General features: G+C 40.2%; 3 protein-coding genes across 6 annotated transcripts; all 3 read right to left on the reverse strand.

Annotated features, from left to right (window-relative positions):
• Window positions 1-8367: 8367 nt before the first annotated feature.
• nrn1la (neuritin 1-like a) lies at window positions 8368-80472 on the reverse strand. The gene is made up of 3 exons (XM_051383344.1): window positions 80222-80472; window positions 30820-30964; window positions 8368-16122 (listed from the first exon to the last, which is right to left on the reverse strand). The coding sequence occupies exons 1-3, from the start codon at window positions 80451-80453 to the stop codon at window positions 15825-15827; spliced, it is 675 nt and encodes a 224-aa protein (XP_051239304.1). The 5' UTR covers window positions 80454-80472; the 3' UTR covers window positions 8368-15824.
• Window positions 80473-83082: 2610 nt separating this feature from the next.
• On the reverse strand, window positions 83083-107880 carry edc4 (enhancer of mRNA decapping 4). 2 transcript variants are annotated; one of them, XM_051383135.1, is made up of 30 exons: window positions 107675-107880; window positions 106032-106194; window positions 105712-105823; window positions 105262-105361; window positions 104856-105042; window positions 104469-104616; window positions 104097-104198; window positions 103399-103511; window positions 103115-103198; window positions 102867-102962; window positions 102647-102746; window positions 102098-102278; window positions 101774-101840; window positions 100661-100752; window positions 100357-100538; window positions 99643-99722; window positions 99082-99217; window positions 98692-98987; window positions 98208-98438; window positions 97727-97822; window positions 97353-97493; window positions 96421-96457; window positions 95977-96124; window positions 95481-95636; window positions 94235-94350; window positions 93972-94137; window positions 92222-92408; window positions 91232-91451; window positions 90249-90412; window positions 83083-85610 (listed from the first exon to the last, which is right to left on the reverse strand). In XM_051383135.1, exons 1-30 carry the CDS (start codon window positions 107760-107762, stop codon window positions 85427-85429), a joined length of 4173 nt encoding a protein of 1390 aa, XP_051239095.1. In that variant the 5' UTR covers window positions 107763-107880; the 3' UTR covers window positions 83083-85426. The 2 variants fall into 2 exon arrangements, with proteins under 2 accessions (XP_051239095.1, XP_051239094.1); XM_051383134.1 differs by having other exon boundaries at window positions 100357-100541.
• A 2443-nt stretch (window positions 107881-110323) lies between these two features.
• Window positions 110324-116683, reverse strand: nutf2 (nuclear transport factor 2). Of its 3 annotated transcripts, none has more exons than XM_051383366.1 (5): window positions 116581-116683; window positions 115237-115358; window positions 113210-113281; window positions 112476-112574; window positions 110324-111288 (listed from the first exon to the last, which is right to left on the reverse strand). In XM_051383366.1, exons 2-5 carry the CDS (start codon window positions 115333-115335, stop codon window positions 111175-111177), a joined length of 384 nt encoding a protein of 127 aa, XP_051239326.1. In that variant the 5' UTR covers window positions 115336-115358; window positions 116581-116683; the 3' UTR covers window positions 110324-111174. The 3 variants fall into 3 exon arrangements, with proteins under 3 accessions (XP_051239326.1, XP_051239329.1, XP_051239328.1); XM_051383369.1 differs by lacking the exon at window positions 116581-116683 and adding an exon at window positions 116242-116373; XM_051383368.1 differs by lacking the exon at window positions 116581-116683 and adding an exon at window positions 115881-116163.
• Between the last annotated feature and the right edge of the window lie 2125 nt (window positions 116684-118808).

Genomic DNA, 118808 nt, shown 5'->3' on the forward strand with positions numbered 1-118808 from the left:
CAGCTCTTAGCATAGGTATAATCATGCACTTCACAGCTGTTTCGTATATGAGCTGCCGCTGTGTTGGAAACATTTGCACCTCAAGGTCAAAATGAATAAATAACGAACTTTGACACAGATTTCTACCCACACTTTTCTGAGCACAAACATGAGAAGAAGCTGTCTGTATAATTGAGGCCACTGGAGCTGGAGGTTTCTTGCTCACTGCCTGCTCGAAACAGAGAGGAAACTGTAGGAAAGAAAATTACCTTTGAAGCAGTGTGCCGATTTAAAATCAATATCATAACACCTTCACACTGTCTATAAGTGCCGATATAGTTTTTGAGTCTGCAAGTATTTGTGTGTCAGTGTCCTGGACCAATGGAGTGTGTGTTTACACGTGCTGATGCACTTAGTGTGTAAACCCAAAGGGGTCTGGGACTTCATTTTCACTCTATAAACTGCTGCTGCTGCTTCTCTGTTTACTGAGGCATCCGGCAGTAATAAAATATTCATCTGCAAAAACCATCCAAATAACTGGGAGCAACTCCTGCATAACATACATGGTTTTCACCTGAGACTCTCACTGACACTCTCTCACACCATACTGTGTTGAAGCACAGGGCATGGATGAACGAGGGGCGCACACACACATGCACACACACACGCACACACACACACACACACACACACACTTACACTCTCACCCGCATTCTGTCTCTCTCGTTCTTTATGGTTTGCATTTCCAGCTTGAGGGACCCACTCTATCTCCCACTCTGATCAGAAAAAATCCATCTATAAGACTCAAACATCACTTGTAAATATTTAAAAGATACTGCTTCTTAAAGTTTTTACCTAAGTTTTTTAACCAAAACTATGATGGTGAAAACTGTAAGCAGTATACCTGCTTAACAGCAACGTTGTCATTGCGAGCATGTTGCCATTCTGGTTTTGCTCGTTTCAGCATTTAACTCAAAGCCCGCTGTGCAGTACAGCCTTACAGAGCTGTACGGAGTCCCAATGTGGACTTAAAGAAAAAATATATATACATACAGTATATATATATCCTAAGGCCACATTATACTATGTTGAGCACTTGAAATGTTTTTTTTTTTTGGGGGGGGGGGCTTTTATTGCCTTTTTATTGACAGTGACAGCTGGAGATAGACAGGAAAGGGGGGAAGAGAGAGGGGATGGCATGCAGCTAAGGGCTGCTGGTCAGATTCAAACCCTGGGCCGCTACAGCAAGGACTCAGTCTCAGTACATGGGACACCAGCTCTACCCACTGAGCTAATCGGGCACCCCGGTGTCACATTTTTGGTTAATTTGTGGGTGCAGCTTAACTTATATTGTACTGTATTTTTCATGCTGGCAGCAGGAGCTCTGCAGCGGAAATGCTCTCTGTGTGCTCACTTAAGGTTCAGCAGTTCAGCAAGGCCGGCATTACGCACTGTTCATGCATCCTCTGCAGACATGGCAAAGGCAAAATGACTGTATGTTTGATAATATGGAGTATACGTCATAGATTTGTACAATTGCTCAGGTGCTTACTTCGCCTGTTGTTTCTGGATGTTCTGAAGCTCTTGTCCCCAGCATGCTCCGTTCACCATTACTTTATGGAGACTAATGAAGTCTGTCTGCTTACTGTCATTATTCGCTTAAGGAAAGAGCACCAAAAGAGACTCCTTATGTATGACAATGCACCATACAACCTAATGTCAATCAGAGCAGCTGACTCACTCCTGTCACTCCTCACTCCCTCCACTGGTACCAGATGACGTAGTGGACATCACAGCTTGTGGAGGAGGACCTGTTAAATAAAATATTACATTATTTTTCTAAAGCAGATGTGAACAAAAATATGGAACAGCATACCCAGCACTATCCTTCCACATCACATGCACCACATCAGACTGCACATTTGCTGGAACAATCTTGCTGTTTTTTATGTATGTGTGGGTTAAGGGTGTTGTCATGTACAAATAGTCATTATTTTTCCTCATCCCTGAAAATAGCTGCTCCACACCAGCTTTTTATGAGACCACCAAGCTCTGAGAACGTCCCTCTCATCTTGCTGTTGCCCTGGTGGAACTCACTCGCTTGAGGTTGTCTAGTGTAGGATCCAAAGACTTTGCTTGAGAAGAATCGAAAGTCTCTGGCTGTCTGCAGTTGGTATGCAATGCCTGTCTCCTTGCATAATCAGTGACTGTTGCATCGGTAAAGAGTTTCTATGAGAGCATGTTAAGTGCTCTCCTTTCTACTTGCTTTGGTGCTCCTCATTAGGTATGACTGGTTGGTGGCCGTGACCCCATATTTAAGTGAGGCTGGAGACGCAGGGGCTCTCTCTCCCAGACAAAGCTACCTGCTGATCCCATCAGTCAGCCCCTAGTCCCGTTTATGGTTCTGTTTCGTAGCTTAGTTACAATTTTGATTGTTTAGGTGGGGAATCTCTGGGTCCTTCAACTTCCTCTGCCCTTTTGTTCTTTTTGGCCAGACCTCCTGACTCTTATAATTTCTGGCTTTGCTTAAATTTTTACTTAAAAACTAATTATTGGGTTACTGTGTTGTCTTTACCTTGATGGTCCCAACTGTTTGAAATGTTTTTTTTTTGTGGCTGTAACAGAGCACAAGATCCACATAATCACGTGGACTCTCTACTTTGATGTAAAATTTCACAGAATACCCAACCTCACAGGACAAGTGATTACAGCAGCCACTTAGAAGACAACAGAAATATGTATTAGTAATATTACAATGTATATTTCTGATGAAGCTGTAAACCATTTATACACAACAAAAGAATAGAAAGAGTCATCCCAGACCTTCTCAAACACTTTGTTGTAGATAAGTCTAATTGACATCTTGAAGTTTTGTCCAAGCCACACTGTTGCACACAGTGCTCTTACTCCCTCTGCTTTGTGTAAATGCATTTGTAAGCCAATGTTGCAGATGCAGAGGTGTATTGTGCAATGTAATTTCACTATTACAGTCAAGTTTCGAGGCTCATCACCCGGCCACTTTATAGTCACCTGCTGGTCATCACTGTCATCATTAGACACCAGTGGTGGTAACTCGGGAACACAACAAAAGTGTTCTTTCACACCACTTTTGGAAACAACTGTGATAAGTAGTTTTTAAGAGACCATATTCACTTAATTTTACACGTTAATTTACTTATTAATTATAAGACTGTTCTCTAAAGCTGGTCTGTCTTTTGGCATGACTTGCATGGAATGAAACCAGGACTGATAATTTCTGTGCCAACAGCATCACAGAAGTTATTTATGTCCACATGACCATCATAATCTTTGGGTGGACTCTTGATTTCAGTGTTAAAACAATAGTTTGTGGTTAAATATCTACTTTATTAAAAAACATAAAAAGCTATAACTATAAAAAGCTCCACTGTGTATAATATAAGTAGAGACAGAATGTGCCCACTGTGTTATTCAAGGACATGGTTAGCACGTTCAGCTCACTGTAATTCAGAGAGAGGAGCTACTATGCAAGCACTGAGTCTATAAATTATGTGAAATAAGGGGCAACCCGCTCAACTCCCATTAAGACTATAAAGACTGGGTGCTGGATCCTAAATGTGTTAAATCATAAAACAAAGGACTAGGACAGCCATTAAACTTTTATCATTGCCATTTCGGGCAAGACGCCCTTCTTCAGCGTGTATACAGTCGGGATGAGTGAGCACACCATTCTCTGTTCAACCAACAAAATGATCTGTATTTGCATCCGTACTCGGGTTAGGTTGCCTTGCTCAAGGGCACCTTGGCAATGGGCACAAGGGCACAGGAGGTGGAATTGGCACCTCTCCAGCTACCAGTCCACACTTCATATTTTGTGGTCTGTGGGACTTGAACTGGCAACACTCTGGTTCCCAAGCCAAGTCCCTACACACTGAGCTACTGCTGCCCCAGAGAAATGGAGATAAGCCTGAAGAATCCTCTCCTTGTTTGGGAAGGACACCCTCTTTGTTGCCTCAATAGTCTCTATCACTCTGCTGACAGCCGTGTCTGGAAAAAGGTTGAGGTTCTTAATGAGCTGAGCTGATGCTAGAAGGTGACGTCAAAATAATGTTGACCAATGATTGACAAGGGACATCCTGCACAAACCCCACATTTGTAAATAGCCAACCTACCATCAATAGTGACCACACTTTTTTTATCCCCTCAAAGATGGCAAAAAAAATGCAAACATTTCAAGAACATATTTCCTTTCATATCTTTTGCAAATTCACACCTGTGGCCCTTTGCTGCATGTCGTCCCCTCTTACTCCCTCTCTCCTTTCCTGTCCATCTCTCAAGCTGTCCCGGTCATAAATAAAGGCATAAAAAGCCAAATAAAATAACTTAAAACAATAAAAAATATGGGAATAAACTGTATCTACAGGCAAGCGCATTCCGTGCCCTCGATGTAGTAAAACGTGGCCTCAGTATTACAGTTGAGTTAAGTATCTGTTAAGAATAATGTACTTCCCAATCCAAAAAAAGCTAAATCCTGGAGGGGCTGATTTAGAGACCCCCCAAAATTTCACAAATCTTGTTTTCTGGGGAACTCATATCTTATTAAGAGGAGCCGAGCACCCTCCTGGTTCCCCTGTAGTAGCATCCTGTTCTTTAGCCCACAAATGTAATAATCCAGTACTCTAACATACAATCTTATCTGATTATATGATATTCATGCCTTTAAAATGTTTCCTTGAGCTGGACAAACAATTTGTGGACTGAAAGATTTTTTCTCATCTTGGTAAGTGAGCTCTCGACTTGTTAGCACATAACTTGGTAGCACATAAAACTGGCACGATACAAACAAAATTAGATTGATTGTTGTCTAATATATACAACACACAAATTCATGAAGCCTTCCTCATTTTTGAGGGCTTCCGTATATGGGCAGAGAGGGGACTGAGGAAAATTAGTGACTTATACAAAGAGCTCATGTCAACATTCCAAGAAAACAGTTCAATGTACCTGCAATTACACAGCTTTATTTACGCAAGTCAGAATTGAAACTATGACACTCAGTCCTCTCCTCGCTGGAGGAACAGGTCCCAAAGGACTGTCATAGTAAAGGCTTCATTTCTTCTTTCTATGATTTCTTAATTTCTGCTTCCCAAGTTAGAAGGATGGAGGATAGATCTGAATGAGGAAATAATGCTGGAGGATTGGAATATGGTTTGAGAAGATGTACAGAAACTGTAAATACCCGTCTGATACTATTGCAATATATTTGGTTCATGTGTATATATGTAACAGCAGTAACATTACAGTACTTTGACAACAATATACCAGACACGTACTAAGTGTGAGGAAAATAAAAGAACCCTGTATAATTGTATTTGGGAATGTCATAAAATAATGTTTTTTTGGAAAGAAGTAAAACATGTAATGGACAGGATCACTTCTGTAGAGGTCCCTCTTGATCCTAAGATTTACATTTTGAATTTGTACCTCTCAAACCTCAAACTAAGAAAGAAGGAATATATATTTACAGATATGTGTATCCCGCAAGCCAAACGGCTTATTGGTCTACTGGAAGAAAGCAAATAGGGCAAGTATCAAAGAATGGGTTAATAAAATGACATCATGTATGGTATTAGAGAAGATAACTTACATATTGAGAAATAGACAAAATGTGTTTGAGGAAACTGGAAACCTTTTGTTTCATTCCTCAGAGCAAGCATTAGAGCTACCCTACAAAAGAAACCCTATACTTAAAAGTGATACATATAAGCACCACCTCTGAGACAAGAATGGCAATGAGAGTACTAGAATGTACACTTTTAAAAATATATATATTTTTAACATATGTTTTCTTTATCTATTTTATCTTCTGTATGTCCATATATCAGATTTATGTATGGGTTACATTACAATCCACGTCTTTGGCTCATTGTATGCAAACAGGAGCACAGGCAGTGTTCCCAGTGTAGGACAACATCTCTTACCACATTCACACAGAAGATATTTTAGGAGGCCCTGAGGGTAAAGTTATCCCTGTGGTGGTTTTGCATGAACATGAGGAGTTGAGGCAGTGTGTAAGTATCCTGAATCATATTTCACATAATGGCCATAATGTCCATAAATAGTTTTCCTGGAATCCACCCTGAAGCACTAACCCAAGGGGAAAACATTGAACCTAGAAGTTATTTCGAAGAAGAAGGCCCATTATGATGTGTGCGACAGTTTTAGGAGAAAAAGCTCAAGCAAGAAGCCTGAGAGAAGATTTAATCAAACTAAGGCCATGTGTTCAACTTTTGTATTCAAATTTAGCTGTTGTTATAGAAAGCAGCAGAACATTTTCCTTTTCAGCCGGTGACACTCATCAGGCACATGCTGTAAGTTCACTTCATTTGCTTCATTCCAGACACGTTCAGCCAGAACTCCTTGATGGTGTTTGGTGCAGTAAGACCTCAGAATTGAACTACAAATGATTTGCAAAACCTATCCATCTGTTATCTGCAATAGACACAATTCTAAGTGACAACTTTATTTATGATAATAAATCATGAAGTGTGGCCGCACAAAGAAGAGTGTCCAATCTCTATAAATTGTAGCTCCCCCTGTCTGACCAAATACAATTCTACCATTGAATGTGTTGACTTCTGGCCACAGGAAATGAAGAATCAAAATATAAGAGTGAAATGCAATCTGACTCCCACACCCCACAGAGAGCAGCACTCTGTCCAGAAAAAGCTGCACTCAGCAATGTAAGACCTTTTCCACCTTCATTACTTTGCTCTCCTTTGGTATAAAGCATCTCAGACGAGAATGTTGTTCTGCTTACTGATATCACCTTAAAGAATTTCTGGGTATTGAAGTTCAAAAATTTTACACTTATCTCTTGCAGCCATTTGGACCTGCAAACAAACATGCTGAGTTGACCTGTGGTGCTTTAATCTAGAGTCATGAAATGTCACAGAAAAAAAAATCGAACAGCTTTTTAGAGACATCCAAGTCTAAAATCTGTTTCAACACGACACAAAAATGAAAGGTGAGGGAGGTGAGGATGTACAGTGTGCATTAGAGCAATACTACTCAAAGTTCTGAGAAATACACTTACTTGCCTTCTTGCTGAGAGTCAGTCTCATATCTGTAAAACTAAATTACAACCAGCAGTTTGATAGCTTAGCTTAGCATAAAGACAGGCAACAGGGAAACAACTTGCTTGTCTTTGTCCAACTGTAACAAAATCAACAGAAAAGGAGTAAAAATGACTGATTGGAGGTGAAACTGAAAGTGAGTGCACATGAGATGCCAGTTTTAGTCCCTCATTTCAAGGATTAACTGGATGTTTAAAACTCACTGTTTGGGTAATAGTTTTACTGTTTTAACCTTTCTTTTCTTCTACAAATAAGCTAGTCTAAAAGTCTGACCTTCTGTGTTTCTTGGTTGGCTCATTTCTTTTTAGCTATAGCACCACCAATAAACGGTGAGTTTGAGGTTATTACCAAAATGATACTCAAGACTATAAATAAAACCAGAGTTGTATTAAACCAGAATAATCCTTTGACTAGATGGGTGCTTTAGGTCAAATCCAAATAATTTTACTTTTCTCACATTTGTCCAAGTTTAAAACTTGTTTTTAAGTTTGAATTCTGGCCTTGCTCTCTTTCACAACTTGTCCTTGCTCTCTAATGTTGACTTACAGATGATTTCAGTTTAGGTTTGTCTTGTGCTTTTTCAATAGTTTGGCTGTCAATGAACTGTAATAGCCTTGGCCTTGTTTGTCATACTCAGGAGCTTTAGATGGCGAGGAACACTCATTCAAGTAATGTCTGTAGAAAGGTCTACACACTTAATACAGCTCCAAAAACCTAAAAGTAACTAAACACACAAAACACTTTTTCAGATGAAAACTTATCTATCTAACAATCTACACCTATAACAATAAAACTACTAATTGCATACAAGCAATACTGTATGTTTATGTTGACCTAATGATAGATGTTTTTTCCTTATTGGAAATGCAATCTTGACGAGTTTTTGTATGTGGATTTTGGCAGGCAGTGTTTGTCTCCTATTCCTGGTACTGTGTAATGGGAATAGTGGGTGGCGACCAACCAAAGGTGGGGAGTGGGCCACCTGCTCCTATAAAACCTCTCCATACTGTTCAGACTGTGGCCTGCTATGTAGCCGTAGCCTGACACTCCCCCACAGACCCTTTTACAAATGGCCATGAATGTGCTTCTAATGACTGTCAGTCGAGCTGACAGACACACAGTGTGACTGCAACTGCTAATGGTTGGTTAGATTGGTGTTACCTCCCTTTTTTTTAGTATAACCTTGTTTTCACTCCAAGCTACTTAATCCTCTGCCCAGAAACACTGATTTAAATATTAGAGAGCAATATGAACACACTCAATTAGTCAGGCAGTCATTCAGCACCAGTTTAATGATTTTCTATAAAGGTAGCAAAACCTACTACATATGGATGGATAGAAGGATGGAGGGACAGAGAAAATACCTGTAAGAGGAGCAGAGAGATTGATGGACACGAAGGGCAAAGAAACAAAGGAAGCAAAGAGAAAAGGTTGGAGAAAAGCAGACATAACGGAAAAACAGCCAAGGACAAATACAGAAATTCTTCAAAAGTTCTTTTGGAGAGCAGAAAATGCTGAGTCTGCACCATTTGAAAAGATTCTTCACTGAATGTATTGATATACAATGCAGAGCTTTTGTTTATGTCCACAGAAAAGTACAGCTATGTTATCTATATGTGCACAGAGCTTCAGTTCTGTAGCTTCATGCTTTCATCCCTGGAAATGTCCATCCTTCATCCATGATCCCAGATGTTTGGATCTCCATTCTGTTTGATGAGAAGCCAGAAGCAGCAACAGCAACGCCACTTTAAAGCCAGACCGGATTTTTTCATCTCTCAGCTTCACATATTGTAGGTGTGTGATGTATGTATGGAGTTTACCATATGTGTCACAGGGTCGTACATGTACACAATGGCTTTAGTCCTGCTACTCTGTTTCTCACACATAAAGCAAAGAACGTTCAGTACTGCATGCTACTTCTGCAAACAAACACATTTAGGGAGCGACATTTGGGTCGGAAAGCGGCAGAGAAGAGGGGTTTAATCAGTAACAATGAAATGTACAGCATGTTGTGTGGATGAATGATTAATTCAACAAGCTAATTTACACCACAGTGAGATATTTGATCTCTCTCTCTCTCACGCACACACACTTGCACACAACCTTGAACAAAGACAAACAATCACCATCTGCGATACATAGTGAGAAAGGGACAAACAATCCAGTTATATATTTCTCTATAGAGTTTATGTTGAGTTGTTTTTTGGGGTTTTTTTTCAGTTTACTGTGCATTTGACTTAAGGTGGAAATCCAGTATGTGACAGGATTTAGATTGCTGTTAGACTAGTCATTTTAAACAACACAGTATGTTTATTCTACTCAACCAATACACCTTATTCCTAGCCCCATGATACCATGTGTGGATTAGAACCAAAGTGTCACTTCACATCTGGTGAATATTCATGTCACTGTAACTTGGTTTTATTCATAGCCATAAAATTCTTCAAAGCTCTCTTCTCAACTGAGGACTTTCGTCTTTTGTTGAGCCGTGATTTTTAGTTCGTAACATTCTGCGGATTGTGGGTAATGGTGTTTGTTTAATGCTGCTAAAAAACAGAAATGACAACATGACTGTTGAGAAAGGCTGTGTTCCAGGGCTGGATCTGTAGTTGCGAGCGTAGTTAAAAATGTTGATGGGATTTTGAATGATGTGTTGTGACTTCTGTTTCAAAAAGTTTCACTTTAGTTCTCTATAAGGGGCTTCGTTCACTGAACTTTTTCCTTTTTTTCACATCTTTAGCATTTTGCTAATCCTCGCAGCTTACAGTTCAGTGAAAGGAGTTTGAGCCCATACTTCATGCAGGGCATCATGGGGCTATGAATAATGAGGATAAGGTGTAAAGCACAACTAATAGAAAATGTTAAAGCTTTAAAAGTAGCACTTGCAGGGCATATAGGACATTATCTATACACATATGAAATATATTACTGCTATATACAGTACATTGATATTCATAGAGCTGCAATTATTCACACTATACACAGTGATGTGACCCAACTCATTGTCAGTCTTTTTGTTTCTTGTAACAAAACAATGATTTGACTTCCCACATTTAAAAATAGCTGTTTCAATCCATCTGAGTGAGTGTGTGTGTGTGTGTGTGTGTGTGTGTGTGTGTGTGTGTGTGTGTGTGTGTGTGTGTGTGTGTGTGTGTGACAGAGTGAGGAGGCATTTAGATGTATTTAACTACTTTTTAGAATTATTTACTATCATCACCCTCTTCAGTCTTCACAAAATGCATCTTCAATGAAGTACACAGGTCAGGGCCATACTTATCTTGTACTTTCCCAAGTTTTTTTAGCCTCTAGTCATTTCTCTTTTGTCTTATCAGTTATTAAAACTGGGAGGTCGCAAGTTTGAGGTTTTAGTCTGAAAACACTGTCCTTTGCAGCCACTTGCTGTGGGCGAGTATATGAATCTGGTTCCCAGGTGAGAGTGTGTCTGTCTGTTGTGTCTCTAGTCTAATCCTTGCTGTTCAACTCAGACCCTCTGGTCAAAATGTCATGCATTTTTCACTATTGCCATCTGCCACGGCTCTCTCCCAGCCTAACTTGTGTTTGTTCACACTCGAAGTTGCTGGCGAGAGTGCTGTTAGTCGGCAAATGGACAGAATATTTGATGTCCTCTTAGTGACTCCTCTTCTCTCTGTTGGTTTGACCACTGCAATAAGGTATTATGTGCTTTAAAGTAAGTGTCCAACATTTGGGGAAATATTAGACTTATGCAGTGTCTGAAATGGACCAGTACTCACTGGTACTAAGTACCGCCACTACTGTTATTTGTCCACATGAGTACTCTTACTGGTGAGCATCGCTGTACCCACCACTGAGGTCACTGGACCTCCATTTTTTTGAGTGGTATACAATAAAAGTTGGGAAATAATTGCCTAAAAAGAATTACTTTGATGCCCCCAAACCCCCCCAGCAAGTACAGTTTTTGGACCTCATTATTTCTAAAACCCTGCATACAGCAATGCTGGTGAGGTACTCCCAAAGGCCTGTGTAACTGTGTCTCCATGTAAACACGTAGCTGGCTTGACACTAAGCACTGAAAATGTCCTTAAAATAAATTTGCTGCTGCTGAAGAATTAGGGTTATGTTGTGTTTAGGGTTAGGGTTGTGCTGAATGAAGGTACTGGCACCTCTTTGATTTTTATTCTTTACGTATCTCCAAAAGAAACACCACTCTGTAAGACCATGACTGCCAGTGGACTGTGTTTTTGCAGCTTAGCGTGACCAAAACTTTGTCACAGACACTGTCACTTTGAATTTCAGGAATCGGCATCTTTGATAAGGGATTTGAAAGGTCTTGAATTCAATAAAATGCTATCAAACCCCAGCCGTAAACATATTTATCCTATCCCGTAGAGAAAGAGCAAACTAAGAGTCTTGCGGAGGAGGGAGAAACTGCAAGTCGCAACATCTTTGTTGTGACATGAAGCAGAGGGTTTATGTAAAATGTCTTCATGTGAAGGAGCATTAGGGCTAACAACTGCATGATACAGAGGCTACCAATCGTCTCTGGCATTTGTTTGCAGTCATAACACCAAATATACTGGACCATTAATGTGACAATGATGTATTGGTGTTTAAGAATGTTTCCCTTTCTCCTGTAGTCGTTTCTGTCCAATTTAACCTATTTGTCTGAGCACCAAGCTTTTGCTGGAGGCGAAGAGATGTACAGTCCCAAACGCAGTGCTGGAAAATAATTCCCTGCTCTGCTCTGGTCAATAACGTTGCATTACCCCACAGCGTTATTGAAAACCACCACCAAATTGCATTTGTCCACCTGCCTTACATGAAACATATCTTCTCATAAAAGAGATTTTGTGAGGTTTTTTTTCGTGTTTTAGAGTACCTCTGCGCAAAGCAGACATTAAAATCTAATCTGAAGCAGTTATTTTCCCATAAAAACAAAGCTATCGGTGAGGTTATGATGACTGAACCCGCTATAGGCCTGTATTTATACAAGCACATCCAATCTGATTTTCCTATGTAGCCTCAAGTTTATGGTTTTCTCAGATTTAGCCTCAAGTGACAGCATCTTATCTGAGCTCTGCGGAGATTGCTTTCAAATTGCTGCACCTTGGTGAATCAGCCACTGAGGCCTCTAATTGCTAATTCTGTCAGTTTAATTAAAGTTCAAAACTACAGCAGCTTCTTTAAACCATCCAAGCATATCTCTGGGCTAAGTCCCTTATGTAAAGAAATAGCTGTGGGCTGATTGGAGGTTTTTATTTTTTCATTTTGTAAGAGTCCTCTCTTTATTTCTGCTCAGTTCCTTTAGCCTCTGCCAATCAGCTCCAGGGTTTATTCTCGACATCCCAGTCATTTAAATCCGGGGTCAAGATGTAAAATTGGTCAAAGCTTTATTTCTCTCAGAGCTTCTGTGTGACAAAAATAACGACATATTTAAATAAATGGAATATAATAAATGAATTCCACTTTTGACATTGAGGTCACAAACCAAATCAGATACGTCTCCAGATCCACTTGCCATACCTCTGTTTAACACAGCTCTGTAGGTGTGTCTAACGAACTTGCCACTGGCAAGGTAGACAGGCTCAATCAGTTGTGGTGAAACACTTTGGATCTCTTTGTCAAATACATTTTTATTTATTTCCACTTCTCATAAAGGGTGCGTATTGTTGCAGCCTTTAAGCATTTTGTTTTGTGCTTTTTCACATTCTAGCACAACTCTTTAAAGTCGGCCCAGCTTTGATTCATTTTATATGAAGAAAAAAAAGTAAAACTACAATCTAAAGCCCCCTGTGTAAAACACTCGCTGCTAGACAGGTGGATTCAATCTTCAACTAGGCAGAATGGTGTTTGTTTTCCAGGTGTACTCATCTCTCTCTCTCAGTCTGTCTCTAATCTGATAGTATTTCTGATCCTGGGCCAGACAGAAACAACTGTTACCCACAGCCACTTAGAATAACAAGCAGCTTCAGCGGGCCTGCAGGGCCAAACTACGACTCCTGGAGCATGAAATACACTTGGCATGCAAGAGGATCTTGATTCTGACTGGAGAACATATTGGTCCCATACTGTAAGGGTACAGTGCAGGATGCCAAGGAGGGGCCCCAGAGGATTTCATTCCTGGTAAAGCACCAAATAAAAACAACTCAAGTGCACTTCACTTTAACTAGCTCACAACTCATGTTGCTGCAGCAGCTTCAGAGGAAGCTGTTATGCTTTTTCGGGAAATAAGAAACATTTTTGCGCAATGTAATTTTCAGAATAAAAGAATAAAAATTGTATGTTCTATGTTTTCTCTATCTATATTTTTGTCTCTCAGTAAATATATTTCTTCAAAAAAGATATACTTTTCTTAAAGGTCCAGTATGAAACATTTAGGAGGATCTATTGGCAGAACTGGAAAATAATATTTATAGGTATGCTTTCATAAGTGTATAATTACCTTTTATCTACCGACCACCATGTTTCCACAGTAGCTCAGTGTGGACAAACTGACTGTAGACAGGAGCGTTGACGTTTTTCACATGTTTTTGGGCCCCCGTAGTTTCTCCTTCGTGCTTGGGTTGGGGGGTAAAGCAAGGGGGGTTTCATTCTGAGACTACACTGCTAGATGCCACTGAAGCCCACACACTGGACCTTTACATCTAATTTACTTATATATGGTCTAGTTTTCTAGAGAGTCTAATTTTAGAGTTCAAAGGACTTCAGAGAATTTTCCAGTACTGCAGTTGAGACTGAATGCAAATGTGCCTTCATCGCCTTTAATTTATTCAGTTTTTGTGGCCTTATTTGATCCTATGGGGCGACAGTACATATTCAGTATGAAGACAAATTGCAAGAGCCCTTATTCCCAGCTTGATGACATTGATATTTTAGATTCCCTTAGATGATGTTGTTTCTCAAACACAGCTAAAAAAACTAATTTTCATACCATCCAAAACAATGTTACTGCATCCCAAAGCAGTTACAGACATATCTGTACCCCCGTAGCCAATTTACAGTTCTGTACATGCCATAGCTAAGAACTTGTACTCAGGGAGACAATGTACGTCTTTTTGAGCACCCAATAGTTTTTTTATTTGGAGGAGAGTTGTCAGCAGTTGGCGGAAGTCCTAATCCATTTTTTGTTCTAGGGCCTTGAGCTTTTTCTAGTGATACCCCAAATTACGTTAGTATTTGTACATTATACTGAGCCAGGATTCTTGGGAGAAACTAAATTTAGTTAATATTAATCCTTGAAGGGAGAATTTAAAAAACCCTCTAGTCTCAAAAAACAGACTGAACTCCAAACTGCATTTGTACTTTGATTTGTGAGATTTAAACAACCAATAATGGCTCTTCAAGACCTTTTTTGTTTGATAGCAATCAAAATCATTAAGGACCCAGTGAAATGTCACTTAAGCTTCTGTAATGTGATGTACTTCTCACTCAGAAAAATGCAGGTAGGGATTTGCTCTAATTTGGGGAGTGATTGAAAAAGTGAGTGTGGCTTAGCAAGCATGGAGTGTCTGGAGAAGCATGGTGATTTGGAGCTGCACCCACAATGTGTTAATCCATGTTGTTAGATCAGGAAGTGACAAAGGAAAAATGACTAAATTACACTGTAACCACGCACTTTTGGAAATAAAAATGTAAACGTTTTTGCCAACTGATATCCAATCGCTCACCCCTCTCAGCTACTAGGCTTCAACTCATGAGCTAATACAAAGTGCAGTTAAAGGTCCAGTGTGTAGCATTTAGGTGGATCTACTGGAAGAAATTGAATATAATATTGATAGGTATCTGTTCATTAGTGTATAATCACCTGAAAATAAGAATTGTTATGTTTTTGTTACCTTAGAATGAGCCATATTTATCTACAGAAAGAGCGGGTCCTCTTTACGGAGGCTGCCATGTTGAATCGCTATGTTTCTATTGTAGGCCAGAACAGACAAACCAAACACTGGCTCTAGATGGGGACTTGAATTTTCACATTTTGCCGGCCCCCTAGTTTCTGCTACACACTTCACAGCCTGTTCTCTTTCCTAGATCAACAAATACAGTTGCTATCACCATTAGATACCACTAAACATCCTACACACTGGTCCTTTAAGTGTAGATGGTAGGGATTAGCTAGGCACTCAAATACTTGAAAATGCTGTTTTATGTATATTTGACAGACAGCAAGAGGTAACCGAACAATTAACGCAGAACGGATAAGCTTTGAAAATGTATGTTTATTTCACTGTGTCTTTAACTGTGCGTTGGGCACAGGTGTTTTTGAGGAAAATCTTGCTTTTGGTGGCATCTGGCCTCTTCATCACTTCATATTTATCAAGTAGGATATTATTGTTTCTCTCTTATTACAGTCAGTTAGACAGACTCCCCCTGGAACCGTCATATACAAGCACATACTAACTAAATGTAGGGAGTTGGGGGATAAAGACAGATGACACAAGGCTGCTGTATGCATCTGTTTAACTATGTATGTGTTTGCAGGCCTGTATGCACCGTGGTTGTGTATCTCTGTATGAATTGTGTGTGTGAGTCCAACAGAGAGACTAATTAAGAGGCAGAGAATATGCATGAAACGGCACAGGCAGTTTAAAGATACATTATCAAAAAGACTGCCGGGCCTCTGAACATGCAGTTAGAAATATTCAACCCCTGGCAGAGCAGAGGAAAGAAACAGTGGAAAGTCTATGGACTTGTGGGAGAAAAAATACACAAAGTTTATATCTATTCACACTAGTCCCATTTTTTTTAGGGTAGTTATATCCAAAGCAACAGCAGCAGCAGAGGAGACAGTAGGGCGAGAAGGTGGAAGCAGCCTGCCGGATGATCTGCGCGCCCTCTTAGAGACTCCTGGTTGATCTCTTCCTGATTGGGTGAGCCGTGCGGGGAGACTGAAGCCACCGGGTGGTTGTTGCGGTTGGAGCACATGTCATACAAGTTTCCGGAGAACTGCATCTTCTTGGATTCCTGGCGGAGAGATTCCCAGACAGCCGCCGCTTCTTCTGGACAGCCGGCCATTGCTACGTTGGCGCAGTCATGGAACTCATCCCATGACCTATGGAAAAAAGGAGGAGGAGACAGATGAAGAGACATGAGGGCACCTTCAGATCTGACTTGGAACACACAACGTGAAAAGCCAGAACTTGTAAAAAGCAAAAAAACAAATGAGTAAAAAGCTTATAGTAAGTCATAACAACAGTTTACATTGGAAAATAGTAAAATCCTTCCCATAATCTGGTAAAAAAAAAAATATTGGACAGCTTGAATTAAAATCACAACAGTGATTAAACAAACAGCTCTGAAAATAACTGATAAAGATGTAGTGACAGTGAAGCATTAGTCCTTTCACTGAGAAAATCAAATTCAATCTGTTTGTTTGGCCCCTTGACTTCTTTTTGCAGTTGCCAAGAGACCATCTGCTGATCTTCACTGCTCCGAGAGCAAAGGTCGCCCTGTGGGTTAGACTGAAACGTGGAAAAACCTTCATTAGTTCAGGGAATGGAAAGGCTGTCATGAACTGGGTGTTGAATCACTGCTGTGTTATATCCATCAGAAGCAAAACACTTTCTTAGTCCTGAGAAGAGTAACAATAAGGGGAAAAAAACAGAAAAACAGAGTAAAGAAGGAAGTAATCTTACAGAGAGCTCTCTTGGATATAAACATATTCTTTTAGTGAAACACAGCTTTAAACTTTATTCTAATAACCTTCAAGCTCCACATCCAAAGCTGAGTCTGTCTTGACTGTAATTGGCTGCTAATTCTTTCTCTCATCGTGAATGTGCTGGCTAAGTTGTCTCTGAGGAAATACTGGCTGAGTATTAACTAGAAGAAGAAAGAGGGAGGGCTGGTGGAGTAAGCAGATGGCTCTGTTCAACATTTGCCTGACACGGAACACTTACAGGACTTTAACACAAACAAAATGTTGCATATGATCAATACCATGAGGACCAGCACTTTCAGAACAGAGGAGCTTGCATTTATGTCATGCTAATGCACAATACATGTATTTTTGTCCTATATTGTCCAGTGTGTAACATATAGGAGCTATTGTCAAAAATGGCATATAAAATTCATAGTAGTGCTGTCAAACGATTAAAATATTTAATCGTGATTAATCGCATTAATGTCATAGTTAACTCACAATTAATTGCACATTTTTATCTATTCTAAATGTCCCTTGATTTCTTTTTGTCCCATTATTTTTTCTCATTGTAATACTCTTATCAACATGGAAAAGTGGATCAGCTTGCTTTGTGCAAATGTTGTTTTTATTGAATAATCATCCATTGTCGCCTGGCTTTGACGAGGGGGCGGAGAATTGGCATCAGCTGTGTGCTTGGCCATCAAGTGGTATTTCAGACTGGACGTGCTGCGATGATAGCTCAGTTCACAACGACAAAGCACACAGATCACTTTGGTCTTGTCAATGGAACCATTTGGCAACTTTTTAAAAGTAAACTTTCCATTCAGAATATTACTGGCATCCATTTCGGCGTCTCGCGCTCGCCATCCACTCAAAACGTAACATCTACTACTCTTAAACAAGTGTGTGCGGTGTGCCTGTTGTTTTGTTTCCGGTCTAGCTAGATCTGTGTGGTGTTGTAGTTTTTCTAACGTTACTAGTTGTTGCAACAGCATGTGAAAAAAACTACAAAGTGTGCTAGGCCAAAAAGAACGTTAATCTCACGATAAAAAAATTGCGATTTGGATACGTTAGAATGAGGTTTTTATCTACAGAGAGAGTGGGTGGCCTTCCGTGGTAGCCAAAAGCCCAAAACCAAAAGCTTAACAGTAAGTAAGGGGTTGTGACTCAGCGATGGTCAACTAGCGCAAACACTGGAAGCAGAAAAAAATACAGCTTCCGCCATTATTTTTTAAATATTAAATCAGTCTGAAAATTCTGTTATTCTTTGAGTTTTCATAAAAAAAAGATGTAAATGTGTACATTTCAGTATGGAATTATTTCTAAAGTGATGACTGTTGTCTAACAGCAGTTAGTCTGAGCTGTGCTATGGAGCATGTAAAAAGTAACTTATGAAAGGGGCACATCCCTCTGATGAGTTACTTTGTTTAAGTGTTACAGTAAGATTGTTAATTGCATGAATTTTCATAAAGCATGTAATGAAACATATTGATATATATATTGTTTTTCTGATAATAGCTCAGATAGATAAAACAAACACTGGCTGAAGATAGGGCTGCTCGCATTTTTCGTGCGTTTCGCAGCCACCGTAGTTTCCCCTTTGTGCTTGGAAAGGGAGGGTAAAGCGAGGAGGTTGCAACTACACCACAAGATGCCACTAAATCCAACACACTGGTCCTTTAACATAATCCCTGTACTTCTTTTTCCAATGCTGAGGAGTATATTTCTGTCACAGGTAAAACGTGCCTCTGCAATAGTGGTGAAAAATATAACAAGTTAAAGCAAAAATGTAGCAAAGTGTGAAGGCTGCATCTGAACGTGTTGCCATGACCATAATGGTTACAGCAGTTATCGGTTATATAGCCATATCCATAACCCTTGGCAAGGGAGGGTGAAGTGAGTGAATTGCAATCTGCAACTACATCGCTAGATGCCACTAAACACACTGTTTTTTAATACAGGAAATCTTGAACTATTTTTGTTGAGTTAGGTATTTGCAGATGAAGTGTTTAGCTAGCTGAATATATATATTGAATCAATTGCATTTGTATAAATATTGAATTTTACTAAATGTAACTGCATTAATAGCTTTGCAGCCATATATACGCTGGCTTTGAGAAATTCAATATATAATATATATAATATCTCAAATTTACAGCTGGAGGGCTGATGGGAATTCTTTTTCGATCGGCTGCTTATACTTAAACTGAAACTAATATCAAACTTCTGATCAGAGTTCTTTTTCGTCAAACACCAGGACTGTTACTTTACCCATATCAACATCTTTCAGTAACACAAAAGGCAGCTTTGCACAGTTTGGTCGTGTTCATTTGAACAGCAAAATCAATCTTCTTCAATTCAACGTGGGATACCAAAGGAAAGGTACACAAGAGAGACAAAGATTGAATGTATTGTTGGTGAGTCCAGCTGCCTCTGAATGGAGCAGTTTAGCAGTTTAGTTCACTGTAGTTAGAGAGGGATTGATCACCAGAATCTAATTCAGACAAATAAGATAAATCCTGATGGGATGCGACGCTCTCCTTTGCTGCAGTCCTACTCTGCGATGCCCCGAAGGTTTGTATCATTACTAATCTTGTAAAGTGTAGCTGTAATTCTCACCTAAATTGAACCCCTGAATCATATCGCTTACAAAATCCCTTAAAAAAGTAAGAAGTGAGAACATTTGCTCAGTTTGGAGGATATATCTTATCTGTGCTGTGTGTCATTTTGAGGACATTTGCTTCTGATCATAAGTACAGAAACGCAAGCACACAGACATACATATTTTCTATTTCCATCTGACAGATTCCAGTCATCTTCCCTCTTTGCTGTCACATACTGTACACATATATCAGTTCTTTAAACCCATCTTTAGCCACTTATGCAATCAATTTTGTGACTGTGTCGACACAGTGAGGAAGACACGCTCATGAACACACCCACATGCAGCTTTATAAAATGAACAGCAACCATCACCGCTGCAGGCCTGGCCTCCCTTGATGACTCTGCATGTGTGTCTGTGTGTGTGTGTTTGGCCTGTGCCCAGGTCTTAAACACTCCAGTGGTCCACCTCTGACAGAACGCTGCTGGAGGAGGACGTCTGCTTACCTGCTGCTGTGGGAGGAGCAGCTGATGATGGGGTGGGGGCTGTGGGGTGCCAGCATCTGGCTATCATCTGTGTACCTGAGTGTGTGCGTGTGTGTACGTGTAAGAGTGTGTCTAAGAGACAGCTAGAGGATGACAAAGTCAGAAAGAGAGAGAAATGCTGTCATGTGCAGTGGTGCAGTGTTTGTGTGGGTCTTCCTGCAGTGTGTGTGTGTGTGTGTGTGTGTGTGTGTGTGTGTGTGTGTGTTTGGGCGTAGGTGTGTGGGTCTTTGCTCAAGTCACAGGTGGTGCAGAGACAGCAAAAACACACTGAGGACACTGACAGACAACCAGCTGCTTTCACAATAATAAAACCTCCGGAGAGTATGTCTGTTCTGCAGCTAACATGCTGCTGCTGACATCCAAAAACCTCCAAACCCCAGTTCTGGGCTTATTTTTCGTTGTTTTTTTTTTTTACTTGAAATTACTGTACACAGCAATATGGTCATCTGGGTGCTCATGGCTCTATGTCACAAGATACATTTGCTGACATATGGGGCAATATTTAAAACACTTAGCTAAACAAAGTTGTTTCAGGAAATTGGAGAAGGCACTGGAGTGCAAGTGAGGAGAAGAGTGAAACACAGCAGAGTAGCACGAGAGATAATAGGGAACACGAGGAACAGAAAGGTGCAGTATGTTCAACTCCAGTGACACTGCACCTCGCACATCTGAGAAGAATGACTTAGGGTTTTTAACTATGGGGTCAAGACTTCACAAGGAGTTAGTTGATGTGTAAATGCAGAAGATCAGACAGTTTCAAGATACATTTGACCTCTGACCTCAATATATCTGAATGACAATGGGTTCTATCGGTCTTTTGGGCATGTGCTATAAATGTGTTATTTTCACCTAGTGTACGTGAATGTAGGGTCCATTAACAGTATTTGAATTACATAAATTGCGAATGATCTGAGACACATACTTGATGTCAACCCAGTCAAAAAAAGTCTGGAAACACCCCCGCATATATGTGGCCTTAAAACAGTAAATATTTGACACCTATCTAGCTCTGGACTCCCTGATTTATTTAGAATCACTGTCAGGTAGTGGTTGACCAATATAGGTTTTCACATTTAGAGAGCTGTCGTTGGCTGATATATAATGCTGATATCAAAAAAAGAAGGGTCATGCATAATTCTATTCTATAGGAAATTCAGGCAAATGTTTACAGCAGGATGCATGAGAGTTAAAGTACAGGACTCGAAACCAACTTTTCACCACCTCCCAAAACTGACAAGAGGGAGCACTGACATTGTTGCACAGCAGCCACAGTGACGAGGCTGCCTGCAGATGTGTCTGAAAACATTTTTTTTGTTTATCTGCCTCGTTATTTTGCCTCAGCTGATGCTGATTATCTCAAAATGCCAGATGATTAATCAGCCATCCGATTAATCAGGGGTCTCTGGAAATTTGGGCCCTAAAAATGGGGCCAGGAAAGGTAGGAAGATACTCAATTAAAGTATGACAGGATACAGAGCAGAAAAATACAGTGGAGTAGAAAACATTGGGCAAATCATAGTGAGTATATTCATCAAATTAGATTATTAAATTACAGTACATTAAAAGTGAATATTCAAATAGAACAGAGGACAATAAATTGGCAGTAGATCAAGATAATGAGCTGCAGAGTGCACCAAAGTCAAAGTAGAGAGCAGAGTAGGCTGCTTCTTCATTCAACAGAAAGCGGGTGGCATTTTTCCATTAGACACTGAAACTCTGTGGCAAACAAAGGTTGATGATACCTACATGTTCTGTTCAGTGAAATAAGCTTCACAGATGACACCACTTTTATGATTTTTGAAGCGTAAATGCAAACGCCAGAAGTCAAAAACTAACGTTAGGGTATAAACGAACTAGACCACACTCGCATGACTTCAGCATCACCACTGCTAAACTTCCAACTTGTTATTAAAGCATGAGTATAAACACAACAAGTCTGTAAATGAGGACTAGATTACTCTAATTCTGATTACTTTATTTGTATTTCCATTTTACCACACCATTACTTATAATACTTTTAGATTCATGAGTCATTATAGTACCAAACTACCTAAGAACATTCCACAAATATAGCTTCACAATCATCTTTTACATCAGAGCTGGAAATAACCACATGGATGTAAAAGCTAAAACATCAATTATGTGGCTCTTTTTTCAGATCCTACAGAAAGCATCGTGACTATTCTGTCCAAGGTTGATGTACTAAAAGGTTAAAAAAAAAAACTGTCGCATGCCTCTAAGCTCCAGCAAGTTGTGAGAAGCATAGAAATGAAAATAATTCAGCTATTCTTGAGCAAGAGTTTGACAAAGCTTTTATATTAAAATCATCACACTTCAGCTGCAGTGGCCTTCATCAGGGTTACCGGGTTGACGTGCTTGAAGAAGGCTTCCTTCACCTTGTTAAAGAGAAAGAAATTGTTCTATTTTGCACTCACACAATACTTGATCTAGCAGCTGCAGTATCTCAGCAGTAAAGGCTTAAACTGAAAATGACTATTTTTATACACGTTAAACAATAGATTTCATGTAGAACCAGAAGCTTTTACAGATCTATAATCCCACTTTCTTGTATGTGACAGCTTTTTTTGGTAAAAATAAAAAAAAAACTACTAAAACTCTTCCTTCTTGCAGCTTTAAATCATTTTCTAAATCTACACGATAACCAGAAAGAGGTGCAGAACTTGGGAATATTTTGGAGTCTTTGTTTGGCAGCCGTGGAAATCCTAACTGCTGCATCCTAAATGAGCTGTATAGCTGAAAGTGACTTCAAACTGAGGCAGGGATAGGAATAGAGACGCTGCAATGAGATGCAATGGAAGCATGAATGGCCTTATCTAAATCTGTAGAGGATATAAATATAAAGGCAAATCAAAAGGCTGCTGTGAAAGAAGATAGGGTGAAGGGGTGTTGGGGGGGTCTACTGAGGGAAGGGGGGTGGAGCTTTGTTTGTGGGCCCTCTTCCCCACTCACTGAGGAAGTATCACTACAGACATTGCCTGCTGGATCATAAAAAACAATGACTAATAATAAGTTATAATAAATACTGCACTACTTAAAATACCACATTCTAGTCTGTGATTTCTAATATCACTTTAAAATATTCTCATAGTAACTTGTGCATTTGCTCTGCTGTATTTATACCTTGTGGTGCACCCTACATCATAAGTATTTTAAGCAGGGTCCCAAATAGACACAATTCTCCTTTACTAGCCTGGTGTGGCTACAGGTCTCCAAAAGAGGCCTCATGATTTTCTATAAATTATCTGGATGTATAAAACCTCTTAAAGCCAGTTGATCGCCTACACAAATATAAATGTTTAAACTTCTGCCAGTATGAACGTGCTGCACATGGTTAGATCAGTTGTTCTTAACAGTTCTATTGTTTGGTTCATTTAATGGCAACTATGAGCTCCGAAGTATAACTCATTGAGATTTACCAGCACTATAAACAAGAAAGACGGAAAAAAGTGTTGACTCTCAACCCCTGAAGTGGTCATAAAGTCCGTACCATACGGTCTGTGTCTATTCCTCCATTATTTATATTCCTTTAGTCCACCTATCAAAAGAATCAAAGGGTTTCATTCAAACTAATCCGAGTTGTGAATATTATCATGTGAAGTCCGTTGCTCACTGTCTGTATGCTAGCTGTTGTAAATCTTCAGCTGCTGTTAAACGACGTTCAGGTTCAAGTGTCATGGCGGCGGCACAGAGAAAAACCCGTCTGTGCTGAGCAAGAGTTTTGTGCTAAAAGAATTAAAGGCCTGTCCCGAATAGACGCCTGTCCCCAACAAAGGCAGGGAGAGTTCAGAGAGAAACCAAGGCTATTATTAGAAGTTTTATGGTAATTATATATTGTATAATAACTCTTGTAGCTACTCAAGAGTGAGTTTATAGTATCTTACTGCTAGTCTACCACAAACACAGTGCCACCAGAATAGAGAGCTGCAGATAAATAGCAGTTGTTATTAAAAAATGTTTTTTAAATATATTACATATGGTAGAACATGTTAAATAAATAAAATAGTAGTCAATCAATTGAGTCCAATCAATCATTCAGTGTAACTTTTATGTGGCCCCCTTAGTGAGTGTGGGCCCTGAGTTGTCCGCTCCCTCATAAATCCCACCACTGTTTGTGAGAGTGAGTTTTCTGACGACACCAGCATTTAGAAGACTCCAGCCTGTTCTGGTGCGACTGTAACCAAGGAAACAAATGTCACATTTTTACCTTGCTCCTCTTTGTACTTTACAAATACTTCAGTTAACTAAGCTTCTGAATGGGAGGTGTGCTCAGTGTTACGCTACTACTACTACATCCTGTCATTTAGGTCAGAACTGTCTTCAGACTTTGTAAGAAGGAACTTTTTTTCAATGATCGCTTCCGTGTCCTTTTCACTAACTTTTTTCAAATGTTTTTTTTTACATTGAATAGTTTGTGTATTGTAATATAATTGATTTTTTCAATGACAAACTTCTTTAAGCCTTCTGTGGTGGTCTTTCTTTGAGCCCATCCTATTGAATATTCACTCTCTCACAGAGTCACTGATTTGTCCACTGCATGTTTAATCAACATTTTTCTATTATAAGTCCACATTCCACTCATTCACACTATTTTTTTTTATATGAGAAGAACTTATGGAGCCTACTTAGCAAGGATGCTGTTACATGCAATACTGACCTTTTCCCTTCTGAGCTCTGCTCTATAGTTTCTTAAAATCTCATGCTGACTTGATAAAAGGTCTACACGCCAGACTTTATAATTACATGAAGCGAGTATAATCAACCAGTGTGTGGCTATTAAAGCTATACCCCGCTGACTGAGACAGAGTTTTAAAGATCCAGCAGTGTGTAACATTTAAGAGGATCTATTGGCAGAAATGGAATATAATATTCATGTTTTCATTAGTGTGTAATCACATGAAAATAGGTGTCGTTAGGTTTTTGTTAGCTTAGAATTATCTCTTTATCCACAGACGCCGTAGCTCGCCTTCTGTACAGGCTGCCATGTTGAACCGACATGTTTCTACAGCAGCCCAGAACGAGGTACTTATCCATAGTCAGTGTATTAGCTGCAGTAGACGGAGGTCAGTGCGTGTTTGGAGAAGCAGACAGGAGTCCCAGAGCAGAGCAATGTACTGCTCAATGCTGCTGGTTTCTGGTCATTTTGAGACTAGGTTTGTAAAGTTTACAGCCTGCTATGCTGTGGCTCGGTGTATGACGCAGCTAAAAGACAGAAGAGCAGAGATTCAACTGAAAAAATACTACTCAGGGTCTTCTCAACTGATGACTTGAATCATGGAGTTTTCGGAGGCATCCCTACATTAAATATCAAATTCTAATTGAATCAGCTTTGACCTGCAGTGTACCATATTGTTACAAATGTATCTGATGTACAACCTGGCAACCCAAGCCTTCTTATTTATATAGGAATAATCGTTATAGCGGCTTATTGCTAATATTCAAAGCTTTAAAAAGTGGTTTGAAGCATTAATTAACGTATAAGTGATAACCCATAAACCCTTTATAACACTGCCTCATTGCAAAGCGGTACCTATTTTTCATCTGAACCTTCCCTCTTCTTTCTAAAGCGGCTGCAAACGGTTACTGTTTAATTCTATTGTGCCTAATTCCTCTATATCTTTAGTCCCAAATATTTCCTTTTCACCTCACCTACTCCAGATCCACTGTGAATGATTGCAACTGCATAATGCCTATTGTGAATATGAGGAATAAAAGCAGAGCTGCACTCCTGGGAGGGCTCTGACAATGGAGCAGCCTTGGCCTAGATGCAAATCATAGCCTCTTATTCAGACTACAGTATAGCATGCGTGTGTGAGTGTGCACATTTGAGTGCGCACGTGCTTGCGGATCTTCAGAGGGGTGCGCTGTGCTACCTCCTCATTAAGCGGCTCTGATAGAAGCGCTAAAATCATGTTCCTGAGTTGAGAGAGGGGGCTGAAAAGGAAAACAGAGTAGAGGGATGGAGGGAGGTGAAAGAAGAGAGGAGGAAGGGAAAGAGAGAGCAAACAAAGAGGGGGGAGAAAGAGAGGGGGAAGCATGGAGGGATGGAGACAGAATGAAAAATAAGAGAAAGAAGAAGTGAGGCGAGGACACAGAGAGTGTAGGTTGGGCAGAAGTGTGTATGTGGACATGTGGATTGTGTGTGTGTGAGAGAGCTCTTATGTCCCTGCATTAGGCAACACTCACACTAAGGTGGCTGGGTAGCAGGATTAGTAGTTTAATTGGTACCTCAAGGAATAGAAGAGACTTAACAACAGTGGAGTGGTACCATGGGTGGGCTGCAGGGCCATGGTGACACACACACACACACACACACACACACACACACACACACACACACACACACACTCACACTTATACAAGTTGTTATTTTACTTGTGAGGAAATTCTCTTGAACTATTCCCATATCCTTATTTTAATCAAAACTCTCCTTCTAAATGTATGAGATTAAGAATGCTTAACATAAATACACATAAATACACCGCAATGCACACACCATTGTCACAGGGATAACATGATGCGGAGAAAAGAGGAACAGTGAATCTAGGTAAATATACTTCATCAGTGGTGCTTGTTGGTTGGTCAGACAGCTCAAACACCCCCTCCTCCCTTCCAACACAGAGGTGAGACAGGAGCCCGTTTGACATTCTCTCTTTAGGACCGCCAAAGCTATTACAATCCATCCTGAGGGTGGACATGAATGTCGATACCACACTTCATGGTATTCCATGAAATTTCACTAAAAGACAAAAATATCTGACGGTGGCGCTAGAGGCAAGGCGTCACTAAAGTCATTCGGCTGCAGCCGTTAGGGCCCATGACCGTCAGAGAATTCATGGAAATCTGCGCTGTAATTTTTGGGATATTTTCAGTCTGAACTAAAGTGGTGGATCCCAAGAGCAGTGCTGCCAGCATGGTTCAGAAAGGAGGGCAGGATCTAAGAAAGGAGAGTTTAACCACAGAGCGCAGTTAAGCTCCAGCCATCAATGAGATGACTAAAGGAGGAATTTTACTCTCCACATTTGAGAGTAGGCGAAGGACCACACAGCACCAATACGCAAACACATGAGGCCCCCCCCCACTGCTAACCCTGTGGGCCCCTTACAGAGCTATCTTTCATAGTGAGGATACTTATTTGTCGGGGGCACACCTGATGTCGAGGCTGCAGGGCGCACTCTGCAGCTGGAGTTTCCCTTACTTGATGCTGAAGCTGCAAGGGCAGCAGTGCACGTATGTATTTGTTTTATTTTTCCACCAGTATTGGTTCTAAAACTACAGATAATATCATGATATGTATCCTATGTAATTGTATTTTTTTATATAATAAAATTTTATTTTTTATTTTTATCATAATAGTTGTTGACAGGCGAGACAGGGGTTCGCCCTGCCTTGTGCCTATACTTTAAGGCACAGGGTCCGCTATAGTGATGTAAATTTTGATGTCATGAGAGCCCTGTCTAGAGCCAGTGTTGGTTTGTCTGTTCTGGGCTACTGTAGAAACATGTAGGTCCAACATGGTAACCTCTGTAAAAGAGGAGCCACTCTTTCTGTAGTTATAAAAGGCTCATCCTAAGGTAATAAAAACATAGCAATTCTTATATTCAGGTGATTATACACTAATGAAAACATTATATTCCATTTCTGCCAATAGATCCTCCTAAATATTACACACTGGACCTTTAAACTATGAGATTGCTGAAATGTAATTTAAAAAAAGTTTTGCATTATTTTGTTTCAGTATCAGTCTGCTAGTGTGGCCCATGAGTACCACTTTTTCATCAAATCAGCCCTGATTCTTTCATCAAAATAATAATCCTTTTATTAGGAATAGACCTGCCTCTTGCGTGAACTGTCTGTAGCTGATTAAGTTTGCCCTATGCTGTAGTTTAATGTCAGTTCTAATGCTTGTATTTGGATTTAGTACTTTCTAAGGTGGTATACGGTGTAAAAAGTTTGAAAAAAACTGGCATGAATAGAACTATTACGCGTCTGTTTGGGAGTGTTTTTGAGGCTCACACATACACACACCCTCACAGGAGGAATGTATTCAAAATAACTCCATTAGGTTTTCCTTAAGGACTATAATGCCATGCTTTGTCTCTCAATGAAAATGTGTTTTGAACAAAAGGAAAATCCTCCTTGGATTCCCTGGAGTCCGTTCCACTGAGTCACGCGCGGTGAGCCGAGCAACAACACTTCCCTGTGAACTAACACAGAGCCATGTATGCTGTCACTGCCTGATCATACTCTTTAGTCTGCAAAAGCCTCATTCATAATGGAGTGAGGGAAGAGTGCTGGTCACACTTCTGTTATGTTGCATGAAATAACTACTTAACCTGTCAGCTCTGCACAACAGCTACTTAATTTGAGTGTAATGTCTACTTTGACCTCTTTGGTTGAACTCTGCTGTTCCCAGTGCCTTCGTACAGTCGGCTGTGATGAGTTCAGTATGATTTTGGCACTGTACAAATTTCACTCGTCAGAAACATTGCTCAGATCAGCGCCACTATTCTAAGACCTTTCACACATTATGGCTCCTTTCCCTGGTCGAGAGGATACGACTTCTGGGGAAGATGGATGACAGAGGTGTGTATAAATAGAGAATGGAGATGATGACGGGGGGGGGGGGTGATGGATAGATACAGGATATAGAGAAATGGAGTGGTGCGACAAAGAAAAGGTGGGGAAAAGAGAGGAAGTGAGAGATGTTCTGCATCTTTAATCATCAGGCCTCCAGCCGAAACGATGAGAGGCTAAAAAGAGAGCTGCAGAGTGAAGATATGTTGGGAGACGAGGCAGCGCTGTTAGGGAGTAAACGTTTAAAGTCAAAATCCGACCGGAATTAAAACTCATTTTTGCAAATGAATCATATCCTTGGTGTTTGTTTAGACTTGTATGCTTATTTGATCAAAATTGTAATTACCAATAAAATGACCAGAAATGTTAATGTTATCCATTTTTCTGCAGTGACTGCGCTCCCTATATTAGTGTTCTCCTCGGGGCATGAATATTTGGTTAACTGGAAATTTGACTGGTACAATATTTGTGAATGGGTACAAAGAATAGCTCATCACTTAAAGGTCCAGTGTGTAAAATTTAGGAGGATCTATTGGCAGAAATTGAATATAATAGTCATAGGTGGTATGTTTTCATTAGTGTATAATCACCTGAATATAGGAATTGTTGTGTCTTTGTTACCTTAGGCTTCTTGAAAAAGGGTGAAAAAGGTCTTGGATCAGTGTTTGTATGCCATGCAGGGTTATGATTCTCAAATGTCACAGCTGTCATAGGAATCACCCACACAGGTCTGCACTCGAGATGCTGTTTCCACAAAAAATGTTCACTTTGGTAAAATGGACAAATATGAACAACGGCCATAGTATCATTACAGTTTATAATTCCTGAAACTAAAAGGTTAGAGGACTTAATGGTGGAGATTAAAATCACTCAGTTTGAAGCTGCTGCATTTAGTCTTTTTCAACATTGTCAAATTAACTGTGATACCTCGGCACAAAAAAAAAAAAATGACACATACTGAGCAAGATAAACATGTTGGAAGTGATTTCTCCTTCAAATCCAACTGACTCCTGGCAGAGTTACGGCAATCTAGCAGTCATGCTGCATAAATCACTGTAATCATTGGTTTTGTGAAAGACTCATTATCCCTCTCACGTAATCCAAGTCAGTAAAATCATTTTTTATTTAATCAGGGACTATATCACAATCCTGTGATGTGTGCTCGTCAAAGACGCATCACAAGGGGAATTCTCAATGGCAAATGAAAGTTTAGTTTGCAACAGTGGAGGGGGAAACATCAACTACCTTGATGTCAGTTTGGTGCACCAGCGTCTTCAATATCTTGCTGTTGATGACACAGAATTGAATCTACTAACTGCAGCTCTCTCTTCAAAGTATTCGGCCCACTGTGCAGGATTCCCTATCCATGTCAAGTGTATTGAACAGGCAGCTCCGTTCTCTTATTTATGTAGGTAATACTACTGGGGAGTCTAATTTAAAGCATGTAGTAAATTACCTTTAAAGCCCCTGTCCATGATTACATATACACTAACACATTTTAAAACCCTGATTCTCCTTCACAACAGCCATGAAACTGTAGTGACATAGTCCAATTTGTATAAGGTACATTTACTAATGTGTCCACACAAGTCCACATGAAATGGTGCTATTTGCCTCTGCATATTTATGTGTTTCCTGTAAAAAACAGGCAGCTAGAGAGGGAGCCAATAGCACTGTCTATCTCCCAGTCCAGCAGCTGTAGCGGACTCTTGACTTGACGGGTGAATGTCATGATATTGGTTGAAATTAGTCAGTTCATGCTTACATAAACACATGTCACTGTTTGTTTTACAGGTAGAAAAAAATATTGTATTTTGATATAAAATACAAATAATTTTTTTTTACTAAATGTTTTGGCCTACATTGTTAAACAAGGGTACAATATAACTGAAGATACAATCTTAAAGGGACAAAATGACGTTCACCTGGACTTTGTTCACACACAGCTATTTTATCAAATATTATTCTTGTAACGTGTGAGCAGGCCAGGAGTTAGTCCAGAGAGGGATTAGAGAGCCAAGACTTTGATCTGTGGAATTAATTGTACAGAAGTAAGGCTTGGACGTGCCATATTGATATCAGATAGCAGAATGATTTTGTGGAATTGTAAAATGCTTGTCTAAACTTTTCTCTCCAAAAGCCTTGCATAGTCAGTTCCAGCTCAGAGAATGCCTGCTGCTTTCCCCAGAGAGCTTCTGTCTTTGTTTTCTAAACCCTCTCTCCTAAAGTAACTGAATACTCACTAATACTGACCCAACTGCCCTGTGGGGTTTAGAAATGCATATTTGAATACTGAAATGCAGCAGACTTCCTATTTAAGCGACTCAGTGCTTTGGTATGTGTGTTTGTGTGTGATTACACACTGACCTGCAGATGGTGTGTATCTCGTGTGTGTCTTCATCCTTGCGGGCACTGTCCGTCAGACTGTCACCCAGAGCCATCAGACACTGAGCGAAACCCTTATAGATGGAGTGACACCTTCTGGCTGCAGCAACAGGGCAGGGGCTCAGCACTGGAAAACACAAGCAACACACATGCACAGACAAGATGAATCAAAAGTTGAACTCGCTCTGTAATGTGAAGTGAAAAATCAATCAAAGCAGAAATATCAATGCAGCATTTGACAATAAATGTATTTCTGTTTCTCTTTGTTAATGGCTGCAGCTGTTGGACCAGAGTGCGACGAGACGAGTGAGCAGACAGAAAGAGCGTCCGTGCAGTTCTTTGTTTCCATGATGGACTGAGAGGTTGAGTGTTATCAATCATACACAGAGCTACAAACAGCTGTGGGTCCATCTGCAATCCCCTCCCCTTCTCACTCATTCAGTGTTTAAATGTCGCTGCTGATCGATTGCTCACATCAGAGATGAAAAGACAAGTCTCTTTGACCAGGAAATGGAAATACAACAGAGGAAAAAAGCCCAGTCCAACAGTCGGCCAATCCGAATTTTGAAGGTGGGATTAAGAAGGTAATCAGTCACTTTTTTGAAAGTGTTTTCCCTTTTTTAAACAGTTTCCAATGATGGCTTCCCAGATGGTTCTGTGTAACAAACCATCTGGCGCAGGCAGGTTAAGAATGGGCATGTCAACACACGGATGGAACACAAATGGAGGGTGTGGCTCTTGTTCTAAGTGTCTTTGATCAGTAAATAAAATGTTATACTAATCAACTCTGCAATAGACCTTTTTCACAGCAGCCATTTTACATGAAATAGTAGGGTAAACACAGGTGTTAACAATTCCGTTCCATTTAGTGTAGCAGAGTCTTTCGACTGAGCCAACATGCATAACAGCAGCACCCTGACTCTGTTTGACCTGAATGGAACAGAACGTTAATTAGTAGCATTGGTATTATGTTTACCCTACTATTTCATGTCAAAATGGCTGTTGTGAAAAGGGGGTATTGTGATGTGTGTCTCCAAACATACACCAGTGGGTCTTTAGGCCACATAAATTGAAAAAGCAGCATGAATTGATTTTTTGGCCACTTAGGGGCAGTGAGATGCAAACAGTTGCCTATTTACACATCCAGCAGGCACAGAGCAACATTAGCATTCTTTTAGAGTCATGTTTCTATCCATACAATGAATGCAAGTCCAATATTCACTCTCCTTTTAGTTTTTGGACTCAACCAAGGTATTCATAGTTAACTAAAACTAAATAAAAAATGAAAACTAGGTGTGAAAGGCACATTTTAGTTTTTTTTTTTTTTTATAATAATAATAATAATAATAATAATAATAATAATAATAATAATAATAATTAGATTTTAGAAGAAAAAAATCGAATTTAATTGATATTGTGTACTTACAAAACTAAACTACAATAAAATATAAAGGAAATGTCTTAGGTTTTAGTCCTATTTGTCAACACAACAAGCATGAGGAGGCATTGGTGCATTTATTTATTGACACTGGGATGACTACGACTCAATGTGTTTGTACAGTAATACCTATTCTGATAATACCCCTCATATTATGATAACAAAACTGAAGCTAATAGTGAAACTCTATTCTATTATAAAAAACTAAACTAAAACTACAGGTTTTAAAAAAACAAAATTAAAAAAATAAAAAAAAAAAAAAGAAAAATAAAAAGCTATAATAGCTCTGGTCTCCACCAATTATCTCTTTCTTTAACTACCAAATGCTTCACCATGATCACCAGCTAGTCATTGAAAATAGCTGCCAGTTGGGGCCAAAAAATGACAAAGATGAGAGCTCTGATTGTGAATTTAAAAAAATCTAAACAATGAGATAAAAAAAAACACTGCATAGAGTCAAGAGGAACTGCAGAGTCACTACCCCTTTCACAGTGATTATTAAGTATTGATTATTGCAGCTTTAACAATAAAATACAAATGCAGCGCCTAAACTCTACATGCTCTTACTACAGAAATAATATTTCAGAAAATGATCCAAACAAGAGCAAAAACAACAAATGTCAGGTGTCAAGCAGCTCAGGCTGTCAGTTGTCAGCATGGATTGTCAGGACACTCGCAGATGGAGAACGAGGTGTTTACTGTCAGTTGTACGTATAAAGATGACATGCATGACAAACCGTGCTTTGGCAGGAGAGAGAGGAATCCAAGTTTAATATTGAAGACTTAATTTTTGTATTTGTTGTACAACTGTCCACAGCATGATAGATCATTTGTAAATAACTCAGCTCAGTCCCACTGTATCCAGTTGTCCTGTTGCAGAGTCATATCAGGTGAAACCAAAAGATGAGTACCCCTTCAGGAAACCGCTTCTTGGTCATGTCTTTATGCAAATGTGGAGAAACCCGAAACCTAAGCGTCTTCCAGGATTTCAAAGTCAGTGCACGCTTCATACATGCACGGACATACACCCACTGAGATCCCAGTCTCACAAGTCATTCACTTTGTACATAGCTATTCACAGCATCTCACTAAAGCTCAAAACTGTTTGTTGAGTCAGACTTGAGAAGGAGAAAATTCTTCCAGAGAGATCTGTATTTGTTTGAATTATTTGGAAATAATTATTAGCAATTATTCAGTCATTATGGTATTGTACCACCATTTACAGAGAACTGAAATGACAGTGAACTAAGCTTTCATGTACACGCTGTAGAGACTGAGCTCTCTTCTGGGATGTGGGCACCACTGTTTGATTAGGCTGATCCTTTCTCATCTTTTAAGCAGCGGCAAATGAATGTGAATCAGAAGCCTGCAAAGACTTCAAGAAGTGGTAAAGCGTCATGAAAACAGAATATGGAATTATTCCATCACAGGCTTTTAAATTTCCATTCTCGCTTCCCTCATTCAACTCAAAGCTCCTTCATCCTTTCTCGACATTTATAGCCCGGTTCCAGACCTTTCAATTACCGCCCACAGATTTCTCAATGGTTTAAATAGGCCTAGTGTTGTGCTTACTGACGTCTGTTTGCCTGTTTGGAAAAACAACCAATCAGAGTTTTGTAGGCAGGATTAAGATTTGGGGTATTATCTTTCTGTGCCAGAAACATAGTGACAGGAAAATGTTGTTTTCTAGAAGTTACATTTTAATAATATAAGTTATTTGTTTTCCTTGTTATGTATGTTGTATTAGTATTAGTGCTTGGAAACTTGATGCTAAACAGTGGGAGTCACATCCTAGTGTGTGTTTAGGTTTGAGCAACAAAAGCCCTTTGGTTAAGGAAATATTATGATTTTGGTCAAATATTACTAAATAAACACATCAATCGATGTCATTCAGATAAGGAATTACCTCTCTATACAGTAGTCCTTACTGGTAGTGGTGGAGTCCGCCATTCTAGTGCTGGGTTCAGATTGCTCATTTAGTCACGAGGGGATTTGCATGAATGTAATTCAGCTTTGATTAATATCAGCCTCAGTGTTTACTGTTCACTCACAGTCGTGTCAGAGCTGTATTGAGGTATTGTCAAAGCAAACGACAGCTTCAGAATCAGAATTAGCTTGATTGTATGTGTACACATACAAGGAATTTGACTTTAGTTTTTCATTGCTCTCAATGTCACATTGAAAGCAGTCACAGCAAACACAATATAAACGTGTCATCAAGACACTCCTGGTCATTTTTGTGTTCCAAAAATCCAAAAATTAAATCTGTGAAGCTGAAGAATGATCTGAATTTTTGCTTAAAAAATTATTAATTATTAACGGATTATATAAACTGTTATCCGGTTTATCTGTCAGACAGCACCTTGAACTAGTCCATGTTAATTCAAATGTTAGCTACCATTCACCATTGCAGTCACGCTAACATTAACCCTCAAATACCTTTTAAAAGCTTACCTGAGAACATTAATGTTTCATGAAGTGTGTGCAAAAGATGTGCTGTTGGAGTTTATGTAACAGTCTTACACCACATCTTTCCCTCCAGAGGGACATGGGTAAGCTTTGCTTCTCCCATGTGACAAGTATTGTGACATGTCACAATCAGTTGTGTGAGGAGTGGTGCTCCAAAAGCTCTGTGGTAGCATCAAAAGCTAAAAAATAATAATTTTGGAAGTAAGGTTGAGTGACAGGCAACATGTCATTTGGATTTAATATGGTATTATTATTCCGCATGTCACTCCAAGCATGTGGAAACATAGTGTGTTTTCACATCAGAGTGAGGTGTGCATGAAAATACAATACTATCTTAAAGAATCAATCATTTACCAAGCTGCGAGAGATATCATAGCAATGAAAAATGTCATAATGTTATATTTTATATATTTACCAAGAGTGGACATTGTATTGTAAAAGTGAATATTGTAGGAAAACAATGAAATACACTGTCAGTGAACATTTTACTGATATGTTCAGTGTCAACATTTTGTAACTTGCCAAATACATTAATTAACAATGTTTCCTCATTATAATGTTAAAAATGTAATCTGGGTAGAATTAAGGGTAGGTAGGTAGGTGCAAATTAACATGATACAGCTGCAATTTCTAGGAGACTGGACTAAACAAGAATATGTCAACAAACATGGATGAAATTGATGCAGCTGTTTTTCTTTAATCCACTTCAAAAATGTTTCAGGTGATTATACACTAATGAAATCATACCTATGAATATTATATTCCATTTCTGCCAATAGATCCTGCTAAATGTTACACACTGGACCTTTAAGTGAGACGATGGTGGAGGAAGAGATAGGTGATCAACAAATGAATCATCCGACTGACGTGTGCCTAGAAAAAACTAAACTGAGACCTTCACTTGACCGGCTCAAAGAAATTTAAATATCCAATAAGTGATTGACACAAACCTTTCTGAAATATATTTGCGGTGAGGATAATACACAGGCATCTTCTTACCTCCTTTGCTCCTCACTTGTGGGACGAGACAAAAGGAGGTGCAGTGAAATGTTTTGGCACTTTCTTTCTATTCGCCATCTGTTGCGTATTCCTGCCTTTCTTCTATCTGAATTAATCTCTTTACTCATTCATCTCAAAGCTTCTGTCTCATAACGGGCAATGCACACCAATGACTACCAGCCTACTGAATTACAGTGTTTGAATAGTTATCACTGCATATATATGAGAGAGGGGTGATACAGAGTGGAACTCTAAATGAAAATAGAATATAGACAAAAACTGTGGTATTACATTACTCATTATTAACACAAACAACCGATTAATTTCATTGATTCTTTAAAGCTTTTACCTTTCCTCACAACTCTGTTCACTTAAAGGTCCAGAGTGTAGGAGGATCTTTTGGCAGAAATAGAATATAATATTCATAGGTATGTTTTCATCAGAGTATAATAATCACAATAATCACCTGAAAATAAGAATTGTTGTGTTTTCATTACCTTAGAATTAGCTGTTTTTATCTACAGAGGGAGCGGGTCCTCTTCTACAGAAGTATTGAACCACCATGTTTTTGAGCTGTCACTGTTCAGAGATCAGTGGGGAAGCTTTACTCTGTCACACGTCACTAAATTTGGTACCGAATGACAAGACATTTTTCCAATACTTGTCTAGTATTGACACAATTCAGTCGATGCCATAGAAGTATCGAAGTTCAGTACTCAGCCCTACAAAATACACCCAATAATAGTGCTGGTTTTTGCCACTGACCACCACAGAGTATTATTATTTTTCTGTTTTATGGACTTTGGATTTTCTGCCTTCTTCATGTCAAATTTGCTTGCTTGTTTGGATTGCCTTACCTGGATCTGACTTGAGCCTGTCTGACTATCTGTAAGCTTTTGTTCATTGACTTCTGTTATCAATTATATCATCTGCACTGCACCAGCTCTGCCTCACTAGTCTGCATTTGAGGTCAATCTCTTATACTCTTTGTTAACCTGTTTGACAAGCGTGACACACGGTCCCATACGGACCTCATGACTGGTTTCACAAAAGGCTGAGACAGTGTTACTAAAGCATCAGCTCACCCCAGAGGAGCCTCATTGGGACTTGTTGACAGCTGGCTCCTGAAGAGTAAGATCATTTTGGAGCTGGTGGTGACCGATATTTCACCGAGCTAAGATGGCCCCCTTCAAGGGTGTGACAGGCACAGATGCATCATGTCGTGATTAGTGTACAAGACGGAGGGGATAACGCTCCTGAAGAGTGTGACTGTCCCAGAAGTGGCTTGTCGTGTTGAGTAAAAGTCAGTGTGGAGCCTCGGCTAGAGCCTGGCAGGTGAACAGGAGATGCTAATTGGGTCAGACACTGCATCACCACAACTCTCCCCCCTTTCCCCAGAGACCTGCTGTTTAATATTTAATAAACCAGACCTTCTCCCACCCTCCCATTCACTCTGCGTTTGTGTTTTTTTCTAGGAAACCTATTGATTTCAGGCAGGGTTGTTCGAGGGGCCTGAAGATTATTGGCTTCACTCATCTCCATCAAGTTTTAATGAAGACCTGAGGAAGAAAAACTGCTGGAGAAGGAGAAAAGGAGACAGGTGTGGGAGTAAAAGAGGTGAAGATGGAGGTGAGGAGAAATTGAGAGTGCAAGACTTACTGACAAATGAAGTAGTCACTATTAATAATTTAGTAGATTAATTAGGCAAGTTATCGTCTGAAAAACAAGCAAACGCTTTTTTATCAAAAGTCTGGGGTCACTGCTTTACTCATTGGTACCCCAATAATCCCTTTTTAACATTCAAAACTCTACCAACACCTCTACAGCTAACAAATCAATATGCTGCTGCTTGTTTTCTTAATCTGGACGCAAACAGAATTGTAAAAATGACAATTAGTGGTTTTCAGGGAAGTGAAGTGAAGCCAATGTGGAAGTGTCTCAAACCTCCATTCAAGGACTAACAAGGGGGGCAGCTCCATTGGCTGAAAAATGAACCTACTTCTCTCTTGATTTATCAGCTCAGTAAACAGTTTCCTAATAAGTTTTTGGTTTCAATCGCTAGTTTCAAGTCTTCCTCCCTACAGCAACATTTAGTAAATTATGGCCCAATTTAGGGTAAAATAGACAATAGAGGCGTGATTGCATGTTATTCTCAATAAGTCTGTCCAACCAATGGGTGATGTCCAAGTTTTTACACCTTGTTGCTACATACAGATAAGCAGAGGTTTTGGTCTTGGTCTCTGTTCCATATCAACCTTAATGTGAGAGAAAGACACTCTTTGCCAAGAAACACAGAACTTCATGAAAAAAACAAATTGTACTTTTTACATTCCTGTTTGTGTATTATTCCCCTGCCTGCAGTGTTATGCTAAGCTAGGCTAACTATGTTCTGACTCCAGTTCCATATTTGAAGATAATGCCGATCTTTTCATCTCACTCAGAAATATTCTGCTGTTTCTAGCTGGGAAATATTGTAGCAATAAGTATACATGAATTATGTCTAATTCATTGATGTTGTATTGATGTAAATGTAATGAATATAAAGAATATAAGGTAGTCCCACAATGCACTCATTTTAATTTATACACTTCGAAAGTGGTCCTCTTCAGAAAGGTGCTGTATGATTATCTCCAGCAGCCACTATTCAAACTGAAATGAGTTCTGCGGGTGCAGTTGGGAAATCAAGGCAGGGACGCACATCTGTTCAACTGGCAGGAATTTGTTGTTTCTGGTTTGGCTTGTAAACTAATTCTCTGTTTTCAAGGCTTGTTTGAACCTTTTCCACCTCACCCTGAGGTCACCAGGGGGTCTGACAAGGTGGCTTACTGGTTTAACTCTAATGGATCAGTGTTTTAACACTGTGCCCTCGCAGCAAGAAGGATCCCAAAGGTCAGTCGAATGGGCATTACTGTGTGGTGTTTGTTTTCCTGGTTTCTCCCACATAGGACCACATGTATGTCAGGAGCCTGTATACTATTCCCAGGATTTAAACTCCAGAAGGCAAGGTTCCTTGAGTTCCTGTTGATTCCAGTTTCCATTGCAACTAAGGAACTTTGGAGTTCTGGCAAATTAGACTGGTAATGGATTAACATTGAGCTAAATGCCAACATGCTCACACTGACAATACTGTCATGCCTCTTTAGTGTTTACAATGTTCACCATCTAACATTTGGTAATTAGCACAAACACAAAGTACAGCTGAGGGATAGGTTTTGCAGGTATTTGGTCATGGGCAAATTAAATCTTTAATCTGATCAGGCTGCTTGACAAAAAGGCTACATTCACAATTCAAGCCATAGCACTCAATGCTGATTTATTGCTCATTGATCTGATTTTGTTTTTGTCTGGGTGTTCACATTATTTGTTAAATGTGGCCCATATCAGATTTCACTGTAATCAGGTCACGGTCACCTGCACGATGAATGTCACACGTGACATAAAAGTCACATGAATTCTGATATGACTGTTCACACTGAGGTCACATTGTAAAGAATCAGTCTTGAGTCTGATTTGGAGCACACATGATAGTGACCAAAATCAGAATTGAAAATTTCAGATTCCATGTGATTTGTGCTGTCCACACTGTCATGAATGTCACATATGAGCACTTGTGCTTTCAGTGTGAACATAAAGTGGATCACCAAAGTTTTTACAATCTTGATCAATAGGCATTGAAACAATTTGATCAAAACCATGGTGGTGCTAGAGGAAAAGTCAGGGTATCAGAGGGTCATTAGGATACATCATCTGGGAACCAATCCATTCCTAATCAATCCAGCAGATATTGAGATTTTCTCCCCGGATAAGTGGATAATTGGTGGCACTAGAGGAGACCTCAAGGGATCAGTAAAGTAGGGCTCATTGCAATCCATCCAATAATTGTGGTGACATTTCAGGAAAAACAAAACATTTCAATATTACGGTGCCGCAAAGGGTAAAGTCATGAGCTCACCAACGTCACTGGGAGTAATTCTCTGGGGCCACGAATGCCTTTATTACATTTCATGGGAGTCTATCCAATAGCTGTCCATATACTTCAATCTGGGCCAAAGCTCCATCGGCCGAGACACTGACATTGCCAACCCTAGAGAGGCTGAAAAGAAACAAGACAGAGATATTCACATTTGCTAGCAGCCTTGAGGCGTGTGTTTAAGCAGTCAGTGCTGTTCAGCCTTGCAAACTCAACCCTGAAGTGCTACCTCCTGAGCAGAAACTTTTTTTGCAGTTAGATCCATGGTGTAGGAATCAAGCCCAGAACTAAATTCATGCAGTGAATGCAGTTAAATCTCCTAAAAAGGTTCTTGGAAAAGCTCTTGAGGTCGGAAAGGGCCAGCAGTCTGTTCCTCCAGTGATGTACATGTCACTGTTCAGGGTCTGACCCCGATTCCTGCTTAGTGAATGCTGGAATGTGTTCCATTCCCCTTAGAGGGGATAAGCAGGTAAAGAAAATAAATCATTGAATGAGTCCAAGACATAGCCAACTCAGAATTTAAATAGTCTGGGTCCACAGAGAATTATTAAAGCTCTTGCAGGACTTTCCCCATTAGTCAGAGGCAAGAATCTGTCAAGGTTAGTGCAGATGTGCACTCACTGGCCTGAATCTGAATGGACTTTTCAACACCAGCAAGGCTGAGCTGCAGATGCTGAAGTTTAAATATCACTGCTTTAAAAATGTTGCTTTATGACAAGAAGACATGGGCTGAGAAAGACATGGGTGTTGAGAAGAAAAGAGGCTGAAACAGGACAGAAATATAAAAAAATCAAATACAAAGAGTAACACACTTTAAACTACTAATGCTTATTAGAAATATAACTCCAGTTGCATGGGACACATCAGTGCTGAGGGGAGCAGGCAGATCAGTGAAGGGACAGCTGATCAACTGCTTCTCAACCTGCCTTGATTAATATTTAATATCTGAACTAAGACTGAGCCCAGGGAGAGAGAGAGAGCAGCGGGAGCAGAGAGGTGGAGTGACTGATTGATATGGACAGCGAGAGAAATCTCCAGGCTTTGCAGGCTCGATTGTGATCGGAGAGAGAGGAAGGGGATAGAAAGAGATGAAGAAATGTAGAAATGCATTTCCCCAAGGGGCTTAATGAATTGCACTGATAAATAATATTTGCTGGCAGAATTGTTGATGTCAGGAAATGCTGCTCTCACTTCACCCAATATAGTGCAATATAAGATCAGTATGATAAATGTTGAAGGATAAGACAAGTGTTATTATCAACAAATCCTATGAAAAGACCAATAGCGTGTTAGTCCGATTCTCAATATTTTATGACTTCCCTACCCTGTCTGCCCTAGCTCATGTATTCCTTCTGAGGATGTGAATCTTTAAAAACAGGTCACAAATATATAGTTTTGTTTGTCAAAAAGGAGAAACTGATGTCCTAAAACTGCTGGGAATGTAGTTTGTGTAACAGCTCGAGTGTAGCCATTGTTGCAGGTTGTGACTCCTCACACTTTGGGGTCAACTTTCTGAAACTAAATTTCGGCACTGCTCAGGAGGTGATACTAAATCCTTTTTCCAGGTACTTTTGGGGGGAAAAATGCAACACTTAATTTGCACCATGGCAACATTTTTACTGCAACATTCCCAGCAGTTAGGTGTTAAGGTTTTTCACTTAGGCTGTGGGGCAAACAATTTTCCTGTCAAAATAAAATGCTGATATTCAATCTCAATCTGATATCCCCCCTTGTTTATTTATCGTCCCGTCTCCACCTTCTGATCCTCAAAAGAATCTGGCAGCCGGCTGGTTTCATCAGGTTTGGTCACAGGGCAATACGGTATCTACAGTATGTCATTTTTGCCACTGGGGGGGTCTCACTGCAAAACAATTGCAAAAGATTAAGTTTGATGACGTGAAGTAGCGTGGGATCATGGGAGTTGTTGTCTTCACCACCATTGCTGTCATTGCAGTCAGCTTCTCCCAGTGAGGATTCCTTCAGTGTTCATCATTCAGGAGGTTTCTACCGGGAGCCAAATTACCCACAGAGGTCTCCTCCTCTCCAGAAAACGAAATTATTTTCAGATTACTATATCTATATCTATATCTATATCTATATATAGATATAGATATATCTATATATATATAAACTTAAAAAAACTCACAGGATAAGGGTATGGTGAAGATCTGTTTAGATCTGCTAAACAGCCTCGTCCTGCATGAGAAATGTATGCAGTTAAAACAACCAAAGAGCTAAGAGAAGAGAATAGGAAGAAAACACAGAATATGTCAAAAAGTAAGTCTATTAAGTATGTATGATTGTTAAAAATAAAAAATACATAAAGCAGACAGAGAATTTTAGAAAATGTACCTAAAAATATCAGGAAAACTCATCTCTGATGCAATATTCACAAGAAATAATCTGCTCAAAGTTCATTCACACCGCTCATTTTACACAAACTTCCTGCAGTTACAGTGTTTACTGTTTGGGTTCATTGTACAGTTTATCAGTTGTTCTCTACTGTTATTGTTATGCATTGAATATATTAAGAAATATCCAAAAAATATGTCACTTGGTCAGGGGTCGTCAGTTTACTCCGTGATGAAACAGGTTGGGCACCATTGCTCTAGCTGATATTGTGTTTACATGTTCAATATTCCTAAACAATTTGCATTTGAAGATGTTATCACACGGCAAAACTGTGGCTGTGTTATACTCCATTATATTAACACAGTACACAATGCACAGAAGGAGGAATTTTGAGCTTAAAGGGGTCCAGCTCATTTTTGCCCAGAGTCCCCATGCATGCAAGTTAATCTATTTTCAGCCACGGATTAATGCACATTTGGTATGCTACAGTCCTGAGTACTTACTGCAGCAGGAGGACATATGTGGACTCAAAGCAAACAGTCAGTGCCCATATCGGTGGTAACTGACATGTTGCTTACATATCACCCAGTAACAGTGTGGCTCACTGATTTGTTGTAATAATGTAAGGGTACAGGGGGAATGAGAAACATCAGGCTTTCCATACACAGATAATACTGGCTAATAGACTCAATATATTGTTGGTTTAATGGCATTTGCTGACAATGCAACACATTTAAACCATCGCCAGGATCACCCATTAAACTTTACACCCAGTGAAACATCCTAAAAAGCAAATGTTAAACATATATATATATAATATGCTTGTGTATTTCCATCAAACACATTTCTCTTTAAGTGTAACAGTGTAGTTTTTGTGTGTTTGTATTTTCAGAAGAAATTACTCAGAGATCAATGTGTCATGTATCTTCTAGAAACAAAACTACATCAATCAAATTTAAGTAAGCAATATGCAGCGACACAGTGCTCTGTGATTTACGCTGTTGTTTTGAAAGATGTGACACATTTGTTGACCTTTGTAAGGTGTTCACATTTATTGGGATTGTTCGGGAAACTCAATGAGACTCTTTCAGTGTCTTTGATTTATTCTCTCAGAGATACCAGACAGCCCACCTTTTCCCCTTACACAGTCAACCAGCCCTTTGAAACTCATCTCTACTTATTAAAAGGAGTTTCTGAGAGTATATATTTATCATGAAAACATGAATCCAGAGAAAGCCATCATATAGTTTTTAAGATTTACTGTAAGTCCTTATTTGCTCTGCTCAAACGTCATCTAAGACCTTAAAAAACAGTGATGTTAAACATATTCAGTTTCACTCTCTGTGGCATGTTGACTCACTGATAATGGCAGCAATGTGATTTTTTTAAAAAGATGCTCTTTTTAAAGTATATGTATTTAATGTTTTAATTACTAAAACATGAGTGAATTACATTATTTGACACAAGCACTGCCAGTCAGGTGCTTGGGTTTTTATAACACAAATAAATTGTTTAAATAAAAACTAAAAGCTTTTCAGCTTTTTTTTCCTGTTTCAAGTTGTGGGCTGAAAAAAATATTCCTAAATAGTTTTTGATGTTTTCTGAAGCCTAGAAGGTACTAGAATAAACCACAAAAGATTCCTGAGCATTTATAGCCCACCTCTGCCACCACAGTCATATAGACTGCAGTTGCCATTATCCGAACACAGAGTGGACTTCAGAGCAGAGCACACAGCGGAGCAAATGAAACAGACAGTAGGATATATTTTACTGCTATAATTGCTATACTAACTGCATTTAAAAGCGGGAGGCTTTTCTTGTTTAGCAGCTGACTGAATGATGACCATATTGGCTACTTAGGTGTGGTCAGGGGTGTGCTTTGTTGCACTTATAACCATGCCTAAAAGTGATGTCATGGTGTACTCATACACCCTGGAGCACACGTCTACATCACTGTAGCAAGTTAAACCACTAGAGGTCAGCAAAAACAAAATGATCAGGGGGTGTTTAGTTGCTTTTAAAAAGGCACCCAGGATGTTAACTTTGGACTGACATCATCCAACTGCATGCAACTTAAACTAGACAGAATTTACATACTGGGTCAAACTAGTGATCTGAACTGCTTATTAAAGTTGGGGTAAGTGATTCTGGAGAAAGCCAATATGACAAATATACAAATATAAATACAAATAGCATACACAGAGCGGAAAGCTGGCAGACTGAGATATTCACTGAATCTGAAACAAAGTGTATTGGATTAGAATCCAATTACCTAAAATCACTAGACAACTGAAGTAAAGTTTTTAAATTATTACCCAACATTCATTGTAAACACTGCTATGTCTTGCTATGAGATTCACCTACTAGAATACTTGTAAGCAGATGCAGTTTTACAATGCATGTCACTACAATCAGTAGTAGTATACACATAATATGTCTACATTTCTTGTGTAAAAGAAGCATTTTGGCTTATGATAGTTCTACATGAAGGCCAGAGGCTCACTAAATGTATGACTATCCTCTGGGACCATGAATATCCACAGAAAAGTTCATGAAAATCTGGCCAGATGATGTTGCCATTAGTTGTCCACATCACCGGCCGTAAGTCCTGCCACTACCAGGGCAAAGACGAGGTCAAGAAATCTGAAGAACCCTAGCTCTGACTATAACTTGTTTCCTGTTGACGTGATGCCTTCAAATGAGCTTGAAGGTCAATGTCGATTTCATTTGCTCATCAATCAAATCAAGCTAGTGATCAAAGTGAAGCTTTATGTCTGAAAAGACTTACTCAGAATTGTACATGTGGTTTCATCAGAAACGAATCAAACGATCAAACGAGCAGCAGCGTGTTGTGTTTCACACCAGACTAAGCAGAACAATCCACCAGTCAACCTGAAAATCAAATGTGTGGTGCTGATAAATGAATTCCACAAAATGATGTCTGTCACATTGAAAAACACGATGAATTTATGCCTCTGCTACTGTGTAAGTTTTGCATCCAGTGCGAATATATATAAGCATAAACATTTAAAATCTTGATTCCTGGCCTATATAGAATACAGAATATGAAATACATTGTATCGTCTACTACTATCGTCTAACTGTAGTTCAGTGTCATCTAGTTTTCTTAAAATGCACAAAGCTGTCCCACAGTCATGTCATCGCCCACTCTGTCAATCTATAAACACAACATACGGCTATGTTTTTGAAAGGCCAAGACTGTACTAAACTACAAGTTGTTTGAAGGTCACATTACCTTCTTATGCAAAATATGTATGCTAGTAAAATAAGACTAGCAAATAATCCAGCAAGCTAATAGAGTTGCTACTTGACAGCCAGAATTTTCCTAAAAGGAGTCCTGTAAACTTAACAATACTAATACAAAACTACAATACTAACAATTTTTTGTATGTTAGTTTGATATGATGGTTCTAAATAATACAATACCCATGAGCCTCAGCTGTCATTGCAGGGAAGAAGAAGACCGCCAAGGGCTCAGTTTAAATTAAGAATGCTTCATTGAAGCAATTTGGGACAAAACAGTTGCCAAATGAATCTATAATTGACCAAGAATCTGAAGTGAAACGTCTATTAAGCATAATCTTGATGTTTTGCTTGTGATATAAAATAAAAACAGAATTTTAATGCTTTGTGGTTTGATGTTTCTTACTAGGGTTGAGCTGAGTATTCCAGTGTAGATAATGTACTTTTTACATCTAAAAAATGTGTCAATATCTGTACTTGTACAAATAGAGTAACTTTTATAAAGAAAACTTCTGTCAATCATTCTCTTCTAAATTCTGTAAATATTTTTCTTAGAAATATAGCAACTTCTGATCAACCCATGTCAATTTCAGGCTTGAATTAACAACTTCAAGTTAACCCCGCCCATTTCAGGTTTAAGCACCACCCACTTTGGATGCTGTGCCGGTACAGATATAAATTTAGTTGGTTCAACAGTCAATTCAATTCAGAAAATGGTGTACTCACTCATCCCTATTTCTTATCAAAATGGTCCTTGTGGTTGTAGGTAACTTCTTTTGCGGTGTCTGTAAAGTGTAGCAAGCTTAGCTATACTAGCTTTGGGATGATAAATGATATTATCGCGTGTCAAGATAAAAAACACTAGTGGGATAATTGAGAATATTCTCACGAGTGACTTGAAAAAGTTGTCTAGCTCGCTAATGGTCTTATATTGATTTCCTTAAACACAAGGAGAAAACATGGGCAATCTGGATGATAATAATAATTACATAAAATAATATACACTAAATAATTGTATTTAATATATTTCATTCCATTTTTTATAGTGCTGTCAGTTAAACGCGCTATTAACGCGTTAACGCAAACCCATTTTAACGGCGTCAATTTTTTTATTGTGAGATTAACGTTCTTTTTGGCCTAGCACACTTTGTCGTTTTTTTCACATGCTGTTGCAACAACTAGTAACTTTAGAAAAACTACAACACCACACCGGATCTAGCTAGACCGGAAACAAAACAACAGGCACGCCGCACACACTTGTTTAAGAGTAGTAGATGTTGCGTTTTGAGTGAATGGCGAGCGCGAGACGCGAAATGGATACCAATAATATTCTGAATTAAAAGTTTACTTTTAAAAAGTTTCCAAATGGTTCCATTGATAAGACCAAAGTGATCTGTGTGTTTTGTCGTTGTGAACTGAGCTATCATCGCAGCACGTCCAGTCTGAAATACCACTTGATGGCCAAGCACACAGCTGATGCCAATTCTCCGCCCCCTCGTCAAAGCCAGGCGACAATGGATGATTATTCAATAAAACAACATTTGCACAAAGCAAGCTGATCCACTTTTCCATGTTGATAAGAGTATTACAATGAGAAAAAATAATGGGACAAAAAGAAATCAAGGGACATTTAGAATAGATAGAAATGTGCGATTAATTGCGAGTTAACTATGACATTAATGCGGTTAATCGTGATAAAATATTTTAATCGTTTGACAGCACTAATTTTTTATAAACCATATGACATCACCATAGCAACATATCATCATGCTCTGTTTGGCTGTCCAGCCATTTTGTTGGACTGTTTGTTTTTTTGTCTGTGAGGAAAGGGCTGTCCATCCAGTCTGCCTGCTTGAATCCATGTGAATACAGCATAATTGTGACATGAAATGTTCATATCGTCCCATGCCTAGGATACAACACAACTTTGTTGACTCACGGTAGGAGGACCGAAAGTAAGCTAGTTGATGTCAAACTGTCTTTGTGAACCTTTGCCGCCATCTCTAGCAGTGTTTGTGCTATAGTTTGTTACAGCTCAGGTGTTGTTTACATTTGTGCTTGGACTGAAAAAATATCAAAGTTCTTCTTTCCCCCTCTACTCCATTTTCAAAGTGGCGTGCTGTGTGGAGCTGCGAGGACACGGTGACGCCCCGCTGACAGAGCAGGCTGAGGGCCACTACCACGTTACACACCGAGGCATCCTCTATAAGAGATGGACTCACAGTCACCATAATGCCTCCCAGCCTTTAGGAAGAAAGAATGCAGATGGCATCTAGGACAGGTCCGTATACACTAACACACACACACACACACACACACACACACACGGTGGTATATACACACACACGTAACATACTGATCTATTCATGAGTCTGGTCGTGCAGAGGCTGGCAAGATCACTGCTGACTAGACTGAAATGCTGCTGATGCCTGCTGCTCACCTCACCTGACAAACACTCACACACACACACACACACACACACACACACACACACACACACACACACACACACACACACACACACACACACACACACACCAAGCAGTATCTCAGGGGAACACATTCAAATTGATTAGACCTGCAGCTATTTTTCTTCAGATGTCAATCCATCCCTGAATGATACACACACACCACCCACCCACCCACACTGTATAGCAGGGAGTGTTTTTATATGATGCTATGGAAACTTTCACTATGGAAACTTTCACTATGGAAACTTTGGCCTCTGACGTGCCTCCTCCTGAAACATATATGTAGAACTAATGATGGTACTCAGGGTTACATGCCTCATCGCGTGAGAAACAACGTCCCATTGAGACCGTGGAGACTGTTTACATCAGAGAGAGAGTGTGTGTGTATGAGTGTGTATGTGTGTGTGTGTTCATGTGTGGGAGTTTTCTCACGTAGTTCATTAAAAAACAAAAAAAGAGGGTAAAGTAGAGTCTGGATTTATTTACACATATATAGCATATTCCTCCATGCATATGAATGTGCTTGTGCGTGTGTGTGTGTGTGTGTGTGTGTGTGTGTGTGTGTGTGTGTGTGTGTGTGTGTGTGTTGCACAGGCTGCCTGTGTGTTCATGGGACCAGAAGTGAACAACAACACCTTATAATTAGACCAGCCCCGGTCAGGTGACTCTTCAGTGTGACTGGGAAACCTGCTCTGGAGTACCTTTCCATTAACACCTCTGTGTGTGTGTGTGTGTGTGTGTGTGTGTGTGTGTGTGTGTGTGTGTGTGTGTGTGTGTGTGTGCTTTCCCAGTGCCTGTTATCTCTGGGGGGGGGTCAGAATGTAGTGGAAATGAAAGCAAAAAAGCAAAAAGATTGAAAGGAAGAAGGAAGGAAAGAAAGGAAGGTGTCCAATCAGCAGGCCCTTCATTAGTGGAAGGCTTTAGGTAAGGGAGTGTATAACCTGTAAAAAGAAAGCCTCTGTGGGCAAATTCAATGCTTGCTAACATGAAAAGATAGAGATGGAGAGGGAGGAATGGATTCTTCATAAACCCAATTTTACGGTCGTTTGAAGCCTGATTCTGAAGTGCTGCAGTTCCTCCCACACAGGACTCCTTTTCCTCCTGACAACCGTTTACATTAAGGCTCATGTTTAATCCACATAGAAATGTTTCACAGAGTTAAAATTAAAGCGTTAGTCATATAAACTCTGCACCAGATGGTTTGTTACACAGAACAGTCTGGGAAGTCCTATTTGGAAACTGTTTGGAAAAGGGGAGACACTTTCAAAATATACTCAGCAGGGGCTTGGATGAACCATCTGTCTGTCACCATCACTGAAGCACAATACCTTAAAAGGGAACTTGGCAACTCTAGCCATTTCTTCGCTGGTTTGCACTTTTGTCGTTGCATGTTTTCTCAACGAGCTCCTCCTACAGCTCTGGAACGTATATTTCACAAAACTGTCGTAAAAAAAGGTACTTGCGGCACCCTCCTCCCCCTTCCTACCGCTGCTGATGTGCATTTGTTGCCGGGCAACTTTTTCATGTGGAGCAATGTCTACCGAGCTGGGTAATACATACACAGTATCATACAACATTGCATTTATGTGGAATTGCCGTAAAGCAGTTTGTGTTTCTCGCTCGTTCTCGCTTCTCACGATACTTCCTATTTCCAACTTAACGGGACGGTAGTCCCAAAGTTGCAAGGTTGGTTTTCCGCCTGGGGACGCTAGGGGGAGCGGGGAAAGTCACCATTAACACTAAATGGGTTTATTAAGTTGAAATAGTTGCCAAATTCCCCTTTAAAGAAAAGTTTATTTCCTGAAAGTTTCACTGTTTTGCATTCTGATTACTGACTTTGTTCTTTTTCAGAAAGGTGGAATACATAATTATACATAATAAAAAGTTATTACGATTCATTCGTTTTAATCATTTATTTCAATTCATAGTGGGTCTGTGTCATGGTTGAGTTTATCCTTTTTCATCTTGGGTTAAGCAGTAATGCTGTCGGGTTGAGATCTGACTGACAACGAACAATGTTCACTAATGTTAGTTATTAGTACTAACTAAGTTCACTTTGTTTTTAGCTCTTTTTTTCTCAGTACTCATAAATTACCAATTACACAGAACCGTCAGCAGCATGTGAACATTCACAAGAGATGGCCAGTAAATAAATACTTTTACAAGTACAGAAGTAACGACAGCAAAACACGTTTGAGCTTGTTTAGTCTCTACATTACCCCCTGTCACTTATAGGACTGATTGAACAATCTTACTCCTGTAAGTGTTCTAGACTGTTCTAGAGTTGTTGTGCACCCCTGACCATTGGTCAGACCCTCCCATCATCAGAACAGGGATAGCCTGGCAGTGGCGTGCACAGACTTTTTGAAGGGCAGGGGCGGCTCCCAAGAGGGCACTTGAGGGCACTTGAGGGCACTTCAGCACGCATTTTGACTCCCAAGAGGGCACTTTAGCATGCGTTTTTCAACAATTGGGCCACGAGGGGGGGCAACTGCCCCCCCGCCCCCCTGTGCACGCCACTGTAGTCTGGTAAACCTGGTGCCCCATGTACCAGTGGCCTAGGGTTCAAATCTGACCTCTGGCCCTTTGCTGTGTGTCACCCTCGCTCTCTCCTCCCCATTCCTGTCACTCTTTAAAGGCAATAAAAAACACCAAATAGAAGAGGGACTTCCTGCTGTTACAAGGCTGAAGCTGAAAACAAAAGGTGATGCTGCTTCTTTGGCTTTCTCTAAATTAAACACCTTTTATCTTTGGGTCCTAGCCTTCATTCTGCTCGTCTTTTTCTCCTTTGTCTCTTTCAACTCCCCTTTCAACTTGCCCTTTTTCTTTGTCACGTAAAGCACTTCTGTTTGCAAAAGTTCTCTATGAACAAAGTTTGCTTGCTTGTTTGCCAAATATAAATTCACAGATACACTTTTACACACATGCAGGCACAAGGTTAAATGGACTTTCAAATGGACATAAATACACACACACACACACATAATCTACTGATCCAAACAGAAGGCAGTAATAGTGGCATATATGTTTCTGTGACAGGTGGTCGATTAAACAATTTGCACTGTGAAAGCAACATGATTCTCATGTCTTCAAAAATCCATTCCTGTGCTGCAGACTACAGGAGACAGATGGCCAGATTTGTAGTTGTTACAATAATAATTAGGAATGTCCTACATTTGTATCATCTTTAAATTATTCCAAGCACATTTAATGCCACTGGGAAAACACTCACACACTGATGAACTAGCTGCTATCAGGCAGCATCACATTTGTGCCTTGTTGACCGATCTACTGACAAAGGTCTGACAGGAAAACACAAATAAGGAAACAAACCAGTACAATCGATACTGATACGTAGATTCCCATGAAATTTTGTTCTGACATTCATGGTTCCCAGATGATGAATCCTTATGGACAAAAGCGGTAGTGTTACAACTTTCTTGTTTCATTGATTTCAAGTTGAATCTGACTGAATCCGACCCGGAGGCAGGGATTGAAATTTTCACTGTGTCCCGACAGAAATATATTAGACCGATAATTTGTGAAAAAATCAGGTTGCTCTGGCTTGGTCAAATGTCCCCATAGGATTTTCAAAAAACCCCCCCCCCCCAAAAAAAAAAAACAAAAAAAAACAAAAAAAAAAAAAAAAAATTTTAGAAAAAAAAAAAATTTTTAAAAAAAAATTATTAAGTAAAAAAAAAAAAACCCCGGGAAAAAAAAAAAAAAAAAATTTTTCCTCCCCAAAAAAAAAAAAAAAAAAAAAAAAAAAAAAAAAAAAATACAAATATTAATATTTTTTTAATTTAAGTTTTTTTGTTTTACTTAAAAAAAAAAAAAGAGGGGGGGGAAAAAAAAAAAAAAAAAAAAAAAAAAAAAAAAATATTATTTTTTTTTTTTTTTTTTTTTTTTTTATTTTTTTTTTTTTAAAAAAAAAAAAAAAAAAAAAAACTGAGTACAGCCTCACAGAGCTGCTAGCATGGCTCACTTAAATAACTGATAGGAAATATCCATGAAATCTTGCCTAAATTTCTAAAATTCTAAAGTGTATAATTTATTGTCATGAAGTACTTTTAGAATAGCTTAAGGGCTACTGGAGTTCCTAATAAATATCAAATCAGCTCTTACATAAAATCCAAGCACATATATAATAATCTGTGGCTGAAAGCTTTATCCTACTTTTCCTCTCTTCACCAAAAATATTATTAGTACTGTAAACAGCAGGAAGAATTACTTTGTCGCAATTGGGCCAATGCTGTATTTATACCAACAAGCAGTCGTGAGCACGACTCTGTAGAAGTTATTGCACTTCAGACTGATCCAGCTCTGATCTTAATACGTTTGGTGCATTAGATAGCTGGCAGGAGTGAGTTGTTTAATACCAACTAGACGAACTAACACAACTTTCTCTCTAAAGCAGAGATGAAATGAAATGAGTCTCAGAGTAAACCCAGTGCTTTTAAGTCTGATAAGGCTTGTGATCAGTGATTAAATTGGCTTAAATAGCGGGGAGGTCTGAGCATGTGTGGGTGCGTGTGTGTTCTCTGGTTTGATATAAATTGGTCAAATTGGCGCTTGTAGTGCTACCCTGCAACTCTCACCCCATCGCTTCGGTGCAGGTGCTCATGAAGGAAAAGTGTTTGAAAGAAAAAACTTGTCTCTTTTCTCTACCTCTGGATGAACTTGAAGCTGCATTAAAGGTAAAGGACGGAAGAAGACAGTACTGGGAACATTTTGGACCCCTGCTGGCTGGTGACTGTAGGTGAATGAATATTCATCGATACACATTTGAGGTCACAGCTGGAGTTAATCCTAGGAGCACAGGCTGCATTCACGCTGCAGTGAAATATGGCTGTTTCTCCTCATTCTCCTCATGGGACAGTTAAATCCTTTACACATGCTAATGAGCCACAGTGACAACCTATTCTACTATCAGGGCAAACATAAAGTGCTGATTCAGTTTATTTCTGCACCAGAGGAGCACCAGCCTAACATATTAATATTATCTCATAATATGACATAGGCATGATGATTTTCCTCTTATATGGAGAGTAAGTCAACAAAAAGAATGTCAGCAAGTAAAGCAAGACATTTTTAATAAGCCATTTACCATATTTGGTCTGTAATAAATGTTGCTATGAGCACAGCATGCTATGGTTACACTCAATATGCTATGTCAGCAGTACATCCGCTTCCACTTTGTATGCGGCTCTAGTTGTTCCTGGACGCTCCACAGCAACATTTCCTCAGAAAATCAATTCAGCCCTACACCAGGTACGCACATCAGCTACAGTGTAACCAGAGGGGACAAAGGGATTACCTGCAGCGCTGCTGCTGGCCATATGGGTGCCCTATGTGTAATTGCTTTGGTGGTTGCAGTGTGGGATGGCGGAGTTTTGAAATTTTAATGTTATTTGACTAGAATCAATGTATTTTCACATAATTTTAGACTATCATTATCACAATACTTATTAAAAAACACACAGGTTGTAATTTTACATTCACACAAACGGAAGGAAAAAAATGAAACAAATATGCTCACTAATGAAATAAGCGATGTCCTAATCGGAATTAGAATTGATTTATATTTTAAAGAAACATTTTGGAGGATCTATTGACAGAAACTGAATATAATGTTCAAAGGTTTTCTTTAGTGTTCAAACACTGGCAGCTGTGGTGCAGAGGCAGAGCGGGTCGTCCCCTAATCAGAAGGTTGTTGGTTCAATCCCTGGCTCCTCCTGAATCCCAAATGCTGTGTATGAATGTGTTAGTTTCTGTTTGATGGGCTTTGCCATCACTGAGTGAATGTGTGTGAAAGGGCAAATGGGGCACGAAGAGTAAAAGCGCTTTGAGTGGTCAGAAGACTAGAAAGGCGCTATACAAGTACAGGTCCATTTACCTGAAAATAAGAATTGTGTTTTTGTTACTTTAGAATGAGCCGTTTTTATCTACAGAGGGAGCGGGGCCTCCATCATTTTGAACCGCCATGTTTCTGCAGTAGCCAAGAACGGACAAACCAAACAATGGCTGTAGATAGGGCCTTTCACGTTTTTAGCGGGTTTTGCGACCACCATAGTTTCTCCTACACACTATACAGCCCGTTCATTCACTCATTCCAAGGTAATCAAATACCGACACGAGTGGTGTTCAGTCAGTTGCAACTTCACTGCTACATGCCACTAAATATTGTTTCTAGAGCAGCAACAGTAAACACTATATACAGTCAATAATATCTAACTGGAAACAAATCTAAAATGTCAGCTTAACTAGCAACAAATAGGTACATTACAATTACTGCAAAAGGATCTATAAGAATCTAAAAACTGGTTCAGGTGTATTTTGCTAGTGCTTACTGCACTCTCATTGGGTTTCGGTAGTATTAGCTATAAGGGTGTAAGAAAATATCATAAAATATCGTATTGTTTTTTTTGCTTCGTGATTTTGTATTGATTCTCAAAGGCATTGTATAATTTTTTGTGTTGAAACCCCCAACAGCTAGATAGCTGTGTTGTAAATCTAAACAAATTCATATTCCATCACGATATATCACCTTGCTTACACTATTGTATATATCACAATTTATTGACTGTATAATATCACCAGATTCTTCCAGTACACAACCCTGCTTTCCTAACAAGTGCTAACCTCCAATTTAACCATCTCTGTATGTTGCATCTCATCCCATATTCAGACACAGTGTGTGGCTCATTGCTTCTCTGAATCTCTGTACCAGAAGTAGTTTCCTTAATTGATCGGTTGCTGATATCCTCATTGCTTTGTCCCCTTCCCTTTCCGGTCCACTCAGCTGTTCTCCACTGGCAATGAACCGACAGTCGGCTTTGCTACTGTTTGCTGCTTGTTGTGTAAAATAGGTGTTATTCACAGCCATCACAGGAGACTGCCAGCCTGCTGAACGAGAGGACTCATCTCACTCCACTCTGCCATAATATGTAAAACACATTTTGTCATTTCCTTTCCATATAGTTGTCAGTCCCAATCAATGAATGCATTTCTTTACTTCAATCAACATTCCAAGTTTGTACCTCGACTGCAGGAGCTTCTGTCTAGCTTATATTGTTGGTTTGGCAGAGCTGTAGGTGGTTTGCAGTTGTGGAGGAAATCAGTCACACTGACAAACTGTAGTTGTAGTGTGGTATATTGTTGTCACTGCACATCTGTCTCCACTATTACAGACAGGAAAACTATGAGGTGAGGTTTGTTAATTGTTCTAATTGTTGCCTTGACTACATCCTGAACTGCCAGAGGCTCTCGCTAAAGACAAGGGCCAAAAACACGTTGGTACATTCAGAAATTGTGTTGTAATTACAAGACTTGTCTGTAACACTATACTTGCACTTCAGTCACGCTTTTATTAGCGCAATGGTACCCAATACAAGAGCCAGGTCTCTCAATAAGGATCGCAATATAAATCTCAGGAAAGCAGTAAAAACACATTTCTCCTACACACAATTATGCAGGCTTACGGTTTGCTTTTTTTCTTTCCTTTTTATTTGAACTGGTCACACCCAGTAGATACTGCAAGTGACGCCATGTTTCTACAGTAGGCCAGAACAGACAAACCAAACTCTGGCTCTAGAAAGGCCCTTTAGTGTTTTTTGCAAGTTTCATGGCCACTGCAGTTTCTTTTCTTTTTCTTGATTGGTTGAATCAAAGGGTTTCAGTTAGATACCACTATATTCTACACTCTGGTCCTTTAAGGGGGGATCTGTTGTGATTCTTTGAGAGCTTCCTCAAAGAGCAAAGCCTTTTCTACCCATTTGCTATCAAAATAAATAAATTCATTGTTTTAAATTTCTCTGAATTTGATCAAATGTACATACAAATGTCCATAATAATAGTCTGTGACCAGCTGAAAATAACCAAAACAACAACAAAAAGACAAAGCCATGCTAACTATCTTTGTGAAATGTGATTCCCTTAATTTGTGCTAACTAAATGCTAAGTGCTATGAAAGTAAGACAACACATGCCTCGATGTGGCTATCTGCAAACCTACCTAGCTGTTTATTCATTCATTATGTTCAAAGAAGTCCTCCATACTAAGTCCACAAAGTCATTATTTTTTAATGGAGCAGCTTCACAAAGTGTCTCTTGATGACATCACAGACAAGGGTTTCTGGTCTCTTTCACACAGAAAAGTTGAAATTGCTGCATTTACGAATGCAGCGCTCCTGGTCTCTGAGCCATTACCACTGCACTGTGCTGCATTAGAACTGCAACATCTTCCAACTCTCTGCTTTTACTTCTCTCACTTCACCAAGCAAATCTGCCGCACCGAGGTCGGGTCCATCCTCTCTGTTCCAGAGAACAAGATGCTGTTAGGATCCCCGTCAAAAGACAGGTGAAATTACTGCAGCGCAGTGCTGTAGTGTTCAGTGACTGCGTGTTGCTGATGGGTATACTGTGTCTCCACCAGGTGATACAGTATATGTCTGTGGCATTCGGATCAATAAGTGAGTGTAAACTGCTGGAGCAAGAGGTTGGAGGAAAAGCCTCTACCACAGCATTGCTCCATGATTCCCTTATCTTTTGTTCATTCAAAAAATGTTAATATGTTGAATTATTTCTTAACTAATACATATTGTTTCATTCCTTCTTTAATTAATGTGCACACTCTTATTTATTCACTCATTCACAACAACATCCTGTACTGTATGTCTGCCTAACTATCACTGTAAATCCCAATTTGGTGTGGGATTTACAGAGTAAAAGCTGCATAATAAGGCTTTGTCCTGGCTTTAAGTTGCTGGTGCATAGCCAATTACACTGACTGACTGCCAAACCTATATTTCCCACTGACAAACAAACATTGAGACTGTGATTAAGGTGGGTTGAAGCCCAGACAGGCCGGCACCGCTGCTAACAAAGTTGGACAGATCAGAGGAAGCCTGAAATGAGCACCAGCCGATAGATACTGGTGGATTTTGGCACGGTGACTGTCTCAGTCAGCTACTCTGGCAGATAACCAACCAATAAGATGACTAGTGGAAAAGATTAATTCTCAAAATGTGTTTAAAGGGTACTCATAAATTTGGCTGGTTAAATATACAGTTCTGGTATAGTTTGTAATCCAACAGAGACTTGTCATTCAACCATTTTCACAACTAACATACACACAGTGCACAGATGTTACTCAATTAACTATGACCTTCAGTTAGTCATTAAGAAGCAAATGATCACCCTGAGAGCAGTGTTACTTTTGGCAGCTCATTTTGATTTTGTTTTACTAGATGAAAATGTACAATATATACATTTGAGTTATTATTATTATTTTTTTTTTTTTTACTATTATTATTATTATTATTATTATTATTATTATTATTATTATTATTATCAGATTATTGTTAGTTTTAGACTTTAAAAATTAAAGACACTGTAGTCTAGTTTCTAGTTTTAATTCCTAGTCTTCTCAGTATTCTGAGGCTACAGCTGCTCATTGTCTGGGTTTCGTTTCAGACCAGCAGCTAAAACATCAGATAAACATTAAAGCAGTGATATTCCTTAAAGTCCCCCTCCACTCACAAATACTTTTCTCCTGTTTCGTACAGTCGAATGTTTTGATCTTCACAGTGCAGAATGCTGTCTGTGCAGACTAGAAGGATGTTTTCACATTCATCTGCTGAAAGTGGAAAGTTTCTCTGTGCTCATTGAACATCTGATTTTAAGGGGCGGGGCCTACCAGCATGATTTGTGCTATCACAAATAGTTAGGAAGTCAGTCCTGGTCCAGTATGCAACTTGTACAGTGTGATGTAGAAACTTGAATCCACCAGTGCACATCCACTGAGAATGGACTTTACAGTGAAGTAGGAGACATCTTGTGTCCAACAGGAAAAGAAATGAACAACATTTGCATGTTCAGAGAGTCTGGAGGTTTTAATGAGGTAGAAGGGGGAGATTACTTTTGAGCTATGATATGTAACATTTCTGCATAAAATGTATATATTATAATGTCTATACACTAGACCTGTGTTATATACTTGTTGAGTTGTGACAATGTTCAAACTCAGAAATCTGTAATTTTACTCAGGTAATGGTGCATTTCATATCCCCTTTGTGCATGTGTCAGCGTCGTTGTCTGCCAGGAGCTGTCAGATATTTGCTTTTTATAGACTTTTAAGCCACATTTTTACTTACAGTTGCTAGATTTAAGGTTGTTTTTATATTTTAACTGAATGAATGCCAACCAGGACTTCCTTCGTGCACCAAACAACGTTCATTTTAATCACAATTTATTTTTCATCAGTTTTGTACTCATTCCTAAGGACAGCCTCATAAACACCAAGCATGGACAACTGAAAGTAACATTACCTTGATAATGTTACCAATGTTGGCTTACCTTTTAACAGGTACTGGTCTCTATGTTTCCGAGGTTTGTCTGAGTTGTTGTATTGTTGCTTATTATTCTCTTTATTTTCAGTGGGATTGTAGAATTTAATCCATAAATCTTTTTTTTTCTTCTTTCTTCTCTGGTTACGGTACCTTACATTACTGGCTGAGGCGGTGTTACTGAAACACGAAATGCAGCTTGTTAACAGGTGGCTACATCAACTTCTAAAAAAGAGATATTTTGGGGTGGTGAGGATACTGTTTAACTAACCAGGAGCTATGATGTGTTATTTTTCAATTATTCATTGTCCAATATTCTTTCTCTTTGTCGCTTAGTTTGTATTTGTTGACAGAAACTGTAATACATTGTTGGCATGTTGTTACTGTTGTTATATTAAACAGTGAGTCACTGTATTATTGAAGATTTAGCTCCACCTGAAATAGCAATAGATTCGTAATAGTGTTCCACAAATCAAACTTTTAGTGGAGATTTATAAAACCCACCTAAACTTAATCTCCAGTGCTGCTCTGCATTATTTCATCACACCGAGTGGCACGTAACAGCCAAATAAAGTTGGACGGGTGCACATCAGACTTTCTGCATTTTTGGAAATATGCCGAGTTACGTTGATGAATATGTATAAGACTCAGTCTGAACAGCCGCAGCACATGTGTAAGTGAATTCCTCCAGAGACCAACTCTGATGGGTACAACCTCACTCTCACACAAGACGATCTAACAGCAGCTATCCTCTGAGTCGGAGCGACTGATGCACTTATCTGAGAAACAGAAAGAGAAAGGGAGGAAGTTGGGAAGAATTTTAAGAGAAAAATGGGAGGAAAGTTAGAGGAGGCTCTGGGGAAAGTTGGGAGTGAGAAAGAGGTTGATGAGGAAAGAGGACGGGGTGGTAGTAGTGGCGGCAACGAAGAAGAAGTGGGGAGGACACCTTGAGAAGGAGAAAGAAGAAGAGAGAGACAGTGGGGAGGAAAAATGCAGTCATTGGACTGTGAGGGGGGAGAAAGGTACAGGAAGACAGAGAGAGAGTAGATAAAGAAATGAAGGAGACAGAGAGAGCAACAAGAGAGATGGAGATGGACGGAAAGATACAGAAAATGAGACAGAGACAAAGTCGTTCTGCTGTGGTAAATATCTGTCAGTCTCTCCTGTAAAACAAAGAAGGCAGCGATGTGTGGCCATGATTGTTCTTGGTGATTTCCCTGCTGGTATGTCTCACACACACACACACACACACACACACACACACACACACACACACACACACACACACACATTGTAAGTGGTTACAACACACACTGTCTTGCCTCACTTTCAGTCTCCTCAGAGCACCGGCGGGGTGATTAAAAAGGCCTTTGAACAAATGACGTTGGATGAGGAATACCTGTTCACCTTTCAAAAAGTGTGTGTATGTGTGCACAAAGTGGTTGGAGGTCCTCCAGGCGTTTAAAAGCTGAATGTGTCCCTTACCATACGCACACACACACACACACACACACACACACACACACACACACACACACACACACACACACACACACACACACACACCTCAGTGACTGTTACACCTCAGGAGGTAGAGGATCTAATCATTTTGGCAGGGAGCTTTTAACATCAGCGCCAGTGTTTTATTCAGCAGACTTGCTCCCACCAGCCCCTCCGCGCATCAGGACAGGGCCTGACAATAAAACAAACGCACCTGGCCGCAGGAGACGAGAGAGGGGAGCCATAAGAAGTTTTCTTCCAAAATCACATAAAAGTGTCAGCTGTTTTTTGGCAAAAGTACATTTCATCATGGAATATAGATGATGTTTGAAGCTTATAAGCAAAAACATTCTGGACTGAATACAATTTCACTGGTGCATTGGCGTCTCCACCTTCACACTTTTCAGACTGTTTGGACTTCACAACCCTCATTTGCATGTCCTCTGTCCTTGGTCAGTTTGGACCCAGCTGCCATGTAATTAAAAATAAATTAGAGTGAACTTTCTCTCCAACTCAATCCAGCTGTTTTCAGTTGTCTTGACTGTCAGCTCCGTGGGTGTTTGACTGCAACCTGCTGAGCAATAAACTTTCTTCCTCATGGTAATGTAGAAAAAGAAAATCAGGAGAAACTTAAATGCTTACAAAAACATTGGTTGAAATTTAAAACTGTTGTACTGGCTGCCCTGCTGTGACTGACTTGACTTCTGGGAAGTTGATTTGGCAAGACACAAACTGCCTGTGAGCAGAATCACTTCAGTTTAGTCGTATTTTTGTATTTATTCCTTCATGCCAAACCAAGATAATTACCTTCTCTCTAATCCGCTGTCTGTGGCCATTTCCGATTCTATCCAAACCTTATGCAAATGTGGCCGTGCTCTACAAATAATTATCACAGTTTGCACATGGAGCATTATGAGGTGTTGTTTGCAAGAATACACAACGTTATCTAACAGCCAATCAGAGAGCACTGAAATGGCACAAATAGCACTCCAGACTACACTAGGGGAGCTTCATCTATCACCACACAGAGCTGATTTAGTTTATGTGACAGCAAGGCAGAGTGGCTTTTCACAATAAAAGAGAGTATGATGATCTTCTGTTGCTGAATAATTTTCAAAAAAAATATTGGAGCATGAATCTGTTTCATAATGTTCAAACAGCAAACATGACAGAGCATCTAGTAGCTGTTTTTTATCTTGATGTGTTTGTTGCTCAGGCAACGTCTGTCCATCCATCCATCCGTCTATCATCACTTCAGCTGGGTTTGTGCTTGACACAAAGGGTTAACAATACTGCTGGATCGTACGTGATTAGGCCATGTCCTGCTTTAATTATATTCCCAACTGTACATGTGATTGCATTCTTTCATTTACTTTGTGATTCAGAGCGACACAGAGCTACAGCTGGAGTTACATCCAGGTAATGTCCATCTCGGTTTGTCTCCACTGAGTAGGAGACTATTCGCCATGTTTAAAGTTCCACTAGAGACAAGTTCTTAAGCATTTCAAAACTCTCCTATGATTCATATCTTATTTAACATGGCTTTCCCACATAAAAAGTTAAAAAACACTCTGAATAAGGGCTGCCTCATTGAGAAATTCTGGATCTATGAATGCCCCGTTTGGGACCAAAATCGGCATCAGAATGTGTAGTTAGCATCTTTTATTTGTTTATGGTGCATGGAAACATGTAATATCTTTTACAATCTGCAACACATTGTCACATTGTTATGATGTGGTAGATAGTGGAAGGAAGCTCCAGGGTCCGGTTTACATCCAGAAACTGTACATGCTATCATGTTTTGCTGTCAAATCGTCCACCATGCTAGTGCTAACTAGCATAAATAAGCTAGCTCTGCGCTCTAGGTTTCAGGTTTCTTTGCCGGTGGCCTTTACTACACAGCGGTTGGTTTTCAAATTGCTTACGTACCAAATCTAGCTTTCCCAGGGTACATTTGAATCTCTGATTTTAGTCGGTTTAGGGAAGTGCACAGACATCTCCTCATTTAGCAGAGGAATGTGAAACAAGATCTCTTGTAACAAAGGTTGCACAGATGCAGGCCAGTAACTTCAATGTCTGACATTTTAGGGGACATATAATAAAAAACACATTTTTGAGTGGAGGGGATCTTTAAGTTTCTTCTATTCACTGTAATAGAGAGCGGGAGAAAGTCTTCTTCAACTGTCTTAATGGTGTCTTCACTACCTACTACAGTGGCCGTGTAGTAGCCATGGTGTAGCTGCAGTGTAACCCCTATCACACAAGTATAAATCCCCCTTTATCCAGTCTGATTAAGGAGGCCCAGGTGTGCCTCTCCCCAGCTCTCTACCACATTCTGGTTCTGTCCCAAGGTTTTCTTCCAGTTGGATACACCTGGAATACCTCCACAAGGATGTGAGCTCCCCTTCAAACGTTTAAGCTCCTGATCCTAACTTGTTTCAGCTGTTTGTATCCACTATGGGTGCTCCGATCAGGATTTATGTATCCAATCACCCATTGCCAGAAGCAGTATCAACCCATACCGATTACAGGGTCTATTTGAAGCCGTCTAATCATCGTGTAGTGCTATTTAATTACTATTCTTAACAACTTGAGTATTAATCGTGGGTGTTAATTGGAGGCTGTATTTGTCACACTGGTGACAAGAATTTTTTTGAAGGATCAATTAGTTAAACATTTACTGACTATATCCAGGCTTGCCTCCCCCTGCTCAGACCTGTGCCCTTACTAATCCTCAGAGTCATTACAGCCAACACACACCCTTTTGACCTTTTCCCATGAGGCACTGCGCATTGACTTTCAATAGGTTAACATGTTTGCGGAAACAGATGCTGGTTCCTAATTTCACAGAATATAGATCACAACGCTAGGTTTTTGGTCCACTGATGAGGAGCCACATTAACCCTCAGCCTTTCACTTGATTATTTAAAGTTATAATGCCTGAACAGGTGAGACAAAACGGTTCACAGTGCCACATGTCGAATTAACAATTTCAGTTGATTTCAGTCGTTTTCAAGTACTTAATTGCCCATGTGTCCTACTGGTGTGCCCTTAGGCAAGGCACTTAATCCTGTAACCTCCCTCCAGGGGCACAGAGCTGTCCACAGCAATGCCAGCAGCAGATGGGCCAATGGAGTGACTACCACTCTGCTTAGGAAATGAATCTGACTTACGAGAATGTGAATCTGATCACACACACACACACACACACACACACACACACACACACACACACACACACACACACACACAACTGATGTTCTGGACTTGCAGCAGAAGACGCTGGCCACCAGTCGGTGCATTATTCAGCCTAAAAGCTTGTTAAGCAGAGCTCAACAGAGCTGTAATGAAAGATTAATGTGTAAAAAACAGTTTAGTTAGCCTGTGTTATGTAAAGCAATAAAGCAGCGGTTGAGACCTGGACATGTAAAGGAAGAGAGGGAGAAAAAGAGAGAAAGGGAATTGCAGCACAGACACGGGACACAAGGACACAAGGACAAGCACGTAGACAAAGGGAAGAAGAAATGAGAAACTGAGTGACAATGGAAAACAAGAACAGAAAGCGATTGAGAAGAAACCAGGGAGAATGAAAGAGATGGAGGAGCAAGAGCAAAGCTACAGAGAGTGAGAGAGTGAGTGATCTCAGATGAATTAATGAAGTTCTCCCTGAGGCGTAAGTTAACATCTCCAGATGAGTCACAAGTTACAACCTCTCCAGACCAAACACAAGTCGGCATAGCACAGCGCATCACAGCAGAGACAGAAAGCAACCCGCTGCACATGGCAGCACAGCAGAGTACGGCACACACCAGAGCAGACCAGTGCTGAGCACGCCACTACGGATCAGCAAGACAGTCATCAAGATAATACTGTATCTCTGTAATATGATGCTGCTCTGGGATTAACCATCTACCTCAAAAAAATCACAACTCTTCAGGAAATAAGAAGGTGGTGAAAATGGTATTTGAAGTTTTGTTAAATAATTTAAAACTACCACTTTTGCATGGTTCCGCCCACAAGTGAATGAACTGGTTCCAGTCATTCGAATCACTACAGCAGTATGAAAACCAATGTAGAGATCTGAAACTTGCTTGAGATAAGGGGCAGGGGATGACTGCATAGAGGAATGGGACCTTATTGGCTGTTGAGGCACTTTCATAAACAACCAAGATGGCTGCCATTAATGTGGAACTGTTTCTGTTGAATCTGCTAAACTGAACTGTTAATTTTCTCTAAAAGAATTTCAAACTTAAAGCTTTTGTTAATAAGAAAGATTTGTTTGCTGTACTTCTGACAGGATTACCTAGGTTTAACTAGCCAACTATGCTCTTCATGTTTCATTACTGTGATTGGTTGGATGTCTAGCCAGTTGCATCCAGTTGCATTTTGGTATGCACCCCTTGGAAACAGAAAATGACCAGAGAGGTTTCAGACTAATTTACATTTAATCTGCATTTGTGAATTAGCCTTGTGATGCTAGGCAAGTCATGATAATGACATATTAAAGACTTGTCTTTTTACAGTTGCATTTGAGTCCCCTTAATTAATAATATGTTATGATTGATTTGATTTTGTCTTTTACAATGATTTTCCTATTTATTTTCATTTGAATTCGTCAATTGAATTTTAAATGTTCCTGTTAAGCAGTTGCGTGAATAATTATGACAAATGCTATAATAATCAGTTATTATTGATCATGTTATTGTTCTCTTTCATTAGTTTCCTCCCATTCTCCAACCTCAACTTCCTCCCTCTGTCTCTTTCTAAAGTCAGAGGAAATGAACCATGTAGTCCCATTGATCCAGCAGATCACACATGCATGCATACGCATAGAAAAACGCAGTCACTCTCACACACACCGCTCTCCCCTGTGAAGAAGACAAAGTGGGAGGTATATTGCGGTGGACGGAGCCACTGACCCCCTTGTTGAGTTAATGAGCTTTTATTGACTCCAGCACCTGAAGCTGTTGCTGTAACTTATCACTGTTAGCACCTCACTCCCCAGACTCGCAACACACAGGGGAGAACGCACACAAGCAAACACACACACACACGCAATCTGTTTGTGTGTAAAGATCCATGGAGACACAGGAACACACACACAGCTTCAGCTCTCAGTGTGTAAACCTACAGTCTCTCATTAACAGAGCTTTAAACAAGTTTCAGTTTGCGATTTGAATTATCAGCAGATGAGGTGTTCCAAGATGACATCACTTTGACGTCATTTGTGTCAGTTCCAATCAGTTCAGAATCAGTCAAACTTTATTTGTATAACCCTTTTCATACAAGCAAATGTAAAACAAAGTGCTTCACATGTTAAAACACCCTTCAGGATTTATACTTAGAAGGCAAAATGACAGAGTGTCACATACAGTAAACTGTTATGTGTCTATTATATCGGCAGCAGTGAATGAGACATTTACTGTCACTAATAACATAAACCATGGCTCCCTTCTATTCAAGTGTCCCAGTCCAGTAACAGTGATTCATTTATATATACTATACATATATACTAATTTGTATATTGTACTTTTTACTCCACTACAGTTATCTGACAGATTCAGTTACTAGTTACTTTTTAGATAATTTCTTCACACAAAACCAATTAAGAGCTTATAAAATATGTTCTCTTATAAATGAAATTATCAAACAGTACATAGAGTACAATTACAACTGAAACAATTAGTCGATTAATAAAAGGAATTGATTAACAGAGATTGAATTGAACTATTTGATCATCATTTCGTCATTTTCACAACAAAATGTCTTATGGTGCCAAAGTGAGGATGTGCTGCTTTGCCTTTAAATTATTTCAGTTATTATTCTTCATCATTCTAATTATTTTGGACTGTTGGTTGACGAGCACTGTGTAGGTGTCACTTCGGGCTCTGGGTAATTGTGAAGGCATTTCTCACTATTTAAGGAATTTCTACAAAACAAACAATCAATTAATGGAGAAAATAATCAGCAGATGAAACCATAAAGAAAATAATCATTAGTGGCAGCTCCACCTCAACCAACTATATCTGTAAAATGCTGCATGGTCATGATAATCTGATGATATATTAGTAGAGTAACAGTCACAGGGGACATATTTCTACTTTTAATACTAAGTACATCTTCCTGATTATACCTAATAACTTTTACCTAAGTAACAGTCAGTCAAGCAATCAATGCAGGACGTTTACTTGTACCAGAGTATTTTCCAGTGTGGTATTAGTATGTACACTTAAGTAAAGGATCTGAGTACTTCCTCCACCACTGGAATGCAGCTATCATTAATGTTAATATTTACACCTATGCTTTTGTCAACATGTATTTTTGTGGACTTTGAGTACCCGATATAACTTATATTGTCCTTTTGTTTGTAAATCTGTATGGTTCAGGGTGAAAATAACAGTCATTCATTGAATTCTACCTTACATTCTTTCTTTCCCCAATCCTCTGCATTTATTACTTTCCTCTCAAGGTTGCTGTACGCCATTCAAACTACAACAGCCTCTACCTGTATTCTCTCTTTGTGGTGGAAATCTGTCCATAATCTGCTGCCTGTGCTTTGACCAACTGCCTCTTCCTGTCCTACCTGTCTTGCCCCATGGGACTTGTTTGCCTGTTCTCGTTGCTCTCCTGTTGCCAAACGTAAGCCGGTTCTTTGACCAGCAATTCCTTTTAAAATACCTACCACGGCCTCAGTGTTTGCTGCCCATCACACGAGTTAACAGCTGCTGGGAGTATCAAACCCAGAGGAATAATGACCTTTTACCATATTATGTTGGTTAAAAGGGAGGGAAGCAAGCACAACTTTCTGTGTCTGAATTCATCATTCAGCTTTGAATTCCGCTGACATTAATCTTGATTTGTCAACAGCCAGTGAAGACTACAATATCTTTACAATACAGGATTCTGACTGACATCAGCTCATTTTTCATTATTATTACTGCAAATCTTATCATAATCAAATACAGCTCTCAAACAAAATCTGTATTTAACACATTGTGTCTTAATTGAACAAATTTGGTATATAATGTATATAAACATTTTAATTCCTATACGATAGAAGTTATTGAGACAAACCCCTGTACAATACAACTTTATAGAATTGATCATATTCAGTTTTTATTGACACAATGTGTGTATTTTTTGTGGAATTATGCTTAAAACTGTTTGCATTTGCTGCCATTGTTCCACATGAGGAACAAAATATTGGAAGTACTTATCAATAATCCAACACCATCAACAAACTATAGCCAAAAATATTGATCAAAGCCTGTCTGGCATGGCGTCAACAAAAAATGAAAAAAAAAAATACATTTCACAAAAGGTAGAACTTGTTGCAGGTCTGGCTGAAGGAACAAACATAATGGTGGAAGGAAAACAACAACAAGCAAAAGCAAGGTGTCCAAGCATCTTACCAAAGTAAAACTTAATGTTGGGCCACGAGTCAAAAACACCTACTGTATTAATTGTTAAATGCACAATGGTACTAGGACCTCAAGTTCCATTCACTGACTGACTTCCTGCGTTGTGCTCGGATTTAGAAAAATTATGTTATTATTTTTTTCCTGCTAGAAATATCTGGCGGGCCAAATTTAACCTTAAGTTGGCTTGCGAGCCCCACTTCGGTTTACATGGCAACAAACACAGGAGTAACAACAGCCCCCTGCTGACTGAAACGAGCTGCACTGTTCATCCCTGCGGTGATTCTCCTCCTTCAGACCATAGTCTTCATCTCTACACGTTGATTTGTGTGAGTTTTATTTTGCTTTTTGTCTTTTTATTTTATTTTGTACAAAAAAGAGTTGACAAATTAGACCAGTTAAAATATACAGATGATAAACAGATGTAAAAACCAAGTGATGATTGGAATTTGGTACAGATTTATAGTAGTTTTTGTTAGAGGGAGAACTACCTATAGATATTTGTGTGTGTTCCTGTGCAGGTACAATAGTGTGATGTGTATTCATGTTTACAGTGTGAGAGAAATATGCAGGGAGGAGGAGAGGGAAAAATAGAAACATAAATAAATAATAATAGAAATAATAATAAATTAAAGTAAATGAATTAATTTAATGAAAAGAGTCCGTTGTATTATTCCATAATTCATCTCTCAGAGGACAGTAGCTCAGGTTGATGTGTTTGAACAGTGTGTGTATCAGTGAGGATTTATGATGGATGTTTATCTTTCTCGTATTAGTAAGCCAAGAACATCACAGTTTGAGATTTGCTGCCATTAAAATGAAGTGAAATTCAAATCCTTCAAGATGAAAGAGGTTCCCTTTGTAGCTGACTCCTTGGGTCTGAAGCTTCACCTCTATCCGCCCCCCCCACACACACACACACACACACAAACAGGAAGCTACCTTTCTCTGGAGAGGAAAAAAAACAGCTCTAATGTACACACTATGGAAATCTGAACCCCCTACTTCCTGTCCCAGGGGCTGAATGTGTTGTGTGTTGTTATGTTTCCATAAAGAACCTAATGTATATGTGTGTATTAATCATTGCACAAGAATGTTAGCAGATCCTTTTAAATTCTGTGGCTCAGCTCGCAGTCAATAATTAGGTCTGTTGTGATAACCTGGGGATGTGTTGATAAATGTGTTAATTTTCATCCGCATTTACATTTCAGAGCACCGAGTTATTAGGAGTGAACCTGTGGCTGTGCCCCTTTATCTTCACATTTGCATCTCTGTGTATTTACAGCCGTGTGTGTGTGTGTTTCTGAGTATGTTTGTACTGTATGAACGTCTGTAGTGACTCTTGCATTGCTGCTCTGCCTGGTCAGCAGGTTTCTTTAGACTCTGCTGACCATGCCAAGGTTTCAGAGAGCATCTATTACCCTAACATAATGTGACTGTGTGTAGGCTGTTTATGTGATTATAGCATCTTTTAAGTTACTGTGATGGCACAGGTTCTTGTTTATAGGAAACTGAAAATCCCAGTGCAGTCTGTGTGTGTGCTTTCAGCTCATTCACACTTTTCACACACACACACACACACACACACTCTCTTTTCTTTGATGTGTAATCATTGTAAGGGCTTGGTCACACCAGCAGAAATATTCCATCTAGAAAGCAATTCATTTCAATGGAGTAGTCAGTCAGTGAAGTCATTCAGCTTTTAAAGGTCCAGTGTTTAACAATATGAAAACCTTTTGGCAGGAATGAAATATGTTTCATTATCGTGTTCATTAGCCTAAAATCACTGAATGAGTTCTTTTTTATCTATCTTACGTCCACCATGTTGAACCACCATGTTTCTACAATAGCCCAGAAAAGACAAACCACTGGATCTAGATAGGGCCTTTTGTGTTTTTCACTTGTTTTTTCAGCATCATAGTTTCTCCTACACACTTGGAAGGCTGAGCTGTATTCAAATGGTTGAATACTAGAGAGAGAATGAAGCACTGGTTTAAGCCACTACTACTCTCTCTCTCTCTCTCTCTCTCTCCATAGTTTCTTCTAGGCTTCTCTGTGCTGGACCATCAGTCTTTCTGGGACCTCTCTCTCTCTTTCTTTCTCCCTTGGTGCCACATTCCAGATGTTTTTGGTCTTTATTTTTATCCTCTGGGAGACTGAGTCTCATCTTGTCTCTGTGTCTTTGTTTCCTTTCTCCTGCATGTGTGAATGTTGTGCTTGAGTTTTCTCTCTTGTGTGTTTCCAGGTCTCAATGGTGGGGAGGAGGTTGTGTGGCTCAGATCACATCTGTTTGAAGACATCTGAAATTGCTCAACATCCTCCCAGATCCATTCTTCGTATACATATATATATACAGGTTCAGGTTTGGACAGAAATATGTGTCCCGAGTCGCACTCTAACCTACCTTACCCTAACCTGTATTTCTAAAAGACGCAAATTAATTTCCTGTGCAAATGTTCCACGTCACAACAAACACACATCAATACAGTGACTGTTATTTTGCAAATGAGTGAGAACAATGGAAAGTCCATGATGGAATGATGAGACCTGATGAGGACATTAAAATGTGTATCAGAGGATATTGCAACGGTTTTAGAAAACCGAGGAGGATGTTTAAAAGGTGCAGGTAGAAGATGAAGAAACTGAAATCAAGGACCAGACTTCTCTCTTGGTGTATATTTTTCTAAAGCGTTTTTGTATATGAAATACAAAGGCAAAGAACTAGGCGCCAAAGCCTCACAAGTTCTTAAAAGTTTAGGTTATGGAAAGGTCAAAAATTGTTAAGTTCCTGTCATCCAAAACAACTATATGTGTCTACGCGTCAGTCTAGGTTGACTGCTGTAAACAACTCAGACAGATAGACAAATGTGTCTCCCTCAACCTTCACATCTTTGATGACTTTAGTTTGATTTTCATGTTGGCTTGCTTTTCACATTCCTTTGACTGTCTGGTTTATCTCAACTGTCTGGCTTCTGAAGGAGTCTGCGGTTAATGTGTTCTTTCTTTCTTCTCTAACCTTGAAAGCCCTTGGCCCTGCAGCCACCAACCTGGACTCTGTCCACTTCACCTTCACCAAAATCCCACAGACACACAGGCGTTCATCCATGCAAGCACACACAGCCACACGGGGTACACAGAGGCATGTGCAGGCCTGCATATATGCTCATCCACAGAGGCATGCACATCTTTTTTTAATGCTTGTGTCACTTCACATCCTCGCAGGTTGTGCACATTTATATCTTCCTCCCTCGTCTGTGGCAGGATGCAGACAAACAAAAACAAGAAAAGTACTTTAATTGAACTAAACTGCTCACATAAAGTGCACAGTTGCTGAATGAAAATCATTAATATGAATGATCTTTTTAAAGAGTAACTAAAGCACCAAACCACTTTCTTCAGCTGAAAATGTATATGGGTATTTAGTAGTATTATTGATTGATTCAAGTCCAAATTTTGACATTTTAGTACAAAGTATTTGATTTCTACAAATTGTGATATAAATATGCATATTGACCTCACTATATTGGTTTAAGAAGCTATTGCAATTCAATTTCACTATTGGCTGATCTGGAGGGAGGTGATGTATGTGGTGGCAGCTTTCATCACCAACCCACCAACAGATACCACGCAGACACTTTTACAAACAGTCATGAATATGCTTCTAGTGACTGTCAATGCCCCTGGTGAGTTACCAGGAACCCCACTGTGAGGCATCTTAACAGGATAGTTCAGTGTTTTGGGGAATATAGTTATTTATTTTTTTCCAGCAGTGATTAGCCTAGCTTAGCATAAAGCCAGAAAGCCTGAAGATACAAGCAATCTGTCATTACAATCACACATTATTTCTTATTTGTTTGCACATAATTTTTTAATTTTGGACGGAGTCAGGCTAACTGTAACAGCTGCTTCCAGCTTTGTTGCTAATCTTCTGATCTCACTTTTGAATAGAAAGCAAAAAAAACATTTTATTTGTCTTAAATCAAGGCAAAATGACATGTTTAAATGAAGTGAATACTAAACCTAAAAAAAAATTATATTTAAATAAGAGATTCTGCACACTAGTATCCATTATCTAAGTATTTAAAAATAAAGCATGTTTGAATGTTGTCTGTACAGCAGTATATGTTATTATTCTGATTATCAGCTCGGTTTATATTTCTTCTCAGTTTTTGTGATACATTGCACTGTATGGTAGTATGGACATTGGGAACATTTGCTAGAAAGCAGCCTTTCAGTCTAGAGACTAAAAGCTTGTCTTTATAATATATATATTCTTTATAACACTTGCATTTGACCATGGAAATGGAAATGGTAAATGGACTGCACTTTATAGCGCCTATCTAGTCTTCCAACCACACAAAGCGCTTTACAATAAAAGTCACATTCACCCATTCATACACGATGTAACGGCTCATCAGAAAGTACCTATCACATCACACACATACACACACACACACACACACACACACACACACCGATGGCACAGCATCAGGATTAGCGACCGACTCCATTCTACCTCATGAGCAGAGCAGTGTGTAACTTAAACATACTGGTTACTTGTCCGTGATAAGTAATACAACCCAGGGAACATTTACTAAGCATTATTAGTAATAGTATTGTAGTAAGAGCATTAAAGCTGCATTAATCCATTTTTCACATTAACAGTGGATCAAATGACTATGTATATAATGAAAGGCGACCCTTGCAGTGATGAACCCACAGAGATTCATCACTTGACTCTTCAGTTCTCCTCAGCTACATGTCATTTTAGCATTTTTCGTCATTTTTTCAACGGCGCTGAAGGTATTAGAGTGTTAAGCAGCTGAAGAACAAAATATTTACCACAGAAGTTAGTAGAGACTAAAACTGAGCAAGGAGGAGCGTAAAGATTGAACTTACATTTGTCAAACAGCCAGAACCACGACTCCAAATGAATTCTAATGTTGCTGTGTCTGCTGGATGGTTATATAGGCGCCAGTTTGCTAACACATTAGCCATAACAGACTGTTTATAACATGTCAGTGTTATGTTTACAGCTGCTTGTGTTGCCCCCAAGTGGACAAAAAAGAATCAATTATTGCAGCTTTAAAACCACACCGGCATAATAAACACTGTACATAAAGTACATTAGTGAAGTGCAGCGGCCAACCAGTCTGCTCCTGCTCACATGCTGCTGGGTAATGCTCTGCCCATCAGGGATAAGATGAGAACATTATCAATCTGAAGATGCTACATAATCTGGCCATTCATTACACTAACAGGCTTGATCACATTTTCGGCCCATTCAGAGGGATGCCTGATTACATTTTGACTAATGACGACATCATTAGTTTCTTCGTGGCCTCTCGTCTCTGTTTACACTGCTAATGTACTCAAAGAAGTCTTGGGCCCTGGGAACCTGTGTGGGAAACAGGTTCATTGTCCTTCACAGAACTGCACGTTTTCTGTGTTCTCTGTTTCTCCTTAGCCATTTCTGTCTCTCTGTTTCTCCCTGGTGGGTTTTATTCAAAGTTTCCAAAGTTGGAGAGCTTCTGCAGGATCTCTTGTTGGTTTCAGTTCTTATTAAATTGAATTGTCTGGAGTCTTTGGTCAGTGATCCATGATGGTTTGCCTTTTTCTGACAGGCCTGATAAATACAGGTCCTGATCTCTCTCTGCGTCTCTATTCCTCTCTCCTCCTCCTCCTCCTCCTCCTCCTCTCCATCTTATTCTCTCCGTCCTCTCTCTCTCCACTTGCCCTCTGCCTCTCTCACTCACCTCCATATAACTTCTCTTACTTCTCTCTTGTTTTGTGTTCCTGTAAACTGCATTGCATTTTTTTTCACTTTTTTCTATTTCTCTTGCTTCTTTCAGACTGAAAGCTAATGCTCTCTGTGCTCCTTCCCTATAGAATTGTGTATTTTGTGTGTGTGTGTGTGTGTGTGTGTGTGTGTGTGTGTGTGTGTGTGTGTGTGAGTGAGAGAGAGAGAGACAGCGTGTGCGGGAAGGCAGACTAAAAGACAAGAGCTCCACTGACCTTGGATACCCAGTGCTCTCCTATTTGCCAATAACCTTCCTATATGCCTCCGTACACACTGCGGATAAAAGTTGTGTGTGTGTGTGTGTGTGTGTGTGTGTGTGTGTGTGTGTGTGTGTGTGTGTGTGTGTGCGGGTGTGTGTGTGTGTGTGTAAAGAAGAGGGTTTCTGGAGAATTAATGTCACACACCTACCTTATAGTATGCAAATGACACATAGTTTTGGTACAGCCGATACACACACACACACACACACACACACACACACACACACACACACACACACGTACACACAGTGAGAACAGCAGATGAATTCAGTTACACTGATTACAATAGAGGACAGTGACTCCTTCATACAGTATATGTGTGGGTGCATGTGATACAGCGTCTTTAAACTGTATATGTATGTGTGTGTGTGTGTGTGTGTGTGTGTATATGAATATTCAGACTCAGTGTAGTTTGGGGATAAGGAGAGGAGAGTCATGCTCTGCTGGTACTTCATTACTTAGTATTTGTTAGAGAAACCCTGATACCCGTGCACGCACAAAAAGCTTGTTTAAATTGTCTTAATCCAGATCTTTCTACAAATTGTCACCCTTTCCTACAATAACAACCCCGCTCGAGGAGATCAAGGAGAAGGTGCAGATACGGAAAAAATAATTGAGGACACTAATGTGTGTGTTTTACATGTGTACGTATGATGTTGTACTGTATATGTGCTGAGTGTGTATGTTGGTGTAAGTGTGTCCTTGGACGGTTTAAGTGCCTGTGAAAGATTTAAGAGTGTGTGTGCATGTTCACTTATCTTTCTGTCTATCCATTAAGTCTGTGTCTGTATGTGTTACTTTCCTAACCACACGTGTCTGCGTGTTGGTTAATGGCTAGAAAGTGGTGCTGAAGACTACAACACATACAGGGAGAGATAGAGGGAAGGAAGGCTTCCTAAGAGGTAGAATGTGTGAACAGGAAGAAGCATATGGGGGGGGGGTTAAAAACAGTAAACATAAAACATGGAAACAAGATTGGGAAATTAGATAAAAGAAGAGGTGGAAATTATGAATAACTTTGCTGATTGAATCCAGAATGGCAGACTCTGCCCTTACCAATAAAAACTATAGAGAATGAATTACTGAATGTCAATACAATTAATCGCTGTTGCTGAAAAAATGTCAACCATAAATCGTATCACAAATGGGGTTTGATTTTTATTGAAAATATTAAAGCAGCTATAATCGATATTTTAGGTGTTTACATGGGATTGTGTTTGGTGCTTAAACGCATTCATAGTGGATGGACACGGTTTCTATCCGTCTATCTTGTTGCTGCTGCAAATTCAAAAGATGTACTGCAGAAGTAGTGTGAAGGAATTACACCTTGCATTTCTTTGTACGTCCTTGTGTTACAAATTACCTCGAACCTTCACAGATCTTTATAGTGAGGCAGCTGTTTTCAGCAGAAAGGGCAGAAAAGTCACTTTATGTTGTGATGTGAGTAAGCACTTGGCAGCAGAAGACATTTTCCTCAGGAGTTGGTGGAGACCAAACCCAGAGCTACAAGTGAGTGATATAATCAGGTGGACATAAACACGACTCTAAATAAGTGATATCGTTGCTCCATGACACCTGGATGTGTACTACAGCTTGTTTCTGCTGCCCCTATGTGGCCAAAAAAATAAGAACCATAATGAATATGCTATAGAGTTTTAATGCACAGATAATGTTGAAAGAAGTTACTTTAAAAATGTTGGGATCAAACGTTCAGTATCAGCATTGTGTCTGGATTGTTTCAGCAGTCTTCAGTTCAGTTTGTGTGTTTATATGGTTAACAGCTCACCAACTTCCTGCACCAGAGTTATTGCATTATGGTTGTTTCTGAGGTCTTTTAGTGAGGTTTAAACCAGGAATTAACATACTGTATATGGCATGTGAGCTGACAGTGGGGCTTTCAGTCCCCAGTGATCAGAACTCCAAAGCAAAAAGCTACTGATTTGGTGAGTGATCCTGATGATTCAGTGCGCTCACGTTCAGCTTTAGGATTGATCGGGCTGAACTGATGTAAAGGGGAGATGACATGTGCAGTAGTGGTTGGTTTTGTAAAATCAGTCTCCATGGTGATCTGAGTTCAAAACTGTTTCAAAAAGCTATTTCAGTATCAATTGTAATGGTGCCAGTATGTCGATCACACTGCTGCTGGGTGATTGATGAGGTTAAAATCTCTTCATCACTTTCAAGACGTCTTCTTTACTGAGACATAACAGCATTAAAAGCTCAGACTTGTCTTCGGTCTAACAAAACCATGCCACCACTTATCCCTCTCATCACTGAAACCTTGATTTGATGCCGAAACTGAACTGAACTCATCCATACAATGAAGTGAATGAGAGGAGTAAATATTTGCCCAAATGGTTGTACAGCCTTCTTATTTCTACTCCATCTTTGGTGCAAAGTAATCATTGCTGAGATGTTTCCTGTATCAGTCAAACTGTGCGGCCTATGAGATATATCTTACCCCATGAGAACTCTTAAGAGCGTTCTAAAAGATTAAAAACCCTGGAAATAAAGCGGCTCTGCTTTGATTTGAAACATGTGACGTGGGATTCTTGCTATCTAATTCATCAATATTTGTGAATCCCTGATGAAAAGGACGAAGGGAGGACGGAGAAGGGTGAAAAAAAAGAGTAGGAAGAGATGATGAAAGAAGCAGAGACATGAGAGATGGAGCAAGTTTAAAACAAAAAAGGAAGAGGAGCGATGGCATGGAGATAGAAAATGACTGCAGAGACATGAGAAGTAAGAGAAACGAGGAAATGAGGTTTGCTGGAAGTGAGGGAAGGAAAGGAGGAGGAAAAAGGAGAGGAAGAAGCAGATAGAAAAAGTGTGCAGTGTGGTGGACACAGCTGTGCGTGTGTGTCTAAGGTGTGTGCGTTGAGCGCTAGAGACTGTGATCTTTGTGATAGGGAGGAAAGAAAGGAGGAAGGAGGAGGGGAAGCAAGGGCCGTTTTCCTCAAGACTTTTATACCAATTTTAATGAGGAATCTTCCACTTCATGAGTCTGTGCCGCAGTTTAGGCAAAAAACACCTCGAAATAGCAGCGGTTGACCAAGAGGGAACTTCGAGAGAGAGGGAGGTTAGGAAGTGTTTCCTGAGGAGAACAATTAAAAGCCAAATATAATCTCCCTCTCGCCTATGGACTGCTTTTAATGTGATTATCGGGCCGTTGATGACGCAGAGTGGAGACCTGCACCCAGGGGAAACCTCTCCATGTCTCGGGTCTTGATACTTGCAGCTTTTTGAGCAGAGACAGAGGAGACAAAGAGATAACTGATACATAGTTGGAGAGATGAGGAAGACAGACATGGTCTGTGTTCTAACAACAAATGTAATATTTTCATTACAAGGACTTTGAGCTCATGTTAAAGGAACGGTTTGACATCTTGGGAAACACATATTTATCACTTTCTCGCTGAGAATATGATCAAAATTGGATGCATGTGCAGTAAATATGTAGCCGGAGCCAGTAACTACTTAGCTTAGCTTAGCATAGCTTAAAGACCACTGACAGTATGTAAGTAGTGGACAGAGCTTTCAGGTCTGAGACGTGAAGCCAACATAGAAGTGTCTTAAATCTGCATTCTTCCTAATGGTCAGCAGGGGGAGCTCCATTGGTAGCAAAAAGACCTGTGCTTAAGCTCTGTTAAAGATAAAGAAACATATTTTAGTGTACTGTTTATCTGTAATACGAGATCATGTGTGACGAGCTGCCATTGTTTCCTACTACTGACGAGTTGAAACTGTGCAGCCAATGAGAGCAGCTCCACTCGCAGGATGACACCGCCGCTGGCTCCAACAAACTGTAACCATAACCCCAACCTTAAGGCTTCAAAACGGTACTCCACAAACCAATCAGTGATGTCACGATAGGTTTACACTTAATAAAGACTGGAAACAGCTAGTCTGGCTCTGTCCGCTCTAGTCTTGTTTGTTTAATCAGATCAGAGTGTAACAACGCTAGGGAACCAGTGGAGACTCAATGCAGTTACTGCTAACATGCTAAACTAAGTCAATTGTCGTTTTTATACTTTAGTTTTGTGTTTAGTGCTAATGTTAGCATGCTAACACATGGTAAATATTACGCATGCTAAACACAGTAGCATTATCACTGTGAACCATCGACATATATGAAGATACACCATGACTCTTCAAAAGTGAAGCCAAAAAAATCTTGATTGCCCCCTGGTGGCTGGTTGCAGTATAGGTCATCTTGCCCAGTGTCTCCATGTTAGCAGATGGGACTTGGGCCAAACTAAACAAATCAAAGTACAATACAATACAAGTCAAATACATTCGATACCACGGCACCACCACCGATCACTCCTGCACAGACTCTGGCTCTGAAGGGCCAAAGATTGCAGTGGCCGTATCTGGGATATTTTGGCTCCATTATCAGACAGTGGAAGGAAGTGGAGATGCAATGTCCATATATGTCGATGCTGTGAACATGTTAACATTTTGGAATCAGCATTTAGCTACTCCAAGTGCTCTGACACTGTTACAGTTTACCTGTCATGCACATGCCTTTAATGTATTCTATACAGATAGGGGACACTACTTCTGTGCTCATGTCTCTTGTGCACTACCTTGTTATACTGCACTGTTTGCACTGTCACTGTTCACATACCTTATCCAAATGCCTTTATACGGATACCTTGTCATATTTCCCTTGTTTCTAATGCTGCCAGTCTCTGAGACATAAAGTGTCTAATGTCTACAAGCACAGGTGAACATCAAACTGCTAAATTGAGTTCAGCCATCATTCATTTTACTATTTACACCTGAGCTTTTCTACTATGCTACGAAAAAACAAACATTGTTTGTATTTACAGCTTTTTGGATGTGGTGCAATCAGTGTATAATTTCCTTCTTTTCCCTTTTTTCTAGAGAGACGTCAGCACAACCCTCTCGATGCAGCTGGGGAAGAGGGATAACCTGAAACACGATGAAATCCTGCACAGCTGCTCCTCCGAGCTTCTATGTGATTTTTGTACTTTGGAGTGCCTACATGCATTTGTGCACATATTGAGCAGATTAAGTTTTCTCACGATTCTGCATCAAACCACTTCCTTTTTCCTTTGAGGAACTTTTAGAAGAAAAAAAATTGAAACATCTGCAGAATAAATATTGTGAAAGTCCTACCTCGAGACGGAGTATAGACCCACGAGATACACTGGAAAGACTTACTACATGGGTGTACTCCTGTATGACACAGGAAGAGGAGCTCTGTGCTGTAAAGCTCCGTAGTGATCAAAAGCAGCTATAAATACTGTCAGTAAATATGACAAAGAAATACTAATTATAGGCTATTATTCATCTTAGCCAATTTTATTGGTTGTCTGTCAGTGCATTTGAAGCGTTGAGGGATGCTTTTCTTACTAAAACGTGTTTGATCTTCAGATAAGTATGTGTAACTGATGACAGTTTGAGTCAAAGGTGACAAGATGCAACACACACACACACACACACACACACACACACACACACACACACACACACACACACACACACAGTTTGATGGGAGCAAAGTAAGAGTTTCATGTAAAAATATCAGCCTGTATTAATACATGAAGGAGCCTATTCTGTGTGTGTCAGTAACATGATGTGTCAGCTGAGGGACAGACTGAGTGAATGGGGGAGATGACAGACAGACAGACAGACAGACGCAGCAGCAGCAGCAGAGGAGCGTTTCCTGATCAGGTTCAGATGCGGTGCTGAACAGAGTCCCCAGAGACTGCTGAGCGGAGGAGGGGGACAGATGCGATTCATTCATCATTTATCTCCATCGGTGGGACTTTTTATCTTTCTTCCCCCCACGGTGTCACACTCCCATGGGACCCCTCATCCAACCCCCTCTTCATTGCTCTGACATGAGCAGCAGCATGGGATGATGATCAATGAAGATGATGATTTTTAACACATACTTTAAAGTGGATTAGACGTGGTTTCATTTAAACTAAATGCCGATGTAATTGAGGGTTCTTGCTCATTTAAAGGGCCACTCCGCCAGTTTTACACATAAAGTTTGACATACTCGTTATAAAGAGTACTATGTTGCCTGAGAGGACTATTGTGTAATACTCTGGAGGGACCTTTCCAGAGTCTGAAAAAAAATAACCCGATGATGTCATAGCGATGTAACCGGTCACCTCGGCTTGAGTTTAGAGAGACTACTGATTTAAAATAAAGTCTTTGTTACTACAGACTGTGGGGATGGAGTTTGAAAGATGTTGGCATTTGCCGGACAAGGACAGTTTAATGAAAGGTGCTGTCAAGTTGCATGATGGGAAATGTAGGATTTCACCCATTCTAGCGACTAAAGATCAGGATATCTCAATCTCTGCAGCAATGATTCTGATCATGTTTTAAATTCTGTCTCTTGTGAGTTGTGTTGCTCCAACTTCATGGGGGTGCAATATGAAATAGCTCTCACTTCACTTAATCATTTCATTGCATTCAGTTAACCTGCAAGGTGGGAGCACAAGAGGAGCCTCTAATATCAGTTTGACATAAAGGCTTCCCATCATGTGCCCATTTAACATGAATGAATCTACCATTGCTGCACTATTATATCATGTGTAAGTAACCTGACTGAGCTGAGGCATTAAAGGGCTGTGGGGAAATTATCTTATATTCCACTCCAGCTGTTCACCAGCAGCTGTTTGTCGCGTGGAGCACAGCTGGAAAGATGCAGCCAGATCACACTCAATGAAAATCACGACGGCAGTTTGCGTAATGATCCCGCGTCCAACTTTGGGAGCAGATACACTGAGCCTGCTGCACCCACAACCTTTGAGCTATCTTTGGTTTTTATGATCGGATCCCTGATCGGATCGCTCCTGCAGCAGCGGCACGTGTTCCGCGGGATGCTGGGGATGAAGGTGGGAAGCTACGGGACCCTCTAACTTCGAGGTGCGCAGAGACGTCTGTCTCAATACATACAGATCAGTCATTTTAAAGCACTTCAGTCCAGATCTGCATCACCCGGTTACGCGCAAGGACTCCAAAACTTCTCCAAATAGAAAATTCTTACCACCGCAGAATAAGTCAGAAATACGAGTTCCACAGAATCACTCAAATGTTTTGGGTACTTACTCAGCAGCAGAGCAACAGGCAAAAAGAGGAGGCACGCAGAGTTCATCAGAGATGCCATGCTGACCCGACAAGTCGTCCTTCCTTTTCCCGAAGAAGTTTCAGCCTCGCACCGGAATTCCCAAGTTGTTCTTCCAAATAGAAAAGGCAGCCCACAACCGTCCCGCTCCTCGGCGCTGGTCAGTGTGTCTCCCTCCTGTCCTCGGTGCAGCTCTGTACTCCAGTGTGAGAGCATCCACAGTGCTCCGCTGAAGGGGAGGGCGCGTCCGTGCCGAGGAGGAGGAGGAGGAGGAGGAGAGGCCAGAGCTCGCAGAGTCCCAGATGAGCTGCACCACGTGAAGCCAGGTCTCTTGTGGATGGAAGGATGGAAGCAGGGAGGATTTCGAGGTATTCAGACCCTCCTAGAAGTGAATTCCTACATTTAAAATCCTACCCAGACAGGAACCAATATATATATATAGCCTACAAACAATATGCTTAAAAAGACAAACCAGCAGGGTCCATTTGAAAGCATTTATTGTCTCTGTCAAACGGTGTGCAGTTGAGTGGTTTCATTTCTACAATTAAAAGAAAATATACAGACACATTAAAGCTGCAGTAGGTAACTTTTATGAAAATAACTTCCACTATATCCTGACAGTAGAACATGAGACAGATAATAACTCATTAGTGCTCCTAATGGCATGCGTCACACCTGAATGAAAACAACCAATCAGAGCCAAGAAAGATAGCTGACTCTTGAGTCTCATTCCAGGTCTCAAAAATCAATCTTCAAGTCTCCAACCCAAAACTTTGGTATTTGCTATTGTTCTCAACAATCAACTATCTTTCTGGGCTCTGATTGGTTGTTTTCTTAAAAATCCCATTAGGAGCACTAGGAGGAGCCAGAGGAACCTGATTGTTTCACAGATTATCTGTCTCATGTTCTACTGTCAGGATATTTTCAGTAAATATCAAAATGTCAAAATTAACTAAAGAAATTAGATGTACAACATACAATGACAAAGTAAAACATTTGGAATATCATAGAAACAGTAAACAAAGGGAACCTCCTCAGTCAAAGTGCAAACAGTGAATGAACTCAGTCAGGACACTAAGCGCCTGTCCTCACAAATACGTTTTTCTCGAATCCGGATAAATACTCTTGCATCGGCCTCGCGTCCAGACAGATACGACGTCTTCGGGATGTGAAAACGGTATTTTTTGGAAATGGGTCCCAGAGTGGGAAAATCTAAAAACACCGGATTGCCCGGAGTCGTCTGGACAGCGAAACCGATTATTTCCGAAACGATGACGTATTAGCCCCGCCTCTCTAGCCTTTAACCTCAGCCGCCGCTGCTAGACGCGTCATAACAACAACAACAATGGCGGACTACTTGTTTGTAAACAGCGCATGCTCCATGGCTTCTCTTCCGGTTTTAGTGTATTGGTGTGGCGGCGTCACAGCACCACATACAGGCCTGTCATATGTACTACAGCGTTTTGGGTAATTGCAGTGAATCCGTGTGGACGCAGATATTTCTGGAAACGACGCCGTGTTTACAGAGATTTTTTTCGACACGACATCGTATTGGGTGAGACAGGCCCTTAGTGTCAACTACTCAATTAGCACACCTGTGTCTGCTTCAGTGAAGTGTGCCCCTGTGATCTCCAATCCAGCAGTCATGTGACCTCCACTTCTAACAAGAAAGTTTTGCTGATGGACACAAGATGTCTCCTCCTTCACTGTAAAGTCCACTATCAGTGGATGTGCATTGGTGGCTTCAAGTTTCTACATCACACTGTACAAGTTACATACTGGACCAGGACTGACTTCCTAACTATTTGTGATGTCACAAATCATGCTGGTAGGCCCCGCCCCTTAAAATCAGTACAAAACTTTCCACTTTCAGCAGATGAATGTGAAAACATCCTTCTAGAGTCAAACTCTGCACAGACAGCATTCACACAGCACACTGTAGGGACAAGAAGAAACACTGATTAAAGAGTGGAGGGGTCTTTAAGTAAAAGCACAGAAATATTATCAGTGTTATCAGCAAAATATACTCACTGCAGAAGAAATGCCCTTGTGATGATGTTTTATTATGACATTAACAGATGGCTGTAGATGGTGACCTAACTACTCTGTACACTGTTAGGGAGTAAAGTCCAGTGGTTCCCAACCTAACAGTTAGGCTCTCTTCAAAGGGTCACAAATTAAATCTGAGGGCTCCAGAGATGGGTAATGGGAGAAAAGAGAGGGAAAGAAGTTCTGCTACACTAGTTTATATCCATTCTTGTGGCAGGTCTTTGTTTGTTTGAGAGTATGAAGGGGGAAATGTCACTTCGGTAGTGTAAAATTTTTTTTATTGTAAAAGCTGTTAAATACACGTTGTGGAGGGAGGGTGAAGTAGTTTCCCTCTGAGCTGTAGTGCAGTAAAAGCACTAGTAATGTACAAGTACCTCCAAATTGTACTGCAGTAGGTAACTTTTTACTGACACTTTGGGTCGGTGGCTTCAAGTTTTCATGCATTTTTTTTATAGTTGATTGATGAGTCTCATTCTCAGGATCTGGGACCTATCTTTCTCGGCTCTGATTGGCTGTTTTCGTTCAGGCCCAGTGGATTCTTGTAAATACCATTAGGAGCTCTAGGAGCCAGAGGAACCTGATTGTTTCACTGATTATCTGTCTCATGTTCTACTGTCAGGATGCAGTCAGCAAATACCACAAAAAGTTATTTACTTTCCACCACTGTGTGCAACGGAAGTAACCATGAGCAAGGCTCTGAATCCCCATCTTCAGGGACCGATGCTAGCTTTGTCTTCAGGGGGAACGGACTGTTGACTGTTCTTTGTTAGTACACAACATACAAATCAAGACACAATAAATTGAACAAGTCTTTTTATTCCAAAATGTTTAGGGTAAAATAAACTGTAAAAGATACAACATAACCATCCAAGCAGAGGGAAATGAACAAAGTGAAAGAGAAAAAATAACATACACACTATCCTCAGTCATGTTTCTACCACACAGCTCCCACTCGGGACCAAGCAGGAGACCACCTGTCCTTCTGCTCTGGGGAAAATAACCCAGGCTCTGTAAATGAAAGCTGAAAGAGGACAAAATAGGGCTTCTCTCAATTTTCTGTCCAAATCAGCTGTGTTGGTAGTCAAATGTTTGCAAACAAATCATACAGACTCTCCTCTGCTCTGCTGTGTGGGCCTTACTTCAGAACCAGCCACAAATGACCTCTCAGTGACATAAATGCTTGTAAAAGTGAAACGGAGCCGCTATGGGATAACGCCGGAGCGTTACAAGCTGTATAATGGCCCAAATGGGATCAAATGTTAAAGTAAATCATGTAGAATGCAATAAGGCACTTGCTAGGCAAATCCAACTGAACAGATTCTAAACACAGAGGTCAAATTAACAGAACCTTTATTTTACAATCAGCAAAAACAGTGTGGCCACCCTGCAATTAAACAATGATGTGTGTAAATGAGCTGTACACAAATTGTCATACACTTTCAACACACAAGATGAACAAACGGTGCATTTACAACCTAAAAGGCAGGCGTTTCAATGTTTGGTAAAACAGATACTGTAAGAGCAGGAATGATTTCTGATGCAAAAACCTAAACGGCAAGCAGGGTGAATCTCTGCAGTCCAACTAAGTGCTGCCGCCTACAGCCTATGAGAAGTTACTGCACATTGAGTTTACAACCATTATTTGGAATATCCTGATAAAATAACATCAGTAACAATTATGTTTAGGAAGTGTTTTTTTATGTATTATAACGAGTTTGACGACTCTTAAAGCAAGTATACAAGTCTTACAAATACTAAATGTTTATATAAAAAAAAAGGGACTGACATACAGAAGAAAACATGGGGAGAAGAAATCTGATCAATTTACAGGTCAGAGCTGTACACATGGACGGCTGCCAAACATTTCAGATTCTACAGGGGAATTCTATTCAGCCTGGAGGACCTTCGCAAATATTTGTTACCTTTGAAAAATGTTGTTTCTCATCCTTTAATCTTGTTTGTATCCTTCCGAAACCGTCATTAGAATGATTTGTGAAAACAAGGCCAGATGGAAAAAGTATAATGAGATATGCTTTTCATCCTGAATACTTCAAACGCAGGAACAAATTCTATTAACTTTCGGCGAAACAATTTGACGTGTTGATTCTCTTCAAAGCACTGACAGATCTGGCCTGGCAAGGTTGTCGTCTCCAACCTATTAAGAAATAACTGAAAGGAAATATGCAACCAACATAAAATGGCTTTGGGTGTTACATACTTCTGGTTGCCCGGATTAGCGCGGTTGTTTAAAGGAACTGAACTGAGGACAGCGTAATCCTGCAGCGTCTGAATTCCAAGTTGGCTCTAGCGAGGATGCTGGTCTGTATGTAAGAAAAACAAAACGTGTCCAAGCCTGCTGTTTGCTCTTAAGGCCAAGATACAAGGCGACATTTTGGGGCGAAACATGTCTTTTAGCGTACTTCTGAAGAAGCCTCTGCGTCACAACTTGCTCAGTATCCCAAAAACGTAACATGTCTGACTGACAGGAACACAAGTGGAACAAAAGAAACAGCGACGTTTGGTCTTGTGGACCGCTCGGTTGAACATTCTTTGAGTCTTATGCACATTTGGGTGAAGTGACATCAAAGGGGTGTCAGGTGTGATGTGTCTGGGACAGGGATGCCCAGAAATCTCAGCTCTCTGGCTGTCGTTTCGAAGAAAAGGATGAGAGACAACCAGGATGCCTCTTGGCTGGGAAAAAGCAGCAGTAACAAGGGTCGGGAATAATCTACAGAGAACTTCTGAGTTGTCCAGATCATTATTGTCTTGCACTGAAGGTCTGTCCAGGAAAAAAAATTAACAAAAAAAAGGTTTCTATTTCCTAACTTGACACTTCACTTGTGCAGATAGAGCAGGGGGAGGAATGGGAACAAATAGAACAAGGGGAGAAGGAGCTGAATTTAGGGTTGTGTGGAGGGACAGGTGGGCTGGAGGGAACTTTCTTTCTCGAACCAAGTGAGAGGTTTCAAACTCAGTCATTCAGGAGCTCTCATCTTCATCTCCAACCAACAGCGCACCCCATCCTCGAGCTCCAACTGTGCTTGTTGCTTTCTCCTCTAAAACATTCACGGACTCCTAACAAAAAAATGGACTCATGATCTGAAGAAACTATCCTTCTGCAACACGCTTTAAATGAAGGTCTAGTGGCTGACGAGGCCCTGCAGCATCATCATCAGGCGCCGCGCCCTCTTGCTGAGCGGGCTGTGGGGTTCCTGCTGCAGGAAGGCAAAGAGCTTCGGTCTGACCTGGGCCAGCACGGACGACATGTGGTCTCTTGTCAGCGGGTCGCCGTGGTCCAGATTCATCACTGCGTCCTCCAGGTAGCTGGACAGGGACACAGAGGGACAGGAGACATCAGGTAATGATGACAAAAGACGACATACATTTCTGGTCAGGCACATAGTATCTACATTGGGCATGAGCAGGAAAAAAATCGTTAAGCTAAGAAGTGCAGTCTTTAGCTGCGAGGCAGAGACAGGCTAAAGAAAAAAACAAGATGACACAACATGATTTTTTACCCCCTTTTTTCCATTTTTGTTCTGTGTGGAGAAAATGACATGAAACATTCTGAAACTTCATTCAATGGGCTATAAAAGCACTGCAAGGATAACTTGAAAGGCCGGGTTCTGCCAATGTCTCCGCTACCTCTCTCAGTTTGAATGTCAAACGCTGTCCTTGATCACCTTCGTGGCTGCCAGCCCATTGTGTGAATGTGTACCTTGTGTGTTCGCTCAAATATCACAGCAGAAATTGAGTTGCGCCACCGTCACCTGTGTCCTGTCCTGTTACTCAGACTACACTACATTTAACTCCTCAATTAATAGTTTTAGTCAGACATCTGGTGGTCAGACTGTCCAGCAGTGCTCTATTTCTGTTCTGCTCCCCCACCCTCACTGTCTTTACAGTTTAAATGACCATTCATCTCCACATCCAGAGCACTACCTGATCCCAGTCTAACATTAGAGCTCATCCCACACCGCCAGCTGGCGTCCAGCCACAGTTCTCCACACATATCACAGATCTAGCAAATCCCCATAACACTGCTAACACACTCTTTAAAAAGGGACATTTAAAGTCACCGGGCCAAACACCACAGATACCGACTAGCTAGTTAAAGTTTTTTTTTAATATATTCTTTTTTTGGCCTTTTATTGGCTTTATTAGATAGTGACAGCTGTAGATTGACAGGAAAGGTGGGTAGAGAGAGAGGGGATGACACGCAGCAAAGGGCCGCAGGTTGGATTCGAACCCCGGCCGAAACTAGTTCGAAACAATCTGCTAGCTAACTGTGTCCAGCTCTTTCAAACCCACATACAGTTGCTGTTTGTGGCCCCTCAGTTCACATTATTCTCACATCTGTTTGGACATCAATGTGTTGTTTAAATCCAGCTTCTAACAATCCTCTCTGTTCTAAAGAATGCTAAAGTTGCTTTTGTTTCTCTTTGGGAAAACTTTCAGGGATTCTTCTAAGATACTACCAATCAGAAACTCAGAAAAAAAAGCCTCCTTTATCTTGTGCAAAGCCCCCAAAAATGGTCTCATCCCAATATTAACTGATGTCTATTTATTCATGAGAGCACAGTTTTCCTGCATGGCTACAGTAAAATTAGCCAGGAAAGAAAGCACCAGTGAGAAGATGTTAAGAAGTTTTGTGATTTATCCTGTTTTGATTCTATCTACTGAACTCCCTGGCACCACAAACCCATCCAACCACGACTGTGCTCTGTCCTAATAATGCCTCAGACTGAACCACACCCTACTGCCCTCATCTCTCTCTCTTACTCTCCAGATGGCACAGGGCGGCACCAGAGGGCCGTGTTAGCAGTAAGAGGCTGCTGCAATGTAAACGCACAACCCGACAGGTGATCCAGACGCAGGGCGGTGCTGTAAAGGGACTCTGATACAGAAATAGGTTTTCTGGGGGAGACTAGAACGAGAGAATTGATGCTGAGATTCATAAAAGAAAAGGACATAAAGTGAGTGAGGCCAGGGCTGGCTGAGAAGACACATTCACACATCTTGAGAATAGCACAACATGACACTTTGTAGTTAAAAGAACAGGAAAAAATACATACAGGGGTGCAATGGTGGAAGACAAAAAAAAAAAAATCCAGGACATAGGAAGAGAGCATAAAAAAAATTCCAAAGCTATTCATGGGATCGCGCAAATCCCCGGGCAGCCATAGCAGAGCTACAGACAGGGCAGGGTGATGGGGTCAGCAGTTTAGCACCATTTAGCACTCAGGAGACAAGGAATAATGGACATACGATGGAGATGAGATGGGGAGCAAAAGTTTAGGCAAAGACTGGCTTATTACTGATCGACAGAAGCACAGGATCCAGCTTGTGTTAGAGAGAAGGTGTGTAATGCAATTCAAAACGTGTTCACTGCTATCGCTTTGTAAGAAAATGAACTTCAAATTAAGACATTTTGGAAAGAAATAAGCTTATACAGTTCACAGGTTTTTGATTAAACCCAATGACATTTTCCAAATTGGCATATTATGCCTGCTGCGTTGCAAGACAGGTCTTACATCAAACTACAGTGGTGTGACACGATATCCCACAAGCAATATGAAAAGTATACAGGTGAGAACAGGGTTCCTGTGCATCTGGGAAAACCTGGTAATTGAAAAAAAAAATCAAGTATCTAGGAAATAATCTGTTGTCCTGGAATATTTTGCATTGTAGCCCCTCACTCAGGTCGCCTGAATAAACTGAGATGCATATTTGGTTTGAAACTCTAACAGTCAACCAACTGTCAACTGGAACTAGTAACCGTTAACCTCTCACAGTAGCTATCTATTGTGGGTCACCACATTACTTGTTAAATAAATGCACATAAACGCATTTGGTCAGACATATCAGGTTATCTCACTGTTTTTACATACTTTAAATCAGTCAATGTTATGCCTTCACCTTTCACATGAAAAGCTTCAGACAAGCGCATTCATTTATAGCCAGTGTTTCGGTTTAACTGGTGACCGTGTTAACGGGCGACTTTCTCACATTTTAAGATACGTTACGAGAGGTTAATACGTCTTCTGAACACAACTGAACTTACATAAATGGTTAGATACTTAGATATTAAAGACAAAATGATTACATTATAAGTTCTTTTTAGGAGAACGCCTACGTGAAAGTCATCAGTTAACACGGTCACCAGTTAAACCGAAACACCGGCTAGCAAAGCAACTAACTGACCGCCTGTTGGCTAGTAAACTAGTTAACTGGCGAATCATCTGGCTAGCTAGCAAACTAGCTGGCAAATTAGCCTGGCGAACTCTTTTTAGCCAATCCTTAAACTCCGGCATATGCAGCCAGGAGTCAGTGAACTTACATTTCCCCATCTTCTTGTATTTTGCTCTTCTGCTTAGCGCCTGAACGTGTGCCGTCGCGTGACGTTGCACAGGTACGCGCATGGCCCCGAGGCTATCTGGCAGTCCGAGGCTGTGTCCGAAATCACTCACTCACTCTGTATAGGGAGTAGCAGGGAGTGATTTGGGACACGGCCCACATCGTTGTTTGAAATAGGCGCGAGGAGGAAAATAGATTATACATTCATGGATACTTTTTGTCAAAGCTTGAATGTCAAGAAAATGTAATACTTCATAAAATTGCGATTAAGACTTTTTAATACTTTTTAAGGGCCTTAATTTTCCGACATTTGATTTATCAACTTTTAATACTTTTTAAGACCCCGCGGACACCCTGTTAATGGATGCAAAGTGGAACTGAAAAACTGCAGCTTATAGGACTGTTTGTAAAGGTCCTGGGAAATGATTAGTTAAAAAGACTGGGAACCCCAGTATATGATTCCCAAATATTGGGAATGATCAATATTTTGATTATTTCTAATTGCAAAAAACTGTATAACAGACATTGAAGATTGTCAATAGTTCAGTTATTGTTCCAAACTGTAAAGTGAGACTACTTAAACTATACGGAGAGTGCATACAGTAAAATCACACAGCGGTGCATCTGTTAAGGAAATGTATTTGTCATTATGCGGAGGGCATAATGTGCTTGAGAGGGTGGATCTGTGTCCTTCATAATCCATAATAATAACTGTGTTCACAAACATGACAGCACATTGTGTGTTTTTATAATACGGCTCTGCAGCAACACAAACATTTCTTGTAGTTGAGTTTGGCTGGTTTGATGCTAAGCAACGGTTTCACTCCATAACACTGCCATTGTATTCATTTCCCACTGCAAAGGTAGAGAAGCTTTCTGCTTACTAACATTCATTTTTTCCACCAGATATCTCAGACATTGTTACTGTCATGAAAGCTCATGTGAGAAAAAAAAGCGCTACACTGTGAAGCCCACACTGTGTCTAGTTGTGTTTTGACTTTTAGTGCGTTCATCTACACAATGAACACACACTGAATGTTTACTGACCCTTGAGGTACCGATCTCTGTATAATGTTTAAGTAGGGAATAGTGTTATTATGGATGCAAGAAAATCACAAACTGTACCAAAAGCTGTCATATGAAATAACCTTGGCAATGACACTGCTGAACTCTGGTAGTGACAATTACCAGATTACCAGACGTGATGATGGAAGTCTGACGCAGTGCCTTCATCCGAGAGGAGGCTGAAAGAACTGGGTGAGATCCTCCATTTGGAGAAGTTTAGAATCAAGATTGCAGGAAGGAAGAGAGTGTTTGATAAGGCACAGGGACCAGTGTTGAGCCATTTAGGAGTCTGAGGGAGGGTGAAGGTGTGGGATGATTAATTGACAATATTAATCTTGTAACTGTGGTTTGTGCTCTAGTTTCCTGACATGGGGCCATTTAGCAGATAATTATAACTGTATGTTCTTTCATGCCGCTGCGCTGTTATTGAAAGAAAATGGAAAAATAAGATTGCTTCTATGTACCAGTGTGGTTCGTATCAACAATAACCTGAGATAAAATTGTTCTTAAAATAAAATGAAATAATCTTGGTTTCCTCACCTGATTTTAAGCTCAGAGCGGGTTGTAAGGTTGGAGGAGAGCTGCTGGATGAGCGACAGCAGCACGGGCTGGCTGAGAGGGCAGGGGTGCTGACCAAACACCTGCTGAGAGTCGATGGTCTCACACACATACAGGACCAAGTTCAGATCTGTTGCTGACAGCGCCTGGGGGAAAGTGAGAGACAGGGCTTTTTATTCAAATGAAACTATTTTTTCTAAAAGTTCATAAATATTTTTCCCTGCAATAAATCTAGAAAAATATTCCTGTACAGCTGCAGTGCCCCCCCCAAAGAAAGGAGCAGTCGACCAAAGCAAGAAAGGGTTTGCCACTAGCGACTTCCTCCTTAGTAGTTGTGTTACTTCTAAAACTAGTCATATTTTTGTAATGCATTTATTCATAAGACCACAAGATGTTTCCATGTCACAACAATCTGCTAAGCATGAAAGCAAGTCAGAGATTCTAATAAAAGTATTAGCTTAGACAGAATATGCTGATGTTTTTTAAGTGTCAATCCAAAAGTCCATGGGTTAGCAACTGAACTCTTTGCACATAAAGACGATGTTGACAAATAGCCAGAGAGACAGAAGAAGACGGCGAAAATGAGTCGTTAGCAGCCACTTAGAGCAGGTTCAGGTTAAAAAGCCACTTAAGGAGAAAATGCAAGCACTGTCTGCAGCACAGCTAACACACTAGGGGTGTCTGCAAGTGGGACAGTGTGGAGTAGTTGCAGTATATTGTGCTTTCAGAACAGTGGGACCTGCATCTGTATTTATTATAGTCCATGTAACAATCAACTTCAAAGCTTGTTTAAAACCAAAAATGTATGGTGTTTTTGAGAATCAATACAAAATCAGAGAACAAAATATCACGACACTCAAGTGTATCAATATTTTATTACACCCCTATTCATTAACATTTGACAAATAGAGTTCAGCTGCAGAGGCTGCAAAATGTACAGTACTACAACTCTGTGTGTGTCTTACCTGCTGAAAAGCCTGGTTGAGCTGGCCCTGCTGGAGGAGCTGCAGGATGTTGGCCTGCTGTGTCTGGTAGTCGAGGTGTGCTGTGGGGACGGGCGTGCCGGCCGCTGACCTCATTGCCTGCATGATGCTGGAGGTGACCACTGCCTGCTGCTCCTTCATTGCCAGGCTCACCTCCCCTTTGACAATTCGCTGCACATGGCTAAGAATAGACTCTTGCAAACTGGGGAGGGTAAGGACAGAAGAAACGTGAGGACAGAAAGAGGGTTTATCCTCCGTATTACATGTATTTTCAACCGCTATGCTGCACTGTAGCAGGCTGGCAAGAAACAGGAACAATGACCTCAGTCAATGACTTTTGGGTAATCTGTGTGTCTCTATGTTGGCAAAGGTTTGCTTGATTGGATGTACTTACATACAAGCTATTACTTTAAATCTCAGTAAAAAGAATCACAGTCAGGTGTTGTCATTTCCTTTTCAAGATTTTAAAGTTTTAGTTGGCCAACTACTTTCTCTCTGCTCCGCTCCTGACAAATCTATAAACTCTAGAGGCCATGAAATTAATTGCAGAGGGAACAAGAGACTGGATCGAATTTATGTTCCTACATTAGCCCCAGGATTAAGCTTTGCTTGTTTCTGCTCTCCAATCCATTACGCACCTGCTCAAAAGGCAGTGAATAAGGCCAGGGCTGTCGGCATAGGTATCTGCTGATATGCCTATTCAAAATGCCGCTTGGAATGTCAATCAACCCAATCAGATCAATCCCTGCGAGTAATATCATATATTCTTCTAAAACTTGATGGTTATAGCTCACAGTACTGAGTGAGCAAGCATGCCATGTCTATGATCATACTTAGGGTGATATGTAAGGACAGAGGAAAGCCGATGTAAATGGTTCAGGAGATACTGAACAAAAAACAAGGTTTCAGTAACAGCTTTGCAATCACAAGTGGCTTACAGTGTGATCGATGAGGGATAGCTAGGATACATACTTTCCCACAATCATCTGGACCTGGTGCTGGACTTCTGCCCGGACATTAGCTGTGATGTTGGTGGCCAGCTGATCGGTGGAGTTTTGGAAACTGTCGATCATCTGCTGGAGCTGGCCAATAATGGGATCCCGTGTCTCCTGCTCTTTCTGCTTTCTGTTCTTCATGTGGCTCTCAAGCTGCTGGATGTCTACAAAGATGACAGTCAACAGAAAATCAGTTCTCCCCCTCAAACAAGCAAAACACATCGTAAATATGACTCAAAATGTGGCCCTTTCTAAGCTCAGACAAGCTGAGCAAACCTTCCGAGCACAAAAAGCCAAATGCATGGCTGGTGAAGAAAGTAGAGTATCTAACATCCAAATAGGAGGAAATTGGAGTTACATTTATCAGGATGCCAGAAACAAAACTCCAGTGGGATGCCCATATGTTAAATGTCAATAGGCCGAGGAAAGTCCTAACAATTCAATAACATGATGATATATCAGTGATGGTTTTCTGTGACTTTTGAAGACTATTTTTTCTTCAGTGATCAAAAACTGCAACAATACTTTGTCAACTCCCATTTTCCTCATGTATTAAAGATATGGGCCTCACCTCTTGTAATAGTGGTTTAAGGAATAGAAGGCTATATGTAGTGCTGGACAATATACCGGTTTAACATTGCCCTACATAGAGGTTATAAAGATTTAGTTGTAACCATTATTCCCCAAAGCATTCTTAACCTTGTCCCCTGGTTTCAATAATGTATCATCTTCATACAAACAAGAGAATGCTGTACTTCTATTTATTGTAATTAAACACTCATGCACTACAAAACTGAGGGTTTTCAAGAAAGCAGTCTGTAGTGCTCCATTTATCCTAGCTATGATTTTGTTTACCAACCTGTTCCTTTGTATAAAACTTAGCCTGTTCTCAACCCAAAATATTTACTTCAATATATAGCTTTACATTCAACACCCACCCATGAATATGACAAATTAGGGGACTCATGTGGAAGTGTAATAATAAATTGATACATTATGCAGCATCAAACACCATGCACCAACAACAAGGAGACACTCGTGTCATGCGTATAAATGACACAGCTGAAGGCTTGCACTTTAACTACATGGCAATGTGGATGTTAGTGCAGCATTCACAAGTTACAGTCAATATTTACACACAAAAACACTAAACCCCAAATTTGATCATGGATTAAATTTAAATTGGAACAAGCACATAAGAGCACACTTGTTGAGAGTGGTATCGTGGCCTCCCTATTTACTGCGGGCTAACTGTGTGCGTCTCCCCTCTGTACACAGTGTATGCAGCCTTGGTATTTGAAAAAAACATCTAGCTGCCAGCTTCCAGAGGGGGGCATAAGCACAATCTCAGATTAAATAGACTGCTTATTAACACATCAGTGGCCTAGCTCAGTCTGAAAAGGCATCATTACAAAAGCTGTCCCTGAGCTTTTTTGAAAAAGATGGTTATTTAATTAGACTTCCAGATGAACCGACCCTGATTTCAGAGCTAGATTCAGGAAACAACCAACATGAAGAGAGTAGCAATAAAACGTGTCTCAATAAGGACACCGGCCATTGAGTCACCAGAACAGCGATGTTAAATCATTTGCACAGCATGCAAGTACAAATGACTAATTTGACCTTGAGTTGCATGAGCTCTTTCTAGATCATATATTAATATCTCCACTATATTAATATTTATTTCCTGACAAAACCACAGTTGATGTTCAGTAAGATTGCCTTACATTCTTGTGTGCCTTGTTTGAAGCTGTCGTTGATTTGCTGAAACATGGACTGGCAGCCTCTTTCAAAAACAGGCAGCACGATGCTCTGGAAGGCGTCTTTATAGGCTGCCTGGATAGTTCCCTGCAACGCTTCAGCTGCTGCTCGACCAATGGCATCTGTTGTGTTCTGTAAACAGGCAGCGGGTTCAGTGAGAAGGAAAGGAGAGGATAGGTGATGTTATGAAAACTTAGGATAAGCACAGGATACAGGGGCTGCCACTTACCTTTGATTTGACTACCTTGCTGACATTGTCCTTCAGGGTGACCTCCACAGCGGTCAGTTTAGCGGCAATTGTATTGTTCAGCTGACCTGTCACTGGCTCCAGACTCTTAGAGATTGCTAGAGGGGAGAGAATTAGCAGGATAGATTAGCAGGAACTCCCCTATAATTAGGCATGAGATCAAGGTGGCAGGAAAAAAAGACAGGAACATCTCATCCTCAAATTAGAGGGCAGGAGAGGCAAAGCAAGAAATCCATTTCTCCAAAGACTGCTTCATTTTAGTGTCCCAGTCCAACACACCTCATCTGCCTTTATTGTATCTAATTCATCATATGCCTAGGATGATCTCAAGCATTAAGAGAACACCGTAATGTATTGATGTACAGCCTAGTGTGCACTTTGTCCATTGTTTCCACTTTTTGCTGCAAAACAAAATACTGCAGTGAAGACAAAAGAAAGAAAACTAAATACAGTAAGTAGACCAGATTTACTTGAACTCAAGGGACTGGCAAGTGCTATCAGGACTGATACTGAGCTTATTAAGTGAATAGCAAATTGGTCATTACGTGACCAATCCACATTAAACACAGTTTCTTTGTTATAATTCAGTCTTTCAGCTATCGGTTACATTCAGTCAGTCACAGTAGGCCGCCCAGTCAGTTTAGTTCCACAGCAATCCCTGACCTCACAAAGCATGCAGGATTCCAAAGATGATTACAATACCTGACACAGTAATGTATACAAAATTCACATTTGACAAAAAGAGAGCACTGGAATCAGAACTGTACTCAATAACTGCAAGTGTGGTATTAGCACGATCAATGGTGAGAACTTAAAATACAAGCTATTCTGTTCATAAAACCTCACAGCTGTTTTGTTGCAAAATGCCTCAATCAACTAAAACAGTGAATGTTAAATTTGCCTGTAACTGAGTAGAGAGAGCTGGCTGAGGTGCAAGATAAAATAAAGCAATAAATATGAACTGCGTACACTATAAACTTTAGAACTAAAGAAAAGGAGATCCTGAAGCAAGCATACATTTGTAAGCAGATGGTGGAAAAGACTAGAGAGAGAAGCCAAAGACGGGAGATGGGAGACACCAGTGTGCAAAAGACTTAAAATCTTCCTCGTCTGCAGATGGCAAACAGCAGAAGTGGTGCAATACCACCATCATCTGGTAACAAGTGTGCCAGACAAACAGTTCAACTCTGCCTGTGAGATTTTGTTCTCAGTGATGTGTGCTTCTTACTTTGTGGGACCGTTTTCTTCATTTCGTCTCGCAGCACTTTGTCCATTCTGTTGGTTAAGACCGAGCTGAGGGTGTGGCTGAGCTGCTGGCTGAGTTGTTCCTGAAGCTGCTGCTGATGATTCTGACTCTCTGCCAGAACTCGCTCTAGTCTGCGCTCTGAGGTCATGAAATGTCAAGGCTCACAAGAATATGATGTGGAGGGCTCGTCATTAAGGCCTGCATGCGTGCTGTTGTAACAACTTTGAAGGGGGATTCAGAAAAAGACGTGCTCTGAACATGATTCTTTATACACAACCTTTTTGTGTCCTTAGGTGGCCTATTGTATTCACTTCAACAGTGGCATTACAGTTTTTAACAGCGGCATTACAGTTGTTCAGTAAGCCTAGGGTACAGTGCAGGTTCAGGTTTTTCCAGAAAGTTTCACAGGTAGTAGAAATACAAAATGAACAAACTATCTAAAAAAGGTCAGCACGTAAGAAAACCGACTGAAGGATACGTTCTTGTTCCTGGTGGTTGGTCAGGACGTGCTCTACCTGAGCCATAATGGAGCTCTGCATAGCTTCAATCTGTCCACGCAGTTCAGTTAACTCCCTCTGCTGGCCACGCAGGAGCATCAACAACTCATCCTGTACTTCCGCACTCATCTATGGGCGGGATGGAGAGAATGATTGGAAAAGGAGAGAAAGTGGACCAACGGAAAGTGCAGCGGAAATATATGAAATACACTTAAATTCATTTTCTTTCTCATTTCACAATATAACATATTAGAAACAGAACTTTATAAACTGTTGGCTACGTATCAGAGGTAATGGTTTAAGTTAGATTCAATGTGTTTTCATTTAAAAATACATTGGCTTTCCAATTATAGTATCACTGTGGTAAGTTAATGAATACAAAAGAAGCTAAACAATATGCATAGACTGATTTGTGATCCCCTTACCTGACCAGAGTCCATTTGCCTGGACTGAGACGATTCACTGAGGAGGAAAGAGAAAGAAGCCTTATGCAACTGCTTGTTTATGTTCATCTGTGTCTGAATGTCCACGTACTTGATATACTTTTGTATGTTACAGCTTTTTCAAACAGAGAGCCAAACTGGTTCACAAGTAAAAACGTTTTATTATTGGAGTTGAAGAAGCCAATTAATTATAGCCAAATATTCCACTAAATACAATTATTACTAACAAAGTATCTGGAGCTACAAAGACATTTTATCCTGGTTGTTGTCTAATCTTGACTGTCCATAAAACCTCAACTGCTGACCTTAACTCAGTTATACTGAATGAAGTCAAGAGACGGATTGAGAGCATGCCTCCTTTATGTTATGGAGCAGTGGAAATAAAGTTGCACTCAACAGCAGTGTAACAGTAATTTAGTTGAAGTTGCAGTCAACAGCCTACATTATGGAAAGAACGGACTGCTAGACAACCTCCCAATACACCAGACACCGACACAACACAGACACGACACGACACACACGACACCACACACACACACACACACACACACACACACACACACACACACACACACACACACAGGTATGGAGTGTGCTAAAAACACTATTTAAGCCAGATTTGATTTTTTTTATGCATTAAAAAACAGCCACTAATTTGTAGAAATAATTTGTACATTGAAGAATGGATGAAATTAGATGTATGGTAAAAAGACTGATTCAGTGTTGTAAAAACAATAAAATAAGTTTTATTGACACTGTACATATTTTTATTCCTATTGATTGGCCTCTTCCTTGCATTACAAGATTTTTCTCAGTGTTTTTTTTCCAAATTAAAGTCAAAGTTTTTCAACTACACACACCACACACACCGAAAGATTTATCCACCCCCCATCCCCTATAAAATATCAACATACCTGTCATCTTTCTTGGTCTTCCTCTTTAGTTTTGGAGAGCCTCGTGGTGAGGTCTTCCAGTCCTTGACAAGTCTGTGAGAAGAGCGACTGCCACAATTCCCTGAGGAGGATGCCAGGCTGGCCACCTCATCATCAGGGTCACTGGGTAAAACACAGAAATGTACAGATACACACACAGTTAAACAACTGCTGTAGTCTATGTAGAAGAGTGTATGCCACATGCTCTGGACTCATCTTGGAAAAATGACACTGTGCCTTAAATTCAAAACTGAATTTGTTGTGCCTGGTTTTGTGATGTCTTCTGCCTAGGACAACACCAGAGATGTCTCTGTTTATTTGCATTAACACGTAGATGGTGTGTTCAATTGTGTTACCTCTGCTCTGCGCCAGCATCCTGACTGTCATTTTGTGTGAGGTGATAGGAGCGTCGATGGTAAGGGGAGCGTCTGTCCTTAGACTCCTCTCTTGAACTACAACAGTAGAAAAGTGAAATGTGTGAAATGTGACACAAACCTCTTTTTGATAAATGTATCTTGTACTGCTTTTACAATTTCAACATATATGAAAGATAACCTGATGTGGTCATATTGTCAATGCCTTAGTTTTAGCTTTGCTTTACAGTTGTAAAATGTGTAGGTGGTTTGTCTATGTTCATGTGTGCCTACGTGTCAAGGTAATTGACATACTTTTGAGCAAAACTAGTTCACCAGTGATCATTTTTAATTATTTGTAAAACACCAATTGTTACAATGCTACAAAAAGTCAATGAGTGCCTGAAACACAAATCCAATTATATGTTTTACTTTTATACAAGTGATATTTTACAAACTATATTTTATTAGTGGGAATTCTTACCAGTCTCCAAGACCATTATCCCTTAGACTGTTCCTGGTTTCTCTGGTGATGTCAGGCGCTGCTGGCCATGGTGTGTGGCTGACACTACCATCTGAGGACCCTCCTCCAACTCCAGGGTTCTCCTGTGATAAGGCGTTCTCAAGTAGAGATGGGGTGTGGCTGAGTCTGGGCTCTGACTCTACTGCCCCGCCCACTGGCCCGTCTGCACCTCCGAGTTCGAGGGACAACAGGCTGAGACATAACACACAGTCGTTTTGTTAGTTTAAAAGGCCCATCCTGGTGTTTCTGCAATTTTGTCTCCAAGAATTTCTGTATGCTTTAAATTAATGAACATTTTTCAATGCATACTTGTCTGACAATGAATTTTTATACTGTGCTTCAGCTTCAGAGTTGTGTGTTCACTGTGACAATTAAGTCAACTTTCTTTCTTTCTTTTTTTAAGTTTTAAAGTTTTAAATGTCAGCATTGCTTGTAATCACCGTACCTGTTGTTGTTGGCTGTGCGTGGTGAGGTGAGTAGGTGCAGGGCAGATGCAGCAGAGGCCATGCTGTCTGTCTGAAGAGCAGAAAGAGGTAAGGGCTCCAAGCTGGACCCTAGTCCACGCTGAAGCTGCAGGGTCTGCGATGCAATCTCTGGCATGTCCTGGGACATGGCCGTGGAGGCTGAGGAGATGACGTCAGGGGAGCGGGCCCTGGTCGGAGAAGCCAGAGGTGGCAGGAGGGGAGAATCCAGAACCTGAGGGTTGTCGAGTGCGAGAGGACCAGTAGGGGATGCCAAAGCCTGGAGGTGGAGATGAGAAGGGTAATGAAAAAAACATCATGCCATGCCAAGTATTAGGAGGCTGGTAGAAGTAGGAGAGAGTGCCAGGTCCTACCTGTAGGTTCTCCAGTCCAGGCAACAGCACAGCAGAAGCAGCTCTTGGGCTGCTGGTAGAGGTGGAGAGTGTCAGACTACTGCTGCTGTTGTTGTTCTCTGCTCTGTTAGGACTCTGACTGACATCCTCTATTGCTCTGCACATGGTAAGAGACACAGACATACTGTACTCAGGGATACATGTTCACATGTGTAAGCACAAGAGCAAGACATTATGTGATATCTTATTACGTAAAATTAACAGAGGAAGACAGAAGCAATGATATGATAGATATGTAGCAATGGTCAATAATAAGTCAAGTATTCTATTGCTAACATTAAAGAAATAGCCATGCATAAAAAAAATGTACTGAGTAAATTATGTCTATGGAACTGGAACATTAAAGAGCTGTAATAAAGAGTTTATCAACACCGAAGAAGTTTTGAAATTGTGCACTGATGGAAACCAGTTCTGTGACAACCCATACATACATCCATTTTCCAACTAGAATGACTCCAAACAGATACAGTAGAATAAGGACAGAGATGAAAGGTTTTCATATTACTACATAGAAAAGTTCACCTGTTAGTTGAGTCAGAGTTGCTGCTGATTGCGGTCACGATGGTCAGACTGCTGGCACTGCTGCCCGGAGATGCAGGTACCTTGAGGGTGATAAAAAAAAAAAACGTGACCTGCAGCAAATATAATGGATTTGGAGCACGAGTAAATGATGAAAAACAAAAATACACAGTTGCTACATTTATATCCTGCATTGTCTTGCTTTCCATACTTTCTGATGTTTGTTTGTACATTTTGCATGAAATCACATACATTTAGAAACTGAATAAAACTAAAACAACATGCAGATAACTGGGATGGGTCACATCACAACCAAAATCTCATGACAGACACATCAATGAAGAAAACCTTCAAAAGACAGAAGACTTCACACATAGCTGGAACTACTAATAGATGGAACCCTACTTTATCTTTGGCTGTCTGAGTTTTACCTTCATGTAAACTCAAACAGCCAAAGATAAAGCTATAAAGGTATTCGGTATAAACAGGGCTGTGGGCTTGGGTCTGCTGAGTACCGGTAGCAGCACTCCACCAATACGTGGGAGAAGGTGCTATTCATGGGTTGAGATGTTGCTAGGCGACAAAAAAATATTTGAAGCATGGGGTTGTTTTGCTGATGCGTGTTTGACTATATTGTAAACTGGAGTTTAAGCCAATAGCAGACAAATAATTAAAAAAGAAGAGTGGCAGTTTAAAAAGGCTCATGAGTGTTCCTACCGAAGTGCTTGGTGTCATGAAGGCATCGGGAGTCATCAGCTTGGGCATCGTCCCACTGCTCGCAGCTGAGTTTGACAGGAAGTCAGTGGGAGCAGGAAGCGATGGGATCTTTCTCAGGTCTGTCTGGGAGCCACTTCCTGATTCCTTGTCAGAGCTCTGGTCAGTGAAATGATCTGAAAACCCTGCTGAACACGCAAAATGTAAAGAGTGTTTCAGTTCTGTAACAGTATTTAACATACAAAGAAAGCTATAGGAAACATGTAGAGCAAAAGAAATCAACATTGAACTCTTAACTGTGGCTTACCAAAACCATCCTGAGAATCAGAATGGGGCAAGAAGACTGCAGAGCTAGAACACAAGTTGGGCTGAAACCAGATCTGGACGTCCTGCAGACTCCTGAAAAAGCACACAGACACAAATGTAAGATTATGAAGACATTTGCACGTCGCATGCTTACGAACCTGCCACATGCCTCTCAAAACTTCACTTAAAAAGGCAGGGTAGAAATCTAATATGATGACAAATACCATGATAGACGATTTTCTTTTTTCCTATCATTGGAAAAAATCTATTGAAATCAAGATGATGTGACATTTTCAGACAAACATATTTTCTTACATCTGGGGAAGAAGATTTGTAGGTCAGGGCATCTCTGCAGCACTACAGTACTTCATTATAATGCTGTTTGTCACACAGCAGAAATAAACATGTTTATAGCCTGGTATTAAAAAACTGTTTTGGTTTCTATATCTATATATACTTTTATACAACTCACCCATGTATCATATTAAGGCTTAAAGTTATGCATAATTAAGGGAACAGCCACTCTGACTGACAGCTGGGTGCCATCACAGGTGGATGGTCTCACCAACCAGGCATCATATGGTCACCTCAGCTCGACGCATGCTCCACGTCTTTGTCCATTTTTGGATTAGCTGGGAGCCTTAAAGCTTTACTCTATTCTACTCAAGATGGTGACGGCCAGAGGGGACCACACTGAGCTTCACAATCGCATTTCAGAAACCTCTGGGTGACGTCGTGAAGACTACATCCATTTTTAATTATACAGTCTATGTTCTTGACACAAAAAGTACTGGCTGGAATGGCTGGAATAACAAGTAAATGTTCATGTGAAGCTTGGTCAGAGCCACTTTGTTTGTTTGCCTTTTACACATACCCAGAGCAGAAAGCTAGCAGACCATGATTCACTGAATTTGAAAAAAATTTAAACCCATATAAAACCCGTCTTATTTTCTCTATCATACATTTACTATTGTCCCATTGCTAGTTTTGCTTTAACAAATAATTTCTAATCTAATGTATCAATTAATGGCAGGAAAAAAATCAGCAAATAATTCTTATAATAGGTACTCGATTACTTCATTAATTGATAGCTGCAGCCCTGCAGGAAACTTACTTGGTGTGAACGCAGTAGAGTTTAATTTGGATCCCAGACTTGGACTCTGTGGGTCCTTGAGTGCCCTCTGGAAGAAAACACACACACACACAAAGTAATGCTGTGTTAATCAGAATCAATGCTGCTACATATTTATTGCCCCCTTTTCCCCACATTAAAGCTAAAAGCAAATAAATTGCCTTGCTTTTCTCATGTGTGTGCAGCCCTTGGAATATCTATTAACTTGACCAAGAACATGCTTTATACTGATAGAAAGAAGATTTATGGTAACAAAAAATATCAAACGTCAACAGGAGGGAAAACAATGTGTGTGCACATTCACACCTGTTGTCAGGCTCTCGCTCTCCTCCTCTGCAGGGAGGACCTCAGTGTGTCGCAATCGGCTGTGGGCGACATCCCGGACCCCAAAGCTGAGTACGGGGTGGGTCAGCAGGAACTCTGATACCGCTGTGAAAGTGGCCTTGCCTTTCTCCAGGTCCTGTCGCAGCTCCATCACATACAGGACCTGGTAAAGAATGACATCAGCAAAGTATAAAGCTAGGCGCAAGCTGAAGCAGTAATGTGGGCTGCAAGGAAAATTGTTTGGTCCAGATACCAAGTCCTACACTTCAAAATTAATGGTCAGTTTCACAGACAGACTAAAAGAACTCAAACTGTCTCTCTGATATCTGGAATATATAATTACTATTTAAATATGTTAATGTTTCTGTTCAGATTAATGCTGTTGTAGAGTGACACTGAGCAATATATAAGTGAGTTAAAAGTCAAAATGGTTTAAATTTAAATCTCTATTAAAAAGGGACACAATAAGCAGTTGAGCAACATTATTTGTGAACATTATTTAAACCAGACAGCTGACAACATTGTGCTGACCTTTCTCTGTACGTCAGTGAGAATGAGATACTCAGCAGCGAGGTCCAGACTGGCCTTCAGATTTGGCAGAACTGATGAGTTGAACATATCTGGAGAAAACCTAAAAAGAGAAAAAACACCACCATTGTAAGGTCATGCCATTTAGTAAGGCCATGCTTTACTCCACAGGACACAGTGCAGAAAGAGAATTTAAACTTCTAATGATGGGCAAAGCAATGACCTAATTGTCTGTAAACAGGTCCAGGAAACCGTGCACCACATTTTCAACTCCTGGTTCTGATCCGCTCCAGTTATCAGGAACCGCCAGAAAGGAACCCTACGAAGAGCAAAGCGGAAGGGACAAGAGGTGACAAAGGAGAGGAGAAAAAGAAACCAATTCAAATTCAAATGGCAACAGCCTCAGATGAATATACTGTATACATGTCACAATTTTCACTGAAAGCTGTGGGTGCACCGGTGTGTACTAACTCTGGGTCCTGCCTCTTGTGGTTGTCACAGAAGAGAAGGCAGGAGAGGGGACGTCCTCCGTGAGGCCGCAATTCATGAAGACATCTGGACGACAGAGTAAAGAAAAGTGAAACAAAAGACAGGAAAACCACAATCACAGACAAAAGATCAAAAGAGAGACAGACTACATCATGGACCACATTGTATTTCTTTCAGAAATTTTGACTATTTTTATGAAAAAAGATTTACATTTAAATTACATGATAAAGTGTAAGTAAACGGAAGGGTACACCCTCCTTGCTTACCTTGGCTTGTCCTGTACCCCTTCTATGTATATCTGCCAGAACTTGATATATCCATCATGACTGGCAGTGGCTAACACGGTTCCATCTGGAGACAGGGCACCTTCACTGACTCGCTGGAGCAGACATGAAACAACATACACAATCAGTACTGCAAGGAATCTACGTAACAAACCCAAATCAAAGCATACCACTGTACTTCTTGTTACTCTGGTTTTACTTTAAATAATGAAAATATCTAATAACAAAGTTCAGCGTATTTCAGTAGAAGAAAATCACCATTTAACTGTAGTGCATTGTATACTTGACAAGTTAAAGGACCAGTGGGTAGGATTTAGTGGCATTTAGTGGTGAAGTTGCAGATTGCAACCAACTGAATACTGCTCGCGTTACGAACTTGTAGGAGAACCTATAGTGCCCAAAAAACTTGCAAAAAAACGCAAAAGGCCCTATCTAGAGCCAGTGTTTGGTTTGTCTTTTCTGGGCTACTGTAGAAACATGGTGGTTCAACATGGCAGACTTTGTAGAAGAGGACCCACTCCCTCTGTAAGAAAAAACTATTCTTATTTTCAGGTGATTATACACTAATGAAAACATACTATAATACTATATTCCATTTCTGACAATAGATCCTCCTTACACACTCGACCTTAAAGTACTATTCAACATTATGCAAGAATTCATATAGTCCTGACCCCTACCTGGGTATGTCCCTTGACTGTGATGAGGCCTTCTTTTAGGTCTGTGGCTTCGATGGGCCAACTGCTGTTGGCTCTCAAGACTTCCAGGTCCCACACTTCAGCCTAGACGGAAAGCACGATAAAATAAGGGATGCAAAGTTCCCACTGTTTTCTCTCTCCTGATGCGATTCTGACGCATAAACACAGGGAGTATTTTTCTGATACCAGTGTTCTTTGTTCTTTGTTAAGAAGAAAGCATTCGACATTAGGCTTTAAACACACATTACTTTTTAACTACTGTTTATGTCGAGATGTATATAACAAGTGTTTTCTTTTCATGCATGTGCAAATTCTTATGTTTAAAGTACAAAATCTAAAGAAAAATATAGATACCCTGTCTTCGTGTAGAAGGGCTAAGGTCTGGCTGGTGTCATCCTGGTTTTCCTCATTGTCATCCTGGATGAACGGGCACCAGATGAGGCGACGGTGGGAGTTCAGTGGAGTGTCCTCTGGGCGTCGGACATGAACTACCACCTGATCACTGTACGCAGGGTGGGTTAAGGAATTTTTTGACTGATTTGCTTTGGTGATTACTATACTTAAGCGGGCTGTAATATCACAGGAGTTTGTGTACAACCAAAAGGCACTTTGGGTTGCTCAGTGTGAATATTTAAACTTAAAAGTACACACAGAAATAAGATGAAATAAACAGACAGGTAAACATAGGCCTGCTCGTTCTCCCACACACTCCACTTTAGTTTCTCCCACATGTCAGGATACAGTATCTTGCTTCCAGTGCAGGTGAGCTGCCAGACCATCAGGTTGCCCGCTTCATCTACACAACCCAACATGGAGGAGTCGAGGTGGGCAAAAGCCAGGTCTGTGACAGCTCCAGTGAAGCCCTTCAGGAGGGACCGCTCACCAAAATCCACACTCAGCACACGAATCATTGCATGGTTGTTGGCGCCTGAGGAGGAGATGTTGATTTTAAAGAAAAAGAGAAACCAGGGAGCCTGGGATTCATTTGAGCAACTATTAACTTGTAGTATATTATCATGCTATATCAAAATATCTGTTTAAGGGGGCGCCCCTGTAGTTCACTGGGTAGAGCACGTACCACAAAAAAAAAAAAAAAAAAAATATAAATAAATATATATAAATATAAATAACAGGCGAGGACTCTCACCTCTGATGGCATAGGCCACGAAGGAGTTGGACACAGCTATAAGTCTGCCATAATAATACTTGTGTTCCCAGTCATACTTGGCAACCGGTTGGATCTTCACCTGAATGAAAAACAAATTCACCAATCAAAATGAATTCATACTCATCATAACCTTTTTAACCATGAGGCTGCAGTCTTGAAGACCCAAAGCCAGGCCATTTAAAATGAAGCACTAAACTCATAAAAACGTTTAATTCTGTGATAATATACTGTATATTGTTATAAAAATCAAGTCTTTTCCATTTTAGGGTTTCAGGGATCAGAAAAAGCACAGCAGCTTGTCCCTTATAAGAGAGCAGGCTCTTAATCCTGTCTTGATTTGTTGGTGCTTAAGCTTTCCACATTTCTGTCTTGCTGATTTATACACTCAATGGAAGGTGTCATATCACTACTAGTGATGTGGCTTCTTACCTTGTTGCTGCCACGAGCCTTACTGTTGATGCTGGAATCTTGACTCGCCACAATCTCCACATTGTTGGAGGTGATGGGGATACAAGTGGAGCCATCGTCACCAGAAAGGCAGCTGAATTGTAGCACACACATTTAAGTTAAATTAAGTTAAATATTGATTTAGTTTCTGAAAAACATTAAGTGCTTACAAAAATGTCTCTGAATTGTTTCCATATTATATTCAAATAGAAGCGAAGCATCTTTATGTGCTTATGCTCCGTGTGACAAAGTCAGCCAACCTGCGGAGTTGTGCAAGCAACTGATTTAAAGAATCTACTCACATTATCTGAGTCTCCTGAGCGCTGCTGAGGTCTGTGGAGATGGGTCTGGTGGATTCTGACATGGCTGACCGATCAGTGCTTCCTAGAAGGCCTGCTGCTCCCAAGAGCCCATTTAGCTCTCCATTAAAAGATGGCATTCTCGGACCGTCACTTGATTGTTTATCTGAGAAAAGACATTGAATGCAGCTGTTAGGAGATACACTCTTCAAAGCCAGCGAGGAAAGGGGTACAGTAATGTTTGTTCTACAGGTTTCTTATCGTATTATTTTGACAGCTCTCACAGCCTATACACAATCATGTAACCAACATAAGTGACTAGGAAATATCAATAGTTTTATAGTTAAAATAATATCATTGTACTTGAAAGTCAGAATTTCCAATTTTGTGATATTCATAAAGCTCCTATTGAATGATATTAATATTCCAGGGAGAGGGTAATAAAATATTTGCCTTATTTTCAGTAACTTAAGTAAAATACCTAGGGGTTATTTAATTTCATAATATTATAAATGTTATAAATTTGTTTAACAAGAGTTCTATTTCATATACTCACTTATTTACTATCAAGAAAGGGCTCCTTCTGTATATCTGTTGATATGATTTTACAGTAAGGAGAATAAAGGTGCTAATCACACCAGTCTCCCTTGCAGACCCCAATCCCCCCCCCCCCTTTCTGTAGCATATGTGCTTTTTTCACAACAGCTTGAAAACAGTTACAAACACCTTTAATCACACAATGAGAAAATAATAAAGTACAAGCACCTTACTTCTCTCTGTATTTTATTTACGTATCACATGTCTCTACTCTTATAAACATGTAGTATTAGTTAAACATGTGTTTGTGTACTGGTGTACAATATGCAATACAAAGGTAAGTAACTTCAGTACATGATGATGATGATGATGATGATGATGCTCTACACTTCCTTTTTCTCCAAGTTCCCTAAAGCCGGTAGCGTCTTCATTGGTAACCTTGATCATTTTGACAGCTGCGAGTTTTTAAATGGGCGAGTATGACTAGTTTGAAGGTAGCCAAAACAAACCTGGAATGAGTGTATCCACATGAGCTAAGAACAACGACCATCTACGCAGTTAGTGAGGCTCAAGCTAATACTTGATAGCAGTCAAATATTTCTGGCTAAAAGATTTCGGTATAAATCTCTTCAAAGCGTGATATTTTTACATTTTAAGATCCAAAAAAGTAGGGGCGAAGTTACTGAGATAATGTCGAATAAACGAAAGATTTTGGTTCGACTTTATCGTCGCTTGGCAGCAAAAGACCCAGCTAGACTACACCAGAAAATAGACAGAGACATAAGCTAACTTTAGCTCATAACGTAGCTAACACTTGGATAATAAAATACAAGAGACCTTCCCGACGCAGTTAGCGCTTTGACCTGAACAACAATTACTGAGGAAATATCACATGTGTGAATTCATTGATATCTAAATAGTGCTTTCACGGAATGAGTCCTTCTAGTTAACAGGTAGTGAAACTGCTATTGAGCTAACTTCACTCCAGCACAGCAGCGCGCTAACTCACCTTAAGCTAGGTACCAATTTAGCTAGCTAGCAAGCTAGCATTCCATTAGCTGCTGCGGCCTAAACTACCGCAGCAGCTCTTCATTCCCAGTCCAACTTACCGGTGCTGTTCCCGGGACGGTCGAGCTTCAGTATGTCCCGGAGATGCTGGGTCGCACCCTCAATGTCTATGTTAGAGTTGGACGCCATGTGTGAGGGAGAGGGGAGACTGGGTTAATAAAGGGGGAGAGAATGATTTCTTATTTGATGCGATGCTGTCAGTGTTCCCTTCGTTCACCCAGAGCAACCGTCTAAACTTCCGCTTTGTCCGCGCCGCAGCCTCCGACTAATGTCTGTGTCCGGTCATTGGTTCCTACTTCAACTTCTAATGAGGTTCAGGCAGATTGTTCACTACAACGACTGTATCACCCTCCATAGTCAGAAACACGGTTGTTAGACATTTCGTGTGAGAGTTTGTTGTATTTATGATTTGCTCGCTTGTAATTTCAGCAGCAGCTTTATAATTATGATTATATTGTGTTCTGGCACTCAGAAACATCCACCTGGACAGACATTTCTCTTTTATCTATATGACAAAATCCTAATGGAGCACGTCAGACAAAACCACTAATAACAGACTGTCATGAAATATGCTTTCATCATTCATGTTGTCCTGCTAATGCACAAATAAAAGCAAGGTGGCCTTCACTCAAAAATAAGTTCAGTTTCCATTTGCTGGATTCACTTTGAATGCAGAAAGGCTCCTCACTGAAGCCTCCTAGTGGCACAGTGGTGTGCCATTACATTGTGCCCCTACTATTACTTTGCTATCTCAATGCACTGAAGATTTGTGATGGTAAGGGTTTGAAGTTACACATTTGATCAAATATTTATTCTATCTTACCTTTTCCTTTACTGGTTATTTTGGTCTTACCTGCATACATTTTGGGAAAGATCATTCAGAAAAATGTACATTACACCGCCAAGTTGTTTATATTTTAGAGTACAAACATTTTGGACATGTGGCACTTATGAAAGGTTAAGTGGCGACAAACATCACAATTCACATTCTTGGAACAATAAAGAGCCTCAGCAAGTTATCTGGAAATCCAGTTGTACATTTTGTTTAAGATCAAGTGAAAGTAACACATTTAATGGCATCATTTCAGCTACAGATTTGATTAATTATTTTATTGCTATTTCAGTTAATCAGTTTATTATTATTAAACACTGAAACCCTATTATTTATTCATTAGGCACACTCCATACTCTATATATAGGTTCTGACTCATGAGCCGGTCAGGTGACTGGCTCCTACCTCCAGACTTGCACCAGTCTGGTGTCCTCCACCCATTGACTCTCTGAAACTCATCGACTCTATAAGTGACAGTTGCAATCAGTATGGAGAAGTCAGTGAGCAACAGCATTAGTGTGCTGCACCTTCTGAGGAAGTGATTGGTCCCATGACAAGTCATTGTAAAACATTTCTTTTTTGTTTTGAATATAGTTTTTGGGTCTTTTGTCCTTTATTGACAGGACAGCTTAATGTGGACAGGGGGAACGGGTGTAAAGAGAGATGGGATGGCACGCAGCAAAGGGCCACAGGGCAGACATGAACCCATGGCCGCTGCAGCAGGGACAATAAGATCTTTGATCCATGCAGTCCCTAGTAGTGCCCTTTGTGTAACACTTAAGGAGGAAACCCTACTATACAAAAATATTGTGTGGTGGCAACAGTTGTAGAGAATAAACAGCGGGAACCTTTTAGTGTATTTGGTTGCAGCTATAGCTGACCAGGAGTTCACCAATCCAACTTTTTATCTCCTGATACCCCAACTTATGGTTTCTGCTGATCATCAATCCACCACCAGAGCTCTTTTCCCCATAATTTAGAACCTGTACACCTTGCTGCATAGAACTCATTGGCCTCGTTTTTATGTAAGGTGACACAAGGCCAAGAATTAGTGACACTTAAAGCTTAGTCAGCAGCAGTGTTGGGCTAGTAACCCAAATAATGTAACAAATTACTCTTGCAAAAATAAAAAAATAAAAAAAATAAAATATATATATATATACACATACACACACTATACTAATTAGTTACACTACTAGTTCAATTACTTCTCTGCTACTCCAGAAGAAAATTAAATCCAGTTTGTTTGTTAAAAATCAAGGTAATATGTCCAGCTGTTGAATATAAGCATGTCCATCTTCCAAACTATTTTCTCCCCGATTACAAAAATAAATCCAAGGATGTGATTAGATTGTTGGATTTCAAATAGTGGCGGATGATAACAAAAGTAATGTTTTTTTGGGGGGAGGGGGTTATTGATATCAGTACTGAAATGTATTAATAATTAGTTACCCTACTAGTTACTAGTTTAAAGAATGTAATTACTGTAATATAATTACTAGTGATGAATTAGTCCCAACAGTGATCGGCAGCCCCATCATGATTTGAACTCGTATAGTGGAAATACAGGATTTTATAACAACATTGACAAACTGTATTTAATGTGGATCTGTCACATCTGGCTGATACACAATCAGAACTTAATAAGGTCAGTCTGAGCCAGATTACGATCCTGTGAACCCATGGCATGAGCATTTATTTGACAATTTTCTCTAGCTGATCTTCTGTGATAAGGTCACTCAAACTAATAGATTTGCAAGAAACAAAAATTGTATGAAGACTTACTGTGGAGAGACAAATGATGGTTTGGGAAAACAATCAGCCACAGAGAATAATATGAAGAGACAAGGCCACACCATTATGAAAAAAGTCCAGGTTTTATTGTCTATCGTGGCTGTAGTCCATGGTAACTGCCAGACTTGTGTGAGAGAGAAAGACAGAGATTGAGAGAGACAGAGATAGATAGATAGAGAGAGAGAGAATATGAATGATCAGAGCCAATCACACAGCAGGGTCAAACTTTATGTCCTCCATGACTCTTTGGTTTGCGAGAGCAAAACCTGGCAGAGAGAGTGAATCATGACAAAGTAAACAATTATGTAAAGGAAGATAAAACTTAGTTAAACACACTAAGGCAACACACGGGTGTTCATCTAAAAACAACTTACAACACAAGAAGTCGGAGCTGAAGAAGCCGACTCTGAACCTGAACATGGATCTACAAACCAGTCAACAACAGTGCTAACAGAACTGAGTTGACAGTAGTGAAGTCAACAGTAGAGCACAAAGGGATAGAATTAAGTAAAGAAGTGGAGAGCAGAGAAGAGCATGAGTTAATGGCGTCGGTCAGCTGTTTGTCTTTCTGGTGGCTTGAGTGTAGATATTGTAATGGGGGGCTCCCAGCGTCATGCAGATCAGCGGAGTGGCAGACAGGGGCATCTGATTGGTCGGCCGGCTCGCAGCAAAGAAACATGTTGCAGTTCTACTGGCTGGGGTGGTCTGAAAACCCACCTGGATGAGGTTCAGTGATTGACATCTAGAATCCGGTGTTTGCTTGTTTGTCAAAACAGGCGTAAATGAGACAGCAGGAGGGAGGGATGAGTGTTCTCTCTTCTCTCCATCCTCAACTCCTCCCTGCCCCCCCTCCATACTTCATCACACAGTGCCCTTCACTATGGCCGCCCCTGCCCACCAGAGCTAGGCGTGGGGTTAACCAAAGTTGTGAATGGCCAGCCTGAACATGTCATTGGTGCACACCCATGCATCGTTAATGTTCTTCAGGATGAAACTCTGATGGAAACCCATGATGGGGTCGTCATCTGCCTGCAAACACACACAAACAGAAACAGCCGGGGTTCAGGACAAAGTCTGCAGTATAGTGATTCCATTTATCAGCTGTGCACATCAAAGTCAGTGTACTGGTTGTGGAGAGCCAGTGGACACAGTTATGTAATTTCTTCTGTGCCAAGTTGGACAGAATAATGCCAACAACGTCCCCCAGGAATTGGAGCCACAAACAGCAATTGAACCAACTAGCCGGCAGCTCCAATCAAGGCTACAGCTAATTAGTATAACTTATTCTTGTAAACAAAGCTTACAAAGAAAACATCTGTTTACATTCAGTGTTACTCACCAAAACACACGTATCCTTTAGGTCTAACAAACATGTTGAATATGTTTCACTCAAAACATTTCCAAAGGCCTTCCCTTTTCTAGAAAAGCAACACTGGTACCTGCTGCAGAACGTTTTCAACAAACAATGGTTGCTAATTGGGAATACAATAAAAGGAAAAAAGCCTTGGACTGCAGGAAAACAGGCTGAAGCAGACGTCATATGGACACTAAGGGAATTCCACTGATTTTACACCTGTTTACAGGTGTTGGGGAGTACTACTTCATATGTGAAAAAAGTTGTGTAAAGAATTTGCTGCAGAAGGAACTTCATAAACTTAATTAAAAAAAAAACCCCAAAAAAACACTTGACTCATGTGATGTAATTTGAGTCAGCATCGGTTGGGTCTGAAGACTACAAGGTTTGAAACTTTGGGGGTACGGAGTTGGAAAGAAGTGAGACCTCTACTAATCTGTGCTTGAGGCTACATTAGCTGCTACTAGCTTATCACATCCAAATCGCAGACCAAACTGTTGGCAGTCGAGTTGCATTGTGGGCAATATATGGGCGCCATCTTTGTCAAGGTCCCTGGTTCTGCTGCAACAGAACCAGGTGTGTGATGCTAAATCGGTGGAGTACTTGATCTGTTGGCCGAGTTTTGGGCGCACAATTTCTACCCAATTCAGTGAGTGACAAAGAATAGAAGAACTGTTGAAAGTGATAATGCTAACTGCCAAGACTAAACTCTAATTTTAAATGAAAGAACAGCATGGTAAGAGAAATGATTTGAAACACGGGTACATACACAGGTTACATGATTTACTTAAAGATTCAATATGTGATGGTTTCGCTGGAAAACAGATGACAAGCTCCAAAATGGAGCGTGAATGCTACTTACTTTTAGCTGTCCTACAACCATACTCAAGATGCAGCTGTCTGGAGTCGGCTGGTGGTCCTGCGCTGTTATACTATGCGCTATTTTTGTGAAGGGGAGACTCTGACACACACACACACACACACACACACACACACACACACACACACACACACACACACACACACACACACACACACACACACACACACACACACACACACACACACAGAGGAGAAACAGAAAGGTTAATAAAAGTATATCTGACATTGAATGAAAATAAGAAATCAGAAAATTCCTCAAAGATTCTTTCAATGTACTATTCTAATAAAGACAAGACAAGAATATATAATAAGTATTATTCTCACTAAAAAAACTATAGTCTCTCAGCTGAACTGTTGACAATTTCTAAAATTCTGTCCTCTCACTGCACCATCATTTCAAATGCTCTCACACAACACGCACATACAACTGCTTAAAGGGAGTAGCATATCGTAGCTTGTGTCACTAATACACTATAGATCCAAAAAGGTTGTGCAGAAATTTGATTACTTGACTGCTGCATGTATTTTCAGATTTTACAGTAACCTGGTTACTACAGTCCATGTTACAGTCCATGTACATGGTTTGTACAATTCCCTACATAACCTCAGAGTAACCTGGTTTCTAATGTACGGACACTGCCGGTCTGACTCTTAATTGGGCCGCCCTCCACCTGTTAGCTCAGTAAGCTGCAGTAAGTTACCAGATAAACTCACAGTGAGTTTCTCGACAATTGCTCTTTTTCCCTGGAACTGCTGTCCTTCCCACGTAAGGCATGACGCATCGATCTGTGAGGAGCAAACAGACAGACAGAGTTTGAGGGAAAATAATGAACAACAGAGGATGCTATTCACAGATGAAAGTTCAATCAAAAAAGTTCAAGTTTTGAGAGTCAAAGAGAGAAGGTTTAAACTGAGGTTAAACTGAGGGGTTATTATGATACGTATTCATGACAGGGTTTTATTTCTTTCGTAGTTACACTGTGGGGAATAAAAGCTCTGATGTAGATAAAACTGGAATAAGTATCATTTGATGGTGTATGATAATCTTCTGTATAGTGCTCTTAATAAAGTATTAAATAGAAATGTCACAAAAAACGATACTTTGGTACCAAGTTGATGCCAAAGTTGTAAAAACGTGACAGTACTAGTTTTTCCTACAGTACCGTAGGTAGGCATGGGATGATATGAAAATTTCATTTTGGAACCTATTCTATATCCACACAATCAGTTGAACTTTTTTTTGAGGGGATACAATGGGCAAGCCGAGCCATCAGCAATGGTAACGGGCGTAGCATTTTGGAATGACTGGAAAGATGTGGTCTCCCCCTTGCCCCTTGTTCAAAATAAATCAGGAAATCAATATAGACTGTATGCGGGCGAGCTAGACAGCGTCTTCAAGTCAAGCCATGTGCGGATATTCGAATACGATAATGGAAATTTACCAGTATAAATAAAAAAAAAAAAAGTGTTTTTTATCTCGACACTAGGGGTGGGCGATATGGGCAAAAAATAATATCTCGTTATTTTTGGGGATTTTGGCGATAACGATAATCAGTCGATATCCTTTAAAGTGTGATTGGAATTGTCTGAGTTAGGGCTTGTGTCCATCGAACGCGTTTTTAGCGCTGAGATCGCTCAAAAACCGAGCGCACAGCGGTGTTAAAAGTTGAACAGATTTCAACTTGAAGCGCTCTGAGCGCTGCGCTAAAAAAATCATCTCCGCTGACATCTTTTTACCGCTGAAGGCGCTTTGCGCTCTGAACGCTGAGGCTCATAGGATTTGTATTCAAAATAAGCGCTGCTAGCACTAGAAACGTGTTTGGTTGACACAGACCCTTATCAGTCTTTTTGAAACTAAACCATTTCCATGCCAGAGAGGTAGACCCACGTCTCAGCATTAAATCATCTGAAGTACCGGTAGCTTCAGGGACTGGAGGTGCTTGCATTTTCTCTCTACCATCACAACGCAGTGCTAAACTGTTGCAAGGAGGATGCTAGCCAAAGGTCATGTGATCATGTCATGTGATCACGTAGGCCCACTAGTCGTGTAACTGAATCCTGCCATGCTGTAGAGAGCGTTGCTGCACCGTGTATTAAGTGGATGTGAGGAGTTTCCGCGTGTGTTTCAATATTTTTGGCGAAGTCATTTAAATACTCGACAATGGAAATTTGCACATCGTCAAAACAACAATGACGATATTATCGCAAACGATATATATCGCCCACCTCTACTAGACACACGATTATATTGTATATCGTCTCGTATATCAGGGATACAATTCTTCCAGACCTGACAGCACTATATAAGCCTAAAAGTGTAGTTGCAGAGACAGCTCCGCCTCGACTCGTCGTAAAACTGTTTTCCCATATAAGGTCCGTATAAACAACTTCTCAGACATGTTATCACAGTTGGAATACTCCTCTTGGTTCAGGCCAAGTCTGCAGAGCCTTCATCTGTGTCTTTTTACATGGCTTGTACCAGTTGATTATGTTCATGCATTTTTTACTCTCTTTAGGTAGTAGTTAGTAGTCTTTAGGCAAATCCTCACAAATGAGAACTGGAATGAGAATAATTGGCAATTGATTTGGCTTAAAAAGTTTCGGGAACAATTAAAAAAACAGGCCTCACTCCTATAAGCAGGCTGGGTTTTGCATTCTTAGACAGTTAATTCACAGGTGCAGCCCAGCCCTGTGGCAAGTAGCCTCCTAACTGAACAAAAGCATGGTCCTCTCACACTCACATATATGGATCCAAGTTGTGATCGGTCAGAGTCAAACATTTGGTAGTAGTGCTGCACGAAGCTGGATCCTATCTGCTCCCACAGAGGCTGGTCCACCATCCTGACTCACCCTGCAACACACACTGGAAAGATGGAGAGATGGCAGATGATGAGGTCAGAAAGACAGAATGGGAGCCAGAAAGAAAAGCTTTTTAAAAAAAACTAGGTTGGTTGGCTAAAGAATATGAAAATGATGTGAATTACTGGCAGATCTCATCCCAGCTGAACGCCTAAAGATCTGTCAGGTGTTTCTAATATATTCCATCCAATAGGTATCTGTCAAGGGTAAAACATCTCTCTAAAGCAGTTTAAACAATATTTGAACTTTATAATCTTCACCAGCTGAGTCCTGTATATAGCCCCATACCATACAGACAAAAAAAAGTGCCAAAGAGCTGAAATCTGCACTGTCCAGATCACATGGATTCTCGGCTTGAAAAAAAAAAAAAAAAGTACTCAATTAGTTCCCTAACTTTAGGAAAAAATTCACGCCCCTACATGCTAATAACAAAACAAAAACAACAACAAAAAAACACAATCAAACTTCCCGGGCAATAAAGAATGTACTAATATCACCACACTGCAAGGAAAAACATTTGAAATACCAGACGAGTTTTTGCTGAACACGCCGTCTCTCCGCTTGGGTGACACTGACAGCACAAGTCATGTGCTTCCACATAACGATACACTGTTGTTACTGGAACAATCCGAGAGCTCCGAAAATTAGCGGCGAAGTCGAAACAACATAGCGTAAATGCCGACGGGACATAAATAGTTCTAGACCTGCGTGAATACAGTTACAGCTAAAGTGAGAGCGAAATAAGCTTGCTTAGTAGTGTTAATAAATAGAAACGCTTATATATGGCTAGTTAATGTATGCTAACTAGCTGCTACTAACGTTAGCTTGTGAGCTGACTTGTTTGCTAACGTTGACTTAGCCTGTGTTGGAAAAGACAGTTCATATACCTAGCATGCCTCCCCGACAGCTAACGTTAGACGTCAGATAAATTGTATGGCGTTGGCCTTTTCACCGGTTGCTAAAAATACCCCGTCCCCACCAAGTGCTGATGCCTCCTCCGGGCCCGCACACACACAGCTCCGGAGCCCCGGAGCAGCTAACTAACGCTACCCCACATAGGCGTGCCCAACGACAGCCCAAAACCGGACAGGAGCAGCCCATTGAACTACTTATATTACCGTATACTTGGTCAAATGTCACACCAACCCAGCGCTTTTTGTTTCCGCACATGTTTCCATTCACTATTCTATAAGAGGGTTTCCTAAAAATAAGTAATATAAACTTACCTCTAACCAACGCCGAGGCCGGCTGCACGATCGCACAGTGCAGTGTCTGCTCCCCTACGAGGGCACGCACTCAAAACGGTCACCGGCCCGGTGGATTGTGGGCATTGTAGTCTGTATGTGTTTGAACAATTTTCAACAGTTGTTTTGTTTGTATGGCTTGTCAAAACAAAATAGGTTAAAGGGAGTTTAATGGAACCTCAGTTTGATTAATATTAACTATATTCCCCAGCCCTGTTGAACATTGTAAAGAACCCTCACATGATTTACATTTTATAACGCATGAAGACTTTTTCATGAAAATCTTGTAACCAGCTTATAAAGTATGATGCACTGGTGTAGAATACATTTCCCAACAGTATATCAAGTAGTTAAATGAGCCAAATTAGCTACAACATTAAAGGATCTGTTCACCTAAAGCACACTATCTGTGTCTGAGATTTCTGTCCCCACCTGTTTCCAAAGTTCCAAAACATTTTTTTGGATGGCGGCACACTATCAACACTTTGCTACAGAACTACTTTCTACTGAATAAAATAGTCCCTATTAAAAACAAAACAGGGGAAAATTCTGCTTATATGTTAATGCATCATTGATAATAATTTAATGAAATAAGAACATTGAAAATATAACCATACTGTATATAGTTATTAGGTATAATTACTAAGTTGACTTTTGTAGTACATTTGGCTGAGAATAGTAAACAATGATTTGAATGCAGGATTTACCCTGGTAATGAGTATTTGTATACTACTTTGAAAAAAAAAACAGGCATTTCAATGCATAAATACAGATACATGACATATTATTATTATTATTCATATTGTTTTACAAAATACTGCTCAGTCTAAGAAAATAAGGCATTGACTGCTTTTTGACTTACTGCTTTACAGATGGTAATGTTGGTCAGTCAGTTGGTCCAAAAGTTTGGTTCACACTTAAATATCTCAACAAATATTAGATTTAATACAGACATTCACGTTCCCCATGAATGAAATGTGATAACTTTTGTGACCCCCAGACTTTCCATTTTGTGGCATTATCAGGTCATAATTACAATTTGTCAAACTTTTCTTTTGACCACATACCTGCAAAACTTACATTTTAAACATCATTAAAGCTACTATAATTCATATTATTACATTACCAATGGATCTGATTATGTGTAAGGTAGTGACAAGTTTTTCAACCGAATGTATCAACCGATTCAGCAGTTCTTTTTAGTATTAGTATTTTTAGCACATTTTAGCTAATTGTTTTGGTTTTCAGGCCCGTATGTATTTCTAGCAGCAGCAGGCAGTGTTGTCAGTTAAAAAGGCTCTAATAAACCCACTATGAGCTACCTGCTCAGCCCCAAACAGCAGACAGACAAAGTTATTGCTGGTGAACATTAGTTGCATTTCCACCACATGGTACTCAACTCCACTCACTCTTTTTTGGTTTTCCATTATGGATAGTACCTGGTACCTAGTTTTCAGCCTGACAGTTAGTCAGAGAGAAAACGTACTCCTTTCTCACACAATGATCTATAGCAATAAGTAAAACTGTAAAAACATCCTCATCCTCAAAACCAGCTCATTCTGTGTAATTTATATTTAATTTATCATTCCCTTCCAAACCTACATTTGACTTGTCCAGTGTGTAGGATTTAGTGGCCCATATAGTTGCATGTTTGTTTCACAGTCTCCTACCATGTGTGAAGGAGAAACTGCGGTGGCCACGAAATGTCCAAAAAATGTGAACGCCCCTATCTACAGCCAGTGGAAATGACCCACAGCGTCTGTAAATATATAAGGTTAATTCTAAGGAAAGAACGATTCCGATATTCAGCTGATTATACATTAATGAAAACATAGTTATGAATATCATTAACCTTGGGGCCAGCTTCCTGGATTCCATTTGTAAGGGCAGGTTACTTGTGGAGAGCCAAACCTTCTCGCTCTGAAGGCACTGGGGTGAGACAGCAGTAGCACATGGAGAACAATGTCCCAAAGAAACATCATAACGTATGTAAAAATGTCAAAATCCTCTGTGTACATTTTGCATTGTAGTTATTTTTACTTAGACTTCAGTCAGGTAGAAATTTTTTTTGAATACTTTGACTAGGTTCTCAGAGGCGGATCTAGGGAATTATTAATTGGATGGCAAGAGGGTGAAAAGGGGACTTTAAGGGGTGGCAGAAATATATGCTGATATAATCACAAACAATCACATATATTTGCTTTGAAAAA

This window comes from Dicentrarchus labrax, unplaced genomic scaffold, assembly GCF_905237075.1.
Source record: "Dicentrarchus labrax unplaced genomic scaffold, dlabrax2021, whole genome shotgun sequence".
NCBI classification, from domain to species: Eukaryota; Metazoa; Chordata; class Actinopteri; family Moronidae; genus Dicentrarchus; species Dicentrarchus labrax.

Excerpts from the sequence above, each read along its gene's own strand:
- nrn1la (XM_051383344.1), bottom strand. The coding sequence starts at position 80,453 with ATGCTCTCACACTGGAGTACAGAGCTGCACCGAGGACAGGAGGGAGAC. Across the intron at positions 30,965-80,221 it reads GCCTGTTGCTCTGCTGCTGA|TGCTGAGCCCCTGCCCTGTT; the intron begins GTAAGTACCCAA and ends TGTGTTTTCCAG. Across the intron at positions 16,123-30,819 it reads GAGATACACACCATCTGCAG|GTCATGGGATGAGTTCCATG; the intron begins GTCAGTGTGTAA and ends TTTTTTCCATAG.
- edc4 (XM_051383134.1), bottom strand. The coding sequence starts at position 107,762 with ATGGCGTCCAACTCTAACATAGACATTGAGGGTGCGACCCAGCATCTC. Across the intron at positions 103,512-104,096 it reads CAGTCAAGGGACATACCCAG|CGAGTCAGTGAAGGTGCCCT; the intron begins GTAGGGGTCAGG and ends TGTCTGCTCCAG. Across the intron at positions 98,988-99,081 it reads CTGGACTGGAGAACCTACAG|GCTTTGGCATCCCCTACTGG; the intron begins GTAGGACCTGGC and ends CTCCACCTCCAG.
- nutf2 (XM_051383366.1), bottom strand. The coding sequence starts at position 115,335 with ATGGTGGACCAGCCTCTGTGGGAGCAGATAGGATCCAGCTTCGTGCAG. Across the intron at positions 113,282-115,236 it reads CACAACTTGGATCCATATAT|ATCGATGCGTCATGCCTTAC; the intron begins GTGAGTGTGAGA and ends TGCTCCTCACAG. Across the intron at positions 112,575-113,209 it reads CAATTGTCGAGAAACTCACT|AGTCTCCCCTTCACAAAAAT; the intron begins GTGAGTTTATCT and ends TGTGTGTGTCAG.